Source organism: Carcharhinus amblyrhynchos, chromosome 7, assembly GCF_965287045.1.
Source record: "Carcharhinus amblyrhynchos chromosome 7, sCarAmb.v2.hapA, whole genome shotgun sequence".
NCBI lineage: Eukaryota > Metazoa > Chordata > Chondrichthyes > Carcharhiniformes > Carcharhinidae > Carcharhinus > Carcharhinus amblyrhynchos.
In genome coordinates, this window is record NC_137330.1 from 108942182 (window position 1) to 109077958 (window position 135777).

Sequence of the window (135777 nt, forward strand, 5' to 3'; positions counted from 1 at the left end):
TGAGAGGCTGGAAAGACTGGGACATTCTTCTCTGGAGTGTGGGAGATTTAGAGGTGATCTTATAGAGGTCTATAAAATAATGAGGAGCATAGATCAGCTAGGTAGTCAATATCTTTTCCCAAAGGTAGGGGAGTCTAAAACTAAAAGGCATGGGTTTAAGGTGAGAGGGGAGAGATACAAAAGTGTCCAGAGGAGTTTTCATAGAGAGTGATGAGTGTCTGGAACAAGCTGCCAGAGGTAGTAGTAGAGGCAGGCATTTTGTTTTTTAAAAAGCATTTAGACAGTTACATGGGTAAGATGGGTATAGGGGGATATGGACCAAATGCAGGCAATTGGGGCTAGCTTAGCGGTTAAAAACTAGAGTGGCATAGACAAGTTGGGCCAAAAGGCCTGTTTCCATGCTGTTTCCTGTTTCAAACCTCTATGTCTCTAATATATTTTTTCCAATGCTAGTTTTTCTTTTCAAAGGTACATTTCATTCATAAAATATCTAAAAGAACATGACAAGACATTTCAAAATGGCCATTGCAGGACATGCAATGATACTCAGGTTTTCCAGAGATCAAGTTGCACTGGGAGGTATTTCAATACAATTGTAATCATTTTCCATCTACATTCAATGTGAGTCATACAGCCTGAAGGGTCTATACAGTTTCCAGCCCCTCAGTTCACTATGGCGAAAGGTATTAGACAGCGACCTTCCCCCATTCCGCCTCTGCACTGGCTGCCCCAAGCTTTAGTGCATCTTTCAGCACTTAGAGCTTTGGAATGTGCCATCTGTAACACTCAGCCATGTACTCAGCCAAAGCTCCTCCCTGCTGTGCAGATGCAGGAATTTGCTGCAGTTCATGACCACATTGTGCAGCACACAACATACCATTACAAGGTAAAGTCACCATAGTCCCAGAGTGACCACAGCAGGGATAGCTGACTGGTGGTGATTTAATCCGAGGATCACCACACGTCAGGCAAGGGGCAAGGTTGAGAAGGCAGGGCCTTCATGAATAACCTCAGCTGGTATAGGAATTGAACCCAGGCTGTTGGTATTGCTCCGTATCACTAACCACATCTCCAGCCAACTGAGCTATGGTTCTAATGAAGGTTTGGGCCGCAATGTCACGGACTTCCCCTGCAGGGTGAGGAGAAATCACTGATCCAGAGGGGATAATCCTTGCCACCCAGGATCCTGTTGCCCTAATTCAGAAAGCTCATGAAAGCTGCAATTTCTGCCAGATAGATGACTAATGAGGACAGCCCGTGAAGCAAGCATAGCCTTGCATCTTTGCTTGTGATCACAAACGAGCTGAATGTTTCGAAAGTGGAAGCCTTTGTGGTTTACACATGCCACTGGTTTTTACCACAGAGCTCAATGGCATCGTGGGTGCAGTGCAAGGAAATGAGCAATGACCATGAAGTTCTTTTCCCTGGCCGCATGGCTGTCATTTGTGGTGAACTTGATACATTGGCATGGTGGCACAGTGTTTGGCACTGCTGCCTCACAGCACCAGCATCTCAGACTTGATTCCCAGCTTGGGGTCACTGTCTGTGCAGAGTCTGCACATTCATAGAATCATACAGACTCCTACAGAAGGGGACCATTTAGCCCATCAAGTCTGCACTGACCACAATCCCACTCGGGTTCTCCCCGTGTCTGCGTGGGTTTCCTCCGGGTGCTCCGGTTTCCTCCCACAGTCTGAAAGATGTGCTGGTTGGGTGCAATGGCCATGCTAAGTTCTCCCTCAGCGTACCCGAACAGATGCCGGAGTGTGGCGACTAGGGGATTTTCACAGTAACTTCATTGCAGTGTTAATATAAGGCTACTTGTGACACTAATAAATAAACATAAACCTTATTATGTTGGCACAAGTATTGGGCACTTTCCTGCAGCTTCTGAATGTGGCATAGGACCCCTGAAGCAGCTGTCAGTGTGACTGTCTCATGGGGAGGGGCAGCTTCATCAGGCCTCAAACCCACCTCCTACTAAATATCCGGCACTGGGAGTGGCAACTGACACAAATCTTTAAGCCCCTCCATCCCTGCTCCTCTGCCTCTGTTGCTACCATTGCGTGGGTGGGGGGGGGGGGGGGGGGGTGCAAAAATGCAGCCCAATAAAAAAAACCCAAATAAGAAAAAAAATTCAAACATTATTCACCAATTTAAACACAGTTTGAGTTTTCCTAATGAGTTTACTCTTCAGTTTTTAGTTTACATCCTGCGACTGTGAACCCTCCAGTATCTTTGCTTCAGTTGGGTGTGTATGGGAGCGGCGTGTGAATTTGCTAAGGTTTGTATTACTGGGAGTGTTTATGAGTCAATTTGGAATTGCCGACTTAAAACAAGTAAAACTGCGAATGATTGAATTGTAAAACCCAAACAGAAAAGAAAAACTGCTACATGCACCGTCTGTAAAGAAAAAAAAGACAGATTTGTGTCAAGCTAATTAATCTCAGTAGGGCAGTAGTTGAGATGCCGTAGTAGCCTGAGGTTAGGGAGGGTAAAAATGAGCAAGGGTGCTTGTTCCTCACTGCTATCCAGGGACTGCTTTGAAGTGCCTGTGCAGTTTGTAATGGAATAACCTACCAACCCTGACCATTGAGCTTCACGATGAAGAATAACCACAGGGCGGGAAACCAGAGGAAATTTTACTGTGGCAGGAATCACAATTACAAGAGGAGGGGGGTGGGGGGGAGGAAAGGGAATAAGTTGTTTGCAATAAAACAGTTAAATTACAGTATAAAGACAAAGCAAGTAACACAGCTGCCTGCTCACAAGAAACAACTAGAAGCTTATTTGAAACAAATACAATTTTCTTCCCTCTTAAGGACATTGATTTCTCATTAGAGTTTGCTTTATAGGCACCAGCTAATATTGGTGTCTTATTCAAATACAAAACCTTGGCAATGAACGTGGCTCATGGAGCCCTTGCAACGAGTGTCCTATTCAGGATGAGAGGAATACTTTTAAATGGAAGGAGTGAAATTGGGGCACCATTCTTCTGTGATCAGAACTACACAACAGTAAAGATAGAAGGGTGGCACAATGGTTAACACTGCTACCTCACAGCGCCAGGGACCCAGGTTTGATTGGGTCACTGTGCAGTGTCTGCACATTCTCCCTATGTCTGCGTGGGTTTCCTCCAGGTGCTCCAGTTTCCTCCCATGTCCAAAAGACATGCTGGTTAGGTGCATTGGCCACGTTAAATTCTCCCTCAATGTACCCAAACAGGTGCCGAGCGTGGCAACTAGGGAATTTTTCACAGTAACTTCACTGCAGTGTAAATGTAAGCTTGTGACTAGCTTTAGTCAATTTAAAAAATTGATAAATTTTTAAAAATTTCAAAAACTGAAGCAAATTATATCCGCTTATGGACTGTTGATTTCCTTTTAAAGAGAAGAGTAACAGGAATTTTATAAAAATACGGGCAAAGTAAACATGGCAAATGAATTTAAATGTATTACTTAGAAATGCAAATACTGACGTTTTGGAATGTGGAGAATGCTGCCCCTTTTAAACCTTTTGTCTGCACATGTGTTGCCCAACTCCTTGGATGCGTGGAAGATGTCTGTTCATCCTGATGGGAATGCCATTTTCTTACCTGCAGCCGTCCCTTAGGCATGAATGGTGCCTCGCCTGCTTGGTGCCTTTATAGGTTGCATTCGATAACAATCATCAGCATTAAAATAACACTGGTATCTTGTTTCTTGGTAGTTTGCATTGCTCAACAATCAGTGTTGGTCACTTTGAATATCTTACAACATTCCATTCAACATTTCATAGCTCGCTACCCCCTCGTAATGTGCATAGATAACCCCCACCCCGCCAGCCCCACTATCTCAGAGGGCAATTAATAGTCATGAAATAATGTAAAAATGACCCAAGAGTCTAGTAAAAGTCCTGGATTTCCATGCAAAAGAACTTGATCTGATGTATTTAGATGCTGAATACCATTGGCCCAGTCATTCAAAGGGCATTCAATGTAGCTTTTTTAATATATATTTTTACAAGAATAATAATTTGGTCAGAATATGGGGTCACTGTAAGGAAAACAGGGAGTGTTTTGTTTGATTAGTACAACACACTGATTGGGCCACAGTTGGGTAACTGCATGCAAATACAAACTTGTGCACAGGTACTACAAATGTGACACTGAAAAAGCAACCCTGCGATCATGAGTCCAAATGCCATCATGGTCAATGGAATGTCGTCCTTTGGGAGTGTTGTCTATGGGTTAAGTTTGAAAAAGAAGGTTTATTATATGGGTGTGAGCGGGGCATTTGGCCATTCATGCCAGTGAATTCTCCAGTCCCGTTGGCAGTGCACCCCCTCCCGGGGGTTTCACAGAAGCATGGAGTGACATCCATGGGAAATCCCATTGACAGCAGCAAGACCAGAGAATCCCACCACCAGTGAACAGTGCACCATTTCCCACTGCCAAGAAATACGTGGCTGGGACGCTGGAGAATATGATTTGCGACTAGCTCCACCAGCTGTTACCAGCACAGATGTGAGAGCCTTCACCTTGCTGTAATAGTGATGGCTCCATAGTAAGATAAACCATGCTGAAATATCAATTCCACTTGGATCTTCTCACAATAAAACTGAAACGGTGATCTTTGCCTCTTCTCCCTCCCAAACAGGTATGTCAAAAAATCTTCATTAAAACACCTTGTAAGACGATTTCCCTTTAATATTGCAATTGACAGTCAGTCTGCAACAACTGTATTTCTACCCAGCCCCAGAAAATCGTAGCTTATCTCAGAGGCATCAAAAACTTGATAAGCATGTTCTGGAGAAAGCAGGCTGTAAAGAGAGCCATCTCTCTTTTGGCTTTCTTGTAAAAAGTCAGCAATAGCCTTCCAGCGGCTACTTTCAATTTCATCATCCGCCCATCGGTTTGTTGGCAGAGTTGTGGAACGAAGAAGAGGATATGCACTGTCATGGTACACCTGGATAAATAAACTCTTCAGAAATGTTGTGTCCCTCTGAAAAGAACAGGAATCAGATTCAATAAGAAGAGCTCCTTAATATTCATTTAAACACACAAGAGTAACTTCTTCAAAAATCATTTTGCTGTCAGAGGATGTCTAAAAGAAAATGCAGGAAAGAATCCTATTCCAAACAATGGGTACCTTAATCTGATGTGTCCCTATTAGTATCAAATTAAATACACCAATGTGAATTAAAGAACTACTTTAGGGGCGGCACAGTGGTCAGCACTGCTGCCTCACAGCGCCAGGGTCCCAGGTCACCATCTGTGCGGAATTTGCACGTTCTCCCCGTGTCTGCGTTAAAATTTATTTGTTAGTCACAAGTAATGCTTACATTAACACTGCAATGAAGTTACTGTGAAATTCCCCTCGTAAGTTTCCTTCGGGTGCTCTGGTTTCCTCCCACACTACAAATATGTGCAGGTTAGGTTGGTTTGGCATGCTAAACTGTCCCTTAGTGTCAGGAGGACTAAATAGATAGGGTTATTGGTACAGGGCCTGGGTGGGATTGTGGTCAGTGCAGACTTGAATGGCCAAACGGTCTCTTTCAGCACTGTAGCGATTCTATGATTCCAATTAAAATCAAGTGCGAGGTGTTGGCAGATTTAGGCAAGTTTATATATAAACACAAGCTGAGTTTGCAGTTATATTCCCACGCTCACAACATATTCTATTTTGCAAAAATACAGAAATGACAGTATAATTCTGGAGTACAACTGATTATTTTGTATTTGTGGTTTAAATTTACATATAATGTCTTTTGCATCCACTGGACATCTCAAAGCACTTTGCAATCAATTAAGTCCCTTTTGAAATGTAGTCACTGTTGTAGCAACATTTCAGTTGGTAACACTCTCACTTCAGTCATGAGGTTTTGGGTTCCAACTCCAGAGCTTCAGTACAAACGTCAAGGTTGATGCAAATGTCAAAGTCATGCCACCAAATAACTTCTGAGGTGGATGTAGAAAGTCTCGCACTGTACTATTCTGAAGGAAGGGAGTTATCCTCAGTGTCTTGCTCAATATTTATCCTTCAATCAACATCACAAAAAGAGATTCACTGGTCATTATGACATTAGTTTGTGGGAGTTTGCCATGTGCATGTTTGTTGTTGTATTTCCTACATCATTGCAATGACTACACTTCAAAAGTAACTTGATTGGCTGTAAACACTTTTGAGATATCTGATGGTCATAAAAGATGCCTAAGAAATGCAAATCTTTATTTTTTTAAATTTCTACATCGAGTGGGAGAAGTAAAATCGCATAAACCAGTTTGCAATATGTCTTTAGTTTGTGCCTGAAGTTACACAAAAGAACATTTGTTGAATGAATTGTGTCATAGTCTTGTTGTTAAGACCCTGTATTAGTCAGCTATTTCTAATCACTTAACAGCATGCACATTTTGTGGGGCTCTGAACCTCAGGAAAAACTAAAAAACATCATATTTTGGGTGGCACGATGGCAGTGGTTAGCACTGCTACCTCAAGTGCCAGAGACCCAGGTTTGATTCCCGCTTGGGTCACTGTCTGTGCCAAGTTTGCACATTCTTCCCATATCTGTGTGGGTTTCCTCTGGGTGCTCCGGTTTCCTTCCTCAGTCTGAAAGTCGCGCTGGTTAGGTGCATTGGCCATGCTAAATTCTCCCTCAGTGTACCTGAACAGGCGCCGGAGTGTGGCGACTTGGGGATTTTCACAGGAACTTTATTGCAGTGTTAATAAAAGCTTACTTGTGACTAATAAATAAACTAACTTTATTCTTTATACGAATATGGGATATATTCAAGGACAAGCCACTTTCACATACCTATGTGCAGTATAGATGCCCCCACAACATTACTATTAATTATTTCTCAGGATATGGGTGTTGCAGACAGCAATTATTGCCCATCCCTGCTTGTCTTTGACAATGTAATGCCTGAAAAACAGGTACAGTGCAACACAATTTCTGGGCCCAAGAATGTTACACAAACTCATTTCAAACACTCCTTGTCTCTCCCTTGTACCTGTCGATACTTGTGTTACAGGTTACAGAGCAAAATTCAAGAGCTTCGGTTTCACTGGCTTCTAAATTGGGTCAATTTTATGTTGTTTTCATCAGTGAAATGTATCTTTCTTTTTAAACACATTGTCTTGCTGCAAATTATATCTGCTAAGTAAACTTACTTTGTGACTCAGCTAAAATGTTCCCTGCTGATAGCTCCATTATGTTTTCTTTGCCTAAACATAAGAAAGCTCATTTCTTCCTCCTGCACCAGCCATTTTAATGCAAGGCTGCAACGACAAGAAAACTTGGGGAAAAATTTGAGTACTCCCATTTTGAAGTGCACGGACTGCATTTCAGGATTACCCCTTGCCCAGTCCCGTTGAAGAAGGCTGCACATAAACTTTATGCTGTCTCTTCATTTTAATGGTTTCAGCATGCAACCCAGTACTATGCATGTTGCTGACTGGTTGCAAACTAAATAGGAGGCCCACTAGTGCGGATGGCTCGCAGATGGCCTGCCTGCCTTAACTGTACCTTGCCATTTAAAGGAAAGCTGCATTCTGTCTATGATGGAATTAACTGCAAGAAGCAGCACAGAAAATAGGCTATTTGCTTGCTGCACCTGCATGTTAGCTTTCAGAGGCTAATGAAAAGGACACCCCACGCTACTTTAGACATCAATACTTTCCAACCATTTAAGGAATACGATGCCATTTGTTTTCCCTGCCAAACTGAATAACTTCATATTTTTCCACATTATATTCCATCTGCCATGTTCTTGCCCACTCACAATCTATCTAAATCCCCTTGAAGATTCTTTACAACTCACATTCTCATCTAGTTTTGTGCAATCAGTAAATTTGGAAATATTACATTTGGTCCCCAGATCCAAATCATTGATATAGTTGTGTAACGTTGGGGCCCAAGCACAGATCTTTGTGGCATCCCACCAGTCACTGCCTGCCAACCTGAGTGTATCCCATTTATGTGTTCAGTGTAATACCCATTCTCAATCCATGCCAGTGTATTACTCCCAATCCCACGTGCTCCAATTCTGTTTAATTTCGCACCTTAATCAAAGCCTTCTGAAAATCACATCCAGTGGTTCCTCTCATCTATTTCACAAATTACAGCCACAATATAGGTTTGCAAAATGTGATTTCGGTTTCATAAATCCACATTTATTCTGGTCATTCCTACTATTATTTCCTATGTGCCCAGTTATTACATCCTTTGTAATAGGTTCTAGCATTTTACCTCTTGGTTTCATTGGTGAGAACACTGAATATAGGAGTTGGGTTGTCTTGTTGGAGTTGTACAAGACATTGGTAAGTGTCTGGAACTATCTGCCTGACGTAATAGTAGAGGCAGGTACAACTTTGTTTTTTTAAAAGCATTTAGACAGTTACATTAGTAAGATGGTATGAATGGATACGGGCCAAACTTGGGCAATTGGGAATAGCTTAATGGTAAAAACTGGGCGGCATATTCAAGTTGAGACAAAGGGCTTGTTTTCATGCTGCAAATCTCTATGACTATTGCTGATGTCAGGCTAAACAGTTCCCCATTTGTTCTCTCTGTTTTTTCCCAAATAGTGGGGTTATATTTGTTACCTTCCAATCTCCAGGGACCAACTGCAGGAATCTACAGAACTTTGAAAGATGACCACCAAACACATCCACTGTCTATCATGATGTTCAACACTATTGTTTTGAATTTTACAAACACAAACTGGCTGTGTATAGTCAGTAATCTCTCTGCCTACTACAAACAATCAAAGGGACCTTCTGTTTGATACAAGCTGCCAGTCATTGGAATTTACAGCCTACAGACTTGGCATTGCACCAACCCAAAAATTCATAAAACACATAACTCATTTGTGGACAGCACAGTGCTTAGCACTGCTGCCTCACAGCGCCTGGGACCTCAATTCCAGTCTCAGGTAACTGTCTGTGTGGAGTATGTACATTCTCCCTGTGTCTGCATGGGTTTCCTCCAGGTTTCTTCCAAATGCTCTGGTTTCCTCACCTGATGAAGGAGCAGTGCTCTGACAGCTTGTGCTGCCAAATAAACCTGTTGGACTTTAACCCGGTGTTCAGAGACTTCTTACTGTGCTTATCCCAGTTCAACATCGGCCTCTCCATATCATTCCTCCCACAGTCCAAAGATGTGCTGGCAAGGTGGACTGGCCATGCTAAAATTGCCTCTTGAATCAGGGGGATTAGCCGGATAAATACATGTGGTTACGAGGATAGGGCTTGGGTGGGATTGTTATTGGTACAGGCTCAATGGGACAAATGGTCTCCTTCTGCAATGTGGTGATTCTATGACTCGCATGATAGGCAGAACATATTTTTGATTCAATAGCATCATTCTGATAGGGGAAACTACTACCCGTGTAGCAACTGCATAGTAGCAGCATGAAATGGTATCTTCATGTGCTGCTTAATTTTTTAAAGATACCTTGCCTTTCCACAGTAATTCGAGGTAGACTGGGCACTTCTCAAAAATCACAGCCTTAGGCCCAGTTGTGAGTATATATGTACAGCAAGTGGAATCTCGTCAAAATTCTTCAAAGCTCTCCAGCTCCACACGTCAGTTTTCTCTCCGGATGTTGAGGCTCAGATTTAAAAAATGAGTGGGTATGGTTTACACTATCACTCTGGTGAGATGGGAACTCAGCCGACAAGACTTTTAAAAAGAACAATCTTCTCCACCTACCACCCCCCCCCACAAAGTATCAGGGGCTCTGCCCCCACGATTATCACCTGCATCCACCCTTCTCCACTCCCCCACCCCTCAAATTATTGGTGGCACCTCCTTCAGTGCATGCTCTCCACACGCCCCGCCCCATCCCTCCCCCCCACCTAAATGGAGATCCTCTAGGACCCACCCGTCAGAAACCTGGTCCTGTCCTCTCCCTCGTGGCTACAGTTACCTTTGCACCCCCGACGTGACATCATGTTGACGAGATATGAATATATCATGACAGTGAATAATTTGGCGAGGGGACTACTTAATCATAGTTAAATTTATTATAACGTATTAAAATCAGGTTCTCGCCCATTATGGTCGTTGCGGAAGAGCAGGAAAATCAGAAATCCTGATCTTGCCAGCAAGATCAGGATTTCTGGTTCTCTCCAGATTTTGCACTCCCGCCGGCAAGCCAGCACATGAAGAGTCTGGGCTCAAGATCCTGCCCTGCAAGTCATGGTCTGTTTGTGATAGCCTCACCATGCTTTGCTGTGCCCTGGTTGCACAATTAGCAAATTGTTTGCACCTTATTTATGAATTTGCTGCTAAGGCCAATATAACATGTGAAGATGGAGAAATCCCAAAACTTATACTGACTGGTGAATGTACACAATGTAGGAGAGTGCTCATTCTTAGACTTCTCAACTAGCAAGGAAGAGGAATTTATTAAACCGTTCAATTTCCAAGGTGACTTTGAGCATGGGAGGCAGCATATTAAACTGTTCAAGCAAATTTCTGCATGCAGTAGCAGATTCAAATGCAGCAAGCGTATCAGGTATGTTTTGTTAATGATGAGTGCAGAGTGAAACACTTTAACTGCATGTCTCTTTTTGCACCAACAGTCACATTCTATAATACTACAATATTAAATCTTTACTCAGTTATCTATGGATTTTGTTCCATTTTGTGAACTCACAACAAACTCCTACTGCTGCTTTATGAGCCCAGTAATGATGGTAATTTCTAAGTTTTAGGTCTATCCAATCAATGCTTTATAGGACATACATTAATTTTTGTGATTCAGGCACTGTCCTGTAATGTACAAATTATACATACACTTTGGTCTTAACATCTGTCGCTCAGTTACCATTAGCAATGAAATACTGCATTCATCTTCTTTATTATTGTTCACACACAATCCCTCGTTTAATTCCCAATCCAGCTTCCTTTGCATACTTACAAATATGTTGATTTTTTTTCATTTTCCACCGTGGCTCATGAGACTGATGGTTCTCCATTTTGTGAACTCACAATACAACAATCTTTGTTCTGAACATAGCTCTGGCCAAGTCTAGCAGTTGGCGACTTAATTGTATACCACATCATGAAGATTTCCCATGCTCCAGCATCTTTGTTAGGACTTAATCTGTCATTCCATTTTTTATATTCTACGTGTATTACATTTTACATTTTATTGTTAAAATGAACCTCAGTGTTTCCACAAAGGGTGGGGTGGGGAAGGGAAGGGCAGCATTTACAGTCACAGAGATTTACAGCATGGAAACAGCCCTTCGGCCCAACTGTCCATGCCACCCCATTTTTTAACCCCTAAGCTAGTCCCAATTGCCCATGTTTGGCCCATATCCCTCAATACCCATCTTACCCACGTAACTGTTTAACTGCTTTTTAATACGACAAGATTGTACCTGCCTCTACTACTACCTCTGGCAGCTCGTTCCAGACACTCACTATCCTGTGTGTCAAAAAATTGTCCCTCTGGACACTTTTGTATCTCTCCCCTTCATCTTAAACCTATGACCTTTAGTTTTAGGCTCCCCTACCTTTGGGAAAAGATGTTGACTATCTAGCTGATCTATGCCTCTCATTTCATAGACCTCTATGAGATCACCCTTCAGCCTCCTACACTCCAAAGAAAGAAGTCCCCATCTATGCAGCCTCTCCTGATAACTCAAACCATCAAGTCCCGGTAACATCCTAGTAAATCTTTTCTGCACTCTTTCTAGTTTAATAATATCCTCCCTATATTAGGGTGACCAGAACTGTACACCGTATTCCAAGTGTAGCCTTACCAATGTCTTATACAACTTCAACAAGATGTCCCAACTCCTATATTCAATGTTCTGACCAATGAAACCAAGCATGCCAAATGCCTTCTTCACCACTCTGTCCACCTGTGAACTCCATTTTCAAGGAGCTACGAACCTATATCCCTAGATCTCTTTGTTCTATAATTCTCCCCAACGCCCTACCATTAACTGAGTAAGTCCTGCCCTGGTTCAGTCAACCGACAAGCATCAGTTCGCATTTATCTAAATTAAACTCCAACTGCACCAAGGCATTTGGTTTAATTGACCAAGATCCCATTGCAACCTAGTAACTTTCTACACTGTCCACTATGCCACCAATTTTGGTGTCATCTGCAAACTTACTAACCATGCCTACTAAATTCTCATTCAAATCATTAATATAAATGACAAATAACAGTGGACTCAGCACCGATCCCTGAGACACGCCACTGGTCAGAGGCCTCCAGTTTGAAAAACAACTCTCTATAACCACCCTCTGTCTTCTGTAATTAAGCCAATTTTGTATCCATTTGGCTACCTCACCCTGGATTCCACGAGATTTAGCCTTATGCAACAACCTACCATGAGGTACTTTGTCAAAGATCTTGCTAAAGTTCATGTAGACAACATTAACAGCACTGCCCTCATCTACCTTCTTGGTTACCCTTTCAAAAAACTCAATCAAATTTGTGAGACATGATTTTTCACTCACAAAGCCATGCTGGCTGTCCCCAATCAGTCCTTGTGTCTCTACATGCCTTTTAGATCCTGTCTCCCAAAATACCTTCTTACAAATTACCCACTACAGATGTGAGGCTCACCAGCCTGTAGTTCCCAGGCTTTTCACTGAACCCTTCTTAAAAGAAGAACAACATTTGCCACCCTCCAATCTTCAATCTATCGTCTGGGTTAGCAAGTTCGCAGACGATACGAAGGTTGGTGGTGTTGTGGATGGTCTGGAGGGATGTCAGAAGTTGCAGCAGGACATAGGATGCAAGACTGGGCGAAGTGGCAGATGGACTTCAACGCAGATAAATGTGTAGTGGTCCATTTTGGCAGGACCAATGGGATGAAGGAATACAATATCAAGGGTAGGAGTCTCTGCTGTGTTGAAGAGCAGAGGGATCTTGGGGTCCGGGTCCACAGGACTCTTAAATCGGCCTCGCAGATGGAGGATGTGGTCAAGAAGGCGTAAGGTGTACTGGCCTTCATTAATCGAGGGATTGAGTTTAGGAGTCGGGAGGTAATGCTGCAACTTTATAGGACCCTTGTCAGACCCCACTTGGAGTACTGTGTGCAGATCTGATCGCCTCACTATAGGAAGGACGTGGAAGCTAAGGGTGCAGAGGAGATTTACAAGGATGTTGCCTGGATTGGGAGGCATGCCTTATGAAGATAGGTTGAGGGAGCTGGGACTCTTCTCCCTGGAGAGAAGAAGGTTGAGAGGTGACCTGATAGAGGTTTATAAGATGTTGAGAGGAATAGATAGGGTGGATTCTCGGAGGCTATTTCCCAGGGCTGAAATGGTCGCTACGAGAGGACACAGATTTAAGGTGCAGGGAAGCAAGTACAGAGGAGATGTTAGGGGTAAGTTTTTCTCTGAGGGTGGTGAGTGAATGGAATCAGCTGCCGTCGGTGGTGGTGGAGGCGAACTCGCTGGGGTCTTTTAAAAGACTTCTGGATGAGTATATGGGATCTAATGGGATTGGGGGTTATAGATAGGTCTATAGCTTAGTAGGTATACAAGTGAGCGGCGCAACTAGTGGGCCGAAGGGCCTGTTTGTGCTGTAGTGTTCTATGTTCTATGTTCAAGGACTTCACCTGTAACTAGCGATGATTCAAATATCTCTGCTTAGGGAACCGCATTTCCTCCCTAAACTCCCAGAGTGTCCTGGGACACACTTCATCAAGTCCCAGGGATTTATCTACCTTGATGTGCTTTAAGACTTCCAGCACCACCTCCTCTGTAATAATGTATACTCTTCAAGACATTACTATTTATTTCCCCAAGTTCCCTAACATTCATGCTTCTCTCAACAGTGAATACTAATGAGGAATATTCATTTAGGATCTCACCTATTTCTTGATACGCAAATAGATGACTTTGCAGGTGCAGCAGGTGGTCAGGAAGGCTAATGGGATGCTGGCCTTCATAGCGAGGGGGACTGAATATAAAAGTAGGGAGGTCTTGCTGCGACTGTATAGGGCATTGGTGAGGCCATAGCTGGAGTACTGTGTGCAGTTTTGGGCGCCGTACTTACGCAAGGATATTTTGGCCTTGGAGGGAGTGCAGAGGAGGTTTACTAGGCTGATACCGGAGTTGAGGGGGTTGAGCTAGGAGGAGAGGCTGAATAAACTAGGCTTGTACTCGTTAGAGTTTAGAAGAATGAGGGGAGATCTCATTGCGACGTACAAGATGATGAATGGGATGGATAGGATAGAGGTGGAGAGACTCTTCCCGCTCAGAAAGGACAGTAGCTCTAGGGAGCACAGCCTCAAGATAAAGGGGGGGCGGTTTAGAATGGAGTTGAGGAGGAACTTCTTCACTCAAAGGGTGGTGAATCTCTGGAATTCTCTGCCCGTTGAAGTGGTGGAGGCTGCCTCACTAAATATTTTTAAGACGCGGGTTGATGGGTTTTTGATAAGCGAGGGGATTAAGGGTTATGGGGAGAGGGCGGGAATGTGGAACTGAGCCACAACAGATCAGTCAAGATCTTATTGAATGGTGGGGCAGGCTCGAAGGGCTAGATGGCCTACTCCTGCTCCTATTTCTTATGTTCTTATGTTCTTAAGAGGTTCTACTCTTTCTCTCTCTAGTGACTCTTTTGGCCTTTAAAAGTAACAAAACTTAAAATGTACATTGCAAATTGGTCAACACGTTGGCGCAGTGGTTAGCACTGCTGCCTCACAGCACCAGGGACCTGGGTTTAATTCCTGGTTTGGGTCACTATCTGTACAGAGTCCGCATGTTCTCCCCATGTCTGCATGGGTTTTCCTCCAGGTGCTCGTTTCCTTCCACAGTCTGAAAGACTTGCTGGTTCAGTGCATTGGCTATGCTAAATTCTCCCTCTGTGTAACCGAACAGGCGCCCGAGTGTGGTGTTTTCATAGAATCATAGAAAAACTACAGCACAAACAGGCCCTTCAGCCCACAAGTTGCGCCGATCACATGTCTACCTACCAGGCTTACCTATAACCCTCAATCCCATTAAGTCCCAAGTACTCATCCAGAAGTCTCTTAAAAGACCATATCGAATTTGCCTCCACCACCACCAACGGCAGCCGATTCCATGCACCCCCCATCCTCTGAGTGAGAAACTTACTCCTGACATCTCCTCTGTACCTACTCCCCAGCAACTTAAACCGGTGTCCTCTTGTGGCAGCCATTTCAGCCCTGGGAAAAAGCCTCCGAGAATCCACCCGATCAATATCTCTCAACATCTTATATATCTCTATCAGGTCACCTCTCATCCTTCGTCTCTCCAAGGAGAAAAGACCAAGCTCTATCAACCTATCCTTATAAGGCATGCCACCCAATCCAGGCAACATCCTTGTAAATCTCCTCTGCACCCTTTCAATGGCTTCTGCATTCTTCCTGTAACGAGGTGACCAGAACTGATCCCAGTACTCCAAGTGCGGTCTGACCAGGGTTTTATAAAGCTGCAGCATTATCTCCCGACTCCTAAACTCTATTCCTCGATTGATGAAGGCCAGTACACCATACACCTTCTTAACCACGTCCTCTACCTGTGAAGCCAATTTGAGAGTCCTATGAACCCGGACCCCAAGATCCTTCTGATCTTCCACAGTGCTAAGAGTCACCCTTAATATTATATTCCTTCATCCCATTTGATCTGCCAAAATGTACCACTATACACTTATCCCGGTTGAAGTCCATCTGCCATTTCTCTGCCCAGAAGTGCATCCTATCTATGTCACGCTACAACTTCTGATATCCCTCCAAACTATCCACAACACCTCCAACCTTCGTGTCATCGGCAAACTTACCAACCCATCCCTCCACTTCCTCATCCAGGTCATTTATAAAATCACAAACAGCAAGGGTCCCAGGACAGATCCCTGGGGCACTCCACTGGTGACCGACCTCCATGCAGAAAAAGACCCATCTACAACCACTCTCCGCCTTCTGTGGGCAACCCAGTTCCAGATCCACAAAGGAACGTCTCCTTGGATCCCATGCCCCCTCACTTTCTCAATAAGTCTTGCGTGGGGGACCTTATCGAACGCCTTGCTGAAGCCCATATAAACCAGATCTACTGCTCTTCCTTTGTCAATGTGTTTAGTCACATTTTCAAATAATTTAACCAGGCTCATAAAGCATGATCTGCCTTTGACAACGCCGTGCTGACTACTTTTGAGCATAATAAACTTCTCTAAATGTTCATAAATCCTGTCCCTCAGTATCTTCTCCATCAGCTTACCAACCACTGAGGTTAGACTCACCGGTCGATAATTTCCTGGGCTATCTCTATTCCCTTTCTTGAATAGAGGAACCACATCCGTAATCCTCCAAAACCTCTCCCGTTTCCATCGATGACGCAAAGATTGTCGCCAGAGGCTCTGCAATCTCTTCCCTCGCCTCCCACAGCAACCTGGGGTACATCCCATCCGGTCCCAGCGACTTATCTATCTTGATGCTATTCAAAAGCCCCAAAACATCCTCTTTCTTAATGTCCACATACTCAAGCTTTTCAGTCCACCACAAGCCTGCACTACAACCACCAAGATATTTTTCCACCGTGAATACCGAAGCTATTTCTACCAGTTCGATACAATCTTTCCCACCATCGCATTTTATAGGTTCTATTCCTTCACATCTCATCCTTTTACTCTTCGCATATTTGTAGAACGCCTCAGGGTTTTCCTTAATCTTACCTACCAAGGCCTTCTCATGACCCCTTCTGGCTCTCCTAATTTCCTTCTTAAGTTCCTTCCTTCAAGCCGTATACTCCGCTAGGTCCCTAACATAACCTAGTTCCCTGAATCTTCTGTACGCTTTTCTTTCCTTTTTGATTAGATTCGTTACAACTTTTGCGCACCACAGTTCCTGTAAGATGGAGATAGATAGAAAAGCAGAGCCACATGCCTCCTGTAAATTTCCAATCTTGCCCTTGAACAACCAATTGGAAGCGCTCAAGAGCTACATAATGAAGAAGTTCCATCTGATAGTAGATTTGGTAGTTCTCCTTTGAAGCTCTCTAGGATGTTTTATCACTATAAGAATGCTGTATAAATGCAGCTTCTTGTTGTTGATGGTCACTCCTCCTTCCACCTGAACAAAAACAGCTTGGCCTATGTTTGGTACTTTTTCATTGCAATGAACCAGAGTGTGGAAAATTTTCAGAAGGGATGAATGAAGTATGTTGTATAGTAAGAAGTCTCACAACACCAGGTTAAAGTCCAACAGGTTTATCTGGTATCATGAGCTTTCAGAGTGCTGCTCCTTCATCAGGTGAGTGGAGAGTTGGGATTACAAACAGGCATATATAGGCAAAATCCATTTTGGAATCCAACCATTATCCTACAATTGTGTCTCTGCCTATATATGCGCCATATTTGTGAACCCAACTCTCCAGTCACCTGAGGAAGGGGCATGGCTCCAAAAGCTCGTGATACCAAATAAATCTTTAACCTAGTGTTGTGAAACTTCTTACTGTGCCTACTCTAGTCCAACGCCGGCATCTCCACATCAAATATGTTGCAAGCAGGGTATTTATTTCTAAGTTATGATTTTGCTCTTAATTTACAGGCAAATGAGGCTGGTAACATACACTGAAAACACATTACCTTCTCAGGCCGGCTTAAAGTTACTTCCTTTTCAGACCACGCACTCTGTCAAGTGGAAATCAAACAGTGTCAGTAATGGTGAGAACACTTTCCATACTAACAGTATTTTTATCAAAAACATATGATCCTCAGTCGCAGAAATAAAAGTGTTCAAATGAATATGCAGAGAAGTGTAAAGCAATACCTTCTGTCAGAAGAACAAGGAGAGGCAATATAAAATAAAGGGCACGATTCTAAAATGGGGTGCAGAAATTAAGTACATCATGTGACCAATAACAATATCTGTTGTTAATAATTACTTTAAAAACTTGAGGCTGATTAATATCAGTGCTGAGTTAAAACAAAAACTAATGCCATTTTAGAATGCATTGTGCATTCCCCGGTCAGCTTTAGTAGTTGAAACCTCCTTAACTGGAATTTACAAATCATCTGACATTAAAGTTCAGAATTAGCGGATGGAGATGGAGGAGATGACTTGAAGGATATGGGCCAAACACAGGCAATTGGGACTAGCTTAGTGGTAAAAACTGGGTGGCATGAATAAGTTGGGCCGAAGGGGCTGTTTCCATGCTGTTCACCTCTATGACCGCTACTGTAGAGATATAGAAATAGGATGGCATAGTGATTAGCACTGCTGCCTTACAATGCCAGGCTGAACTCAACGGACATTTGTATTGTCCGTATCCCACCTGCTACAGTTCCCATGGCGGAAAATTCCATCCATGATCTTTGATCATGAACAGCAAGCTAGAATCAACATGAACATTTTGATTTCAAAATTCTAATCAAATAATTCAAAATAATCTGTTGCTTCACGTTGTTGCATATTCTTGTAATGCAGGAGGGCGTGCCAGGTGTAGCATCAGGCATACCAAAAATGAGCTGTCAGCCAGGTGGAGCTACAACAGGAATACTTACAGACATGATAAACAGCAGAGGCAGCATACTATAGACAGTGCTAAGTAATCTCACAACCAACATATTATATCAAAGCCCTGCAACCTTCTGTCACATTCAGTCACTAATTAAATATCCAACCACAGAGGGAGACTCCATGAGCATTCCCATCTTCAATGATACTACAGTCCAGCAAATGAGTATGAATACAGGACAGAAATGAATACAAACATCTTCAGCTAGCAATGTCAAGTGGATGATCCATTTCAGCCCCATCATAAGGTTCCCAGCAAGACTGATGCCAGTCAGCAGCCAATTCAATTCATTCCTCGTGATATCAGAAAATGGCTGAGCATACTAGCGACAGCAAAGGATTTGGGCCTTAATCTGTGGTAGGCTTGGGTTTACTGGCACCTACTACAGGTGTGCTTTATCATAAGAATGTGGTGCTTCCACGAAGAGCTATAAGACTGCAGCAGCTTTTATTCTTGTAAAAAGATTTTTGCCTGCCTATTATTAAAGAAAAATTCTCCAACTGAATTTTCCTTGTTGCTAAAAAGGCCTTCCAGAATTATTCCAAATCTCTCCTGGCTGTTCTTTCATCTTTCATTTATAAGTTCATCCTAAATTGTACTCTATGTTGCACCTAGTTCCTTCAAACTTCAAAAAAACAACCTGTTGCCTTGGCAGCACCACTGCCTAAGCTCGTGATACAGTGTTTCACTCTATGCTCTCTGTGTACTGTATTTTTGTACACGTACCTCTTCAGTACTGAAAAATCTACTTTTTCCAACAGAATCATGAAATTTTACAACTCTTAGCATTTCAGAAGTTTGTTTATAATTTTACAAACACTAACTTCACAACAGTGATCAGCCTATGGAATTCACTACCACAGATTTTAGTTGAGGCTAAAGCATTGAATGTTTTCAATAGGCAGCTAGGTATAGCACTTGAGGTGACAGGAATTAAAGGATGGGGGAGGGGAAGATGAGGTGATCAGCCATGATCATAATAAATGGCAGAGCAGGCTTCCCTTCAGTCACCTTAAGCCAAAGTTTTGGAATTCCCTCCCTAAATATCTCTACTTTTCTCTCCTTTAAGAACTGCCTTAAAACTTAGTTCTTATACCAAGCTTTAGTCACAGTATCCAGCATCTCATCCTTTGACGCACTGTCAATTTTTGGTTGATTACACTTTTGTGAAATGTTTTCCAACATTAAGGGTGCTATACAAATGTAAATCAATGTTGTTTTACTGTACATCCACATTCCAGATAATCCACTAAAAAAGGCCTTTTATCCACATATATAAATAAACCAAAGTTATTTTAACATCTTTTGCCTAAAGTTTGTTTACTCGTGTCACAAGTAGGCTTGCATTAACACAGCAATGAAGTTACTGTGAAGATCCTCACCCTGGCACCTGCTCAGGTACACTGAGGGAGAATTTATCATGGCCAATGCACCTAACTAGTACATCTTTCAGGCTTTGGGAGAAAACTGGAGCACTTGGAGGAAGCCCACACAGATACGGGGAAAATGTGCAGACTACACCTTGACATGGCTTTAAATTAAGGGGGGGTAGTTATAGGACGGATGTCAGGGGTAGGTTCTTTACCCAGAGGGTGGTGAGGGATTGGAATGCCCTGCCTGCTGCAGTTGTAAATGCGCCTAGTTTGGGGGCATTTAAGAGATCCGTGGATAGGTTTATGGATGAAAAGGGATTGGTTTAGGTTAGAGGGTCATTGTTTTTTAACTGGTCGGCGCAACATCGTGGGCCGAAGGGCCTGTTCTGCGCTGTAATGTTCTATGTTCTATGTACACACATATATACACACACACACACACACACACACACACACACACACACACATAAACGGCGACCCAAACCAGAAATCATACCCAGGTCCCTGGCATTGTAAGGCAGCAGTGCTAATCACTGTGCCATCCTATTTCTATATCTCTATAATAGAAATCAGAGGTGAACAGCATGGAAACAGGCCTTTCGGCCCAACTTGTCCATGCCACCCAGTTTACCACTAAGCTAGTCCCAACTGCCCGTGTTTGGCCCAAATCCCTCTGTACCCATCTTACCCATGCAACTGTCTGAATGCTTTTTAAAAGACAAAATTGTACCCGCCTCTGCCTATGGTTAAAATATTTCATTATCTTGCCAGATACTACAGAAATGTTTGGATGAGATGGAATTTGTGTAAAATGGAGTATGAGAGCAGTTAGAACAGCACTGGAGTAACTATCTGGTTTTCAACATGCTCAGGAAATGGTAATGCTGAGCAACAACAGACTCACCCTAAGAGCATCTAAGATATCAGTTTGTTCCAGTACTTCTGGAAATGTTGCCAACACTGGGTTACCAATGAGTTCTGCAAATAAAGCAAACAAGGAAAATCAATGCTGATGCACATACATTATTATAGCACATCAAAAGTTTCTTTGTTGAAGAAAATTTGGCAAAGTACAAGAACTGGTCCAAAACCAGTAGCTTCCTTTGTCAGAGTTATACCACTGACGCAGTAGTTTGGGTGGGGAGTATTATGGATTGGGTACTTGATGGAGTTGCCGTAATAAGGTGAAAATAATCAGTATTGGTGAGATATATTTTAGTGGTTTAACATCTTGGTGCAGGATTCAATGATGGGGGAGGAGTGGCCATTATGAGGTGAGAGTGACTCGCACATGGACTGTTCCTACTGGCACTGAGGAGGTTATGAAAATCTGAGTTAAAGTGGCAGTTTCCACTGAACATTCACTATATTTAACTCTACCTATTACCATCTCACTCGATCCCTCGCCACCGTAAACTGGAATCCTGCTCCTCTGATATCAGCATTGAATAAGCAGAAATTTACTCCCAATAGAATATTAGGAAAAACAAAGCCATTAGATCCCACTACAAATTCAGTTCCCTAGGCACTAACTCCTTCCCCTCTCCCTAGCAATTCTTGAGGCTGAACTGTTTGTAAATCATATTTCATCCTAAGATAAGCTCTATTCTACATCTGTACCAATACTAAGACTGCTTATTTCCACCTCTGTAAAATCATCCAATTATGTGCTTGCTTCAGCTCATCTGCCGTAGAAACCCTCATGTTGATTTGACTTGACTATTCCAACATACTCCTGGCCAGGCTCCCACATTCTACCCTATGTAAACTTGAGGTAATCTAAATCACTTCTGTCCAAGCCCTAAGCAATACCAAATCCCTTTCACCCATCATCCCATGCTCACTGACCTGCATTGGTTCCCGGTTAAGCAATGCCTCGATTTTGAAATTCTCATCCTTTTTTCAAATCCTTGTGATGGCATTGCTCTCCCTCCCTCTTTAATCCCCTTCAGCATTATAACCCCCTTAAAGATATCTGGTGTTCTTCAATTTTGCCTTTTTAAGTATCCTTTATTATAAAATCACTCTACATTTGTGGCCGTGTCAACTTTCTAAAGCTTTGGAATTCTGCCTTTCTTTTCTCCCGTAAGGTACTCCTTAAATTATTCTTTGGCTAAACATAGATGGATGATAAGTTTTGTTGGATGGCACTCCTGGGGGGCTCCCAAAATACTTTACTAAAATCATTTTCGCCTTTTAAAGACGTATTGAATAAGTATTTGAAGCAGCGAACAACACAATGTCAGGATGGACAGGGGAACTTGTTTTGTGCAAGGGCAATCCTAAGTTATGTGCAAAGGAACTCTCATGTGCAAATAGAGAAGGGCAATAAAGCCAGCGACAACCACATCTTGTAAGTTAATTTAAAAACTTCATGGCTAGATAAGAATTTATTGCTTTGAGGCACGGAAGTTATCAATGATGAAACAGGAAAATGGTATACTTTGTGCTAATAGTTTCTATTGCTTTACAAAAATCAAACAATATTGACATGCATATCAGCGCAGTTTAAACAATTCCCAATCATGGACACACCAATTGTTTAAAAGCCTCGAATTGTCCTTTGAGATTGTGGCTGGCTCTGCAGATAATGGCAAAGCCTATAGGACGGACCAGCAAAATGACCACAACACAACTGATCAGTTAAGTTTGTTTTAACTTCCAAGAGGAAATGGGTAGGGATTAGTACTGTCCAGCCCTGAATAAGTTCTGAATGCTCAGTCATTGAGGATATTCTACTCTGAGATCAGTTTTAGACTTCAGTGGGCCCAAAGGACATGAGGATGGATGGGAGAGTAGAGTTAAGGCAGAGGATCAGCTATGACTTTATTAAAATAACAGTATCAGTGGTTATGTATGCCTACACCTAGAGCAATTTTCACCTCTATACATAGTGCAATTTTTAGTCTGAGGTCTCACCAGCTTTTTGTACATTAACTCGGTCTTTAAGAAGCGCATCTGCAAGTAATTGTCGATAAAATGCCAACAGGTGGATACAGCAACTTGGGCCAACCAGAGTTTGTGGAAGCAAGCTGTGAACAAAAGTAAGCAAGTACTCAATACAAGTCAATCACTGTTACATTATAGCTCTCAGGTGTGAACCAATGCTATTCCACAACTTCTGCAGTGTCCACACAGGAATGCAGCCACAGCTGCTAATTGGTGAATTAAGTTTCTGCATGTAGTTGCATTAATTTTCTCCATCATTTCAAAAAGCAAGACAATCTAATCCAGCTAATTTCTCCAGCAACCTCCTCTAGCCTAACAACATGCTGTGTAAAAACACTCTCAACTTCTCCCTTTGTTTGTTTGATGATGAGCTTGATAGTCCTATAGTGAATGGAAATAGTTTCTCTCTACTTGTCTGATTAAACCTATTTCCACAATGTATTTCCACAATGGTCCTTGTCCACCACAGAGGCCTGGAAACCCTGGAAAAATGCTGTTCACACTATTTATTGGAGGTTCCACAGTGCTTCAGATAAAGATATTCCAGAGAATCTAGGTATAATGGTTAGGATTGCTCCCTCACAGTGCCAGGGACCTGGGGTTCAACTCCCGGCTTGGGTCACTGTCTGTGTGCAGTCTGCATGTTCTTCTCATGTCTGCATGGATTTCCTCCGGGTGTTCTGGTTCCTCCCACACTTCAAAGATGTGCAAGTTAGGTGAATTGGCCATGCTAAATTCTCCCTCAGTACACCCAAACAGGCACCGGAGTGTGGCAATAGGGGATTTCACATTAACTTATTTCCAGTGTTAATGTAAGCCTACCTGTGACTAATAAATAGATAAAGATTCCCTAGAAATTCATCCTCCTGCAGCATTCTCCCACATATCCTAAAGGAATCAAAAATATTAGGCCCTCAAAGTTACTTGCACATAGTGTTCAATTCTGGTTGCCACACTACCAGAAGGATGTGGGGGGTTTGGAGAGGGTAGAGAGAAGATTTATCAGGATGTTGCTCGGCATGGAGGGCATTAGTTATGAGGAGAGGTTGGAGAAACTTGATTTGTTGTCACTGAAGTGATGGAGGTTGAGGGGAGACCTAATAGAAATCTGCAAGATTAAGAGAAGCATGGACAGAGTGGATAGTCAGAAGCTTTTTCCCCCAGGATAGAAGTGTTAATTACTAGGGGGCATAGGTTTGAGGTGCGAGAGGCAAGGTTTAATGGAGATGTACGAGGCAGAGAATAGTGGGTGCCTGGAACTCTCAGTAGTGACTTTTAAGGGCATCTTGACAAGTGCATGAATGGAATGGGAATAGAGGGATATGGCCCCCGGAATGGTAGGGGGTTTTAGTTAAGTCAAGCAGCATCGTTGGTGCAGACTTGTAAGGCCGAAGAGCTGTAATTTTCTTGTTCTTTATCTCAGTGACACGTGAGTATTCAACAAAAATAAATGCCTATTCAAAAACAAGTATTACTTAAATCAGTATGGTTTGGCGGTCTTGCAAGATAAATTACCACACAGATCATAAATACTTACTCCAGGATATCTCTCATCTTCTTAGTCGGTGACTTCAGTTTTATTAGTAGTTTTGGTTGTTTCCTGGTGGCCATCAGTTGCCCAAAAAGAGAAGCTAAAGCAGAAAGGCAAAAAAAGATTAGGAGGATATAGTTCAAGGATTCAAGAATATCTGCGTAAAAATTGATACATCTCACCTCTCTTAGAGACTGTTGGATCAACTTCTAATCCTTTCTCATAAGGTGTTCCACCATTTAATACCAATTCATAGGTCCTATAATGTTCATGAAAAAAATACCAAACAAGCATTAATATTTTTGATCGACTTCAGAAAAATCACAAAGGTGTGTGGATGTCATCATTGCACAAGACATTTATACAGTAGCTGAGACATTCCAAGATATATTACAAGAATAGGGAGGGCATTGCACAAGATGCACAAATGAAGGTAAGAGAGGGAACTGAAAGTGTGGGAAACAAGCACATTTCCACAAAACTCAAAAAGGAGGGTAAAGAAGAGACCATTGATGACTATATTGACTAAGCTTTTGGTCATATGTTCTAATACCTCTTAATATGCCCATAGGAAGGGATTTTGTCACTGCCCCAAAGTTACAGAGGTCTTATTTCAAGTTTGTATGATCTCATGCTATCCTCTGGATCCTCCCTCTCCGCAAGATAAGAAGTTACTGGGAAGCAAAACAAAGGCTTGACTTTGCATATGATTGATGGGAGGAGGCCCTCCTTAGGATCAATTCCACATGCTCTTATGTTTAGTTAAGCTTAATCCAAATTTAAAATTTTGCACAGATTTCACTTCACCAAGGCTGGAATTAGCATGCTCCTTTCAAACACAAACAACAAATATGACAAGTGTTCATTGGCCCCTACACATTGTGCCCACATGTTCAGGGAGTGTTCAAAGCTGGATGATTTTCGTCCTTGTCCTTTGATAGCCACATTTGGAATCCTATTTGAAGTGGCCCGTCTCACTAAAATGGAGGCAGAAGGCGGCACAGTGGTTAGCACTGTTGCCTCACAGTGCCAGGGACCCGGGTTCAATTCCCAGCTTGGACCACTATCTGTGCGGAGTTTGCACATTCTCCCCATGTGTGGGTTTTCTCCGGGTTCTCCTGTTTCGTCCACAGTCCAAAAATGTGCAGGTTACGTGGACTGGCCATGCTAAATTGTCCCTTAGTGCCGGGGGGACTAACCAGTTAAGGGTTAGTAAATGCATGGGTTTATGGGATGGGGTCTGGATGAGATCGTGGTTGGTGCAGACTCAATGGGCCGAATGGCCGCCTTCTGCACTGTATGATCCTCTGATGCTGTATGAACTCATTGCGTTTGTTTCACTTATAGTCCGCAGGCTCCCCAAGCTACCCACTGCCATATCCCAGTTAGAAGCCTTGATGTCTTTTATTTGGAGAAAATTAAATATAAGAGGATCTACTCAGAAATTTTACCATAGACGGCAGCATTTTGTTTCTTTCTTTAAACAGTTAATTATTGTTGATTGACTTTTAATTTTTTTTTATTGTTTGTGGTGGTGGTGGTGCAGGTGAACTTTGTTTGTCTGTTCCTTATCTCTTTTTGAAAAGCAATAAAAATAATTTGAAAAGGGCCATATTCTGCACCAGGACTATGCCCCAATTCAGGCGCCATTTAATTTCCAGCTCAAGAATCTTCATTAATGAAGAGTATATACAATCTGTATTTTGATAACTCTATCTTATTTAAAATACATGAGATTATGGCTTTAGCTGATCAGTTTACTTGCTGTATATTTTCTGAAGGGAGCATGAGGGTATAGAGTTACTACTTAATCTAGTAGCAGTATTGCATATAGGATCATGATTAATCTCATGCCCAAAGGGCAAAAGCAATCCCTTTCTCATTTTTAAGAACATGATTCTGGTAAGGGAAACATCGTCAGACCATTGAATAAGATAACAGTGCTAAATAACTCAAACCAGTAACAATTAAGCATACAGTTAAGATTTGCTTTTATATTTCCATTAATTGAGAAGTTCTGTTTTATAAAGCATTCGTTTACCTGTGTGGAACAGCATCACCATTAGCAGTAAACAGCTCCAGAAAAGCCCAGCCACAGCTCAATTCCCCTTGGTGTCCAGTTGACTGTGATATGAAAGAGGTTCATTAAAAACATGCAGAATGCAAGGAAAATTGTTTTTTTCCAAAACGTGGCATCTTTATTCAAGCTCAAACACAATAAATAAACACTTACTTGAATTAAAATATGTAGCTATATTGCATTTGGATTGTTCTGGACGTGGAAACTAAACTACCAACAAGCTTTTCATAATTAACTCACCGAACGAAAGTAGGTAATACCCAGTTCAAACAGTATGCCAATGCGTGGAGACTGGGAATTTGACCTAACAAAGCAGTCACCATCCAGCATGCTAGGAAGTATGCCGGTAACCTGGAACGGTACAGAAAAATTAGAACATAATCTGTAGTTGCTGTGAAGATTTTAATAGTTTGATTTGTGAATAAACAAAATGTACCTAATAAAGTATAATCTCTCTGGTGGTATTTACAATTAGTTTTACACAAGATTAATTATCTTACTCTATAAATGATAGATAAACCTAAAGTTATTTCTAAAGTTAACAATGGATTTTGAAATTTATCTTAACATCTTCATCTTTAATACAAATGAGATTCCAGATTTATTTTTGTTAATTCAGATGTGTTGAACAGAAATCTTGGAACCAGGGGGAAAACAAGTACAAACATACATTTCACTGACACCGTGCTAAATTCATTTGCGTAAAACACATTGGCAGTGGGACAGCAATATCTAATTACAAGAATGGCAGACTAAGATAGCAAGAATTTGGGAACTATATGACAAAGATAAAAGCTAAACTAAATATGGTCTTCATCCAAGAGATATAAATCGCTTTATCTAGTGATAAAAATGTGCCACTCTTTGAAGAAAATGCGATTAAATTGTTTGAAAGTTTGCAAAGTATATTAGTGTCTGTCAGTGACTATAATATCTTTTTTATTTCTTACTTTTCCCATGTATTCTTACTAGATAAGAAAAGCAAACATCCGTCCATAACTTGCGTTCCCCAGGCTGTTGTATCACATGTTCTGTGGGGAGGGGCCTGGGAAATCAGTTTGGAGAAGGGGGGCAAAAGTGATCGGTGTGGGTAGCCCAATGTATGGAGGGTAAGTGGGGGTGAGAAAGAATCATGTGTTCAGTGAGGTGGGTGGGTGGGGGTAGGGGGTGGGAGTGATTGGTGAGGGTGGTGGTACTCCAAAGATGGGAGGCACCTACATAACCCTGGAAGTCCCCACTTAAGGATTGTATGGCAATTGCCTGGGAAGTTCAAACTTCCATTGGGACATTGACATGCACTGAGAGCCATCTGAAAATAGGATTTAAATCACAGTCTTTGAATGGTTTGAACTGTCTTAATTATGCAAGAGAGATCATTAAACTACTTCTAACTCCTGGAGAACTACAGCACTGACATCCCTTGATTGCTAATGCTCCTGACTGAGACTGAGACTGAGACTGAGACTATCTCCCATCCATCACATCCCTCTCTTCTTCCGACTCACCAATCATTCCCACCCCCTACCCCCCACTCCACAGAACACATGATCCTTTCTCACTCCCAATTACCCTCCACACACTGGACTACCCACACTGATCACTTTTGCCCCCCCTTCTCCAAACTGATCACTCAGGTCCCTCCCCACAGAACGCGTGATAACACCTGACACCCCAACCACCCTCACTGACCATCCCCAACTGATCATCTGACCCCTCCCTATCATACTGGCCACCAGGCCGCCACAACCCATCCCAACCCTACCTGCATTATGGTAGCTTGTGCCATTTGGCTTCCCTTCTCCCGGACTTTCCTGTCTTTGATTAATGGACGGCCTCAGGAACTCGCTGGACTGCACTATTCTCACCCAGCCTGCATCGGAAGGTCGGGCAAGAAAGTTGCAGTTGCATTTTTTAAATCAGTAGATAGGAGCGGAGTGGCAGCTGTGATTGCCACTCCACAGTAATTATGACCCTAACATTTCAGTGTAGTATGAGGGTTACTGCATTGTCAGAACTACCAGCGAAGATGTTATGAAACTACTTGAAGAAGAGCACAGATTTATTGCAAGGGGGCGATGTGGTATAAAAGTAAGGAAGCTTGCTACAACTGTACTTACTGTGAGAAATAGAGTTTGTGTATAGTTTTTGTTTCCTCATTTACAGAGCGATGTGCTTGTATCAGAAAAATTCACTGGGCTTATTCTTGACATGAAGTCTTCTGAGCAAAGATTGAGCAGGTTGGGCCTCCTTTTTTTGGTGTTTAGAAAAGGGTGAGAGCAATCTTATTAAAAGACCGTAAGACATAGGAGCAGAATTAGGCCATTCAGCCTATCTGCTCAGCCATTCAATCACGGCTGATATGATTCTCATCCCCATTCTCCTGCTTTGATCCCCTTATTGATCAAGAACCTATCTATCTCTGTCTTAAAGACACTCAATGACCAGGCCTCCACAGCCTTCTGTGGCAACGAGTTCCACAGATTCACCACCCTCTAGCTGAAGAAATTCCTCCTCATCTCAGTTTTAAAATTGAAACTAAGGCTTTGAAGGGCTTGAGGGGGTAGAAGCTGTGACTAATTGTCCCCTTGTTGGGAATCTAGAATAAGCGGAGGTAGTTAAAATAAGGGATCTTCCATTCCATAGAGATCATTGAAGACTGGGTCATTGAATATATTCAAGGCTGAGTCAGACTTCTTTTTTCTTCATTTACAGGATGTGGGTTTTGCCAGCATTTAACTGCCCTCCTTTTCAGAAGGCATTTAGAGTCAACCACATTGCTATGGATCTGGAGTCACATGTATGCCAGGCCAGGTAAGGATGGCAGATTTCCTTCCATAAAAGACATCAGTGAACCAGATGGGTTTTTACAACAATCGACGATGGTTTAATGGTCATCATTATAGACTTTTAATTTCAGATTTTTTTTGTGAAATTCTAATTTCACCATAGTGAGATTTGAACCGGAGTCCCCAGATCTTGCCCTGGGTCTCTGGATTGCTAGATCCAGTGACAATACCACTATGCCACTGCCTCCATAGGGCAGTCAAGTTACTGGGGGGTGGGCAGGAAAATGGAGTTGAGTCTCAATCAGTTAAGTCCTGATGTTAGCAAATGGCAGAGCAGACTTGAGGGGCGAAATGGCCTACTGCTGCACTTGTTCTCGTGATCTTGACTAACATTTCTTCCTCAACCAAACTTCACCAAAACTGAACACATAATTTATCTCATTATCTTGCGGGATTTTATATACAAAATGGTCACATAAAAATACTTCAAAGTAATTCACTATACATGATCATTCTGAAATATGGGATGGTGCCATATAAAATATACACCGATTCATATTCTCCTTACACACGGTAAGAAAGAGAACAGAAGTAAGCTATTGGATTTATCAAGTTTTGCCTGCAATTTTATTAGTCATGTTTATCATTGTTTAAATTTCAATTCCCTGTCCTTTCTTCATAATCAATAAGCACACTTACTTTAGTATTTATCCTCATTGTGAACGCTTCAACTGATTATGTGTCTGTTGCCTCTGCAGCAGTGCTTTCCACATTTTTACAATTTGAAAGGGAACTTTAAGTACATGTGTACACAGCGTTGAAGATGGCAGCACTGACTGAGAAAAGAAGTTAATAAGGCATACAGAATCCATGGCTTTATAAACAGATCCATAGAGTACAAAAGTGAGAGAGTTATAATGGACCTTTATAAAACACTGGTTCTGCCACAACTGGATTGTGTCCAACTGTAGGTATTATACTTTAGGAAGAATATGAGGGCGACAGAGAGAATACGGAAAAGATTTACATGAAGCATTCTGGAGATGAGAGACTTCAGTTAGGTGGATAAAAGAGTGAAGCTGGGACTGTTCTCATGGGAGTAGGGAAGGTAAAGAAGAGAATTGATAAAGACATTGAAGACTAAGGGGAGAATTTTATGCCTACCCACCCCCCCGCCCCCTCCACCCCACCCCCAACCCCCGCCAGTGTGAAGAAATTTCTCATTAAATAATCAGCTCCTTATCCTGAGATTGTAACTGGTGCTCAAGATTCCTCACATACCTTTAGTTCCTTTTCCTTCAAACACAAATAAAAATCATTCTTAAATATTGATACAGGCTTTATTTTATCACTTAATTCCGGTAGTGCATTCCACAGCCTCACAAACCTGTGCTAAAAAAAAAGAGTGAAAAGTAAACCTACTCTCGGAGAAAAGGTCCACGATTTGGGATTTTTTACTTGCCAGGTTGCTCTGACTGTATGTATATTGCTGAGAACCTGGAACACAGTAAGAATGAAGAGCAATGAATAAGTACTAATTACAGTGCATAATAACATGGATAAATTGATTCTGCTGCATCTTATTCCTAGCTTTTCCCAACACACACACAGGAATGTTCTGGCTAGAAAAAGTCAGCTGATTTACTATAGAGCCATAGTTTGAACCATAGAACCTACAGTGCAGAAGGAGGCCATTTGGCCCATCGAACCTGCACTAACAACAGTCCCACCCAGGTCCTATCACCATAATCCTCCTAATCCCCCTGACACATTAAGGGACAATTTAACATAGCCAATTAACCTAACCTGCATGCACATCTTTGGACTGTCGGAGGAAACCAAAGCCCCCAGAGGAAATCCAGGCAGACACGAGGAGAACATGCAGACTCCACGCAGATAGTCATCTGAGGCTCGCGTTAAACCCGGGTCCCTGGTGTTGTGAGGCAGCAATGCTAACTACTATGTCACCGTGCCACCAGAAGATTATCATCAACGTTCAAGCCACAACTGAGCATCATGATCCCCAATGCCCAATAGCAGCCACCTAATGTGGAAGAATACAGATAGAAAAAAATCCATGCCAAATTACAAAGTAAAACAGAGCAAATTTCTCTCCAACTCCAAAAGACATGTTCAAGGTCCCATATACACTTTGGAACTTGTAATATCAGGATAGCTGGGGACTTGCAACTCCTTCTAAATGTCAATGATCTTCTCTAAAAAGACAAACCACCTGATATCTAATCAATTCTTTCTTTAAGTAGCATACACTCTCCATATCTTACTCAAATGCCCAGATCTTAGCAGGGTTATGGAGACTGTTATGATGAGTGGTACCCAGATTTGGAAGTCCTACTGCCATTTCTGCCAGGTCCCACTTCTGCCGGTAGGGGAAAGGGGAGAGGGCATGACTCAAATCAGGGAAACCCAAGCTCAACAGGGTCATTTGAATTCACAACTAAATATAAACTGACCCCATTTCTGATGTAATAAAGGCCTTGACTCACATTGTGGAAGTTACAAATTTATTGAGTAAATGACTGAAGGGCCAAAAAAAGTCTGCGGACGGGATGTGAACTTCTAAGAATTTTTTCACTCTGCCTGCCACAGAAATCGGAGCAGGTGAGGGGCAGACCATGGAAAAGTCCATTGACCCAGGCGGGATTTTAATGTTTTGGGACAAGTGAGGCTGTAAAATCCCACTGTGTGTCACTGACTGGGCATCACTGACTGGTCAACATTTATTGCCCATCCCTAATTGCCCAACGGCAGTTGAGAGTCAACCACATTGCTGTGGCTCTGGAGTCACAAGTAGACCTGACCAGGTAAAGCCGGCAGATTTCCTTCTCTAAAGATCATTAGTGATCAAGATGGGTTTTTCTAACAACTGACAATGGTTTCACGTTCATCAGTAGATTCTTAATTCCAGACTTTTTTTAAAAATTCAGTTCAAATTCCATCATCTGCCATGGCAGGATTTGAACCGAGGTCCTCAGAACATTAGCTGAGTTTTTGGATTAATAGTCTAGCGATAATACCACTAGGCCATCACCTTCCAAGTGCTTTGCACATGTTTATTAACTCATTCCTCTCCACAGCTTGATTAAGATTCTTTTGACTGTATGTTGAGGCAAGCAGTTTGAGGATGAAAGACATAATTTATACTTGAAATATGATATTAAACCAAAACATTTCCAGATAGGAATAAATATTACTAGCACTATCAGAAGTACTATTTTGCCAATCTGTCTTCAACATATTCAACACAAAAAAACTGTTCTAGCAGTTACTATAACTGCTTGTTGACTATTATGATATTATTACTATTCCTTGGCTGCTGGCTATAACTGATAATTATCTCAGCGGTGGAGTTCAAATTCACTGCTGGATTACAGCTCAAAAATGTTGCAGAGAACGTTCATTCCACGGATTGCTGGGATGAGAAGGGTTTGTCTTATGAGAAAAGGTTGGATAGGGTTAAGCGTGCATCCAACGGAGTTTGAAAAAAATGAAGTGATCTTATTAAAACATCCAAGATCAAGTCAGGAAGGTGGGGCCGGTGGAAACTTACAGTGGATGCTGAAATGATGTTTCCCCTTGTAGGAGACCAGAATTAGGGGACACAGTTTAAAAATAGGGGCCCTTCCATGGAGCAGTAAAGTATTGTATCTTGTCATGTTTAAGTATTTCAAGTGGTAGAAGCAACCCTAATTCTCTTTTTGTGATCTTTAAACTGTATTGTTAAATAAAGTTTGTTTTGATAAAACAAAACTTCCTAGTGGTTCAACGAAATCACACCTGGAGTGAAATTGCTTATGCTCACACTAATGCCGAGATAAAAAAAACAGTTGGCATCCATGCTAACTTCATAGTGTACCTTGGAGTTTCTGAACTAATTCCTAACAATATTATTGCTCTATGCCGAGTTCATTCCCCCACCCTGCCAAAGTGCTCACTGACTCTATATCACCTGGATAGTCATGAATATAAATTTTCAATAATTAGGGTCTATAATTTCCTGTACATCTTTCCAACCCTTCTTAAATATTGGAGTGACATTGGCAATTTCCTGATCCAATGGGATAATACATAAATCAAGAGAGCTTTGGAAAATTATGGATGAAGCATCCACAATTTTCACGCTTATCTTTTACTTTCAGAAGGAAACTATCAACTGGTGAGTTCAAGTTCCACTACAGACACGAGTATAAAATGTAGGCTGATACTCCAATGCAATACCAGGACGCACTGCACTGCCAGAGGCGTAATTTTTTGGATGAAATTTTAAACAAATGCACTCACTGGTGCGTGCAAAAGGTCCCAGCTTATTATAGGGAGGAACAAGACAGCTGTCCTACATGCTCCAACCAATATGCACCCCTAACCAACATCACTATGATACTTTGACCTTCATCACAAAGCAGTTTCTAAGACCGACTTGGATGCAAACTAGCTACGCTCTATCCTTTCAACTGCAGTTATTTTCTTTTAAAAAAGTAACTGATTGGCACTTTGCATTTGTGAAGGGCATTTTACAAAGGAATAGCTTTCTTTCTCTCATTGTCTCCATTATAGGCAGATGATCCTTGTGAAATAATTGCCCTCGTAGCAGCCTACCCAGGTTGTGTCCAGGTGACACATACAACATCCTATCACATAAAATTCACTACAAATGAAACATTTAACCAATAGGTTAAATAGGACTTACCCTTTGACCATCAAAAAGACAGAAACGAATCTGCCTGCTTAGCACCTGCACAGCAGACCCAAGCAAAGGAATCATTCTGGCACTCCACAATGTAAACTGAAGAGATATAAATGACTTCCTTGGACGGAGCTGCAGATATCAAAAAAATAAATGTTTAAACTTTTTAAAGTTTATTTATTAGTGTCACAAGTAAGTTTATTAACACAGCAATAAAGTTACTGTGAAAATCCCCTAGTCACCACACTCCAGTGCCTGTTCGGTTACACTGAAGGAGAATTTAGCATCTCCAATGCACCTAACCAGCATATCTTTCAGACTGTGGGAGGAAACCTCAGCACCAGAGGAAATCTATGCAGACATAGGGAGAACGCGCAGACTCTGCGCAGTGACCCAAGCCAGGAAACGAACCCGAGTCCCTGGCCCTGTGAGGCCGCAGTGTGAACCACTGTGCCGTCTAATGGAAATGCTAACCTCATATTGGTTAAATATATGCAAATTTTTTTATTAATTCGTGGAACATGGGCATCACTGACTGGTCAACATTTATTGCCCATCCCTAATTGCCCAACGGCAGTTGAGAGTCAACCACATTGCTGTGGCTCTGGAGTCACAAGTAGACCTGACCAGGTAAAGCCGGCAGATTTCCTTCTCTAAAGATCATTAGTGATCAAGATGGGTTTTTCTAACAACTGACAATGGTTTCACGTTCATCAGTAGATTCTTAATTCCAGACTTTTTTTAAAAATTCAGTTCAAATTCCATCATCTGCCATGGCAGGATTTGAACCGAGGTCCTCAGAACATTAGCTGAGTTTTTGGATTAATAGTCTAGCGATAATACCACTAGGCCATCACCTTCCAAGTGCTTTGCACATGTTTATTAACTCATTCCTCTCCACAGCTTGATTAAGATTCTTTTGACTGTATGTTGAGGCAAGCAGTTTGAGGATGAAAGACATAATTTATACTTGAAATATGATATTAAACCAAAACATTTCCAGATAGGAATAAATATTACTAGCACTATCAGAAGTACTATTTTGCCAATCTGTCTTCAACATATTCAACACAAAAATAAACCAGAAAAATTCACCATTCATCTTACTGCTTTTTGTGGGGTCTTGTGAACACAACATGGTGACCATAAGGTCATGAATGTAGCCGAATCCACCACGCAAAACAGCCTCCCATCCATTGACTCTGTCTACACTTCCTGCTGCCTCGGAAAAGCAGTCAGCATAATTAAGGACCCCAAACACCCTGGACATTCTCTCTTCCACCTTCTTTCTTCGGGAAAAAGATACAAAAGTCTGAGGTCACATACCAATCGACTCAAGAACAGCTTCTTCCCTACTGCTGTCAGGCTTTTGAATGGATCTACCTCTCACCAGGTTGATCTTTCTCTATACCCTAGCTATGACTGTAACACTACATTCTGCACTCTCTCATTTTCTTCTCTATGAACGGTATGCTTTGTCTGTATAGCGCATAATAAGTAATACTTTCTATCCTACACTAATACATGTGACAATAATAAATCAAATCAAATATCATCCAGAATATTATCAAATACTACTACTATAAAATACTTTTTGCAAAGCTTTTGAGTGGATATGGCATTGAACAAAATCAAGCATTATTTATGTCACATACAGTTCTCGCCCTACAGGCATTTTCCACAGTGCCCAAGAACACTACAATAAGTTTTATCTTGGAGAAGATAGGATTTTTAAGACTGGAATGATTCCACAGGGGGCACGGCTAAGGTACTAGATGCATTTGTCTTTACCACGGAAGATGCTGTTGCACAAGTTATGATGAAAGTGGAGGTAGTACAGATACTTGAAGGGCTTAAATCTGATAAGCAGGAGCATGGGATAAGTTGTAAGTTCTTAAGATTGATAAGACACCAGAATTGGATGAGATACATCCAAAGGTACTTAGGAAAATGAGAGTGGAAATTGCAGAAGCTTTGGTCATAATTTTCTAATCTTCCTTAGACTCAGGTGGTACCAGAGGCCTAGAGAATTGCAAATGTTACACCCTTGTTCAAAATAGGGTGTAAAATAGGCCCAGCAACCACAGGCCAGTCAGTTTAACCTTGGTGATGCGGAAGCTTTTAGAATTGATAATTTGGGACAAAAATGTGATTTGGGCAAATGCAAATTAATTAAGGAAAGTCAGTATGGATTATTTAGGGAAAATTAAGGTTGACTAATTTGAGTTTTTAGACAAGGTAGAAAATAGGATCGGTATTTTTCCTATGATATATATGGACATCAAAAAGATGTTTGAAATGTCATTCAATAGATTTGTGAGCAAAGTTAGAGTTCACGCGACTGATTCTGGAGATGAAGTGGTTGTTTTATGAGGAAAGATTGGACATGTGTCCATTGCAGTTTAGAATAAGAGATGATCTTACCGAAACATAAAAGAATCTAAAGGGGCTTGACAGGGGAGATTGGAAAGGACGTTTCCTCATGGATGAATCTAGAACTAGGAGCTACTGTTTAAAATAACTTAATATGGAGATGAGGAGAATCTTTTTTGAGGAGTCATTAGTCTGTTCAATTCTCCTCCCCAGAGAGCAAGGATGCAGAGTCACAAATATGTTAAAGACTGAGTTGGATAGATTCTTAACTGACTAAGGAGTCAAGGAGATGGGGGGTAAGGGTGGAAAGTAGGGCCACTAGCAGATCTTATCAAATAACAGAGCAGACTCAAGAAGCCAAATGGTCTACTGCTGCTCCTAAATCGAATGTGTATAGGACTCAAGGAATAAGAGAACAGTCTCAACATGGATACAAAATTGGTTGAATGACGGGATATAATATTTTCAAGGCTCTACAATTACCTGGCAGGTGAAAGTAATTGATTTGACTTATTCGGAAAGAATTATTTACAAGGGAGGACAACATACAAGGCAGAGAATTCCAGAGATTCACCACCCGTTGAGTGAAGAAGTTCCTCCTCAACTCCGTTCTAAACCGCCCCCCCTTTATCTTGAGGCTGTGCCCTCTAGTCCTACTGTCTTTTCTGAGCGGGAACAGCCTCTCCACCTCTATTCTATCCATCCCATTCATCATCTTATATGTTTCAATGAGATCTCCCCTCATTCTTCTAAATTCTAACGAGTACAAGCCTAGCTTATTCAGCCTCTCCTCATAGTTCAACCACCTCAACTCCGGTATCAGCCTAGTAAACCTCCGCTGCACTCCCTCCAAGGCCAAAATATCCTTGCGTAAGTGCGGCGACCAAAACTGCACACAGTACTCCAGCTGCGGCCTCACCAGTGCCCTGTACAGTTGCAGCAAGACCTCCCTACTTTTATATTCAATCCCCCTCACTATGAAGACCAGCATCCCATTCGCCTTCCTGACCACCTGCTGCACCTGCAGGCTGCGTTTTTGCGACTCGTGCACAAGGACCCCAAGGTCCCTCTGCATCGTCGCATGCTGAAGTTTTTCGCCAAGTGTCTTCAGCTAGAGCAGTTCATGCTCTGAATTTTGGAGCTAGAGCAGCAGCTAGCATTACTGCAATGTGGCCACGAGGCCAACAGCTAGGGGACTGCGCATTTCTGGATATAGTTTTCCTGCAACTTAAGGGAATGCAGGCAAAGAAAACCAGACAGGGAATTCAGGAGTTGTCAGACGGTATGTCATTCTCCAATTAGTTTTCTGTTCTGAATACCAATGAAAGTAATGGTTCCCCTGGGGATGCAGCCAAAGCCACAGCACCACAGGTTGCTGAGTTATAAAGGAGGAACAGGAGGGAGATTGAGAAAGCAACAATAATAGGGGAAATCAACAGCGAGAGGAACAAGCAAGTGTTTCTGCAGTCTCAGGCATAAATCTAGCATGTTATGTTGCCTCCATGATGCCAGGAACAAAATGTCACTGAGTAGCTGCACAGCACTCATTGCGCATACTAGTACATAAGAACATAAGAACATAAGAAATAGGAGCAGGAGTAGGCCATCTAGCCCTTCGAGCCTGCCCCGCCATTCAATAAGATCATGGCTGATCTGTTGTGGCTCAGTTCCACTTTCCCGCCCTCTCCCCATAACCCTTAATCCCCTCTCTTATCAAGAACCCATCAACCCGCTTCTTAAAAATATTTAGCGAGGCAGCCTCCACCACTTCAACGGGCAGAGAATTCCAGAGATTCACCACCCTTTGAGTGAAGAAGTTCCTCCTCAACTCCGTTCTAACTAATGTCATAGGTAGAAAGACAGTCCTGCAGTCAAACTTAGGGGGCTAAGAAGAAAACTAGCAGGCTGCACCTCAAAGGGAGTAATCTTCAACTATGAGCAGGACAGAACAGAGGCATGTGTGGCTGGAAAAAAGATGCAGGAGGGAAGGCTTTAGGTTCCATAGTCACAGAATCAATTCTGGGAGGAGTGGGGACCTGTACAAGCTGAATGGGCTGCAATTCAATAGCCAATGTCCATGTGGAGTGTTTTTGCTTTTATTTAGGCCACCATATACTGCCTATCCATAATTGTCCTTGGTAAGTTGGTGGTGAGTTACCTTCTTGAACCTCCCTTTGGTGGAGGTACACCCACCGTGCTGTAAGGGAGGAAGTTCAGGATTTTGACCCAGCGACAGTGAAGAAATAGCGATATGTTTCCTAGTCAGGATGGTCATGGTGTATAAATCAATGATAAACAAAATAAACTTTACTCACACCACCATGTGCTTTGTCCCATTGAATATCTTCAAATGATAACTTGGACTTGGTTAACTTAGGCTGCAAATAGGAACTCATGTGAAATTCAGTTCCTGCGAAGAGAAAATGCAAAATGAGACCATGAGTATTTGAACAGTTGTTGATGTAACCAAGGATTCAGTCAGCCTACAGGACACTAGGCCCAAAACACTATCAGAAACAAAAAAATAACTGATGGGACAGGTCAGCAGACCAATGCATATATCTCCTTATAGCTGGTTCAAGAGTAGTTAAAAATTGGGAGTAGGCCATCCACAGTCAGACAATAATTTATATTTCTTCACCTGTAAAAAGCTACATTTTTTGCTGACATTTTTCACCTTGTACTCGTTCAGGATATTTACAAGAACAAAATGAAAGGAAAATCAATGAATTTGAGTGCTGATTTATTGGCACGTGGACCCTGATTGGTAGAGGTGCTGCCATGGAGAATGCAACAGTTGATAGGAGATCAAGTTAACTGCCAAGCAAACTCCAGTTCTGTATCACAAACAGCTATTTACATTTTTGTCAACTGAATGAAAGGTCCCAGGGCACTTCACAGAATTCTGAAACAAAATGTGCCATTGAACAACTTAGGGAGATATTAACTCAGATGACTAAATAGACAGATTTTAAGGAATGCCATAGAAGCCAGAAAGAGAGGTGTAGACAGGGATTGCAGAGTTTGGGACCAAGGTAATTGAAAGCACCAATACAGAACTGATTTGAATTGGGAGAGTCCAAGAGGCCAGAATCCAAGCAGCCCAGAGAGGGTTTTGGGACTGGAGGAGATGACAAGAGATAAGGACAGAGTTAGGGATGTCATTGAAAAATTAAAGAAAATAGGTGAGAATTTTTAAATCAAGAATTGTTTAACCAATGATCAATGTATGTTATTAAGCATAGGGGTGGTGGACCTGGTGCACAGTAGAACACAGGCATCATAGTTTTAGCTGGCATCAAGAACACAGATGGTAGAATGTTGGAGATCAACCAGGAGTTTGCTGAAATAATCAAGTATAGCGTAACAAAGGCATGAATACGAGTATCAGAAAATGACAAAGACAGATGTAAAGTCAGGCAATATTACAGAGGTGGAAACGGACAGTCCAAGTGATGGCGCAAGTATGTGGTCAGAATCTCATCTAAAATATGACATCGAGGTTACAAACATTCTGATTTAGATTCAAAGAGTTTTAAGTTTAAGTTTATTTATTAGTGTCACACAAGTAGGCTTACATTAACACTGCTATGAAGTTACTGTGAAAATCCCTGAGTCACCACACTCCAGCGCCTGTTCAGGGACACTGTGGGAGAATTTAGCATGGCCAATGCAACTAACCAGCACGTCTTTTGGACTGTGGGAGGAAACTGGAGCACCACAGACTCCACACAGACAGGGACCCAAGCCAGGAATCGAACCCAGGTCCCTGACACTGTGACGTAGCAGTGCTAATCACTGTGCCACCATGCCACTTATTGTGCCACTCAAGAACAGCTCCTACAACCCTTTGGGGACCCCTCTGGAATTAGGTAAGCACAGTCCTACCCCGCTGAGTGACAAAGGAGAGGAGTTGGAGGAGGATGGCTTGGTCACCTTCATTGAAGGGTTTTTAAATGGTCAAGAAGGACAAGGAGGGAGAGTTTACCTGTGTCACGGTCATAGAGGGTGCAGTTTGTGAATTTAATAAAGCTGTTTTAGTAGTCTGGTAGGGACACAAACCTGATTGGAGTGATTCCAACATGGAACTCCTGAATGGCAAGATAACTCAGAGAAAAAACTCATCTGGTCATTGCTAAGATCTTTATCCACAACCCATGACTCCTAGATTCAACTGCTGCCCACCTTAACTTTCCATAAGCTCCAACTTAGCAAACACAGTCTCACACTAAGTTCTACTTGCTCATGGATCCCACTCGCCCAAATTTAAAATATTTGCTGATTCCTTCAAACTTCTGCAGACTATGGTTGCAAAATTAAAAAATGGCTGCCAATTACTACCTAGAAACACCTTCTGAAAGAGTTTTTTTTATACATTCATGGAGCCAAAAGTAATATTTCCAACTTTGTTAATGACATGAAACTTGGTGGGAGTGTGAGTGGTAAGGAGGATGTTATGAGGCTTCAAGGAGTTGAGTGAGTGGAAAAATAATGACAGATGAGGTATCACATGGATAAACGTGAAGTTATCCACTTCAGACACAGAAACAGAATGGCAGAGTATTATTTAAATGGTGACAGATTGAGAAAAGTTGATGTACAAAGGGACCTGGATGTCCTCGCATACCAGTCACTGAAAACAAGCATGCAGTACAGCAAGCAGTTAACTGCAGCTGGCAGGGCCTTGGTGAGACCACACCTGGAGTAGTGCATACAGTTTGGTGTCCTTATCTAAGAAAGGCCATAGAGGGAGTGCATTGAACGTTCACCAGATTGATTCCTGGGATGATAGGATTGTCATACGAGGAGAGATTGGGTCGACTGGATCTGTATTCACTGGAGTTTAGAAGAATGCAAGAGGATCTAACTGAAATATATAAAATTCTGACAGGGCCGGACAGACTGGATACAGGGATGTTGTTTCCTCTGACTGGAGGATCTAGAACAAGGAGTCACAGTCTCAGGATAAAGGATAGACCATTTAGGACCGAGATGAGGAGAAACTTGTTCACTCAGAGTGGTGAACCTGTGAAATTCTCTACCACAAAAGGCTTGGAGGTCAACTCACTGAATATATTTAAGAAGGAACTTGATCAATTTCTAGATGCTAAAGGTGTTGAGGGGTATGTGGAGAGCGCTGGAGTATAGCACTGAGCTAGAGGATCAGCCATGATCATGTTGAATAGTGGAGCAGGCTCGAAAGGCCGAATGGCCTACTCCTGTTCCTATTTTTTATATTTCTTACTTTTCCAAAACATACTAGAACACTATCAATGCCTCAGGAAAAGTCAGTGCTTTCAAGGTTGGAAGAACAATTGGAAACAAAAGCACTAAACGGTAACAGAATGAAGAATTCCTCAAAAATCAGAAATGTAAAAAAAATGCTGCATCAAAAAGCCTCCAGTTTCATTACAGTTACAAACCCACTGCATCATCATGACCCAGCTGAAAATGCAAATAACCAATCGGGACTCTGAAAATGCTTTTCTCTAAATAGCCATTCTGAGTTGTGTCAAATTGAGGTCGGCTCCTTGAATTTTTCACCATCCCTAAGAAGGAGACACATGGGTTCAATATCCCCTGACAATACAGACCAGATCAGGAACTCATCGTGAAGTAAAATTACAGTTGCAAATTCACACCTACTTAACAACAGAGCATTTTGTGTGCTAATATGTGGGCCACACACTTATGTACATATACACTAAAATCTTTTTGCTTTCTTCATGTGTAGCTGGCAAAGCCAGTATTTGTTAAACTATGTGGCTTTGTCGGCCATTTCAGAAGGCAGTTGAGTCAACGAACCACATTTATGAGGATCTGAAATAACATGTAGGTCAGACCAGGTAAGGAAGGCAAATGTCCTTTCCTGAAAGGATTTGAATGAATCAAATGAGTTTTTACAACAACTGATAGATAGTTAATGGTAACTGAGGCTAGATTTCAATTCTAGATTCAGACTAGCTCTTAATTCCAGGTTTTACTAACTAAATTCTAATTCGACCACTGCCATCTTGGGATGTGAACCCACGCCCCCAAAGCATTAACCTGGGCCTCTGGATTATCAGTCCAGTGACATTACCAACATGCCATTATCTCCTCAGCATAAGCTATACATATATCACTTACATTTAATACCACACAAGATTACAAGCAAGCTAATTTATCATACCATCTTCCAACAGCTGTGCAAGTGTTGATGCTCTAAATCCTTCTGGAATGTTTCCTGTTGTCTTCAGCACTTCTGTGGCACTAATCTGAATATTCAAGTAAAAGATTCCAGATTAAAAATGTTTGATACAAATTGAAGTAGATATTAGTTAAATGGGATATCAGAAGTATGTGTTCTTCCTCAAATATGGCTAATCATTGATTGTGGATATGAATATAAGGTTTGTGATAATATTTCATTTGAATGACACAAGTTCCAAAATTACAACACTCCACAGACGTGACAACAGTTAGTGTTTACGTGCATTTCTATTATGGTTAAAATGTCCGAAGGCACTTCTCAGGTGCACTCTCAACACTAATCTAATCATGGGTTCTCAAACATATATAGTGTAGTCAATTTATTTCTTCAAATTATCCAATAGTTCAATTTTTAGGCAACAAGGTCATGAAATCCATTTAAATAACATTGGTCCAAGTGATGTTAAGCAGGTGAATGTACTGAGTTGAAGTATGGGAAGCACCACTGGCTGTTTCTTATAAGGCATGAAGTGACTGGAATGGCACCTATTGCCCACAGCCAAAGAGGCTGAAGGAAGGAGAACGGCCCAATGGATACTAAGACTGGCTAAAAAATACGCAGTGAACACCTTCCTTATTCACTCCTGACAAGTGTACAAGGCGGCACAGTGGTTAGCACTGCTGCTTCACAGCACCAGGAAACCGGGTTTGATTTGCGGCTTGGGTCACTGTCTGCACAGAGTCTGCATGGTCTCCCCGTGTCTGCATGGGTTTCCTCTGGATGCTCCGGTTTCCACCCACAGGCTAAAAGACATGCTGGTTAGGTACACCGGCCATGCTAAATTCTCTTTCCGTGTACCCGAACAGGCCTGGAGTGCGGCGACTGGGGGATTTTCACAGTAACTTCATTGTGACACCAATAAATAAACTTCAAAACTAATGGGACTATTTCAAGGGCCACTCAACCAGTCCACCTGCTGTATTTAAATAGCTCCGGAATCCTTATGAATCCTTGAAAATCCAGCCCATATTTGAGTAAAGATAACATGGGTAATTTTGAATGACATCCTCCTGCAAAGTTTTATCAACTGGAATAGAGGTCACAGGATCAGCCTGACATGTTGTAGCTGCAACTCCAGCCTATACTCCGTGCTGCAAGCCAGGAGCAAACCTCACACCTTCTCAATCAGGTATTTCCAGAAAAGTGCCTCAAATAAACCATAATGAATTAACTTGTTTTCTTCCACAGTATTTTAGCCCTTTAGTTTAGGTGTTCATTGTGTTGACTGCAGAAATTAAACTATCTAGTTTCAGTGTTCCTTTAGCTCCCTCTGCTGCCTGCAGTCGCCACAGTAACAATGAAATGGCAAAGCAAAGAAAATTTGCTCTCGAAATCCACTGCCTATTGAAGTTCCCATGCATAAGAATAACTACTTGGACAAGATACTAAAGGGAAATCTGATCACATTCTAGGAAGAAAAGAAGCAAACGGGGAAAGATGAATAAAATTTCTAAAGCAAATGAGGAATCAAGAGTTAGTTTTTTACTAATCCTAATCTTTGTTCTTTTCTTTTCATATTTTTCCTCTTCAAATAGCTAAATCTCTTCTGAATAATATCTCCATTTCAATAGCCACTTGTGATAAAGCTGTTCTAAAAATCCACTATGAATAATTGATGTATTGTGTTGATAATATCCTTAATTTATGAGCTCTTCACAACTAATTTCTGTGGAGGACAGAACTTTCAAATTATATCCTTCTACTTTGCAATCTAATACCAATTTTTCCTCTGCTAACTGGTAACTTGACTGAGTTAACAATATTATTTAGTGAGAAAAGGCTAAATCCAGAGCACATCCCAAAGCTGTGCATCCCTGATTTTAATCACTCCACAGTTGGTGACTGTGTCCTTCAACTACTAGGCCCAAAGCTCTTGACTTCCTGCCCCAAAGCTCTTTGCCTTTCTGCATCTTCCTTTTTCCTTAAGATGTTCCTTAAAAACCTATCACCAAGCTTTGGTCATCTGCTCCAATATTACCTTATTTGATCTAATGATTGATTTTGTTTCATAACACTCCTCTGCCTTTGGGTGTTCAAGCCGTTATATAAATAAGTTGCTCTTGCTCTGCCACAAAAGAATGTCAGAAATTTGTGATGAGAGGTACCCAAATACCATTGCCTCACATCAACAACAGCTTCACGTATCAAATAACAAAAACATTTTGCACAGTGCTTTTAATGTTAGGTAGGATCTATCCCAAGTTGCTTCATAGGGAGCATTATAAAATAAAGTATGACACGAAGTATAAGAACATAAGAAATAGGAGCAGGAGTAGGCCAACTAGCCCTTCGAGCCTGCCCCGCCATTCAATAAGATCATGGCTGATCTGTCATGGCTCAGTTCCACATTCCCGCCCTCTCCCCATAACCCTTAATCCCCTCCTTATGTTCCTTATGACTAAGGAACATAAGGCAATATTTAGTCAGATGACAATAAGCACAATCAAAGAGGTTTGAAGGAGTGTCTTATAAAAGGAAAGCAAGGCAGAGGGGCAAAGAAATACAGGGAGGGAATTCAAGAATTTGGGGGCGAGGCAACTGAAAAGCACTGATGATTTGATCCCAGGAGTAGTATCAGATAGGTCAAACTCAGATCAGGAAAATGGAGGTACTACAGACCCTCAAATAGTGAAAGGGAGATAGAAGAACAAATATGTAGAAAAGTCTCTGCATGTAAGAACAAGAGGGCAATAATAGGAGACTTTAACTATCCCAATATCAACTGGGATACAAACAATATAAGAAGCACTGAGGGAGAAGAATTCATGCAGTGTGTCCAGGATTTATTTTTCAGCCAATAAGTGACAAACCCAATGGCCGGAATTTTACTGCCTGAAGCTCGTAAGATCTCGTTCTGCAAGCCTTGCCCACTCTGGTTCCAGGGTGGGCATGCCAGTAAAATTCCAGCTAATGAGAGGAGATGCAATTCTTGGCTATAAGGAGAGACTGGATAGATTGTCAGGTGGAATGCTGAGCAGATCCAAAAATAAAAAAGAAACTAGCAGTAAAAAAAATGCAAGTTACTCTTGCTCACAACCAGGGGGTATTCCTACCCATCCTTTCAGAAGAGAAATTAGAAATAATTAATTTTAAAACATGCTTACCTCTGCCACAACTTTTTTGACAGCAATCCTGTGTAATTGTGTTCTTTCACTGTTGAAACATTTAATGACAACTCAGTGAATGTTTATATAACGCAAAACATAAACCTGACTTGATAACTGTCAGAAGAATGACATGAGAATAATTCTTTTCCACACATTAAACAGTGATCTGGAATTCAGATTGCCCAGATTAAATAGTAACATTCAGAATGGAATTGGGCATTTAGCTGAAAAGAAAACATTTGCAGGCTTATGGGAAAAGAGCAGTGAAGTGGGAGTAATCCCACAGGCAAATAGCAAGTGGCAAGTAACATTCGTGCCACACAAATGCCAGGCGATGACTATCATCAATAAGAGACACTCTAACCACCGCCTTTGTCATTCAATGGTGTAACCATCACTGAATCGCCCACTGTCAACATCCTTGGGGCTACCATTGACCAGAAACTCAAATGGACTCACCACATAAATACAGTCGCTACAAAAGCAGGTCAGAGGCTAGGAATCCTGCGGTGAGTAACTCACCTCCTGACACCCCCGAAGTCTATCCACCATCTACAAGGCACAAGTTAGGAGTGCGATGGAATATTCCCTGCTTGCCTGGATGGGTGCAGCTCCAACAACGCTCAAGAAGCTTGACGCCATCCAGGACAAAGCAGCCCGCTTGATTGGCACCACATCTACAAACATCCACTCCCTCCACCACCCACACTCAGTAGCAGCAGTGTGTACTATGAGCAAGATGCACTGCAGCAATTCACCAAAAATCCTTAGACAGCACTTCCCAAACTCACGACCACCTCCATCTAGAAGGACAAGAGCAGCAGATACAAGGGAACACCACCACCTGCAATTTCCCTTCCCAGCTACTCGCTGTCCTGACTTGGAAACATATCTCCATTCCTTCGTGGTTGCTGGATCAAAATCCTGGAATTCCCTCACTAGCAGCATTGTGGGTCAACCCACAGCACATGGGCTGAAGTGATTCAAGAATATAGCTCACCACCACATTCTCAAGGGCAACAAGGGATGGGTAATAAATGCTGGCCAGCTAGCAACACCCATGTACCACAAATGTATTATAAAAAAGGCACAAATGGCTGATTGACATTTATCTGTGCTAGAAATCAGTACTGGACTATTAATCCAGAAACCTATGGTAATGCTTTGGGGACCCAGGTTCCTATCCCACCACAGCAGATGGTGAAGTTTGAATTCAATATAAAATCTGGAATTAAAAGTTTAATGTTGACCACGAAACCATTGTCGATTATCATAAAAACCCACCTGGTTCACTATTTTCCTTTAGGAAAGGAAATCTGCCATCCCTATTTGGTCTGGCCTACATGCGACTCCAGAACCACAGCAATGTGTTTGACTCTTACCTGCATGCTTATGGACAATTAGGGATAGGTAATCAATGCTGGCCAGCCAGAGACACCCACATCTCATGAACAAATAAAACAGAAATCGCTCCCAATGTCGTTTTCAACTGCCAATGAGCCATGGACATACCACTCAATAAACCTTGGCAGTACATCAGAAGAGACCTGAGAAGCTAGGTGCTCAGGTTATTTTTGTGGAGCCAGAATTAGTAGGACTGTACCATGGGCTGCTGCTATACAGGACTTCCCACATCTGTGATCATAATTCTTTCCTATCAAACCCTTAATGACTATTTTACTGGCCTAGTGATCCCTGAGGCCCCCCCAACATTGCACTGGCTACAGCCTGCAAGCTGCATAAAGACATCCACTAGTGATATCCAGCCCCCAAAGTGGGTGAGAACTCCTAATAACGTACCTGGGCAATTGATTGATGTATTGGTGGCATGGTAGAAGTATGATAGCACTGCTGCCTCACAGTGCCAGAGACAGAGTTCAATTCCAACCTTGGGTGACTGTCTGTGTGGAGTTTGTACATTCTCCCCACGTCTGCGTGGAATTTACATGTTCTCCCCACATCTGCACAGAATTCCTCTGGATGCTCTGGTTTCCTCCCACAGTCAAAAATGTGCAGGCTGGGTGGACAATACATGCTAATTTGTCCCTTAGTATCCAATAATGTGTAGGTTAGTTGCATTTGCCATGGTAAATGCATGGTGTATGGAGATAGGATGAGGGGGTGGGCCTGGGTAAGTTGCACTGTCAGAGAGTCGGTGCAGACTCAATGGGCCAAATGGCCTCCTTCGGCAGTGTAGCAATTCCATGAGGGTTCTATGATTACACATTCACCTTCCCAATAGTTACTATTTCTACAATTTTAGTCTGAGTTTGTGAGTGTTAGCACTGACTTTCAGGTAACATAGCAAAAGATGCAAAGAAGCTGCAAACAAGAAATCGATCGCAACATTGGAAGGGTACCTGCTCTACCCAAAAGCACAATGTTTCAATGCAATTGATTGTTAAGAAATCTGATTATGTCTTTAAGCCTTCAGAATGGCAGGTTTAAAAATAAGTTCTCTTCTCATTCAGGTAGCTTGGTTTGGAAATGATTCAGCATGATCACAAATTGCTGCATATGTCAAACACCAAAACAATATTAAGTATTATTCCATGGAAAATTCCATGGATTGGAAAACGGCTAATGTTATGCCGCTGTTTAAAAAAGGTAACAGGCAAAAGGCAGGGAATTATAGGCCGGTTAGTTTAACGTCTGTTGTTGGTAAAATGCTTGAATCCGTCATCAAAGAAGAAATAGCGAGGCACCTGGAGAAGAATTGTTTGATAGAGCAGTCGCAGCACGGATTCGTTAAGGGGAAGTCATGTTTGACGAATTTATTGGAATTCTACGAGGATGCGACCAATGCGGTAGTCAGAGGGGAACCGGTGGATGTGGTGTTTCTCGATTTTCAAAAGGCCACACAAGGTGCCACACAAAAGGTTGCTTCAGAAGGTTAGGGGGCATGGAGGTGGGGGTAAGGTGTTAGCATGGATAGAGGATTAATAGGAGGCAGAGAGTAGGTATCAATGGGTGCTATTCTGATTGGTGGTTGGTAACTAGTGGAGTGCCTCAGGGATCGGTGCTGGGGCCTCAGCTATTTACCATTTATATAGATGATCTGGAGGAGGGGGCTGAGTGTAGGGTGACGAAATTTGCTGATGACACAAAGATGAGTGGAAAAGCAAATTGTGCGGAGGGTGTGGAAAGTCTGCAGAGGGATCTAGATAGGCTGAGCGAGTGGGCAAGGACCTGGCAGATGGAGTACAATGTTAGCAAGCGTGAGGTTATCCACTTTGACAGAAATAATAGTAGGAGGGATTACTATTTAAAGGGCGAAAAGCTGCAGCATGCTACGGTGCAGAGGGACCTGGGGGTCCTTGTGCATGAGTCGCAAAAACGCAGTCTGCAGGTGATCAAGAAGACGAATGGGATGCTGGCCTTTATAGTGAGGGGGATAGAATATAAAAGCAGGGAGGTCTTGCTGCAACTGTACAGGGCATTGGTGAGGCCACAGCTGGAGTACTGTGTGCAGTTTTGGTCACCGCACTTGCGCAATGATATTTTGGCCTTGGAGGGAGTGCAGAGGAGGTTCACTAGGCTGATACCGGAGATGAGGGGGTTGGACAATGAAGAGAGACTAAATAGACTGGGTCTGTACTCGGAGTTTAGAAGGATGAGGGGGGGATATTATAGAGACGTACAAGGTAATGAAGGGGATGGATAGGGTAGAGGTAGAGAGATTCTTCCTGCTCAGAAAGGACAACAGGACTAGAGGGCACAGCCTCAAGATAAAGTGGCGGGGGGGGGGGGGGAAGCAGTTTAGAACGGAGTTGAGAAGGAACTTTTTCATTCAAAGGGTACTGAATCTCTGGAATTCTCTGCCCGTTGAAGTGGTGGAGGCTACCTTGCTAAATATATTTAAGACACGGGTAGATAGGTTTTTGGTAGGCAAGGGAATAAAGAGTTATGGGGAGAAAGTGGGAAGTGGAACTGAGCCACTTCAGATCAGCCATGATCTTATTGAATGGTGGGGCAGGCTCGAAGGGCTAGGTGGCCTACTCCTGCTCCTACTTCTTACATTCTTATGTTCTTATTCTTCTGAGTTAAGTGTCAATAGTCTGACTTCTGCTGGTCTCCCAGATTTGAATTTTGTTACTCTTCAAGAAAAATTGTACTTACTAAAATACTGGAGGCCACATGACAGCCCCCCATCTTATTAGAAAATAGACCATCTGAACCATGGAAGAATCACAGAATCCCTATAGTGCAGGAGGCCATTCAGCCCAGCGAGCCTGCACTAATAACAATCTCACCCAGACTTATCCCCATAACCCCACGTATTTAACCTACTAATCCCCCTGACACTAAGGGGCAATTTAGCATGACCAATCCACCTAACCCGCACATCTTTGGACTGTGGGAGGAAACCGGAGCACTCAAAGGAAACCCACACAGACATGGGGGGAATGTGCAAACTCCACACAGACAGTAACCATGACCGGAATTGAACTTGGGGCCTGGCTATAAGGCAACCGTAGTAACCACGGTGCCACCTCTTGCAAGAGGAAGAAACCAAAATCTATGAAAAATCAATTAAAATTTATTTTGGAATTCAATTTCTAAAGTCCAATGAAATTTCTTGTGAATAGTTAGGAATACAGTTAATGGAACTGAAGGTCATACTGTGGAAAAATGTACTTGTATGCGTGTAGAATAGACATGCTAACTAATGTGTTCTCTTCCTGCGCTTCAAATCAAATGGCATTATGGCACAACTGTGACAAGTTTCAAAAGACTCATGTATAAATTCAAAAGGAGCTGTTATCATTAATCGTTATTCATTTACATGTCAGAATCGCCAATATTGTGCCTATCCCATCAACAAGCTGCCAGTTAAGCACAAGCATTAAACTGCACTTGGTGAAAGGAAGAGGCTACCATTATTTGAAAGGAAACAAGTACATCATTTCACTTGATCCAAACTTCAAATCCTGGGATTCCAAACTGCATCTTGGCAGCACTGTGACACAGTAGCTAGCACTGCTGCCTCACAGTGCCAAGGAGCTCAGTTCAATTCCAGCCTTGGGAGATTGTGTGGATTCAGCATATTCTCCCCGTGTCTGCATGGGTTTCTTCCGGGTGCCCGTTTCCTCCCACAGTCCAAGGACGTGTTGGTTAGGTGGATAGGCCATGCTAAATTGCCCCAAATTGTCCAAAGATGTTCAGGTTGGATGAATTAGCCATGGGAAATGTAAAGGTTTCTCACCTAATTTTCTTAATTGTTGGGAAATCAACCAATCTAACTAAACCAGTTTTTAAAGAAGTGAATAATCCAGCACTGTAATAACATACTTGCGTGCTTCAGATACTTCTTTAACACTGTGTGAATCATCGTCTTCATCGTCATCGCTCTCACTTTCATAACCATTTTCATCGTCTTCATCATCTTCATCATCATCTTCTTCATCACCAGCAACACTACTCTCAAGTTTATTCGGATCTACATGTATTGATCCCTTACTCTGCTGTTTAAGCATCTAGTTATATTGAGAAAGTGAAAGTGTAATTAGAATTTTACATAATGTATTTAAAACAGATTTAAAATAGGAATAGTACAACTTGATTTTCAACACAGCAAACCAGTACAAACATCACAGATAGTCTTAAATATTTGATCAGTATTACCCGTTAGTGTAATTATTCACAACTGCTTTTCGTATCTAAATATTACATGCGACTAGGTATTTCCTAGAGAAACATGTAAGATTTTTAGGCTTACATCAGGCTAGGAATCATTATTAGTGGCCTTATTCCTGATATGTAACACACTCAGAATAAATTAATCTCACCTATTTTAACTATTTACATTGAAACTTAAAATAGGAGAGAGAGGAATTTTGATATGATACATTAAGTTTTAAAGATATTGCCTACAGGTTTTTTTTAGCCCATAGGCACCTTTGTTAGATAAAGTATCAACAGACCTCTCTAACCAACTGTGTGCATAAGGCATATGCTCTTAAATTGGGAACAGTGGCTGGAATTCTCCACTTGTTCATGCCCTACCACCTCTGTCAGTACGGACAGAGAATTTGGCATTCAACCAAATCGCCATTCACTGCAGAGGGAATCGCTGTCACAAGCAAGATCAGAGAATCCAGCCTAGTCTATTAACCTGAAAGTATGTAGGAGAATACTTGCCAAGACAGAGTGTGGGCTTTAGCGGCTGAATGCATTAATACAACTTAACTAGCATTCCCTGAGCAAACTACTAGTATTAAAGGCAGGCAAGTCCTGATGGCCTCCATCCTAGGGTCTTAAAGGAAATGGCACTGGAGATAGTGGATCCATCGGTTACAATATTCCAAAAATTCCCCAGATGCTGGAATGGTTCCAGTGGATTGGAAAAATGCTAATATAATGTCTTTTATCAAAAAGGGAGGGAGACAAATAGTAGGAAACCATAAGTCAATTAGTTTAACATCTGTTGGGAAGTTGAACTTTGGTGAAGCCACAACTAGAGTACTGTGTGCACGTCTGGTTGCCACATTATCAGAAAGGTGTGATTGTACTGTAGGGGATGCAGAGGAGATTCACCAGGATGCTGCATGGGATTGAACATTTAAGTTATGAAGAAGCTTACCCATGTAAGCTTGAATTGTTTTTGTTGGAGCAGAGAAGACTGAGGGATGGCCTGATCGAGATTGTCAAGATTATGAGACATGGACAGAATGGATAAGGAGCAGCTGTTCCCCTTAGGGTCAGTCACAAGGAGTCATAGATTCAAGGTGACGAGCAAGAGATTTAGGGGGAATGTAAGGAAAAACATTTTTATCCAGAGATGGGTGACTGTCTGGAATGTGCTGCCTGGGAGGATGGTAGAGACAGGTTGCCTCATACCCTTTAAAAAGTATTTGGATGAACGCTTGGCACATCATATCATTCAGACCTATGGGCCAAGGGCTGGCAGATGGGATTAGGTGGGAGTTCAGGTGTTTCCGATGTGTCAGTGCGGACTCAATGGGCGTCTTCTGCGCTGTATGTTTCTATGAGATGTGGGAGGCAAGTTTTTTTTTTACACAGAGGGTGGTAAGTGCCTGGCAAGTGCTGCCAAAGGAAGTGGTAGAAACAGATACAATAGCAATGTTTAACAAGAATCTGGATAGATACATGAATAGCTAGGGAATAGGCAACTACAGACCGCATAAGAGCAAAAGGTCTTTAAAAAAGTCATGTGTTGAGCAGGCTTGATGGACCAAAGAGCTTGTTCCTGTGCTGTACTGTTCTTTGTTTTATGAAGGGTAAATCATGTTTGACTAATTTTGCTTGAGTTCTTGAAAATGTAATAAGGTGGACAATGGTCACCCTGTAGATGTAGTATATCTGGACTTCCAGAAGGCATTTGATAAAGTGCCACACCTAAGATTAATACACAACATTAGTTCACATGGGATTAGGGGTAATATATTAGTTTGGATAGAGGATTGGCTAACCAACAGAAAGCAGAGAGTCAGGATAAATGTGTCTTTCTCAGGCTGTCAAGATGTGACTAGCAGGGTGCCACAGGATTCGGTTTTCAGACCCCAACTGTTTACAATCTATATTAGTGACTTGGATGCAGGAACAGTAGGACCATAGCCAAATTTGCAGGTGACACTAAAATGGATAGGACAGTAAGTTGCAATAACAAAACAATGGACCAGCTAATTTAAGAAAGGTTGTAGAGACAAGTCAGGGAACTACAGACCTGTAAGTCTCATGTCTGCAGTTGGAAAATTACTGGAAAAGATTCTGAAGGAGAGAATCTATCTCCATTTGGAGAGGTATGGTTTGATCAGGAATATAGTAAGAAGTCTCACAACACCAGGTTAAAGTCCAATATTTGGTAGTAAACTCCACTAGCTTTCAGGGTTTGCCCCTTCGTTAGGTGAGTGGGAGTTCTGATCACAAACAGAGCATATAAAGGCACACACAGTTCACAGAATACTGATTAGAATGCGAGTCTTTACAGCTAATCAGGTAGGAACAGTATGTTTGGCGATAAGACAAAGATTGGCCAGGTGGTTAACAGTGAGGTTGAGTTTCTTGGGTTACAGGAAGATATAGACAAGATGATCAAATGGGTGGACAAGTAGCAGATGGAATTTAACCCTGAAAAGTGTGAGGTGATACACTTTGGAAGTAGTAATTTTAGAAGGATGTATACTATGAAAGGTCTGAAACTGATAAGTTCCAAAGAAGAGAGGGACCGTGGCGTGTTTGTCCATAGATCTCTGAAGGCAGAAAAGCAGGTAAACAGGTTGGTGAAAAAGGCATACAGCACACTCGCTTTTATCAATTGGGGTATAGATTACAAAAGCAGAAAGGATGGAGTTGTATAGAACTTTGGTGAGGCCACAACTGGAGTACTGTTTGCACTTCTGGTTGACACATTATAGGAAGGATGTGAATGCACTGGAGGGAGTGCAGAAGAGATTCACCAGGATGCTGCCTGGGATAGATCATTTAAGTTATAAAGAGAGGTTGGATAGGCTTGGGTTGTTTTTGTTGAAGCAGAGAAGACTGAGAGGCAACCTGATTGAGGTGTTCAAGGCTATGAGGGGCATTGACAGAGTGGATAGGGAGCAGCTGTTTCCTTAGTTAAGAGTCAGTTATGAAGGGACACAAGTCAAAAGCAAGGGAGTGGGAGGTTTATGGGAGGATTTGAGGAAAAACCTTTTTACTCAGAGGGTGATGAGAGACTGGAATGCACTGCCCAGGAGAGTGGAGGAGGCTCGATGCCTCACATCCTTTAAAAAATACCTGGATGAGTATTTGACACCCCATAACATTCAAGGCTATGGGCCAAGGGCTGGCAAGTGGGATGAGATGTGCAAGTCAGGGCATTTCATGCGTCAGTGCAGGCTTAATGGACCGAAGGGCTTCTTCTGCATTGTAGTATTCTGTGATATTGATAGGGTCAGTGAATGGAGCAAAATTTGGCAGATGGCGTTCAACGTGGAAAAGTGTGAGGTTATCCATTTTGATAGGAGAAGTACAAAGGCAATTTATCTTCATGAAGAGAAACTTTGTAGTGCTTCGGTGCAGAGGGATCTATTCTTATGCGTGAATCACAGAAAACTAGTATGCAGGTACAGCAGGTAATAAGGAAGGCAAATGGAATCTTGGCATTCATTGCTAAAGGAATACAATATAAAAGTAGTTACGTGTTGCTGCAAAGCATCAGTACGAAGCATTAGTGAGACTGCATTTAGAATATTGTGTAGAGTTTTGGTCCCCTTACTTGAGGGATGTAGGTGCACTGGAGGCTGTTCAGACAAAGTTCACTAGATTGATTCCAGAAACTTTGACATTCCAGGACTCTGAGTAAATTTAAGGGTGCGGCAGACAGATTTTTAGTTAGTTAGAGTTTGAACAGCTATGGTGAACGGTCAGGTACGTAGAGTCAATACCGAGTTGAGATCAGCCATATTAAATAGCAAAGCAGGCTAGAGGGGCTGAATTGCTTACAAAAAAAAACAGTAGTTTTTGCTCCAAGTTCTTACGATTCCTACTGTTTTAGATCCTCTTGTTACAGATGGTGACCATGACAGGCAAGTTGTGGCCTGGTCAACATCATCTGTGACTCCCTCAGCACTTTCATAGAGTGCATGATAATTAAAGGGAGATGCCAGCTGCCAGAACTGCCATCCACTTCATGCATCTTTGCACCATTAGTGCCACTAATACGTTAATCGTATAGAATGTGTCATACATTCCATGCACCTAAGCACACTGTTCCTGAATTTACTCAGAATAATGCTTCATGTAGCCATAAAGTTGGCCACTCTCTCAATGGAGGAACTCGTGCTCAAATATTTGGGATATGGCAAAGTACATGAAATGTATGAACTCATCCATTCTCTGTCTGTGGCCCTACAGTGCCTCAGGGAACATCAACATGTGATCACACATTTCATGCTGCTGGTCCAGGAGTTATATATGACTCCTATGGCACAGTGGTCAGCACTGCTGCCTCACAGCTCCAGGGACCCAGGCTCGATTCCCAGCCTGGGTCACTGTCTGTGTGGAGTTTGCACTTTCTCCTCTTGTCTGTATGGGTTCCCTTCGGGTGCTGTGGTTTTCTCCCACAGTCCAAAGATGTGCAGATTAGATGGATTAGCCATGCTAAATTGACCCTTAGTGTTCCAGATGCATAGGTTAAATGTACTAGTGGGGCAAATATGTGGGGTTATGGGGATAGGGCCTGGGTGGGATTGTTGTTGGTGCAGACTCGATGGGTTGAATGGCCTCCTTCTGCACTGTGATTCTGTGCTCAACAACTGAACCCTCCCCTTTTCCCAAATGAATAACTCTGGCATCCCATAGATTTTCAGTCTGAGGTCACATGAAGCCTGGGCAATAAAATGGGGAAAAGTTTGGGATGCATTACATAAGAAAATAAATTATGCTGCTGAAAGTCAAATGTGCAAAGAATAGATCCATTTGATTATGTTACTGCAATCTGGATGCATTTAAATCAGAAACTCATCTGCCAAGGCCTCAACATCACCTTAGTTGTTAGCCTTAGATGGCCCACAATATTAAGTATCTGGGTTTAGGAGCCTAGTGGAAATCCCTACCCCCTCCAAGCCAAAAGATCACCATTACAGCTAGGGCCACCAGTGATGGTAGCTTCTGGTACTGCATACAGCAGAGGTCAAGGATCAGTGTGGGGACCCAGATCACGCATGATTAAGGGCAGGTTGAAGGGCCGCTTGCTGGGTGGATGGGGAGGGAAGTTAAATGAAAGGGTAGTGAGATTGCTCTCATCAGCCACCAATTCCCACTGCTGTGTCCCTCATTTAAAACAAGGCTTTTAAGAATGTTAATTCTTGTTTTAGATATTTAATTTACAGTTTGTGCTTGGTGCAGTATATTCATTGCTATTGTGGAGCTCTTGGGAACCTGTTCCAATCCATCCTTCAGATGACACAATAAACTAGTCTTGTCTTTTCATTTTGGAAGTTAAAGACCCATGATCATACTCGAAGTAAAGAAGTCTATGTTTGCTTAGCCAATATCTTCCTCAGCAAGAACTAATGACTGATCACTGGTCACTAATTTCACTATTATCAATGAAATATTCTTGGCACAAAACATCTACTCACTTCCCTGAATAAAAGTCAGCGCTCTCCAAAATGTAATCATAATATGAAACTCGCTTACAATATCCAACAATTGTATGGATCCCAGTTGACCTATTCTTTTCCAGAAACTAAAGGCAGGCATACTAAATTTCTGTTTTGGGAGGGTTGAGGTGAATGATAATGGTGTTAACCCCCATTGCTCTCACAAACAGTGCAGAGGTACTCACAGGAATTGTTGAGGCAGGCTGTTTAAAAGACCAGCCTTGGTGCTTTGCGATATTGCTCCAGCTGTAAGAAGACCCCTGAAACAGACCTCTAGCCATCGCTCACACTCCTGATCCACCACATACTCCCACGACAGCTCATGCTACTTCATTCTCCTCCATGCCAAATTATACAACTTGACCCATAACTACTGTACAAAATGCGTTACAACTCTCAAGAGCAAAAGACTACTTACCTGTAAATATGTTTTAGGGACCAAACCTTTTCTCCCCTGAGCATTTTCTCCAAGCCACCATCCATCAAACCTTTGATCCAGGATTCTTAAAATTTCACCTTTCTGCACCATTAGACCAAAAAGAAAGCAATTAAATTATACAATGGGAAATTAATATGGGTTGTATTACAGATTGCTCGAGTTTATTTTAATTGATTAAAGCTATTTCATTGCATCTGCAGAGGTAACGTTCCATGAGTGTCTCATCTTAAGACTGGTGTAATCTTCTTTTTACCCACTGTTGGATGTGTCAATGATTTTCAAATACAGCACAGAAACTACTACAACACTCTTTAGTCATGTTGAAAGCAGAATCATTTTTTTTGTTCTCTTATACTTCCACTTCATTCTCCTCCACCTTAGAACGTTTTTTTTCTCTTATTTCATAACAGACATACCTTTTTCACATGCTTTTGTTTTTTAATGTCTTTTTTTTGGCTCACTGAAACAATCTTTGCACGTCAACCAAGTCGTTCCATCATTTCATTAGACAGTCACTTTTGAAAATCTCCATCAACCTTCAGGCAGTGCACGACAGTTATAATAAACAGTTCTTCTTCACCTACTTGTCTAGACTCCTCATGATTTTGAATACCTCTATCAAATCTGTTCCTAACCTGAATTCTCCTAACCTTCTCTTCTCCAATCTATCATTGTTACTCGAATGTTATAGAAGACAGAGGGTGGTGGTGGATGGAAAATTTTCAGACTGGAGACCAGTTACCAGCGGTGTACCACAGGGATCAGTGCTGGGTCCTCTGCTATTTGTGATTTTTATCAATGACTTGGAGGAGGGGCCTGAAGGGTGGGTCAGTAAATTTGCTGATGACACCAAGATTGGTGGAGTAGTGGACGAGGTGGAGGGCTATTGTAGGCTGCAAGGAGACATTGATAGGATGCAGAGCTGGGCTGAAAAATGACAGATGGAGTTTAACCCTGATCAGTGCGAGGTGATTCATTTTGGTAGGACAAACTTGAATGCGGATTACAGGGTCAATGGCAGGGTTCTGAGGAATGTGGAGGAACAGAGAGATCTTGGGGTTCATATCCACAGATCTCTGAAGGTTGCCACTCAAGTGGATAGAGCCATGAAGAAGGCCTATAGTGTGTTAGTGATTACTAATGGGGGTTAGCGTTTAAGAGCCATGGGGTTATGCTGCAACTGTACAGGACCTTGGTGAGACCACATTTGGAATATTGTTGCAGTTCTGGTCACATCACTAAAAGGATGTGGAAGCATTGGAGAGAATGCAGAGGAGATTCACCTGGATTGGCGGGTAGGTCTTATGAGGAAAGGTTGAGGAAGCTAGGGCTTTTCTCTTAGAGTGGAGGAGGATGAGAGGCAACTTAATGTAGGTTTAGAAGATGATGAGGGGGACAGATAGAGTGGACGTTCAGAGACTTTCCTCGGGTGGATGTAGTTGTTACTGGGGGGCGTTACTATAAGGTTCATAGTGGGAGATATAGGAGGGATGTCCGAGGTAGATTCTTCACTCAGAGTGGTTGGGGTGTGGAACAGACTGCCTGCTGTGATAGTGGAGTTGTAACTTTAGGAACTTTCAAGGGGTTATTGGATAGGCACAAGGAGCACACCAGAACGATAGAGAGTGGGATAGCTTGATCTTGGTTTCGGACAAAGCTCGGCACAACATCGAGGACCACAGGGCCTATACTGTGCCGTACTGTTCTATGTTCTGTATGAAACCCATGCAGACACAGAGGGAGCGTGCAAACTGTACACAGACAGTGACCCAAGCTGGAATTGAACCTGGGTCTCTGGCGCTATGAGGCAGCAGTGCTAATCACTGTGCTACCACAGTAGCTCCACCCTATAAGGTTTCCCTATGTTTTACAATACAGACAAGCTAAATTCAAGCCATACAATACGGCAATATTCTTAACAACAGAATATAGTTACCTTAAATGCCAGATCACTTTCCTCCTGAGCTACATAGTCACTGATTGTAATGAACAGTTTCATAGTATTTTGTGTTTCAGATTCTTCCCCTTCTTCCTCATCGTATTCCTCATTCTCTTCATCTTCTTCATCATCTTCTTCCTCATCATCTTTTTCACTTCCCTTCTTTCCCTGCATCACACCAGTACTCTGACTCTTTGTCCTCCTAGCAAAAGCAATTTACAACAATTATTTCTATAGCAACAAAGCTGTTATTAATATTTCTACAGTAATGAAGCTTTTATATTAGTGATTAGTTCTAAGTCACACAGCCACAAATCAAGTTCCAATTCAAAACTTTGCCACAGTTTTGAGTATACCAATATATTATCACAGACAGCCTGTCTAATTCTTGTCACCAAGAAACCAGAGAGAGGGTCTGTGCCTAATTCCGGTCACTGAGAAACCACAGTATTCAAGACCCAGCGTGACCAGAGCGCTGTACAGTTTGATTAAAATTTCATCTTTTGGCTAAGTGGTGCAACTACTTCAAAACTGGGAGTCTGATCAAGAAGTGGAAGGGGATAAAATAATTAATGTGAGAATCACAGTAGAGAGAGGGGAAAAAAAGAAAACAATTTGTTCTGTACTGAATTGGAAACTGCAGATTTCTTTCTGAAATTTATTCAACTTGGATCATTTCAGGCTTGTGTTGACCTGCCCTGGTTGCAGTGCAGAGAATGCTTCTTGATATCAATTTGTCTTCATGAAATCTTGCATTTATACAGCATTTTTCGTAACTTCAGGTCATTGTAAAGTGCATTGCTGGCAATAAAGGACTTTAGAAGCTGAGTCACTGATGGAATGAAGCTAGACTATCGGAAATATAGTACATTTTTAGAATTCTCTAGAATCATAGAATGGTTACGAAATAACCATTTGGCCTGCTAAACCTGCAGCTCTCCGCCAGAGCAATTTAGTTAATCCTACTTTCATTTTCTCTTCCAGTAACCCTACAATTGTTTTCCCTTCAAGTGCTTATTCAGTTCCCTCTTCAAAACCTCCATCAACCTTCAGGTAGTGCATGACAATTATAATAAACAGTTTTTATTAACATACTCTGTATGATTTTGAATACTTCTATCGAATCTCCTCCTAACGTTGTCTTTTCCAATCTATCATTGTTACTCGTACTCTCATTACTGGAACCCTCGAAAGTCTTCACACCCTTCCTTAAGGGGATTATGCCAAAGGAGACCAAACTATGTTTTATCAAGGTTCATCATAATCTTCTTACACTTGTATTTTACGTTTCTATTTATAAAGCCTAGGATTCTATATGCCTTTTTAATCACTTTTGCAACCGACCTATCACTTTCAACTATTTTTTCACATATACCTCAGCTCTCTGTTTTTGCACCCCTTTTAGAATTGTACCCTTCAATTTGTATTGCCTCGCCCTGCTCTTCCTATCAAAATGTTTTGTGACATTATTACAATCTCAGCTCATGTTTCTACTAAACAACGTAAAAAGTCTGACAACACCAGGTTTTAGTCCAACCTATTTATTTGATAATATTCTCACAAGCTTTCGAGGGGACAGCCTCTTCGTCAGGTGAATGGAGAGTTCTGGCCTCAGACAGAGCATATAAAGCACAGGTGTTTAGCATACCCACATCATGACTATCAAATAAATAGGTTGGACTAAAACCTGGTGTTGTCAGACTTTTTACTGTGTTTACGCCAGTCCAACGCCGGCATACCCACATCATGACTATCAAATAAATAGGTTGGACTAAAACCTGGTGTTGTCAGATTTTTTACTGTGTTTACGCCAGTCCAACGCCGGCATACCCACATCATGACTATCAAATAAATAGGTTGGACTAAAACCTGGTGTTGTCAGACTTTTTACTGTGTTTACGCCAGTCCAACGCCGGCATACCCACATCATGACTATCAAATAAATAGGTTGGACTAAAACCTGGTGTTGTCAGACTTTTTACTGTGTTTACGCCAGTCCAACGCCGGCATACCCACATCATGTCTACTAAACAAGCCAGATCCCAGGATGGGACCTGGTTTGATAGATCCTAACACATAATTTTTGTGTAGAGGAACTGCGTCATAGAACATAATCATTTAACAAAAGAATGAAATATTCATGAAACAAGAAAAGATGACTCCTTCATCCTGACTATACCATTACAGATATAGAGATTTGCAAGGTTAACACAAGTTCCAGAAAGTTTTACACTCTAATGTTCTCCGTTAGCATACATTCCACATAAATCAATAAGCAAACAGCGTTCAGACACACACACACACACAAAAAACGAAGCCACCCAAACAATTTCTGCTCATGAAATAAAAGGGACAATGGTGATGTGGGTACAAAATTGGCTGAGTGACAGGAAAGATAGAGAGCAATAGTTAATGGATATTTTTCAGACTTGGGGAAGGTTTGTAATGGAATTTCCCAGGGTCGGTATTGCGACCCTTCCTTTAACTGATGATGATTAAATTTGCTGATGAAATATGAACTTGAAAGTATTGTAAATTGTGAGGAGAGTTGTGTAAGAGCTTCAAAAGAACATAAGTTCATGGAATGGGCGGAAAGGTGGCAAATGAAGTTCAATTCAGAGCAACGTGAAGTGAAGTATTTTGATCGGAAGAACATGGGGAAAACAGAGAAATAAAGTGTGCAAATTCTAAAGGGATGCAGGAGCACAGGATTTGGGTGCAAACATGCTTAAATCATTAAAAGAAAGAGTACAGATTGAGAGAGCAATTAAGAGCTAGGTCTTTTCTCCCTGGAGAGATGAAGGATGAGAAGTGACCTGATAGAGGTTTATAAGATGTTGAGAGGTATAGATTGGATGGATTCTCAGAGGCTATTTCCCAGGGCTGAAATGGTCGCTATGAGAGGACACAGGTTTAAGGTGCTGGGGAGTAGGTACAAAGGAGATGTCAGGGGTAAGTTTTTCACTCAGATGGTGGTGGATGAGTAGAATCAGTTGCCGTCGGTGGTGGTGGAGGCAAACTCGTTGGGGTCTTTTAAGAGACTTCTGGATAAGTACATGGGGTTTAATGGGATTGAGGGTTATAGGTAGGCCTAGTAGGTAGGGATGTGATCAGCACAACTTGTGAGCTGAAGGGCCTGTTTGTGCCGTGGTTTTCTATGTTCTATGTTCTAATAAAGTATATCCTATGCTATATTAATGGGCCATAAAGAATAACAGTAAGGAGGTTATACTTATCTTGCATAAGACACAAATCAGACTTTAGCTGGAACACCGTACAGTTGCGGTATCACATTTTAAGAAGGGTGTGAAGGCATTAGACAAAGAGCAGAAGTAGTTTTCAAGAACATGGGGAAACAGAGAAATAAAGGGTGCAGTTTCTAAAGAGGGTGCAGGAGTAATTGATTAAAAGAAAAGCAAAAGTGACAAGAAAATACTTTTTCATTCATCCAGTGGTTAAAGTCTGAAAATGCACTGTGTGGTTCAATGAAGCGTTCAAGAGGGAATTAGGGGATTTTTTTTAAAGAAACAACTTGCAGAGTTATGGGAGAAGGCAGGAGAATGGTACTAGGTGAAATGCTAATTCAGGGAGCAGATGCAGATGGAATGGGCCAAATGGCCTCCTTCTGTGCTGTAACAATTCTGTGATTCTATTTATCTAAAGAGGAAGCTTATTCACCTGGAGCTACAACGTGTTTCAGATTTTAATTCAACAGCCTCTTTATCTTACTTGTCAGCATCTTTCTGCTTGGCACGCTCTTTGTCTAGTCTCCGAACAAGCTCTCCAACTAGTTCCGACATGCCTGTCAGTCGCCTCTCTTCAGCTAGCTTCCGTTGATCATAATTACTTATAAGAGAAAGTTCATTTGTCTGAGAAAAGATACATATTTTTTGAGAACACATCAGAAGATCTAAAGAATTATTAATCTAACTGGAGCTTACATCATCAAAAAAAGCTAGTAACTTATATGGTTTAAAAAAAAGTTAAGTGCCGATGTTGGTTCCATGGTAATACCTTTGAGTCAGAAAATTATGGGTTCATGCCCTTCTTCAGAGACTTATGCACATAATCTAGGCTGGCACTTCAGGGCAATAGTGGGTGAATGCTTCACTGTCAAGACATCATTATTCAGGTGATGAACTGAAACTCTATCTCAGGTGGAATAGAAGCACGTAGGATTTAGGAGCAGGAGTAGGCCATTTGGCTTTTTTAGTCTGCTCCACCATTCAGTAACAACATAGTTGATTGGGTTGTGGTCTCAGTTCTACTTTCTTTTCTGCCCCCCTAATTGCCGACTCCCATGTCTATTAAAAATCCATCCAACTCAGTCTTGAATCAATTTAAAGACCCTGCCTCCACTACTTTCTGGGGAACAGATGAAAAGTAACGGCAAAACTCATTTCAACAAGGAGATCGCGTTGCATGTTAGTGCATAATTATGCCATGAGTGAGAAATGGGTACCATAGTTTTTGCAAAGACAAGTCCAATTTCTTACAAAGTTTAAACCGAAGATGAATTAGTTTGGCGATGCCGTGCTGACCAATTGTTGTCGTCTCAAAATGATTTCTCAGAATCATCTCCGGAAGTACCAACTTTTTTAGTCCCTAGTGTTGTGAATACTACTACAGAAGACTTGCCAATGCTATTATACCACGCGAGAATGATGCAGAATTAGTTCCAAGAGAAGAAGTGTCTACTGACATTCCAAATCAAGCTTTTAGGGTCAAAGCTAGCCGAATTCCAGAATGTGGCATTCAACCAAAGAGGAATAGATGTCCTCCTGAGCGATTTTCTTATTGACTGTGTATAATGATTTATGGTGCATAGACTGTGTTTAGAATATTGTTGACCCTAAGTAAGACAATGTAAGAATTTGTTGCCATGACCATGGAAGTAAAGGGGGGTGGGGGATGTTATATATTTATGTCATTGTATGATTGCTTTAAAAACCAGTCACATGATTTGATGGTGTTGCACGACTGCTGTTTTGCTCTCAGTTTGTACTCGGTACTGGCACGAGCTCCTAGAATAAACCTGTGTTGTTAGTTTGAATGTGTGCCTGCAAACCACGTCTTTTTCTTTTTGTGTAAAACCCACAACCCCTAATATAGTTAGGACATTACAACATCTTTACAAAATTCGGGTCCTAGTTTTTGAACATAGGACTCGAACCAAAAGTGACACACGTGAATGCAAATGACAATGCCATGCCCCACATATTGTGAGATCTTGCTTTGTGATGAGCATTAAAAGGCTTTTGGAGTTTACTTGGATTGATCAAGGACCACTGTTTGTAAGAAGGTTCAGTGATGGCACCGCCTTGTAACGGTGTGTTTGAAAATTACAGTTTTCTTAAATTTTAGGGTCCAAATTCTAATAATCTGCTGCAAGCCATAGAATTTTTGAGGTTTCTAGATCTTTGTGGTAACCCATCAAGACTTACAAGCAAACATAGGACACATTATACAATCAATATACAAGCTGAGGAACTGGCAGATGCAAAAGTGAAACGCTACAAGACATTCACTAAAAAACATGCGAGTACAAGCTTATTAAATTTCATACTTACTTTCTTTAACTTGCGCAGAGTCACCAAGGTTTCATCCAATGATTTCTTTAGCTGGACACATCTATAGAAACAGTCCAGTAAAAGTAAATAACCTGAGACACTTTTTGATGCACGTGTATAAACTGTGATAGTGTGATTTAAATTGTTTTCCCACCAAAAATTGCTATAAACTGAAATGGTGTTATGTGTTCGAATGGCAGCTACAATGTGTGTGTTGTAGGTGAGGAGGACAGGAGGGAAGAGTTATCAATTTAAAAAATTATTGTTGGGTGAAGAGAGTAGTTGCAAACGTTTCAAAACAATAGAATAGTTTCCATAGAATTGAGTGCTTTGCCACAAAACATTTCTATATAAGAAATAAGAAATAAGAAATAGGAGCAGGAGTAGGCCATCTAGCCCTTCGAGCCTGCCCCGCCATTCAATAAGATCATGGCTGATCTGTTGTGGCTCAGTTCCACTTTCCCGCCCTCTCCCCATAACCCTTAATCCCCTCTCTTATCAAGAACCCATCAACCCGCTTCTTAAAAATATTTAGCGAGGCAGCCTCCACCACTTCAACGGGCAGAGAATTCCAGAGATTCACCACCCTTTGAGTGAAGAAGTTCCTCCTCAACTCCGTTCTAAACCGCCTCCCCTTTATCTTGAGGCTGTGCCCCCTAGTCCTACTGTCTTTTTTGAGCGGGAAGAGTCTCTCCACCTCTATCCTATCCATCCCATTCATCATCTTATACGTCTCAATGAGATCTCCCCTCATTCTTCTAAACTCTAACGAGTACAAGCCTAGTTTATTCAGCCTCTCCTCATAGCTCAATCCCCTCAACTCTGGTATCAGCCTAGTAAACCTCCTCTGCACTCCCTCCAGGGCCAAAATATCCTTGCGCAGGTGCGGCGCCCAAAACTGCACACAGTACTCCAGCTGCGGCCTCACCAATGCCCTATACAGCTGCAGCAAGACCTCCCTACTTTTATATTCAATCCCCCTCGCTATGAAGGCCAGCATCCCATTCGCCTTCCTGACCACCTGCTGCACCTGCAAGCTGGATTTTTGCGACTCATGCACAAGGACCCCGAGGTCCCTCTGCACCGTCGCCTGCTGCAGTTTTTCGCCACGTAAGTAACCTGATCAAAATCACTTTATCATAGTAAAACATTCCTAGGCACTTCAGAGGAAAGTAATCAAACAAATGTGGACATGTGCCACATAGTAAAACATTCAGATAGATCAATGGTCAAGGAAAGACATTTTAAGGTTTCCTTAAAAAAAAAGCTGAGAAAGGATTTCTAGACCTTTATGGTTTGGCAGATGAGACCATGACTGCCAATGGTGAAATGAATTTAAAAATTGCAGATGTTCAAGGCCAAAACTGGAGACACGCAGAGATTTTGCAGGGCTGCGTGGATAAAGATTAGTGATGGGGAGCATGAGGCCGTGGGAGAATTTGAAAACAAAGATGAGAATTTTAAAATTGCAGCATTGCTAGCCCTGAAGACAAAATCAGTGTACACAGAGATAATAAGCACGTGGAACTTGATACGAGTTAGGACATGGGCATCAGAATTTGTTTGAGTTCAAGTTAATGGAGAGTGCAAGGCGGGAGACCAAAGATCATTGGAATAGACAGAGATCAGGCTTTCGACAGCAAGTCAGCTGGAGCAGGATAGGTTTCACGTAGGTGGAAATATAAGTATTGGTAACGGAGCAGATTTGAGGTCAGAAGCTCATCTCAAGATCAAATAGGATGTCAAGACTGCGAATGTCTTGTAAACAGCAACTAAGGAGAGGGATGGGCTCTGCAGCGGACGCCAAACACAACAGCTTTGGTCTTCCCAGTATTTAGCTGGAGAAAACTTATTCTCATCCAACATTGCTGTCGAGCATGCAGCTTGACAAATCGGGTGAAATGGAAGGGCCAAGTGAGATGTTACTTAAGCAGAGCTGGGAATCATTGGCTTGCATGTGGAACCTGACTTGTTTACGGATGATGTTTCTAAGTGGCAGCACGTAGCTGAGAAACAATGCCAAAGCAGTGAGGTATAAATACATTTTTGTATTAATACAGAATAATAAATGTAGACAGAATTGGTTTAAACAATATTTTCTCAAAACTGCCTTTCCCTTAATGATGTTGTTCCAGTAACAATGGAGAATTAATGAGACGCAAAAATATTATACTTTAAAATAAGCACATTATAGGTTATCAAATAAATGGTGGAACTGCTGTTAAGATTAAAACACATATGCAATTGAAGTACTATCCTTTATGTGATGAAAATCTGCATGACGAGATTGCTATGAAATGAAAAGAAACATGTGCATATGTCAAAGGTTTTGTTTTCATAGCAAAGCTTGGGGAAAGCAATATCAGAAGTACCAAAGCAGTGCTAAAAGGCACAAGAACCTCCTTTTATAGCAATTTAGTTGGTCAAACATATCATCATAAATCAGTTTACATCCAGCAAGAAGCAAATCATAAAAAAAGGAACATGTTGCAAGCGTTTCATCTTTTTAGAAAGACCTTCTGCTATAAATCCAAGGCCTGATGAAATCCACAGCTCTGGGAAAACCATATTTATTCTTCAAATCACATATCTGGGTGTTAGACATGTACTGCTCTGTTTACGGTTTTAAGACTAGAGTGTTGTAACTAATTAATTGGAGTATCAGGCATTATCATCTCTAGCTTGCAACAATAACCTCTCCCTCAGTGTCGACAAAATGAAGAAGATTGTCATCGACTTCAGGAAGCATAATGGAGAACAAGCCCCTGTTTACATCAATGGGGACGAAGTAGAAAAAGTCGAGAGCTTCAGGTTTTTAGGTGTCCAGATCACCAACAACCTGTCCTGGTCCCCTCATGCTGACACTATAGTTAAGAAAACCCACCAAAGCCTCTACTTTCTCAGAAGACTAAGGAAATTTGGCATGTCATCTATGACTCTCACCAACTTTTACAGCTGCACCATAGAAAGCATTTGGTATGGCTCCTGCTCTGTCCAAGAATGCAAGGAACTACAAAAGGTTGTGAATGTAGCCCAATCCATCACGCAAACCAGCCTCCCATCCATTGACTCTGGCTACACTTCCCGCTGCCTTGGCAAAGCAGCCAGCATAATTAAGGACCTCACGCACCCCGGACATTCTCTCTTCCGCCTTCTTCCTTCGGAAAACGATACAAAAGTCTGAGGTCATGTACCAACCGACTCAAGACCAGCTTTTTCCCTGTTGCTATCAGACTTTTGAATGGACTTATCTTGCATTATGTCGCTGTTTCTCTACATCCTAGCTATAACCGTAACACTATATTCTGCACCCTCTCATTTCCTTCTCTATGAACGGTACGTTTTGTCTGTATAGCGCACAAGAGACAATACTTTTCACGATATGTTAATACATGTGGCAATAATAAATCAAATCAAATCAAATCAGCTAAAAGGGCAAGAAAGGAATTCAACAAGATCCTTGGAAAATTCCAGAGAAATTATAGAATCATTGATGATTCAGAGCTGAAGGAGACCATTCAACCCGTTGAGTCTGCACTGACTCTCTGACCGAGTATCTAACACAGGCTCTATCCCTGTAACCTCACATATTTACCTGTCCTCCTAACCTACGCAGCTTTGCAGAAGAAAAGGCAATTTAACATGGCCAATGCACATCCTTGGACTGTGGGAGGAAACCGAAGCATCTGGAGGAAGCCCACACAGACACGGGGAGAATGTGCAAAGGCTGGAATCGAACCTGGATTCCTGGTGCTATGAAGCAGCAGTGCCAACCAGCATACCACCATGCCGCCCCAAATGGTCAAGACGGTTAAAGATTAAAGGAGGACATGATACAGAAGTACAACAACTTAGATTTATATAGTGCCTTGAATATAATAAAATGTCCCAAGATACTTTGCAACAATGAGTCACATAGGCAGATATTAGGGCAGGCGACTAAAAGCATGATTAGAGGTAGGTTGTAAAGGGTGTATTAGAGAAGGAAATAGGTTTAGACAGGGAATGTCAAAGCCTTGGCAGTTGAAGGCTCAGCCATCAATAGTGGATCGATTAAAACTGGGGATTCTCAAGAGGTAAGAATTAGAGAGTGCAGGGAATAGAAAAATGAAAGGGTAAGACCAGGGAGAGATTTGAAAACAAGGATAAGGATTTGAAATTTCTGGCATTACTTAATTTGAGCCATTGTAGGTCAACAAACACAGATGTGACAGAGAAACAAAACTGGGTTTTACATAAAGGCACAGATCACAGAGATCAGCCTTGAAGTGACTCAGAAATAGTGCAATTTAAGACAGGGGCTGTGACATCCATCCCCCACCTTAACATGTCATTTAGCACTCAAAGTTCTAGCCAATCATTAGTCCAATATTTATAATAAAAACTTCTAAATCAGCAAACAAACAACTTACCTCTCATACAACTTCTCTCTTTTATCAGGCTGTTTAACTTCCTTTAACAAGACATCAACCTTAACATACAAAACAATGAAAAAAACAATTTGTACATTTTGTCACAGCTTGTTGTATTTGGAGATCAGTGACTACAGACATGACAAATGTTTTCTATGGACCATTTTGAATCAATCATGAAATTCAGAGATATTCAGAATTGTTTAGTCTGACCAATAATCCTACATTTTCACAAACACTGTGGGTCTTGCATACAGATTAAGTATGTTCTGTGAGGCATCCTAGGTACCCTTGATTACCACAAGTGACATAATCTTAGAATTTCCAAAAGCAGCCACAGACTTTTTTTGTCTTCCCTCACAGGAGCAAGCAATGTTAACAATTGAGAAGGTGTGGCCCTGTGGCTAAACCTTCTAACAGATCAGGTGACATTAAAGGACCTGATTGTTATCTCATTGCTAGAAGTTTGTAGCTTAGTTTATTTATTAGTGTCACAAGTAGGCTTACATTAACACTGCAACTAAATTACTGTGAAAATCCCCTAGTCACCACATTCCAGCACCTGTTTGGACACACAGAGGGAGAATTTAGCATGGCCAATGCACCTAACCAGCATGTCTTTTAGATGGTGGGAGGAAACCGAAGCATCTGGAGGAAACTCACTCAGACACGGGCAAAATCTGCACATTCAGCCAAGCTGGGAATCAAACTTGTTCCTTAGCACTGTGAGGTAGCAATACTAACCACTGTGTCACCATGCCACCCCTAGAAGACTGAATAGGTGGAAAGACAAGTTGCGAGAGCAATAAAGAGTATTATAAAGAGATATTTATAGGTTAAGTAAGTGGGCAAAAAGTTGGCAAATGAAATGGTTTGCTTGAAGATTGAACCATTTGTATTTGCAGTATCTGCGGCAAAAAATTCATCCTAGATCACACACAGCTTTGGCAAAATCAACAACACAAACATTTCAATCACTACTCCATATTTTAAAAAGAGTTATTAGATTTATTGTCCACCTTTTACAATGAGTGGCTTTCAGAGGACATTAAAAGTTACATGTAGGCCAGATTTGTGAAGGGTGATGGGCAACATTCCCACAAATGCTTTTGTACTGGGCAGGCTACAAAGTACTCTGAGAACTGCTTCTTTTGTCCATTGGGCAATTTATATTTGTGCTCAACCACACTTTAAGAACCACTGCTGTACACAACATCACAGATGTGATCTCACCTGTATCCTGTACAACTGAAACAGAACTTTTCTACTTCCGTAATAAATTCCCCTCACAATAAATGATAATGTTCTGTTAGCTTTCCTAATTATTTGCTGTACCTGCAATAGTCGCCAAACTGACAAAATTGTGAATGGCCTGTTTATTTTAATTCCCTGTTTATTCCAGATTGTAGCACAGCTTGGCACACATGCACACTTAACAGGAACACCCTTGTCTGAAGTGGATTACTAATCCAGTTTGGATTCTGACAGCAGAAGAACAGGTTTACTGATCAGCCTTTGGCAGCACTGCTTGACAATTCAATTTCCCACTCTACCATAAAGCCCAGCAAATTTGTAGCTGAATTTTTAAATAGCCACTTGTCGGACACCGTATTATACACAATAAGTGTAGCATTTTACAACTACCTCTCCTTCTTAAAAACCCTGATGTGGAGATGCTGGCGTTGTACTGCGTGGGTACAGTAAGAACTCTCACAACACCCGGTTAAGGTCCAACAGATTTATTTGAAATCACAAACTTTCAGAGCACTGTTCCTTCATCAGGTGAAGGACCCAACATTTTATCAAGCCTCTGGTCACGCTACATAACTCAATGCTGATTTTCATTGCTTCTGGACACTTTTCTATTTGAAAGACACTGAATAAATGAGGATTATTGTTGCTTTTTGGAACATAGGTATTGCTATGCCAAAGTTAAAAACCTAAAGCCAATCTTGGTGCCCATCCTAGGCAGTCAGTCTATTCTGTGATAATGGGCTCAGTGACTAATCATAGCAATCACCAGTTAATAAAGCCATGGTTGCCTCTACTTTCTCAAGAGGCTGAAAAAATTCAGCATTTCTGCTACGACTCTCACCAGTTTTTACAGATGCACCATAGGAAGCATCTTATCCAGTTGTATCACAGCTTGTTATGGTTCCTGCTCCAACCAAGACCGCAAGATACTACAAAGGGTCGTGAACGAAGCCCAGTACATCATGCAAACCAGCTTCCCATCCATTGACTCCAATTACACTTCCCGCTGCCTCAGAAAAGCAGCCAGCATAATCAAGGATACCACACACCTTGGACAGACTTTCTTCCACCTAAGTTTAAGTACGAACTGATTCAAGAACAGCTTCTTCCCTGCTGCTATCAGACTTTTTGAAAGGACTGATCTCGTATTAAGTTGATATTTCTCTACACCCTAGTTATGATTGTAACATTCTGTAGCCTCTCCTTAGGGCAGCATGATGGCACAGTGGTTTGCACTGCTGCCTCACAGCGCCAGGAACCCAGTTTCGATTCCCAGCTTAGGTCACTGTCTGTGTTGGGATTACATGTCAGTCTACCCAAACAGGCACTGGATTGTGGCAACTAAAGGTTTTTCAGAATAACTTCATTGCAAGTATTAATGTAAGCCCTACTTGTTACTAATAAACTTTGTTTTTTACCTTCTTCCCAATATACTCTATGAATGCTATGTTTTGTCTGTATAGACACAAGAAACAATACTTTTCACTGCATACTAATACATGTGAGAATAATAAATCAAATCAAAACCCCCGAGATGCAGGTTCATGTTTTCCTTTGGAATATAAGTGTTGCTAGACCAAAAATAAAAACTTAAATCCAATCTATAATAGAAATCATAGAATCCCTACAGTGCAGAAAGAGGCCATTCGGCCCATCGAGTCTGCACCCTCCACAATCTTACCCAGGCCCTACTCCCATATCTGTACACATTTTACCAGCTAATCTCTCCAACCTACACATCTCAGGACACTAAGGGGCAATTTTAACATGGCCAATCAACCTAACCCGCACATCTCTGGAGGAACCGGAGGAAGCCCATGCAGACACGGGTAGAATGTGCAAGCTCCCCACAAACAGTGACCCAAGCCGGGAATCGAACCCAGGTCCCTGGCGCGGTGAAGCAGCAGTGCTATCCACTGTGCCACCGTGCCGCCCACCCCTGGCGCACGCAGTCTGTGCTGTGACAATGGGCTTGTTGACTGATCACAACAATCACTCTGTCAGTTAGTCTGCGGCAGACCCACAGCCCCCTCGAGGGAAAGCCCCAGCAGAAATCAGAGCCGTTGAAAGTCACAGCTCTCTCCGCGGCCGGCTGCAGCTACCTGGCTCTGCAAGCTGTCGGTGATCATCTGCACCGACCGCAATGGCCCCTTCCGCAAGGCCATGGCCGCTGGCTCGCCGTCCGAGGACCGGGGGCCAGCTGGGTGGGGACGAGCTCCCCCTCCCTCTGCACTCTAACGGCTCCAGCTGTCGCCATGGCAGCTACGTCCTGACGTCACGCGTCGCGCACTCGGCGCGTAGGGCCCCGGGGGGGCGGGGCTAGATTGGCTTCTGCCCCGTGGCATTGCTCTCCTCGTCAGCCAGCTGCTAGCTGTGTCATTCTGAGATTCACTGCATTGTCCCCAGCATTCCTGTTTCCATTGTAACTCCAACACAAGGCTTAAAGAACTATTCTAATGCTTTGACAAAGGGCCACCTGGACTCGAAACGTCAGCTCTTTTCTCTCCTTACAGATGCTGCCAAACCTGCTGAGATTTTCCAGCATTTTCTCTTTTGGTTTTCATATACATCTCATGCTGCAAAAATTCCCAACTCCAGCTCTGACTGGATAACTTTGGGTGTTGATGATTGCTCTGGTTGGCTATGCCAAACACAGTAAGAAGTCTCACAACACCAGGTTAAAGTCCAACAGGTTTATTTAGTAGCAGCCGCCACTAGCTTTTGAAGCGCTGCTCCTTCATCAAGTGAGTGCTTACCACTCACCTGACAAAGGAACAGTGCTCCGAAAGCTAGTGGCTTTTGCTATTAAATAAAGCTGATAAGAAGTCTCATAACACTAGGTTAAAGTCCAACAGCTTTATTTAATAGCAAAAGCCACTAGCTTTCGGAGCACTGTTCCTTTGTCAGGTGAGTGGTAAGCACTCACTTGATGAAGGAGCAGCGCTTCAAAAGCTAGTGGCGGCTGCTACTAAATAAACCTGTTGGACTTTAACCTAGTGTTATGAGACTTCTTATTGTGTTTACCCCAGTCCAACGCCAGCATCTCCACATCATGGCTATGGCAATCCATTGATTGGTTTATTATTGTCACATTAAAGTTTTTAAAGTTTAATTATTAGAGTCACAAGTAGACTTACATCCACACTGCAATGAAGTTACTGTGAAAATCCCCCAGTTGCCACACTCTGGCGCCTGTTTGGGTGCGCTGAGGGAGAATTTAGCATAGCCAATGCACCTAACCAGAATGTCTTTCAGACTGTGGGAGGAAACCAGATCACCCAGAGGAAACCCACGAAGACATAGAAAAAAGGTGCAGACTCCACACAGACAGTGACTCAAACCAGGAATCAAACCCAGGTCCCTGGCACTGTGAGACAGCAGTATTAACCACTATGCCACCCAATGTATTGGGATATAGAGAAAAGTATTTCTTCTTGCAAGCTGGGTAGGTTCTTTACCCAGAGGGTGGTGAGGGATTGGAATGCCCTGCCTGCTGCGGTTGTAAATGCGCCTAGTTTGGGGGCGTTTAAGAGATCTGTGGATAGGTTTATGGACGAAAAGGGATTGGTTTAGATTAGTGGGTCAGTGTTTTTTTTTAAAAAAACTGGTCGGCGCAACATCGTGGGCCGAAGGGCCTGTTCTGCGCTGTAATGTTCTATGTTCGACAAAATGTACTGTTCATTTAGGACTTAGGAGAAAAGAATAGGGTGCAGAATATAGTGTTGCAGTTACAGGTGATTTGATTTGTCCTGGCTGGAGACAATACACATCTCTTTAGCCTGTGCTTAAACCTCTTTCCAATCACATTGTCTGTACCTTTAAGATTTTATTATCTGTAAAGATAATCGCATTCCAACAATTATCTTGTAAATTGAGTTTGTGTCTATATATGCCCTGTTTGTGAACACAACTCCCACTTACCTGATGAAGGGGCAGTGCTCCGAAAGCTTGTGGCTTGTGCTACCAAATAAACCTGTTGGACTTTAATCTGGTGTTGTGAGACTTCTTACTGAGAATAGATCAACCAGAGGCATAGTCTGCTGCTGCATGAGAGGTGCATGCTAATCTGAATTATCGGAAATTAGATTCTTACAAGTGTAGACTACTCCCTCAGCTTCACCATACACTTGCCAGTGAAGAGGAGAGCTGGTGACATGACAGATCTTCATTATCAACAGTGAATTTCAAGACATGATTGTTGGTAAATTGGGGTCCAATTTCTCACATAATTTCATCCCAGATCCCATGAGAGAAAAAAATGTTTGGTAGCATTTCAGTGACTCCAGTGTGGTTGTATGAAGCCTGATTATCTCTAACTATAGAAGATAATAATCAATAATCACAAGAAAGGTCTTGCCATGGAAGTCAAAGGAGTTGAGCTATAACTTCTACTAAGAAATGTGAGCAAAGGCACATGGTACGAGAGTGTTGCATTGGTATTGGAGAGTGAATGTGGAAGGTGTGGCAGAAAAGGACAAATCCTGGACTGTTTGTGTGATACCAGGCCACCACATAGAGGCAGTCAAAATGTCAAAAGGTGGAGTATTATCAACCAAAGGGTGGATTCATACCTAGCACAAAGGAAGATGGTTGTGGTTGTTGGAGTCGATCAACTCAGTACCAGAACATCGATGCTGGAATTCTTCAGGGTAGAGGCTAGGCCCAGCTACATATAGTTGCTTCAGCAATGACCTTCCTTCCATCATAAAGTGGAGATGTTCACCAATGATTGCACAATGTTCCACATCATTCATGTCTACTGAAGCAGTCCATGTTCAAACGCAGCGAGGCCTGGACAACATCCAGGCTTGGGCTGACAAGTAGCAAGTAATAATCTTTCAATAGTTTATTTATGCTACTTGCAGTATGTACCCTTGTGAGGTACAAGGGAGCACTTGCCCGTCTGCTGTTTACCATGTTTCGCAACATCTGTAGTACATCTCTCATTGATTAGTATATCCATTCTGTTAACCCACCGGTCCACAGCCAGGAAAGGTATCAGGTTTGAACTCCACTCAGTGCTGGAGTTAACTGATCTCAGCTGTATTGGCCATTGACATCAGTGCCCCTGTATTAAGGTAATGAAACTAAACACAATTCACTAAACTACCATAGTAGCACAATCTACAGCAGCAGCATTATTGATCCAATTTATGATGACCCTGACCTTCTCAAATTTTCTTTTGGATAGTCTGCCATTACTGTCAAGATGATACATGTCAATTAGAGGGATAGGGGCCAAATGTGGGTAATTGGGAATGGCGGCATGGATCGATTGGGCTGAAGGGCTGTTTCCATGCTGTTTGTTCTATGACTCTATGGAATAAATGAACTTGCAGCATGTACAAATGATCAACCTTTTATTACAACAGGTACTGTATTGCTGACAGACATACGTCATTTCTTCACATTTGTTTGTATTCCATGCAGTACATTTTGTGAACAAATTTAGAATCCCGATAAATTCATTACTAAAAATTATAACAGAAAAGTGCTGCACCAATTCATTGTTAATGATGCTGAAACATGTATACTTCAGTGTACGTTGACTTAAAAGATATAAACAGGAACAACCAGTGCAATATGAACTATAAGGACACAACAGAAAAAGAAAATCAAATATTTTGGAGCTTATCGCTCCAAGTGTATGCTAAAATTTTTAGTATGGCTGGAATTAGGGCAGAAGTGATACTTGCAATACCTCTGCTAATACACACAACTAAATATCAAGTCAATTCACTCCATCATACCAGTGCCAGTTCTAGTTCCACATTGCGGGTTCCTATTTTACTGCTCTATCCCAGTTTCATTTTTATATTTTTCTTCTTCAATTGCTGATCTTAATTTCCTCTTGAATGTTGTGGTTAACTTAACTTGGAATTCCCACTTTAAGCTCCCGGTACTAATTCTAAGTTTACATCCCCCTTGTTACTAATATACCACCAGATTAAAAAATCATCTTATTTACACTCTTAGAAATTTTCTCTTCCATAGTTCCTTAACAGTCAGTACCTTCCCAAATGTAAATAAAGAGTCTTGCAAGACTGACTGAACTTGAGTGTTTTGAGCTCAGGGTAATCTAAAGTTTCTCCTCAAAGGGGCAAAACTGACAGAAAAATAGTGTAATATAGTATTCTCCATTCCAATGTTCATTCCTAAAAAGGCATTTACAGATGATACTATAGAGCTACGCACTAGCAGTGGTATTTATCCTAGGAGTTCCAGGATAGTCCTTTTCAGCTATATACCAATTCAGATTAAGTTTTCTTTTTACTCTCCTCTGTACTGATCAAATTTAATTGGTGAAGAGTACTATTTAAAAATAGAGGGAAATATATCTTGAAACTCACTCAGAGATGGGTATTTGCCATTACTGGTGTGTACCCTTAACAGCTTTTGTATGAGAAATAGCATCTTTAATAGGATGTCAAAATTACCCTTAAATTGATTCATATTTTGTACATGAAAAAATATAACGAGTGGCAGATCAGCTTCATGGCCACATTCAAAAACATTCAAATCAAAAATAGCTTTCTGTGTAAACATTTTGGTGAATCAGCATTCAAAACAAGAAGTCTTTTGCCTCCTGGCAGCCAGTTGCTGCTTCATGATAGCCCCAGAAACTGATTCTTTTGGTATTCTCGCAGCCACTACTGGCATTCCAGGCCCTTACTTCTTGGTGTTATTGGCTTGTTTGCCTGGAAAAAAAAAGGTAAAAGAAAGAAAATTACAACTTAGCAATGTATTGAAATATAAACTTTATAGCTTCAGTATTATTAATTCTCTACTTTGAAAGCTTAGCCAGATCTAGTGTTTTTTGTTTACAATGTGTATTCAGTATGCACAATACTGATGCAAGTGCAGATTGCTCCAGCAATGTTACATTCACTTAGAAGTAATTACAAAATAATATAAATTACATTACATTAGAATCATCATCACTATCACACAAACCAGCCTCCCATCCATGAACTGTCTACACTTCTCACTGCTTCAGAAAAGCAGCCAGCATAATCAAGGGCCCCACATTTTCTCTTCCACCTTCTTCTGTCACGAAAAAAGATATTAAAGTCCGAGGTCATGTACCAAAGACTCAAGAACAGCTGCTGCCTTTTGGATGGATCTACCTTGTACTGAGTTGATTTTTTCTACACCGTAGTTATGACTGTAGCACTACATTCTGTACCCTCTCCTTTCCTACTCCCCTACAGGAGGTGATGGCCTAGTGGTATTATCACTAGACTATTAATCCAGATACTCAAAAGGCGGTTTAGAATGGAGTTGAGGAGGAACTTCTTCACTCAAAGGGTGGTGAATCTCTGGAATTCTCTGCCCGTTGAAGTGGTGGAGGCTGCCTCGCTAAATATTTTTAACACGCGGGTTGATGGGTTCTTGATAGGAGAGGGGATTAAGGGTTATGGGGAGAGGGCGGGAAAGTGGAACTGAGCCACGACAGATCAGCCATGATCTTATTGAATGGCGGGGCAGGCTCGAAGGGCTAGATGGCCTACTCCTGCTCCTATTTCTCATGTTCTTATGTTCTTATGCATTCGAATCCTGCTACGGCAGATGGTGGAATTTGAATTTTTTTTTAAAAGTTGGTGTTAAGGATCTACTGATGACCATGAAACCATTGTTGATCGTCAGAAAAAACCCATCTGGTTCCTTTAGGGAAGGAAATCTGCTGTCCTTACCTGGTCTGGCCTACATGTGACTCCACAGCCAAAAAAATTGTGGTTGACTCTCAACTGCCCTCTGATCAAGGCATCCAAGGATGGGCAGTCAGCAACACCCATGTCCCACAAATGAATAAAATGTACCCTATTAACAGTATGCTTTGTGTAGCACAAGAAATAATACTTTTCACTGTAAACCAACATGATAATAAGTTAGTGATTCTATGGTGTGGCACAGTAGTTAGCACTGTTGCTTCACAGTGCCAGGAACCCAGGTTCAATTCCTGATTTGGGTCACTGCCCGTGTAGAGTTTGCATGCTCTCCCCGCATCTGCGTGGGTTTCCTCCAATTTCCTCCCCACACTCCACAGATGTGGGGATCAGGTTGATTGGCGTTGATAAATTGCCCTTTAGTTTCAGGGAGACTAGGAGGGTCAGGGATATAGTACCTGGGCAGGATGGGTGTTGGTGTAGGCCTCTCATTGCACTGTAGATTCTATGATTGATCAAAACAAAACCATTAACCTGGGGGAGACCAGAATACAGCTGCAAGAACAGTTTAGCAAGTAGCAAATCTAACTATCAGAAAGTTTATACTTTTATATGTCCAGATACTCTAATTTTGTAACTATAGGAGCCTGAGGACTGATGTAAAATCCCAAAATTAGCAGCTCAGGTGACCCAGTAAAAGGTACCAGCGCCTTACCGACCCCCCTGCGGGCTGAGATGCCTTTCAAATGCCCCTCAAGTTAAGCCAAGTCCAGCTTCTTCTGCGTCTCCACCAGCTTCGACTGCAGCCGCCTCTTCCGCCAATCCAGGAACCTCCGCCGCAGGATGTTGGCCTGCCAGCCGATAATCACCCCCGAGGTGAAGGACAGAACCACCGCCAGTTGCAGCGTCCTCTCGGACACCTCGGCCATCTTCACCCGGCTGGGTGGGGGAGGGGGAAAGGGAGAGAAGGCAGCAACCGCGCGTGCGCTCCCCGGGCCACGTTCCAAATTGCCACAAAGTAGCAATAAGAAAGGTTACTTTGTGTCTGACTGAGAACTGGCTACCTCAATGTAGCAAAACCACCCCTTCAAACATTGGCTGCTTTGCGAGGTGCAGACATAAGTGTATCCTTTTGTTCTTATAGTAGTTCATGCCTGGAGGGTCATGTGACTTTCTGACTACGTGACAACTGACGGGATGAATTCCTTATTTGTGGGACGTGGGTGGCCACCATTTATTCCCATTCCTAGTTGCCCAAGTGCAGTTGAGAGTCAACCATATTGCTGTGGCTCTGGAGTCATAGAATAGATAAAAGATAGAATCTCTGCCGTGCGGAAGGAGGCCATTCAGCCCCACTGAGTCTGCTCTGACCACCCAGGCCCTATTCCCGTCACCCTTGTATTTACCCTTCTAAACCTCCCGACACTACGGTCAATTTAGCATGGCCAACCAAACTAACCTGCACATCTTTGGACTGCTGGAGGAACACAGTAAAAAGTCTGACAACACCAGGTTTAAGTCCAACCGATTTATTTGATAGTAAACTCGCTAGCTTTTGAGGTTTCCCTCTTCTTCAGGTGAATGGAGAGTTCTGGCCTCAGACGGAGCATATAAAGCACAGACAGTTTAGAGATTACTGATTAGAATGTGAATCTTTACACCTAACCTGCTGTTCAAGTCCTAAAGTGGCCGACAATGTGAGTGGAAGGAGCACTGATCACAGGTTAAAGAGATGTGTATTGTCTCCAGACAGTACAGTAAGTGAGGTTTTGCAAACCCAGGCAAGTCACGGGGGTTACAGATAGTGCGACATGAACCCAAGATCCCCGTTGAGACCGTCCTCATGTGTGCGGAACTTGGCTATCAGTCTCTGCTCAGCGACTCTGCGCTGTCGTGTGTCGTGAAGGCCGCCTTGGAGAATGGTTACCCAAAGGTCAGAGGCTGAATGCCCATGACCACTGAAGTGTTCGCCAACAGGAAGGGAACAGTCTTGCCTGGTGATTGTTGAGCGATGTTCATCCATCCGTTGTTGTAGCGTCTGCATGGTCTCCCCAATGTATCATGCTTTGGGACATCCTTTCTTGCAACGTATCAGGTAGACAACGTTGGCCGAGTTGCAAGAGTATTTACCATGTACCTGGTGGATGGTATTCTCACGTGTGATGATGGTATCCATGTTGATGATCCGGCATGTCTTGCAGAGGTTGCTGTGGCAAGGTTGTGTGGTATTGTGGTCACTGTTCTCCTGAAGGCTGGGTAGTTTGCTGTGAACAATGGTCTGTTTGAGGTTGCATGGTTGTCTGAAGGCAAGAAGTGGGAGTGTGGGGATGGCCCTGGCGAGATGTTCGTCTTCATTAATGATATGTTGCGGAGAAGATGTCGTAGCTTCTCCACTCCGGGGAAGTACTGGACGACGAAGGGTACTCTGTCCGCCATGTCCCATGTTTGTCTTCTGAGGAGATTAGTGCGGTTTTTTGCTGTGGCGCATCAGAACTGTCGACCTATGAGTCGGACGCCATATCCTGTTCTTATGAGGGCATCTTTCAGCGTCTGGAGGTGTCTGTCACAATCCTCCTCATCTGAGCAAATCCTGTGTATACGGAGGGCTTGTCCATAGGGGATGGCTTCTTTTATATGTTTAGGGTGGAAGCTGGAGAAGTGGAGCATTGTGAGATTGTGGGCTTGCGGTAGTGAGGTGCTGAGGTGACCATCCTTGATGGAGATGCGTGTGTCCAAGAATGCAACTGATTCTGGGGAATAGTCCATTGTGAGTCTGATGGTGGGGTGGAATTTGTTGATATCATCATATAGTTGTTTCAGTGATTGTTCACCATGAGGCCAAAGGAAGAAAATGTCATCAATGTATCTAGTGTATAGCATCAGTTGAAGATTCTGTGCAGTGAAGAAGTCTTGTTCGAACCTGTGCATGAAGATGTTGGCATATTGAGGTGCAAATTTGGTCCCCATGGCTGTTCCGTGTGTCTGGATAAAAAACTGGTTGTTGAAGGTGAAGACGTTGTGGTCCAGGATAAAGCAGATGAGTTGTAAAATTGCATCTGGAAACTGGCAGTTGTCGGCATTGAGTACTGAGGCAGTTGCAGCAATGCCACAGTTGTGGGGGATGTTGGTGTATGGCGCCGAGACATCCATTGTGACGAGGAGTGTCCCTGGTTCAACTGCTCCATGTGTGCTGAGTTTCTGTAGGAAGTCCGTAGTGTCGCGACAAAAGCTGGGGGTTCTTTGTACAATGGGTTTCAGGATGTCCTCGACGTAGCCGGAGAGGTTCTCACACAGAGTCCCATTGCCCGATACGATGGGACGGCCAGGAGTGTTTGCCTTGTGTATCTTTGGGAGACAGTAGAGATCTCCAATGTGGGGAGTACGTGGAATAAGAGCACGGAGGGTGCTCTGAAGGTCCGGATCAAAAGTCTTGATCAGATTGTTGAATTGACGAGTGTGTTCTTTGGTCGGATCTGTGAGTAACTGTCTGTAGTGTTCCTCATTGTTTAGTTGTCGGTACACTTTACAGTAATCCGTTCTGTTCAGTATGACGATGGCTTTGTCTGCTGGTTTGATGACAATGTTGCGGTTGGTCTTGAGAGCGTGGATGACGTTGCGTTGTGCTTGGGTGATGTTCGGGGCTGTCTTGTGAGTGCGGCTGATGAATCTGGTGTTAACGCACCTCCTGATGGTTTGCGCATACAAGTGCAGTCAAGGGCAGCGGCCTTCCGGAGGAGTCCAATTGGACTCCTTCCTCTTAGGTTGCTGTACTGCGGATCTCTCTGTCGGCTGTTCTGGTTCATCAGCTGTCTCATTGTGTTCACTGTTGGCCTCTTGGGGTTTGTGGAAAACTCCCGCAGCCTCATTCACCTGATGAATTCCTCTGTGTCTGCTGTGAGACTGATGGGGTCCGTTTTGGTGGTGGGGCAGAAATTGAGCCCTTGGCTGAGAACTTCGATTTCATCTGGTTGAAGTGTATAGTCCGACAAGTTGATAATAGACCTCCCTGCAGTAGTGCTGTTTTCTACTGTGGTGCCGGGGGAGGCTTGGTTGTTGCTGGCGGCGATGCCGAGTTTCTCAAGTTTCCTATTCTTGGTGTGCATGTAGGTGGTGTAGTTTCTTTGTCCCATCTGCTTGGCAGAGTTTCGCAGTTGGTCTGCATCCTGAGCACAAGTTGAGAATATGTATTCCATTTTAGTTTCCAGGGTGCGGCGTTTGCTGTAAAGCTGGTGTATGAGGTGGTTGAGGAGTGTGGGAGAGGTGCGACGGCAAAGTCTGTCAGCGTAGTCTGTGTTGTAGGTTGCCCTGAGTGGGTTCGCAATCTGTAGTCCTTTTGGTATCTTGTCTGCTTTCTTGCATCTCTGTAAAAACTTGATGTCTGTGTCGATATGCGCAATCTTCTTGGAGATCCTCTCCACTTGGATCCGGCATCATGACTGTTGGAGGAAACCAGAGCACCTGGAGGAAACCCATGCAGACACAGGGAGAATGTGCAAACTCTACACAGACAGGGACCTGAGGCCAGAATTGAACTCGGGTCCCTGGCACTGTGAGGCAGCAGTGCTGACCACTGTGCTGCCGAATAACATGTAGGCCAGGCCAGGCAAGGACGGCAGATTTCCTTCTCTAAAGAACACCAGTAAAACAGATGGGTTTTTCCAACAATGGTTTCACGGTCATCAGTAGTTTACTAATTCCAGATGTTTTCCATTGAATTCAAATTCCAGTATTCTGCTGTGGAACCCAGGTCCCCAGAACATCAGCTGAGTTTCTGGATTAATAGTCTAGTGATAATATCACTTTTAGAAAGTTTGGGTCCTACCTCCTGCACTTGTCTTTTTTTTGGTATTTTTCTCCCCACCCAGTAAACTGATAACTATCCAGAATCTAAAGGCTGCCTTGTGAACAGGAGAAGGAGGGGATCCAGACAGGTGGAGAACCAGAGATCTCAGACAGCCCACCAACACTGGGGTCCCCCCAACTCCCTGTCACCTTCTGGCATTGAGAAGCCACAGTTTAGGCCCTGCATCGAGTTTCTTCCCTCTCCCCCCAAATAAGGATAGTTGAGTAAGTTAGTTTTTGTTGGTCTGACCTTGTGCTCTTATCCCTTTGTTTTGAACAGGGGTGTACTGTAATTCTCTAACTTACAAACGAATGTCTAGTTGGGCACATGAGCGGCACAGGCTTGGCGGGCCGAAGGGCCTGTTCCTGTGCTGTACTGTTCGTTGTTCTTTTGTTCTCTGTTCTCTAGTAGACTGGCTCCACCCACAGCCTAAAGAAGATTGAAAAATTATGACCAGTTCCTCTGTAGTTTTGAATCTCACTTCTCTCATATCTCATCTGATCCTGTCTCCTGAACAACTTCAAGCACAGGCAATCTGTTTGTTTCTTCCTTATTAATTTTAAGCCCTTATAGTGTCTAAATTACTTCCTCTTTCATCATGGCCTAGGTAGCATCTTCTTTGATTCAAGACACAATTGCACAGTGGTTGGCAGTGCTGCCTCACAGTGTCAGGAGCCCGGGTTTGATTCCAGCCCTGGGTGACTGGGAGTTTGCACGTTCTCCCTGTGTCTGCATGGGTTTCCTTCAGGTGCTCCGGTTTCATCCTGCGGTCCAAGGATGTGCAGATTAGGTGGATTTGCCATGCTAAATTGCACATTCATATCCCAAGATGTTTGGGTTAGGGGGATTAGTGGGGTAAATGTGTGGGATTATGGGGACAGGGCAAGGGGTGGGCCTGGGTAAGATGCTTTGTCAGAGTTGGTGCAGACTCAATGGACTGAATGGCCTCCTTCTGCATTGTAGGGATTCTAAAAGTATTTGTTTAATACCTAAGCAATGTCCTATGTTTGCATGTGTAAATACCCTACTCCTCATTATCACCCTTTTATGATTTACATGCTTAAGAAAGACTTTGTGATTCCCTTTTATGTTAGTTGCCTGTTTTTTCATATTGGTGCTTTCCTATCTTCTTATCATGTGCTTGTGTGTATGAGGGTACAAACAACACTTGGGTTTGAATGTGTGAATTAACCAGACTTCTAACTTAACATTAAAGGGAGTTTGCTGTGAACCTCTTTTAACATTGTCCTGACAAACAAAACGTATGAGGAAATACAGCACAGCCTACTTAAAATAATACATCTCTGCTTACATGTAAATAAAGGAGTTCAGTTAAGCCTCTGACTTCAATCTGTAACATTACAATTCAATGGGACTTCAATGGCTGCAAAGCGCTGAGGCTATGAAAGGCGCTGTAAGTCATTTCTTCATTATATTACACAAGGCCACTCAGCTGTGCCCATGTCCTTCCAACATTTCATGTCAAATGAAACCCACATTTCAATGTTGTTTCAGGGACTTAGCAACAGACACTGAAAACAATAATGCAAAAACTGGCCTCTTCAGCCTTCAGCAAAGATATGTCATGTGAAGACACCCCATCTGAATTGTATTTGTTTGCTGCACACCCATTTCTCTTTTGGAGCTGGAAAGATGCTGACAATGGTGTTGTTATCTTAATTAGGGTTGTAATTCTAAAATCAAACTGCAGATGGAAGTCATGGCTTAGGCATTAATTGGTAGAAGATCATTACAGGTAACGCAAATGTTGACAGCAAAACATTTCGTTTGCAGGAAATTCTGGGGCAAATCCCTGCAGAAAATGTTGACACTTATTTGTGCCATTTTCTTTCTATGCTGAAATAATCTCTTACTGAGGGAAAAATCAGCTTCTTGCTGGATTATTAACCTTCTGGAAAGACTGCAAATAATGATGATGGGTGAGGATTGGATTTATTTTTTTCAGGAAATAACCTCACCCAATCTTATTTGCTCTGACATCACAGACTTGTGACCTGTGCCAGAAAAATCAAAGACTTCCACCCTCAGCTTCCCTACACCCATGGGAGTGGCCTGGCAGGCCATTGGTGTGTGTTCATGTGGTCTTTGTGGGACCCTCTATCGGTTCCATGTTTTTAATCGTGGTAGACGCATGCACCAAGTGGTTGGAGGTGCATTGCATGGGCTCCACGACCACTCAAGTTACAATCAAGAAATCACGATAAGGTTTCAATACACACAGAATACAGGAGGTTCTGGTTTCTGATAACGGAACAGCCTTTATTAGCAGTGATTGCCAAAACTTCATGCTCTCTAATGGTATCCAACATGACCGAACAGCACCTTATCACCTGTAGGCAAATGGACTGGTAGAACGGGTGATTCAAACCTTCAAAAATGGTGTGAAGAAACTACAGGCTGTATCCAGGGAGACCAAACTGACATGATTTTTGTTTGATTACAAGATCACATTGCAAACAATAACAGGCGTTGCCCTAGTGGAGCTATTAATGGGACAACGGCTTTGTGCCAGATTCCCAAATTTGGCAGGGAGGGTGGAGCCCCACCAAAAAACAATTCTGCAGGGACAGAAAGAATTTTCACAACAGTTGACCCGGTTCATGGGAGAAACTTTGAGGATAGTCCCAGCTGGGTCTCTGGGATCATTATGAAGAAAACGGGACTTAGTATCTTCCAAGCCCAAAGTCCAGAGTAAAACCTTAAAGAAGGTCATCTCAGAGCATGGAGTGATGCCCGAGCAGGTCTCACTATCAGCCATGGGGATGGTCGCTGCCATTGTCAGCACTCAGCTTGAAGCTGACTCTGCATTCGCCCCTCCAGATACTGAAGGTACAGGCTCGGAGATGGAGGCTGAAGAAACTGGCCGCCGGGCTAAAACAGAACATAAGGAGTGACCCTGGGATGCTGCCTCTGGAAATAAAGGTCCCCTGTTCGCTTTACACCGCCTGATCCAGCCCCGCCTTCACAGACCTCAGACCGACCACTAAAAAGTTAAAGTTTATTTAGTAGTCACTGCAATTAAGTTACTGTGAAATTCCCCTAGTCAGCACAGTTCAGGTCAATGCATCTAACCAGCACATCTTTCAACTGTGGAAGGAAACCTGCACAGACTCAGGGAGAACGTGCAAACTCCACATAGACAGTGACCCAAGTCAGGAATCAGACCCAGGTCCCTGGAGTTGTGAAGCAGCAGTGATAACCGCTGTGCCACCATGCTCCCACAAGGATCTTCTCCCAGTGGGAAAGGTGGGATAGACATGGACCTAATAAGAGAGGGATGTTATGGTGACCACAAAGAGCACAGGGGATCATCAGTTGATCTCCTCATGGGCTTCCTGGAGTATGAGCTTCCTTATTGAGTCAGTGGAGGCTAGCTCAAGAGAAACAATCAACAGGGGTTTTTAAGCCCTGACTGCCATTTTGGTCCTGAGTTATAGCATGTCTAGCTCTAAGTCACAGGTAGGGCCCTTCTCTTTGGTACACAATAAAGGTTCTTTGAAGACAGGAAAATGGTGATAGGCTGAATTACTACAGGTGAATCTCTCTTTTCTTTCAATCACCCTAACAGACTGTCCAATATTCTGAATAATTCACCTTATATACATTGAGCATTGACATTAATTTTTTTTATCATTATAGGGTCACAGGATCTCTACAGTGTAGAAAGAGGCCATTCAGCCCATCAAGTCTGCAGAGAATTAGGCAGAAGGCTAAAGTGCAGGACCTCGAAGGTAGTAATTTCTGGACTGCTACTCTGGGGTGGCATGGTGACACAGTGGTTAACATGCTGCTTCACAGCACCAGAGACCTGCGTTCGATTCCCAGCTTGGGTCATTGTCTGTGTGGAGTCTGCATGTTCTCCCCGTGTCTGCACAGCTTTCCTCCAAGTGCCCCTGTTTCCTCCCACAGTCCAAAGATATGCAGGTTAGACGGATTGGCCATGCAAAATTGCTCCTTAGTGTCAGAGGGACTAGCTAGGGTAAATGCATGGGGTTATGGAGATAGGGCCTGGGTGGGATTATGGTCAGTGCAGACTCAATGGGTCGAATGACCTCTTTCTGCACTGTAGGATTCTATGATTCTACCGGTGCCGCATGCTAGTGAGAGTAGGAATAGGAAGATTAGGCAGATAAATGTGTGGCTTGAGAGCTGGTGCAGGGGGCAGGGATTTATATTTTTGGATCATTGGGATCTTTTCTGGGGAAGGGTTGACCTGTTCAAGAGGGATGGGTTACATCTGAACTGGAGGGGGACTAACATCCTGGCGGGGAGATTTGCTGGAGCCACTCAGGAGGGTTAAAACTAGTTTGGCAGGAGGTGGGGTCCAAAGCAGTAGGGAGACAGAAGAGAAGGTTGAGAACAGCACAGAAGTTAAAGAGAGCACAGAAGTTAAAAAGAGATTGTTGCATAAGGTCCAATCACATGGGATCCAGGGTGAGGTATCTAAATGGATACAAAATTGGCTTCTTGACAAATGCCAGAGGTTCTAGAGAGTTGTTTTTCAAACTGGAGGCCTGTGACCAGCATTGTGCCTCAGGGATCAGTGCTGGGTCCACTGTTATTTGTCATTTACGTTAATGATTTGATGAGAATATAGGAGGCATGGTTAGTACATTTGCAGATGACACCAAGATTGGTGGTATAGTGGACAGTGAAGAAAGTTATCTCCAATTGCAATGGGATCTTGATCAACTGGACCAGTGGGCTGACGAATGGCAGATGGAGTTTAATTTAGACAAATGCGAGGTAATGCATTTTGGTAGACTGAACCAGGGCAGGACTGATTCAGTTAATGGTAGGGCACTGGGGAGACTTACAGAACAAAGAGATCTAGGAGTATATGTTCATAGCTCCTTGAAAGTGGAGTCACAGGTGGACAGAGTGGTGAAGAAGGCATTCGATATGCGTGGTTTCATCGGTCAGACCATTGAATATAGAAGTTGGAACGTGTTGTTGAAGTTGTACAAAATATTGGTAAGACCACACTTGGAATACTGTGTGCAATTCTGATCACCCTCTTATAGAAAGGATATTAGTAAACTAGAAAGAGTGCAGAAAAGATTTACTAGGATGCTACCGGGACTTGATGGTTGAGTTATGAGGACAGGCTGGATAGACTGGGACTTTGTTCTCTGGAGTGTCTATAAAATAATGAGGGCACAGGTCAGTTAGATAGTCAATATCTTTTCCCACAGGTAGAAAAGTCTAAAACTAGAGGGCATAGGCTTAAGGTGAGAGGGGAGAGATATAAAAGTGTCCAGAGGGGCAATTTTTTTCACACAGAGAGTGGTGAGTGTCTGGAATAAGCTGCCAGAGGTCGTAGTTGAGGTGGGTACAATTTTGTCTTTTAAAAAGCATTTAAATAGTTACATGGCTATGATGGGTATAGAGGGATATGGGCCAAATGCAGGCAACTGGGACTAGTTTAGAGGTTTTAAAAAAAAGGGCAGCATGGACAAGTTGGGTCGAAGGGTCTGTTTCCATGCTGTAAACCTCTATGACTCTATGACATCTAACTCTGCACCGACAACAATCCCACCCAGGACCTATCCCCACAGCCCCATGCATTTTCCTTGGTGGTCCCCAGGATACTAAGAATCAATTTAGCATGGCCAAACCTGCACATCCTTGGAGTGTGGAAGGAAACTGGAGCACCCAAAGGAAACCCACGCAGACATGGGGAGAACATGCAAATTCCAGACAGACAGTTACCTGAGGCCGGAATTGAGCATGAGTCCCTGGTGCTGTGAGGCAGCAGTGTTAAGCATGTGCCACTGTGCCACCCATATATTAGTAAAATATCATAAAATACCAGGTACACATGTTAAAGCCATTCCAATCTTTAAAAATATATTTTAATGGGCTGAATGCTGCTGGCATAAACTACACATCCCTATTTGCCCTTAAGAAGATGGTGGTGAGCTGTGTTCTTGAACTGCTGCAGTCCTTGTGGTGTGGACATATCCACAGTGGAGATAGGGAGGGAGTTCCAGGATTTTGACTCAGCGACTTTGAAGGAAAGGCAATATATTTCCAAGTCAGGATGTTGAGTGACTTGGAGGAGAACTTCCAGGTGGTGGTGTTCCCAGATGTATGCTGCCTTGTCCTTCTAGAGGATAGCGGTCATGAGTTTGGAATGGGCTATCTAAGGAGCCTGGCTGAGTTTCTACAATGCATCTTTGTAGGTGGTACACAACTGCTGCCACTGTTCATCAGTGATGGAGGGAGTGAATATGGCCAAGGGTGAGAGTGGGCGAGGGTGAGTGTGCTGAGAGTGAGAATGGGCGAGGGTGAGTGTGGGTGGGAGTGAGAGTGGGTGAGGATGAGAGTGGGTGAGGGTGAGAGTGGGTGTGGTTAAGTGAAGCCATGAGCAGGTGAGGGAGAGTGTGTGAGTGGAGGTTCCTAATAAAAATAATGAAAAGATCATTCTTGGAAGCACTTGTTGAATAACATAATTATTTTTATTATAATAAATGTATGCATATAAGACATAGAAACATGTTTGTGTCTATTGCACAATAATAATTTTTTATGTTAGTTCTTCAATACAGTAAGATTGTTTCTCAGGGGTTCCTTCAGTATTCTTGGGAAGTCAATAGGTTCCACAGCAGGACTGGTTTGGAGAATAGAATCATACAGCACAGAAGGAGGCCATTTGGCCCATCAAGTCTGCACCGACCACATTCACACACAGACTCTATTTCCATAAACCCATACATTTACCCTAGCTAGTCCCCCTGACACTAAGGGGCAATTTAGCATGGCCAATCCACCTAACCAGCACATCTTTGGAATGTGAGAGGAAATTGGAGCACCTGGAAGAAACCCATGCAGACACGGGGCAAACATGCAAACTCCACACAGACAGTGACCCAAGCTGGGCTCTGTGAAGCTGCAGTGCTAACCTCCATGCCACCGTGCTGCCCTAAGCTGGCCCTAATTAGCTAATTAGTTCCTTCATTTACAAAACATCTCAGCCAATTGACCAGTTAGGGCACGTCATTGATTTTTAATTGGCCAGGAGGATCTCAATGTTAGCTCACAATTTATTACATTTCTAAGAAGATTCTCATGCATCCGGAACATATTATCCATTCATATCAGCTCCTACCAGTCTGGTGCAACTGTGCAGTTAAAGGCATGAATGGGAGTCAATCAAGTTTCATTGAGATTCTATATGACGGAGCTAAACTTGGACATATACGTATTAAGTCTAATGTTTGAATATACTTTTTTTTGTGAAGTATAATTCAACAAAGAACAAAGAACAGTACAGCACAGGAAACAGGCCCTTCAGCCCTACATGCCCGCGCCGCCCATTTTAACACTCAGTGAGTGCCTTATTCAAGTCTTTCTTCGACCGTCGACATTTTTGTCTACCTCTAGTGGACTCTACAATAAAGGTGCCTGCAAATTTAGGGAATTATATGTGCGCCAGATTAAGGAAGATCCGATTCAGGAACAATTTATTGACACCAATCAGCCTAAAAAGCACGTTTTTGGGATGTGGGAGGAAACCAGAGCACCCGGAGAAAACCCATGCAAGCACGGGGAGAATGTGCAAACTCCCACAGACATTGATCCAAGCCGGAGATCCGACCCGGGTCCCTGTATCTGCACAGCAGACAGTGATACTCACTGAGCTGTCGTGTTGCCCGTCAATTGGTCCAGTTTAAGTGTACACTAACGGACGTGAAGACTAGGCAATTCTCGAAGCAACATCCAAGAGCAACCCTCGCACGACCCACCACATGTATGCCCCTTGTTGGCCAACAAGGTGGACTGAATCACCTGTGGATGTAAAAAGGAGACATCAGTAAACATCAGTAGGCATACAACAGGCTATACAGATATTAATGGAAGATCCCCAATAGCTCCAACGTAGGTGACAAGGTGAGCCTTAAAATTTGTTGGACGGCTGATAGGAATCTATTAATTCCCAGGAATGTCCTGAGGCTCTTGATCTTCAACTAGAACATTCTTTTGCATCCCTCCATCTCCAGTCTACTCATGTGCCTATCCAGGTAAGTCTTAACCCTAGCATGTCTGCCTCCACCACCCTACTTGGCAGTGCATTTCCAGGCCCCCACAACTCTCTGTGTAAAAAACATCCCTCTAACATCTGAGTTATACCTCACCCCTCTCACCTTGACCCCGTGACCCCTCGTGATTTTCACATCCAACCTGGGAAAAAGCTTCCCACTGTTCACTCTATCTATACCCTTCATAATCTTATACACCTCTGTTAGGTCTCCCCTCATTCTCCATTTTTCCAGGGAGAACAACCCCAGTTTGCCCAATCTCTCCTCATAGCTAAGACCCTCCATAACAGGCAGCATCCTGGTAAACCTTCTCTGCACTCTCTCTAAGGCCTCCATGTCCTTCTGGTAGTGAGGCAACCAGAACTGGACACAGTACTCTAAATGTGGTCTAACCAACGTTCTATATAACTGCAACATTAGACGCCAGCTTTTATACTCTATACCCCTTCCTATAAAGGCAAGCATACCATATGCCTTCTTCACCACCTTCTCCACCTGTGCTGCCACCTTCAAGGACTTGTGAACTTGCACACCTAGGTCCCTCTGTGTTTCTATACTCTTAATGGTCCTACCATTTATTGTATAACTCCCCCCTACATTATTTCTTCTAAAATGCATCATCTCACATTTATCTGGATTAAATTCCATCTGCCATTTCTCCGCCCAATTTACCAGCCTATCTATATCCTGCTGTATTGTCCGACACTGGTCATCACTATCAGCAAGTCCAGCCATCTTCGTGTCAAAGGCATGACTTTCTCACAGTTGGTTTGCAAACCAGAAGTGTGCTTGAAACTTTCAAAACTTCTTGAGTGATTTCTACATTCCATTTTCACAATTTAAATTCACTATGTCCAATGGGGAGGCGCTGGCCTAGTGGTATTACCTCTAGACTATTAATCCAGAGCTAATGTTCTTGGGACCCAGCAGATGGTGGAATTTGAATTCAATACAAAAAAGTTTGAATTAAGAATCTACTGGTGACCATGAACCCCTTTGCCGATTGTCAGAAAAATTCATCTGGTTCACTAATGTCCTTTGGGGAAGGAAATCTGCCATCCTCACCCAATCTGGCCTACACATGACTCCAGAGCCATAGCTCTGGTTGACACATAGCTGGTTAACAAGGGCACAAAGGGACAGGCAATAAACGCTGGCCAACCAGTGACACCCATGTCCCACAAATGAATTAAAAAGGGGTAAATATCTCTTTTCCCTCAGTTACCTTAACATACTCTATCAAACATCCTGAATAATTCACTTTATATGCATTGAGCATGGCAGCACAGTGGTTAGCACTGCCGCCTTAGAGCACTGCGGACCCGGGATTGATTCCTGGCTTGAGTTACTGTCTGTGTGGAGTTTGCACACTCTCCCCATGTCTGCGTGGGTTTCTTCCGGGTGCTCCGGTTTCCTCCCACAGTCCAAAGATTAGGTTAGGTAGATTGGCCATGCTAAATTGCCCATTATTGTCAGTGGACTAGCTAGGGTAAATGGATGGGGATAGGGCCTGGGCGGGATTGTGGGTGGGTGGAGACTTGATGGGTTGAATGGCCTCCTTCTGTAGGATTCTATGACTGTGATGGGCATATGATTTTTTTACACAAGTAAAACATTGCAACAAATTAAAATACAAGGCACACATATTAAATTCCACTTCTTTAAAATTCATTTTTACAGGCTGTGGGTATCACTGGCTTGTTGGAGCTACAATCTCCTACCCACCCCAATGAAATGCCTTGCAAAGTATTCAGTGGCAGCTCTGTTTAGGTGCAACCTGTATAGGTCCCTTCTCTCTAGAACTGGAGAGAATTTAATGCTTACTGTCCTGCTCTATCTTTCCAGCCACACATTCATTTGCCTTATCCTCCCATCTCTATTCTCATTTGTGTTTGGTACTCCAAATTATCCAGAGATTTCTATTTGTGAGGTCGTGTTTGCTAATTTGCAATCTAGCTTCCTAAATTTTAATTCAGAACCACATTCTTCTTTTGTCTGTGTCCTGTGTATTTATGCGGTGTACGACCGCTATCTGCGCCTCTTCCATCCTCAGGGTGCTCCGTGGCATCCTTGACTCTGGCACCGGGAAGGCAACCATAACTCATACATAACCCGTGGAGCCAGAATTCCTCTGTATTCTACAAAGTGGAATCAGACTGCCCACTCAATGTGATTTGCAAGAGATTTTGTCTTTCTCTCTATGTCTTTAGGCTCCAATTTGTACTTGGGTTCTGAGCAAATGTGACAAAGGGTGACACGGCAGCACAGTAGTTGGCACTGCTGCCTCACAGCACCAGGAACCCGGGTTCAATTCCTATCACTGTCTTTGTGGAGCTTGCATGTTCTCCCTGTGTGTGCATGGGTTTGCTCCGGGTGCTCCAGTTTCCTCCCACAATCCAAAGATGTGCAAGTTAGGTACATTTGCCAAGTTAAACTTTCCCTCAGTATACCCGAACAGGCACTAGAGTGTGGCGACAAGGGGATTTTCACAGTAACTTCATTGCAGTGTTCATGTACTTGTGACATTTATAAATAAACCTTACTTTGAAATGGCAGCCACAGCCAGAGCCAATTTGAAGTTTACATGTTGAAACCAGCTGGCACAAACCACTGTCTTTGGGGTGAAATTGTTGAAACTGTAGCACTGTATGCCCCTTTTGTGTGGACAACTCAGTGATTCAGAATAAATATCAATGACTTGCATGAGGGAACCAAATACAATATTTCCATCTTTGCTGACAACAAGAAACTTGGTGGGAATGTGAGTGGTGAGGAGGGTGTTAAGAGACTCCAAGGCGATTTGGACAAGTTGAGCAAATACGTAGCAGATGTGGATAATTGTGAAGTTCTCCACTTCAGTAGCTGAAACAGAATGGCAGAGTATGGATTAAGTTGTGATAGATTCGGATATCTTGATGTACCAAGTCACCTGAGTGTTCTTGTACATGATTCCCTGAAAGCAATCATGCAGATGAAGCAAGCAATGAAGAAGATTAATGATGTGTTGGTTTTCATTGCAAGAGGACTTCAATACAAGAACAGGGATGTCTTACTGCAAGCCATACAAGGCCTTGATGAGAGCACACCTGGAGGATTGTGTACAATTTTGGTCTCCCTACCTAAGGCTATATTTGCCATAGAGGAAGTGCAGCAATGATTCATCAGACTGATTCCTGGGATGACAGGATTGTCGTATGAAGAGAATTTGGATTGAAAGGGCTGGTATTTCAGGGTTTAGCAGATTGAGAGGGGATCTCATTAAAATGTATAGAATTCAGACAGGGCTGGACAGACTGAATGAAGATTTAATGTTTCCTCTGGCTGCAGGGTCTAGAACAAGGAGTCACACTCAAAGGAGCAGGCCATTTAGAACTGTGGTAAGGAGAAACATTTTGATTCAGAATACGCCATTGAGATAGAGGATCAGCCATGATCATACTGAATGGCAGGATAGGCTCGAAAGGCCTTTTTGACTACATTTCATTTATTATTATCACATGTTTAGTATACACTGAAAAGTATTGTTTCTTGTGCGCTATACAAAGCAAACCATTCATAAAATACATAGGGGAAAGGGAAAGGAGAGGGTGCAGAATGTAATGTTACAGTCATAGCCAGGGTACAGAGAAAGATCATCTTAAGATAAGATAGGTCCATTTAAAGTCTGATGGCAGCAGGGAAGAAACTGTTCTTGAGACTGTTCCATGACCCCAGACTTTTGTATCTTTTCCCTAACAGAATAAGGTGGAAATGTGTATATCCAGTGTGTGTGGGGTCCTTGATTATGCTGACTGTTGTTCTGAGGCAGCAGGAAGTGCAGACAGAGTCAATAGATGCGAGGTTGGTTTGCATGATGAACTGGGCTATGTTCACGACCCTTTGTAGTTTCTTGCATCTTGGTTAGAGTAAGAGCCATATCAAACTGTGATATGTCTGGAAAGGATGCTTTCTATGGTGCATCTGTAAAAATCGGTGAGAGTCGTAGATGGTATGATGAATTTCCTTAGCCTCCTGACAAAATAGAAGCATTGGTGGGCTTTCTTAATTATAGCATCAGCATGGAGGGACCAGGACAGGTTGTTGGTAATCTAGACACCTAGAAACTTGAAGCTCTCGACCATTTCCACTTCATCCCCATTGATGTAGACAGGGGCGTGTCCTCCACTGTGCTTCCTGAAATCGATGACAATCTCCTTTGTTTTATTGACATAGAGAGAGAGATTATTGTTGTTGCACCAGTTCACCAGACTCTCTATCTCTTTCCTGTACTCTGTCTCATCATTGTTTTGAGATCCGAGCCACGACAGTCATGTCATCAGCAAAGTGAATGATGTACTCCTGCTCCTATCTCCTATTTTGCTCTGTTCTTGGAAAAACCCACGGCACTACTGAAATAAGGACAAGAGAGTTCTCCAAATTATCCTAGACAATATTCAGTGCTCAGCCAATCCCAGTAAAATAGATTATCTGATTATTATCTCATTGTTATTTACATGACTAAGCAATCTTATTTTTGTATTTCCTACATTGCAACATGATTTCTGTCATGTCACAATTTCTGCTCATTTACAAAAACTGCTGGACCTAAAGATGGCTGCTACAGGTCACATGATTCACAAATAGTCTACTGTTTCTGGAACTTTTCCACAGCAGTGCAGGACAAAAACTCAAAACACATCTTCGTGGAATCTCACTCCTCTCATTGTGAGGACACATTACAATCAACAAAACCAGGAGCAGCAAATGATCTGCCTCCACAGCTTTGTCCTAAACAAAGGGAGAGGTATTGAAACCTATTATACCTGCAGAGGCACTAATACTATTTCCGAATGTGAACAATGGATTTTGACCAGAGGCATAGAAACCTCTTATTAGCAACTAAGTCACGAATGGACAACATCACAAGACCCTGGTTTTTAGCCTAAGGAAAGTTTTCGTATTACAGTTCCACGTTGACAACTCAGTCTGCTGTTTAACCTGCATCCTGAAAAAACCATAGTAGCTTCCAGACTGACCAACAGAGTGCATTAGATCTCAGGTTTCTTAAAACTGTTTCTCCATTGCTTGCTGAGTAGACCAAATCTCTACATAGTAATCTCATCTCACTACATCAACTTTAAAGGAATTCTGCTACTCCTGCTTCAGTTGGCAGAACCAACCCAAATGTAACTCCTCCATGAAGGAAACCTCACGGGATTTTGACTTTCTGGACTCGGGCAATCATTTCAACTGATATCTACATCCATAATTATTTTTCTTTTAATTTATTCATTGTGATAAAAACTCCTCTTTCCTGTCTTCTTATCGTGTGCTTGTGTGTGTAAGATGTTACAACCACCCTGTGGATTTGAATGTGTGAATAAATTATACTACTGATTTAACATTAAAGAGAGTTTGCTGTAAGTTATTTTAAAAACTGACCTCCAAACAGAAGGTTTGGGGATACACGCCACAGTCTATTTCAATAACTAAAACACCTCTGCTGACAAATGGATACTGAGAAAATTAAGGAGTTCACATTTCCTCCCTCTCCCCTATAAGTAACCTTACAATTCAATGGGACTTCATTGGTTGCAAAGCCCCAAGGTTATGAAAGGTGCTTATATAAATGTAAGGTTATTTTAGTTCCAGTATTCAGCTGTTTCCTGTCCCCTTCCAGCTTTTCATATCTAAAAAAAAATGAAATGCAAATTTCAAGATATTCAGATTTCAATGTTGTTACAGAGGCTTGGCAATATGCATTGAAAATGTTAGGGACCAAATCAGAAACTCAAAAGTACATTATGAAATTTGGCCTCTAACTTTTACATTTGATTTTTGGCATTAGGGTGAGCATAAGGTGTTTCACTCCAGGTATAATTCAAGTGATCCAATAGGAAGTTTTATGAAAACAAACTTTATTTAAGAACACAGTTAGAATATAACAAAAAGAATTAGCATTTAATAGTTATCTATCTCTATGATTCCAATTTAGCAGTATTTCCCCCCCTCCACCACAGATATAAATGGCTTTGGTAAACACCCCCCACAGATATGAATGCCTTTGGTAAAACCAGTTAGCACAGAAATCAAAGACGTTTATGTGCTAGATGCTACATTTCCAGCCTTTTAACACTTCTGGACAAAGATCCAGACAGCAGTTTTCAGGGAGGGATATATCCTCAAAACAGCAAAACTTCAGAGAAGTAAACCTAGCCTCTGGCAGCTCCCAGTCTCCAGACTTCAGAGACAGAAAAGAGAGGCACCACTTCTCCCAAAAAGCAGACTGAGCTTGAGTTTTTTGTGAGCTTAGCTGTACCTAGTCATACGACCTTTCCTGTCAATCAGCCTAATCAAACCCCACACTGAAATATCCCAGGGAAAACCCAAAACAACAGAAGTCTGCATTAGTTCAGATTAAAACAAACAGTGCATCAATTAAGATCAATTATGAGAGGTCACACGACACCAGGTTATAGTGCAACAGGTTTATTTGAAATCACAAGGTTTCAGTGTGTTGCCCCTTCGTCAGCTGAATGAATAATTGCCCTCACAGAGGCGTTGTTTTTCAGAGTGATATTGGGCTGACTGCATTCTCTACCTGGAGTGCTAGGCTACTTTATATCATTCTTCCATTCAATTGTATGAGTTTTATGAGTCTCTGTATTTAGCTTATGTTTAGCAGTACATAGCCACAAGAGAAAAGCCCCGTCAACAAGGTCTATCAAATTGCAAGGTTGAAAGATTTATTAAGCACAAAAGATGGCATAGCAAATTAGACTGTACTGACACAGTTTTAACAGGTTGTACCAGTTTCGGTTGCACACAACAGAGCTTGAAAAACCCAAATTGGATTTGTCTCACACATTTCTCTTTCTGACTTAAACTCTTGTAGTCTTTCAGTACCCCGTTTAGTTTTCTTAATTTGATTTGATTTATTATTGTCATTGTGAAAAGTATTGTTTCTTGCACGCTATACAGGCAAAGCATACCATTCATAGAGAAGGAAAGGAGCGAGTGCAGACTGTAGTGTTACAGTCATAGCTAGGGTGTAGCAAAAGATTAACTTTGTGCAAGGTAGGTCCATTCAAAAGTCTGATGGCAGCAGGGAAGAAGCTGTTCTTGAGTTGGTTGTTACATGATCTCAGACTTTTGTATCTTTTTCCTGATGGAATAAAGTGGAAGAGAGAATGTCCAGGGTTCATCTTATATTTCTTGGATCTTGGGAAAGGATGTCTATCTGTTGGATTTTTTTTCTCTCCATTGCAATGAACATTTCAACCTCCTTTCTTACCCTGAACTAGTTCCCTCATTTAAAAAACATCTGAGCCAATGGACCCCTTACCAATTTACCTCATTGATTATTAATTGGCCATGAACATCTGATGTTAGCTCCAATTTATTGTGTTTCGAATAAGAAAGTCCTCATGCATTCAGAACACGTTACCAGTTTATACCAGGTCCAACCAGTCTACTACACACTATGCAGTTAAAGGCAAACATGCAAGACAAAGTTATGAGGTTCACTTAGATGCTGAATTATAGAGTTAATAGAGTTTAGAATCTATGGGTAGATAGTGGTAATATCACTGGACCAGTAATTCTGAGGCACAGGGTCATGCTCTGAAGGACATGAGTTCAAACTGGTGAAATTTGAATTCAGTTCATAAATCTGGTATCCGGCCAGTCTCAGTAACGGTGCCAGTGTGATTTTAAAAGCCTATCTGGTTCACTGGTGTCCTTTATGGAAAGAGATCTGTCATCCTTACCCGGTCTGACCAAAGTCCCACTAGCATCGTGGGTGTGGTTGACTCTTAGCTACCCTCTGAAATGGCCCTAGCAAGCTCCTCAGTTCAAGGACGGACAATAATTACTGGCCTTGCCACAGATGCCCACATCCCATGAAAAAGAAAGAAAAAAAAGACATTATTTGACTGAATGTGGGCAGCACGGTGGTACAGTGGTTAGCACTGCTGCCTCACAGTTCTGGGGTCCTGGGTTCAATTCCAACCTCGGGTCACTGGCTGTGTGGAGTTTACATGTTCTCTCCATTGTCTGTGTGGGTTTCTTCCGGGTGGTCCGGTTTCCCTCCCACAGTCCAAAAGATATGCTGGTTAGGTTGATTGACCATGCTAATTTCTCCCTCACTGTACCTGAACAGGCGCCAGAATGTGGCAACTAGGAGATTTTCACAGTAACTTCATTGCCGTGTTAATATAAGCCTACTCATGATAATAATAAATAAACATTAAACTCCAAACATAGTTTATTTTTTTCATGTCATTCTAAAATATGATTTTCTCACAGTTATTGTGCAAACAATTGTTTTGGTTACAGTTTAAATTCACAATATCCAAATATCTCTTTTCCTTCACTCCCTTTAACAGACTCTGTCAAATATTCTGAACAATTCATCTTATATATATTGAGCATTGACTACATTTGCCATCAGATTTTTAAGCATTATACTGTAAAATATCATAAACTAAAATACTAGGCTCAGATCTTTAAGGCATTCCACTTAATTCCACTTATGGTCCAATATCTTAACCATCTCCTATTGTGCATGATTCCTGAGGGGAGAAGTCCCCTTGTTATCATTGTTATCATTGCTTTGTTTCACATGCAGATTCGTTTTTCAACATTAGGGCTTCAAATATACAGAAGTCATCCAGGGAGATGGGTTCCTTTACTGTGTCCCAGTCAGAATCTTCAACAAAACCTTCCTGATTTTATTTAAGGTCCTCAAATTATGAATATCAAGTAGTTCTCTCAAGCCATTTGCTCTTTAGTCTAAGTTTTAAAATTCTCAATTTTGGCACAAGGAAAATCAGATTGCAATACATTGAACATACAATCTACATTATTAAAATCATTGAAAAAAATAATGCTCTCACTCTTCATTCACCCTTATCAATCTTGTGGATACATCACGATGTAGAGATCCCAGCGTTGGACTGGGGTGGGCACAGTAAGAAGTCTCACAACACCAGGTTAAAGAAGTCTCACAACACCAGGTTAAAGTCTAACAGGTTTATTTGGTAGCACCAGCTTTTGTCAGGTGAGTGAAGGAGCAGTGCTCCGAAAGCTCGTGCTACCAAATAAACCCGTTGGACTTTAACCTGGTGTTGTGAGACTTCTTACCGTGGATACATCTGCCCATGTGCTGTTTTCCTCCCTAGCCTAATTTTGTTCCTTAGTTCATGGGATGTAGGTGTTCCTGGCAAAAGGTCAACATTTGATGTCCTCCGTGTTGCTCGGGTACTCTCTGACATCGCTGTCCAGTGCTTTGAATCCGATTTAATGTCATCCATTATTGCTTCCGAACATTATTTTTAGAGAATTCCCAAGTGGGCGCTGCACACATTTTGGATTCTCGCGTCAACCGTTCATTGCTGGAGGAACCTCATCATTTGGAGATGCGGTGAAGTGAGGTTGCCGCTCCAGGTAATTATTTTAGAAAGTTGATTCCTGCGCAACCAAAATCTGCTTATTTCCTGAAGTGTAAAATAAGGAAAATTGTATTAAATACGCGCCGTTTGTGTTGCCCTTGGAAAGAGTCTCTGATAGTTATTAACCGTTTAAAGTACCTGTAACTGCCCGGCAATATTACTGCATCCAAACTCCCCAAGGACACGGAGATTCTACTTTAGCTCCTCCTGTATTAGCTTCACAAGTAGCTGGTTAGCCAGATAATAATGCAAAGGATAAAAAGGGCTTCAATTAAAAAGGTCATCAACCAGCACAGGATCAACAGTTGCTTTGCTTTCCTGCGGATCCGAATCCACTCCTCCATGACGTGCCAGCCCATCATGAACCCGAGAATGAAGACTAGGATATGGCTTAATAATACCATCCAGATAAAAACCTCTACCATTTCTCACTTCCGTGTTAGATGAAGGGAAGGCTCAGACTGCGCATGCTCCATATGTCCAGTGTCTGGGAGCCAAAATTATTCCCATCAGCACATCTGGAGGTTGAACCAGATGCAAATAGCTAAAGCAGTGTTACAATAGTGATGGATCTGTTTTTGCACAGGTATATGTTTCTGAGGCACCTTCTTACATTGGAACTAGGATTGACAACGCATTGCTGGAGGTGCTAACATGGCATTCTCGCCACGTTGGCCAAAATCCTCCAGTCTCCGGATTATTGGACACCAGACATCTGAGTCGGGACCCTGTGGAAGTCCTGAGGCGGTGGCCTACCTGGGAATTGCCTGGGAAGTTTCAACTTGCAATGGTCTCCCTGGGAGCCTCCGAGGATATCTTGGATCTTAGTCACAGTCGGAGTCCTTATTATTCTTTCAGGAATATGGGTGTCGCTGATTAGGCCAATATTGACTGCCCATCCCCAAATGCCCTTGAGAATGTGGTGGTGAGCTGCCCTCTTAAACCGCTGTAGTCCATGTGGTGTAGGTACAACCCACAGTGCTGTTAGGGAGGGAGCGCCACCATTTTCACACAGCGATACTGAAGGAATGGCAACATAGTTCCAGGTTAGGGTATTGGGTAGCTTGGAGGGGAACTTGCAGGATTGTGCTATTCCCATGCATCTGTTCCCTTCTCCTTCGAGGTGGTAGAGGTCACGGGATTAGAACGAGCTATCAAAGGAGCCTTGGTGAGTTGTTGCAGTGCATTTTGTACATGGAGCACACAGCTATTATTGTGTGTTGGTAGTGGAGGGAGTGGATGTTGAAAGTGGTGAATAGGGTGCCAAACATCCAGGCTGTTTTGTCCTGGATGATGTTGAGTTAATTGAAACAAAAACAGAAAATGCTGGAAAATCTCAGCAGGTCTGACAGCATCTGTGGAGAGAGAATAGAGCCAATGTTTCGAGTCTAAATGACCCTTGATCAGAACTAAGAACAAAGAAAATCAGGAGAGATTTATACTAAGAGGGTGGGCTGGGAGCTGTAATTGGACAAAGAGAATGCAAGTGATGATGAAGAAGGCTGAGAAGGTGCTCAAAGTGTCCATTAAGAGATCAGAATGTATGAATGGCAGAACAGAGGTACAGATGGTTAAGGGACCGCCTGACGAATGTGGCAGTTGCCCTGAAAGGGGGAGGGGGGGGTGAGGGCGAAATGTGGGGGAAAGATGGAGACCAAGAATGGAGAAGTGGGAAAGTGGAAGTGAGAAAGAGAGATGGAAAAAAGGATGAATACGATGAAGGGAAGAAATGAAATAAAATAAATGGAAATGGGGTGAAGATGGAGAGGAGAGTTCATGCTGGGAAGTTGTTGAACTCAATGTTCAGTCCAGAAGGCTGTAAAGTGTCCAATTGGAAGATGAGTGCTGTTCCTCCAGTTTGCATTGGGGTTTGCTATTACATTGCAAAAGGACATATGGATGGGAAAGCAGGATGGTGTGTTGAAGGGGCAAGCAACAGGAAGGATGGACCAAAGGTGTTCAGCAAAGTGATCAGCCAGTCTGCATTTCCCTCCAATGTAGAGTAGACTGCACTGGGAGCGGCGAATGCAATAGACCAGATTGAAGGAGGTGCAGGTGAAGCTGTTTAGGCCCTGAGATGGTGAGAAGCGTGGAGGTATTACACCTTCTACAATTGCATGGAAAGGTGCTGTGGGCATGGGGTGAACTGGTGGGTGTGATGTAGGAGTGGACCAGGGTGTCCAAGAGAGAATGGTCCCTGCAGAATGCTGATGGGGGGTTGAGGGGAGGATGTGATGAGTAGGGGCATCATGTTGGAGTTGGTGGAAATGGTGGAGACTGCGGAGGCTGGTGGGGTGAAAAGTGAGGACAAGGGTCCCCATCCTGGCTCCTGAATGGAATGGAGGGGGTGAGAGCAGTGGCCTGGGCAGGGTCGGAGGCAGTTGAGAGCTCTGTCAACCACAGTGGGTGGAAAACTACGACTGAGGAAGAAGGAAGGCATATCGGCAGTGCTATTTTGGAAAGTGGCATCATCAGGACAGATACGGCGGAGGCGAAGGAACTGAGAGAATGGGATGGAGTCCTTACAGGATGTGGGGTGTGAAGAGCTATAGTCAAGGTAATTGTGGGAGTCAGTGGGCTTGTAATGGATGCTGGTGGACAATTTATCATCAGAAACGGAGACAGAGAGGTCAAGGAAGGGAAGAGAAGGGTCAGAGATGGACCATATGAAGATGATAGTGGGATGGAAATTGGAGGCAAAATTGATACATTTTCCACATCCAGTCGAGAATATGAAGCAGCACTGAAATAGTCATCGATATAATGATAAAGGAGTTGTGGAAAGGGGTCGGAGTAGAACTGGAACAGGGAATGCTTTACATAACCCGTAAGGTGATAGGCATCACTGGGATCTGTGTGGGTGCCCATAGCCACACCTTTTATTAAGAGGAAGTGAGCCGAGTTAAAGGAGAAATTGTTGAGTGAGAGAACCAGTTCAGCCAGATGGAGGAGAATGGTGCTGGATGGGGATTGTTCAGACCTGTGTTCGAGGAAGAGGCAAAGAGTTTTGAGGCTGTTCTGATGGGAAATGGTGATGTACACCAGGTGTGCAGTATTCAGTGCCTTCAGCTATTTTTTGATATCCTATCAAGTGAATCGAGTTGGTTGAAGACTGACATCTTCAGCCGGAAGAGGCCGAGATGGATCACCCATTGGCAATTCTGGCTTATGATTGTCAAGAATGCTTCAGCCTTGCCTTTTTCTTGATACTTAACACAAGAAATGTTGGGCAGATTAAAGCTAATCTCCCAACATTTCCCCTAATAACCCACCACCTCCACCCATTTGCTCCTTGATGCCCGCAGTTTACGTCCCATCCTGACTACCCCCACACCCCCAAGCACCTCCTCTACTGACTACCCTCCCAACCAACTACTCCCTGGCTACCTGACTATCCCCCAGTGCCAGCTCTTCTGGAACTCCTTGGGCCTGATTTTACCATTTTGATTCTAAGTGCTAAATCTGGGCACAGTTCAGGTCCATCTTGGAAATCTACTTTCAGGTGTCCCCATACGCATTTAACCTGAAAAAAAAATCACAAATCTGAATCGTACTGTGGGCGGGGCATAGCATGCCCAAAACGATCAGAGTTCTCAACTGCACATGCACCGTGAGGAAAAAAAAATTGAAAATCGCGCCACTGTCACTGTCACTGTCCCAGGCCGCACAAAGCGGATAAAGCGGCCCAGGAGTGATGGTCCCCACAGACATCACCCCCACCTCTACAACATAACTGTCTCTCTTATTCACCCTTCCCCTGCTAACCAGACTGATCACGACCCCCTGCCCTCTTTCCCTCCCCATCAATCACCCGCAGAGTGGCAGTGGACCCTCCTGCACCCCCACTCCCCCCAACCAGAGATCCATCTGGCCTTCCTCCCAGTATATTTCACATACTCACAGCTGAGTGCTTTGACAGTTTCACTCATTAAATGCACGTGAACTATTGTAGCAGTGGAATCCCTTATTCCTGCTACCTGTACTTGCAAAATCCATTGAGTTCACATCTAGGTTTCTTTTAGGTCAACCCAAGTAAACAAACTCAAACTAAATTAGGACAAAGTAAAAGGGGGCAGCTCCCCAAAAGGAGAGGGAATGGCCCGAACAAAAACAAAAGTACAAAGGAAACTTCAGACATGTCAAATCAAAATGTGATTGTTGGGGTCTATAACGCACCCCAGCCCCTGCAGTGCCCAGCGGGCACAGAAGGCATCGACTGTGCCCACAGACACCACATGTTCCCTCTCCAGGGACATCTGGCCGCAAACATAGCCGCAGTAAAGGGGCCTTTATTGAAGTTGTGTAATGAAATATAGGTATGTGTACAAATAACCATTGCTTGATTCAACAACCTTTGCAATTGCATTTAGCAACAGCCAACTTGCAGTAAAGTCTAACAGCTGCATTTCCAAGTTTAGTAAATAATTTGGAAATGGCAACAAGATAATTTCCACTTCGTCTCAACTCACTGGTGTAGGGGGGAAAAAAATGGCAAATGAAATATAATCTAAGCATTTATAACAGGAATGATCAGAATTAGAAATGTGATGGGATAGCATTAACTCCACCCCCCCCCAAGAATGATACAACCAAAAAGAATGTTTTCGATGGTGCATCTGTTAGAGTTGGTGAGAGTCGAAGCTGACATGCCAAATTTCCTTAGACTTCTCAGAAATTCTTCCCACTAGTTGATGGTCAGTAGCCCACATGGAGCAATGTAGTTGCACCTTTTTAGTCCAGCTTCCCAACCATTGAGTCTGTCTACACTTCCCGCTGCTTTGATAAAGCAGCCAGCATAATTAAGGACCCTACGCACTCCGGACATTCTCTCTTCCAACTTCTTCCGTCAGGAGAAAGATACAAAAGCCTGAGGTCATGTACCAACCGACTCAAGAACAGCTTCTTCTCTAGTGTCATCGGACTTTTGAATGAACCTACCTTGCAATAAGTTGATCTTTCTCTACACCCTAGTTATGACTGTAACACTATATTCTGCATTCTCTCCTTTCCTTCTCTATGAATGGAATGTTTTGTCTGTATGGCATGCAAGAAAAAATTCTCTTCACTGTATATTAATAAACGTGACAATAATAAATCAAATCAAGTCAATTCAAAAATCAAATCAAATAGATTCTATTCTTGACCCCTCTGGGACATCCACTTTCTCCAGCACTGCAACACTCTCCTTGGTCTACAAAGCCACCCTTCCCCTTTTCCTCCTTTCTTATCTTTCCTGAATACCTTGTATCTAGGAATATTTAGCACCCAGTTCTATGCTGCTTTCAGTCAGGTCACTGTTAACAACCACAGCATTGTATTCCCACATGGCAATCTGCACCTCAAGAATCTTATTTGCCACACTCTGTGCTTTAGAGTTTATTACCTTCTCCTGTATTGTGATCCCATCTATTAACTTCCATATTTCAATGCTTTCCATCTTTCCCAGTATTCTGCACACTTTGGTATTCCTCTCTTACATTATCTCCTGGTTCCCACCTTCCCTGCTAAGTTCACTTATACCCACCCAATAGCATGAGTGTCTTGCAAAATATTCAGTGGCAGCTCTGTTTCGGTGCAATCTGTACAGGCTCCATCTCCCCCACAACTGGGTCCAAGAATGTTCCAAGAATTTAAAGCTTCCTGTCCAGCTCTATCTTTCCAGCCACACACCCATTTGCTTTTTCCTCCCATTTCTATTCTCACTCGGTACTTCGAGCTATCCAGAGATTTCTAATTTTGAGGTTGTGCTTGCTAATTTGCCATCTAGCTCCCTAAATTCTGACTGCAGGTCTTTCTGCCTGGGTCATTTGTACTTACGTGGACCACGACTGCTGGCTGGTCCTCTTCTGTCCTCAGGGTGCACAGTGGCATCTTTGACCCTGGCACCAGGGAGGCAGCCATAACTCATACATAACCCACTGAGCTAGAATTATGACCAACCCACAGATATGGATGTGTGACTAAATGATACTAACACTGAAGAGAGTTTGCTGTGGATTACTTTAAAAATTCACCTCAGAAACAGAAGGTTTGGGGATACATGCGGTAGTCTATTTCAATAATTAAAACATCTCTGCTTACTGACAGACAGTGAAAGAATTAAGGAGTTCACATTTTCCTTTCTTCCATAACATTACAATTCAATGGGGTTTCATTGGGTGCAAAGCACTGAGGTTATGAAAAAAGTTTATTTATTAGTCACAAGTAAGGCTTACATTAACACTGTAATGAAATTATTGCGTAATTCCCCTAGCCGCCACAGTCAGTGCACCTAATCAGCACATCTTTCAGACTGTGGGAGGAAACCACAGCACCTGGGGGAAACCCATGCAGACATGGGGAGAATGTGCAAACTCCACACAGACAGTGACCCAGGCTGGGAATCGAACCCGGGTCCCTGGCGCTGTGAAGCAGCAGTGCTAACCACTGTGCTGGTATATAAATGCAAGTTTTTTTTTAAATTACAGTAGACAAGTCCATTCAGCTGATTCCCATCTCCTTCCAGCATTTCCAGTCAAATTAAATGAAAGCCAGGTTTCAAGTTTGATAAGGTGCCGCACAAAAGGTTGCTTCAGAAGGTTAGGGGGCATGGAGTTGGGGGTAAGGTGTTAGCGTGGATAGAGCATTGGTTGTCTAATAGGAGGCAGAGAGTTGGTATCAATGGGTGCTGTTCTGATTGGCGGTTGATGACTAGTGGAGTGCCCCAGGGATCGGTGCTGGGGCCTCAGCTATTTACCATTTATATAGATGATCCGCAGGAGGGGGCTGAGTGTAGGGTAACGAAATTTGCTGATGACACAAAGATGAGTGGAAAAGCAAATTGTGCGGAGGGTGTGGAAAGTCTGCAGTGGGATCTGGATAGGCTGAGCGAGTGGGCGAGGACCTGGCAGATGGAGTACAATGTTAGCAAGTGTGAGGTTATCCACTTTGGCAGAAATAATAGTAGGAGGGATTACTGTTTAAAGGGGGAAAAGCTGCAGCATGCTACGGTGCAGAGGGACCTGGGGGTCCTTGTGTATGAGTCGCAAAAACCCAGTCTGCAGGTGCAGCAGGTGATCAAGAAGGCGAATGGGATGCTGGCCTTTATAGCAAGGGGGATAGAATATAAAAGCAGGGAGTTCTTGCTGCAACTGTACAGGGCACTGGTGAGGCCGCAGCTGGAGTACTGTGTGCAGTTTTGGTCACCTCACGTGCAAGGATATTTTGGCCTTGGAGGGAGTGCAGGGGAGGTTCACTAGGCTGATACCGGAGATGAGGGGGTTAGACTATGAAGAGAGACTAAATAGATTGGGTCTGTACTCGTTGGAGTTTAGAAGGATGAGGGGGGTTCTTATAGAGACGTATAAGATAATGAAAGGGATGAATAGGGTAGAGGTAGAGAGATTCTTCCCACTCAGAAAGGACAGCAGGACTAGAGGGCACAGCCTCAAGATAAAGGGGGAGCAGTTTAGAATGGAGTTGAGGAGGAACTTCTTCACTCAAAGGGTGGTGAATCTCTGGAATTCTCTGCCCGTTGAAGTGGTGGAGGCTACCTCGCTTAATATATTTAAGTCACGGGTAGATAGGTTTTTGACAGACAAGGGAATTAAGAGTTATGGGGAGAAAGCAGGAAAGTGGAAATGATCCACTTCAGATCAGCCATGATCTTATTGAACGGCGGGACAGGCTCGAAGCGCTAGATGGCCTCCTCCTGCTCCTATTTCTTATGTTCTTATGTCGTTATAAGTTTTTCAGGTTTCAGTGTTGCTTCAGAGGCTTGGCTGTGCACATTGAAAACAACAACCCACAAATCGGTCTCATCCACCATCAGTGAAATGTGCCATCTGAAATGGATTTGTTTGCTCGATTTTTTAACTTTCATTCAAGGGACATGGGCATGGCTGGACAGCATTTATTGTCCATTTCTTGTTGCCTTTGTTCAGAGGACACTTGAGAGTCAACCACATTGCTGTGGATCTGAAGCTACATGTAGGCCAGAGCAAGTAAGGATGCCAGATCTCCTTCCCTGAAGGACATTAGTGAACCAGATGGGTTTTTCCAACAATTGACAATAGTTTCATGGTTATCAGTAGATTCTTAATTCCAATCTTTTTTATTGAATTGAAATTCCACCATCTGCCATAGCAGGATTTGAACCTAGATCCCTAGAACATTAGCTAGGTTTCTGGATTAACAGTCTAGTGGCACAGTGGTATAATGGTTAGCACTGTTGCCTCATAGCTCCAGGGATCTAGGTTCAATTCTGGCCTTGGGTCACTGTCTGTATGGAGTTCGCACATTCTTCCTGTTTCTTCCCACACTCCAAACATGTGTGGGTTAGGTTAATTGGCCGTGATAAATTGTCCCTTAGTATCAGGGGAATTAGTAGGGTAAATATGTAACATTATGCAGATAGAGTGGTTTTGGAATTGTTGTCTTTTTAGACCAAATGACTTCTTCCTGCACTGTAGGGATTCTATGATAATATCACAAGGCCGTTGCCTCTTTTGTAGATGGAAGGATACTGACAACAAATATTACTACCTTTGTTAAGGTTGTAATTCTAAAATCAGACAGCAGGAAGAGGTCATACCTTAGGTACTGATTAATGGAAGATCACTACATGGTCGCAAAAATGTTGGCAGCAAAGCACTTATTTTACAGGAATTCTGCTGGGGCAAGCCCTACAGAAAATGTTGACACTTGTTTGTGTCAGTTTCATTTTGAACTGAAATTTTCAACAAACTTGGGAAATAAATAATTTGATCTTGAGGGAAAAATCAGCATATTACTGATGATTAACCATTTGGAAAGGCCACACATATCAGTGTTGGGGGAGGATGGGTTTCACTTTTTCGGTAAGTTCCATCAAACACTCCCAGTTGAATAGTTGGTTGCAGTCACGATGTGTGCTGACACATAAAGATTGGTCCCCAGGTGAGCTATCAGAAGAATGACTGGCACCCATTAAACCGTATCTAAGCATGAATAAATGTGGACTCAGTTCTGATGAAGAGCTGCCAGGATCACACATGTTAACTCTCATTCTCCCCACAGATTCAGTCTGACCTGTTGGCCATTTCCTATTTTTATTTGCCTGCTTTTTTCCTGATAAATTGTCAGGAATTTTGGGCGTGGTAAATAAGTCAATAGCAAGTCCATCAAATTGCAAAGAGGAAAGATTTATTAAACTCAAAAGATGGCTTAGCAACCTAGGCAGCATTAACACAATTTAACAGGTCATACTTGCCAGTTTTAGCTGCGGACAAGAGAGCATACAAAAAAAAAACCTAACCTGGATTTGTCTCTCAAATTCCTCTTTCTGACTTAAGTTCTTGTCTTTCTCTGCCTTGTTCAGGTTTCTTGTACTTCTGGGATCTTGGGAATGGAAATCTATCTGTTGGAATTATTTTTCTCTCCACTACAAATAACATGGCTTTGACCTTTTTTATAGACTAAACCAGTAAATTTTTAGGTAGCTTTTAGTGGTTTGTTTCTAATCAAAACAGCCAATTCAATTAAGCCCAATCATAGCTGACAAGATATTGAGCAGAATTTTACAGGCACATCTGCCCGAGGTTCATACAATCCTTCCTGAGGACAACGGAGAATGCCGTTCTCCAAGACTAAGGGGCAGACTTGCCATAAAAGTCCGTCCATTACATCCCATCTTGGGCTCGATCAAACCAAATCTAAGCTGACAGGATGAGGCATTGCACCATTTTCCAGGCTCGATCTAACGCTTCACCTTAGCCAAAAGACCAAGATGGCTTTGAAGAATTACATCAGGTAAAGTTTCAATTTATCCTCAGTGGCTACTTTACCCTAGTCCGGGCAAACCACGACCCCTGGCATTAGCACACCCCACCTTACAATGGGGTGGGCTAGCCTCGACCCCTGACTGATCATGGTTTCACCCCTGCCACCCCCACTAGGGTGATTACCCACTCTCAGGCCCACTTAAACTGTTAATTATTTCCTTCATTTATAAAACATCTGAGCCAATTGATCAGTTAGGGCACATAATTGATTTTTAATTGGTCAGGAGGAGCTCAATGTTAGCTCCCAATTTATTACATTCCTAAGAAGGTTCTCATGCATCTGGTACACATTATCAGTTTATACCAGCTCTAACCAGTCTAGTAAAACAATATGCAATTACGCAAGGCAAAGTTACTAAGGTTCACTTTGATTCTGAATTAAGGAGTTTAAACATATATACATATGTTAAAGCTACAGAATTGGAATAATTTTTTTATATAAGGTGTAATTTTAAGGCACAATTTTGTCACAGTTGGTTTGCGTGCCAGAAACTTCCTGAAGCTTGTTAAAGCTTCCTGAGTGATTTCTACATTCTGTTTTCTTTGCAGTTCCTGAGTGATTTCTACATTCTGTTTTCTTTACAGTTCCTGAGTGATTTCTACATTCTGTTTTCTTTACAATTCCTGAGTGATTTCTACATTCTGCTTACTTTATAGTTCCTGAGTGATTTCTACATTCTGCTTTCTTTACAGTTCCTGAGTGATTTCTACATTCTGTTTTCTTTACAATTCCTGAGAGATTTCTACATTCTGCTTGCTGTAGACAACAGAGCATACAAAAACCTAGACTGGATTTGTCTCTCAAATTTCTTTTTCTGACTTAAGCTCTTGTCCTTCAGCCTTTCTGAGCCCTATTCAGGTTTCTTGTACTGCTTGGATCTTGGGAAAGGAAATCTATCAATTGGAATTATTTTCCCTCCACTGCAAATGACATGGTTTTGACCTCCTTTCTTATATCCAGACAAACACTGGGGGAACGTGCAGACTCTGCACAGACAATGGCTGGAATTGAACCCAAGTCCCTGGGTGGCACGGCGACACAGTGGTTAGCACCACTGCCTCACAGTGCCAGGGGCCATGGTTTGATTCTTGGATTGGGTCACTGTCTGTGCGGAGTCTACGTGTTCTCCCTGTGTCTGCATATGTTTCCTTTGGGTGCACTGGTTTCCTCCCACAGTCCAAAAGATGTGCTGGTTAGTTGCATTGGCCATGCTAAATTTTCCCTCAGTGTATCCGACCCAACACTGGCGTGTGGTGACGAGGGGATTTACACAATAACTTCATTGCAGTGTTAATGTAAGTCTATTTGTGACAATAAAATTAAACTTAAAAACTTTAAAAATTAGTGAACCAGTTGCATTTTTATGTCCTCTTGTTTTTATATCATTGTGTTGTATGGCATGTTTATTTATTTGTGTCACAAGTAGGTTTACATTAACACTGCAATGAAGTTACTGTGAAAATCCCCTAGTCACCACACTCCGGCACCTTTTCAGGTACACTGAGGGACAATTTAGCATGGCTAATGCACCTAAACTGTGCGTCTTTTGGACTGTGGGAGGAAAGTGGAGCACCCAGAGGAAACCCACACAGACACGGGGAGAATGTGCAGACTCCACACAGACAGTGTCCCAAGCTGGAAATCAGACCTGGGTCCCTGATGCCATGAGGCAGCAGTGCTAACCACTGTAGCACTGCATCACATGTATGTTACTTTTTCAACATCTGGGTTTCAAAACTACAGAGGTAACCCAGAAAAATGGGTTCCTTTACTATGTCCAAGTCAGAATCTTCATCAAACACTGGTGACTAACCTGATCTTGTTTAAGGTCCTCAAATTATCATTAACATCAAATAGTTTTCTCAAGCCATTTGCTCCTCAGTCTAAGGTTCAATGTTTAAAATGCTACATTTTGATGCAAAGAAAATCTAAATACAATGTACAGAAAGCTACAGTCCTATTGATTTAACATTATTGAAATAAATAATGTTCTCACTCTTCGTTCATCCTTATCCAGCTTAAAGTTTATTTATTAGTGTCACAAGTAGGCTTACATTAACACTGCAATGAAGTTACTGTGAAAATCCTGGCATTGTCACACTCCAACACCTGTTTGGGTACACTGGGGGAGAATTTAGCATGGGCAAAACACCTTTCAAACTGTGGGAGGAAACCAGAGTATGCAAAGGAAACCCATGCAGATATGGGGAGAAGGTGCAGACTCCACACAGGCAGTGATCCGAGGCCAGGAATTGAACCCAGGTTGCTGGCACTGTGAAGTGATAGTGCCACTGTGCTGCCGTTCCACTATATCTTGTGTATCTTGTGGATACATCTGTCCATGTGTTGTTTTCCTCCATAACCCATCTTTTTTGTTCATTTTTTTCACGGGATATGGGTGTTCCTGGCAATAGGTCAGCACTTGATGTCCACCCAAGTTACTCACTGATGCACTCTCTCACATCACTGCCCAGTGTTTTGCATTTGGTTTCACTTCACCCATTACTATCTCCAAAAATTATTTTAAGAGATTCCCAAGTGGGCGCTGCACAGATTCTGGCGTAAACAGTTCAACAGGTGGGGAGGGGGGGAGCGGGAATTGTGCAAAATGAAATAGAGGAATCTTAATTCTTTGTAGGTGTGGTGAAGCGAGGTTGCTGCTCCAGATTATTATCTTAGAAAGCTGATTCTTTTGATGTCTGTGCAGCCAAGATTTGCTTATTTCCCGAAGAGCGTTAGTAAAACTAAGAAAAATATAACTCAGGGACTTATTAAGTCCACACGGTTTGCGGTTGTCCCTCGAGAGAGAGTGTTATAAATGAGTTAGTAGTACCTGTAACTGGCCGCCAATGTTACTTCAGTAACTTCTCCGAGTACACTTTGATTTCCTCTGTGCCCAGTCCACAAGTGGTTACTGGTAGGAGTTGAAGGGAATACTTTGGACTGGGAAAGTTCCGGCTGTTATTAAAGAGACAAAAGGCAGCGAAGACGGCAAACAACATAATCCAGGATCCAACGCCAGAGTCTCTGGGACAACCATTGAAACCTGAATGTTTTGAAATCTGGATTTCAATTAATTCGACCGTGAAATGCTGGAAGGAGGCGGGCAATAGTTGAATGGCTTTGTCTACTGTAAAATAAACTGATATATTGGCTTGGTGGACAAACCTGGAGTTGGGATGAGCCTGGAACCCCGGGTCACAGAAGCTGGTAAACGATGTAAAGGACAAGAAAGGTGACGGCTAAAATCCGTTTCCACCAAAGCAGGATGCAACGCCAGAGTTTCTTTAGCTTCCAGCGGAAGCGGTACCACTGTTCCTCTGCCAGCCAGCCCAGGACGAAGCCCAGAATGAAGACCAGGACGTATTGTGACTCCGGTGTCACCGTGACCTCCTCTCCCATCTTCCAGCTCCCTGCAGCTGGAAAACACCCAGTAACAGCTGGAAGATTCCGGCTGCGCATGCTCCACTATGTATCCAATGCCTTAAGGATGTGAGCTAAAACAAAAGTTACTGTCAGCGCAACTTGGATGTGTACATCCTGATGTGGATGTGCCGGCGTTGGACTGGGGTAAACACAGTAAAAAGTGCGACAACACCAGGTTTTAGTCCAACCGATTTATTTGATAGTAAACCCACAAGCTTTCGAGGGGACTCCCTCTTCGTCAGGTGAATGGAGAATAAATCCAAATAAATCGGTTGGACTAAAACCTGGTGTTGTCAGACTTTTTACTGTGTACATCCCTTCCAGAGAGACCGTGATAGCTAAAGTATAAAGTTTATTTATTAGTCACAAATAAAGGCTTACAATAACACTGCAATGAAATTACTGTGAAATTCCCCTAGGTGCCACAGTGCGGCACCTGTTCGGGTCAATGCACCTAACCGGCACGTCTTCCAGACCGTGGGAGGAAACCGGAGCACCCAGAGGAAACCCCCGCCGACATGGGGAGAATGTGCAAACTCCACACAGACAGTGACCCAAGCCACGAATCAAACCCAGGTCCCTGGCACTGTGTGGTAGCAGTGCTATTAACTATGCAACCACACCATCCACAGTTAGACATTGTTTCTACTAACATTAGCTGTTCGGAATCCTTCTCCAGACCAGGCAATTCCCACTTTAGCTCCTGGATTGAATCTACAAGTGGCTGGTAGATAAGCCTCGAGTGGAAAAGCCTGGAATATGGGATTATATTAGCTGGAAAAAGACGTAAAGAACAGTAAAAGGTGAAGGCTGCAATCATTTTCCACCATCACAGAGTCCATTGCCAGAGCCTCTTTGCCTTCCAGTGGAACCAGTGCCACTGTTTCTCTGCCAGCCAGCTCACAATGAAGCCCAGAATGAACAAGTGAGCATGGTTTAACTCCAGTTTCCCCCACAACTCATCCCCAACTTTCCAGCTCCGTGCAGTTACAGAATACCCACTCACATCTGGAAGGCTCAGGTTTGCATTATGCACTTAGTATCCAGTGCCTGAAGGATGGGAGGAATAATATTTCTATCAACACAGCTGGAGGTGGATCCTGCCACAAATAGCAAAAACAGTATTAAAATAGTGATGGATTTGTGATTGCACAGGCATATATTTCTGATGCGCCTTCCTACATTGAAACTAGGATTGTCAACTCATTTAACAAGGCAGGATGGCACAGTGATTAGCACTGCTGCCTCCACAGCCCCAGGGACCTCAGTTCAGTTCCTGGCTTGGGTCACTGTCTGTGTGGAATTTGCACATTCCACCTGTGACTGTGTGGGTTCTCTAAGGTGCTCTGGTTTCCTTCAAAGATGTGCAGGCATATGCATAGCATTGGCTATGCTAATTTGCCCCTTAGTGTCCTGGGATCCATAGATTAGAGGGATTAGTGAGGTAAATATGTGGGGATAGGGGGTCTAGGTGGGATTGTTGTCAGTACAGACTCAATGGGCTGAATGGCCTCCTTCTGCACTCTAGGATTCCAGCATCTGCAGTATTTCGCTTTTATCTTATTGTCAACTCATTGCTGGAAATGATCATGTGGTATTCTTATCACATTGGCCCAAATCCTCCAGGCTCCTGATCATCGGACACCAGAAAAATGACCAAAGATCCACGTCAGGATCCTATTATAGAATCATCGAACCTACAGTGCAGAAGGAGGCCATTTGGCCCATCAGGTCAGCACTGAGAACAATCCCACCCAGGTCCCATCCCCCACAACCTCACACATTTACCCTTCTAATCCCCCTGACACGAAGGGGCAATTTATCATGACCAATCAAGCTAACCCGCACATCTTTGGATTGTGGGAAGAAACAGCAGCACCTGGAGGAAACGCACGCAGATGCATGGAGAATGTGCAAACTCCACACACACAGTGACCTGAGGCCAGAATTGAACCCTGGTCCTTGGCACGGTGAGGCAGCGGCGCTAACCACTGTGCCACCATGCCGTTCCACCCTGCGAAAGCCCTGAAGCAGTGACCGACCTGGGAATTGCCTGGGAAGTTCCAACTTGCAATGGGCTCTCTGAGAGCCACCAAGAATATCTCATATTCAAATCAGAGCCGAAGACTCTGATGGTTCTTTATTATTTTTTCAGGAATGTGGGTATTGCTGGCAAGGCCACTATGTACTTCCCATCCCCAAGTGCCACTAAGAATGTAATGGTGAGCTGCCTTCTTAAGCCGCTGCAGTGCATGTGCTGTTAGGGAGCTGGTTCCACCATTCTGTTCCAGCAACAGTGAAAGAATGGCAATATAGTTCCAAGTCAGGATAGTTGTAACTTATCCTGGAGATAAGGGGAACCTGGAGGTGCTGGTGTTTCCTCACAACGATTGCCTTTTTCATTCTGGATGCTGAAGGCGCTGGAGGGCATCTCGTAACTGGTACATGTTGCACATTGCCAGGTTGATGCCACTAGCTGCATTGGAACAACTTCACAGGGTAGTACTAGTTCCGGAGCACAAGTCTTCAGTACTATTGCTGGAATGTTGTCAGGGCCCATAATCTTTGTAATATCCAGTGCCTTCAGCCATCTTCTGATATCACGCAGTGTGATAAAGTTAAAGTTAAAGTTTATTTATTAGTCACAAGTAGGCTTACATTCAAATTAGTTGTGTTTGATCCCTTTCACCCCAAGAACAATATTTAACCCCTTCTTGACAAAATACAGGCCGGAATTCTCAGGGCGTTCACACCCTGATTCTCTGATCCCGTCAGCAATGCACTCCCGTCCGTGGGTTTCCCACAGGGTGGGGTGACATCAATGGGAATTCCCACTCCCAGAGAATCCCACTGCCAGCAAACAATGTGCCGCCTCCCACGCAGCTGGGAGAACTCACCCACAATTTTTTGGTCTCTATTGCTTTCTATGGTAGCAAATTCCACAGGCTTACCACTCTCTGGGTGAAGAAAATTTCTCTTCATCTTAGTCCTAAAGGTTTACCTCAGACCCTTAAACTATGATCTCTGGTTCCACCATCGGAAACATCCTTCCTGCATCTATCCTGTTCAAATTTTGTAAAGTTCTATGAGCTCCCCCCTCATTACTCTAAACTCCAGTGAATATAATTCCATCTGATTCAATCTCTACTCATACATCTGCACCATAATCCTACAAATCAGACTGGTAAACGTCTGAACTTCCTCTAGAGCAAGAGTATCCCTCCTTAGATAAGGAGAATGAAGTGCACGCACTATTCCAGGTCTGGTCTCACCATGGCGCTATATAATTGCAGCAAGACATCCCTACTCCTGTATTGGAATCTTCTCGCTATGAAAGCGAACATACAATTTGGCTTGTTTACCATCTGCTGCACCTGTGACCTTCAGTGACTGGTGTACGAGGACACCCAGGCCTCATTGCATATTCCCCTCTCTCAATTTAGAGCCATTCAGATAATAACCTGCCTTCCTAATTTGCTACCAAAGTGGAGAGCCTCACATTTATCCACATTACACTGCATCTGCATCTCACTCAGCTTGTCCGAATCACACTGAAGCACCTCTGCATCCTCCTCACAGCTCACCCTCCCACCCAGCATTGCGTCATCTGCAAATTTGGAGATGTTACATTTAATTCCCTCATCTAAATCATTAATAAATATTGTGAGTAGCTGTGGTCCTAGTATTGATTCATAAGAACATAAGAACATAAGAAATAGGAGCAGGAGTAGGCCATCTGGCCCTTCGAGCCTGCCCCGCCATTCAATAAGATCATGGCTGATCTGTCGTGGCTCAGTTCCACTTTCCCGCCCTCTCCCCATAACCCTTAATCCCCTCTCTTATCAAAAACCCATCAACCCGCTTCTTAAAAATATTTAGCGAGGCAGCCTCCACCACTTCAACGGGCAGAGAATTCCAGAGATTCACCACCCTTTGAGTGAAGAAGTTCCTCCTCAACTCCGTTCTGAACTGCCCCCCCTTTATCTTGAGGCTGTGCCCCCTAGTCCTACTGTCTTTTTTGAGCGGGAAGAGTCTTTCCACCTCTATCCTATCCATCCCATTCATCATCTTATACGTCTCAATGAGATCTCCCCTCATTCTTCTAAACTCTAACGAGTACAAGCCTAGTTTATTCAGCCTCTCCTCATAGCTCAACCCCCTCAACTCCGGTATCAGCCTAGTAAACCTCCTCTGCACTCCCTCCAAGGCCAAAATATCCTTGCGCAGGTGCGGCGCCCAAAACTGCACACAGTACTCCAGCTGCGGCCTCACCAATGCCCTATACAGCTGCAGCAAGACCTCCCTACTTTTATATTCAATCCCCCTCGCTATGAAGGCCAGCATCCCATTCGCCTTCCTGACCACCTGCTGCACCTGCAGGCTGGGTTTTTGCGACTCATGCACAAGGACCCCGAGGTCCCTCTGCACCGTCGCCTGCTGCAGTTTTTCGCCACGTAAGTAATAGTCCTTCCTACCATTCTTCCTACCAAAGTGGACCACCTCACACTTGCCAACATTAAATTCCATTTGCCATTTCCTGGCCCATTCACCCAGCCTATCTAGATCCTTCTGCAGACTCTCCACACCCTCCGCACAATTTGCCTTTCCCCCAAGCTTGGTGTCATCAGCAAATTTCGACACCCTACACTCGGTTCCCTCCTCCAGATCATCTATATAAATGGTAAATAGCTGAGGCCCCAGCACCGACCCCTGGGGCACCCCACTAGTCACCAACCGCCAATCCGAATAGCACCCATTGACCCCCACTCTCTGCCTCCTATTTGACAACCAATCCTCTATCCACGCTAACACCCTACCCCCAACTCCATGTCCTCTGACCTTCTGCAGTAACCTCTTGTGAGGTACCTTATCAAACGCCTTCTGAAAATCCAGAAAGACCACATCCACCGGCTCTCCTCTATCCACCGCCCTAGACACATCCTCATAGAACTCCAGTAAATTTGTCAGACACGACTTCCCTTTAATGAAACCGTGTTGCGTCTGCCCTATCAAGCAATTCCCTTCAAGATGCCTCGCAATTTCCTCCTTAATGACGGATTCTAACATTTTACCTACCACAGACGTTAAACTAACCGGCCTGTAATTCCCCGCCTTTTGCCTGGCACCCTTCTTAAACAACGGCGTAACATTAGCCGTTTTCCAATCCTCCGGCACTTCCCCGGAATCCAGCGTGGACATTATCCTAGTTACTGTCTGCCATTTGGAAAAAGATCCATTTATTCCTTCCCTTGTTTCCTATCTGCAGACAGTTTTCTATCCATCTCAATACACTACCCCCAATCCCATGCGCTTTACTTTTACACACTTTGTCTTTTGTCTGATACTTAACTGGATAGTTGCACAGTAAATATTGGGCAGATGAAAGCTTGGCTAATATCTGGGCAACCACACTACACATTACCTAATCACAGAGACTGCCCTCGCATCCCTGACCTGACCATGCTTCTTGACCCTATTGCATCCAGCCTGACAACCCACTTACCCACTTACATACCTCACCCAGCATGCACACCTTCCCACCCACCCTACCTACCTCTCACTGCCCTCAGCCACTTACCCACCTCACCCACCCGACCATCTCACCCATCCTACCTACCTTCCCACTTACCCACCGACAACGTATCCAGCCACCCATTGCATCTATGTAACCATTTACCTATGTACCCATTTACCCACTCACCTATTCACTCTTCACCTAAACACCCATTTCCTAACATTCAGGGTGGATCTTTAAACTTATCATAGAGCAATTAGTGCTGAAAAAGCAGATGTGTCATTTCTTGCCCTGACTACAATCCACTCCGGTGGAGTTCCCCAAGGAATGCTGCCCTGCCCATTTCTCTGACAGCTGGGATTAGAAGTTCCCTGAAGAAATGTGTCATTTTATAGGACCAGGGGGAGATTCAAGCACAGCAGTAATCCAGCCATTTAGTTTGCATGTTTTGTTGCGCTTACCTTAGAAAGGGTGGGGACCCTGGGGAGAGTCTTGTTGTTCTATACTAACAGCTGTTTTGCAAGAAATTCTGAAAACCAGGAGGTCCCATGAGGAGGCAAGTAAACGAAACACAGAGTAGAGAAAAAGGACAAACTCCAAGGTGGGTGAAGTATACTTAGGCTGTAGTTGAGTCATTGTGGTTTACAGCATGGAAACAGGCCTCTCAGCCCAACTTGTCCATGCTGCTCTTTTTTCTAACCACTAAGCTAGTCCCATTTGCCCGCATTTGGCCCATTTCCCTCTATATCCATCTTACTAATACCACTCAGTCCCCAACCTCATTACAGTTTTGGCCCAAATATGAAAAGCATGGACAGAGTTGAGTACCAGAGACAAGGTGAGAATGACTGCCCTTGATACCAAGAGACCACTTGATCAAGTGTGAGCCCTCATTAAATGAACTCGATGGAATCAGAGGGAATTCTCTCTGCTGCCTTGATGTCAAGATCAGGAACTCTCACATCAACATTTGAGTTCCAATATTTTTGTCCGTGTACAAAGGATGATTGTTGTGGTTGTTGGAAGTCAATTATCCCACTCCAGAACATCTGTGCAGGAGATACTCAGGGCTCTGCCTCAGCTGAGCCATCTTCACTTGTTTCATCAATGGAGGAAGGAAGAGAGTGTACTGGAGTCAAATTTAAGGATGAAACAAAAGTTGGAGGGAAGGCAGGTTGTAACGAGGATATAAGTAGCTTACAAAGAGATATTGACAGGATAAATGAGTGGGCAGAAAATTGGCAAATGGAAGTCAATGTGGGAAAATATTCATTTTGGAAGAAAAAAATGGGAAGGTGGATTATTGGTCAAATGGAGAGAGACTGCAGAAAGCTGTGGAACAAAGGAACTTGGGAATCCTTATTTATGAAACCCAGAAAGCTGGCACACAGGTAAAAAAGGTAAAGGGAAGGCAATTAAAAAACTGGCTTTTATTTCAAAGAGGCTGGAGTTAAAAGTAAAGAGATGTTACTGCACTTGCACAAGATACTAGTGAAGACGCATTTAGAAAACTGTGTACAATTTTGGTCCCCTTATTAAGGAAAGATACATTATCACTTGGGACAGCACCAAGAGGATTGACCGCAAGTATGGAGGGACTGCCATATGAGGAAAGGTTAAACAGGTTGGGTCAGTACTTCATGGAGTTCAGAAGAATGAGAGGTGATATAATTGAAGCATATTCTTCAGGGGTTAGACATGGTAAATGCTGGGAGGATGTTTCCATTCATGGGAGAATGTAGGACCAGAGGTCACAGAATAAGGGGGTGCTTATTTATGACATATTTGAGGAAGAATTTCTTCTCTCAAAGAGGGGTGAATCTTTGGAATTCTTTATCCAGGAAGCTGTGGAAGCCAAGTCCTTGAAGGGAGATGACGGGCTAGTTGTATGGTCACTAGACTATTAATCCAGAAACTCAGCTCATGTTCTGGGGACCTGGGTTCAAATTCCGCCATGGCAGATGTTGGAATTTGAATTCATTAAAAAGTCTAATGTTGACTACAAAACCATTGTTGGAAAAAACTATCTGTCTCAGTAATGTCCTTTCGGGAAGGAAATCTGTTATCCTTACCCGGCCTGGCCTACATGTGACTCCAAGTCACAACAATGTGGTTGACTCTCAACTGTTCTTGGGCAACTGGGGATGGGCAATAAATACTGACCAGCCAGCGATGCCCATGTCCCACAAATGAATAAAAAAAATTTTCAAAAAATTTGGGGGAAGGGAAAGAAATTGGTGGGGGGGGTGGAATCTGAGAGAAAGGAGGATGGAGAATGGGTGGAGGGGGCAGCAGGAATGGAGGGAATGGAATGGGGTTAGAGGGTAAGAGGTAGGAAGGAGACAGTGGGTGAGAGGAGAGTAGGAATGGGGGTGTAGGGGAGATGGGAAGGAATGAGGTGGTGCCATGAGAGGCAGGAGGTAGGAGGGGGGAGGAGAGAGAATAGAGAGATGAGTGAGACAGGGGAAGAGAGGGGAGAGGAGGGATCATGGAGGAAAGGGAGAGAAGAAAGAGTAGGGAGGAATGGAATTAAAATGTGAGCAAGAAGGGAAGATTTGAAGACCTACCTTGGCTTTCGCCTTGGTCTGACCCCCACCACTCTCTCAGCCTCTCCCAGCTTTCTCCTGATAGGTGAATCTTATCTCATTTTCAACCCTTCATGATATTTCATTCTCATGGCTTTCCTTGTTAATCTATCTTATTGACACAATTCTGTTCAGCAACTCTCTAAACGTTCATTTTTAAAATCTCCAAATATGTTGGCCCAGAATGCAAATCAACTAAGCTTCAAGAATCCGAATAGATGGGCCTTGAAGTCTGTGGTCAAATAATTTTTGACTTTCCAACACAAAACTTTGCAAAAGGTTCCATTAACTTCTGACACTAGAACAACTATTCAAGGTGTTGCTGGCAAGACCAGCATTCATTGCATATCCCTAATTTCCCTTGAATTGATTGGCTTGCTCAACCATTTCATAGGGCAGTTTGGAGTCAACCACATTGCTGGGGACCTGGAGTCACATGTCGGTCAGACCAGGTAAGGATGGCAGATTTCCTTCCCTAAAGGACATTAGTGAACCAATGTTTTTGTTTTGACAATCAATGATAGTTTCATGGTCACCGTTGCTGAGCTTAGATTTCACCAAATTGAATTTGAATTCCACCAGGTATCCTAGTGGTATTTGAATAAATGTTCCCAGAGCATTAGTCCGGGGCTCGGGATTACTTGTCCTGTGATTATCAATATTTCCAATTTTAATATTTAATAACACTTGGGTGCCAGCTAGCTTCCTTGCGTTACCTCCTCAGCTACTATTGCATGATGAAAGTCAGAGAGTCCACTTTCAGTGGAAGTCTTTCTTTTTTTCCCTTTTTTAACAATGAGGTAACTTCCCTCAATTAAGCTTCTTTCTTTGATTTTTGATTGCCATTCTCTCACGTTGTTAAGGTGATTTGGACTCTTCAGAGGCCAGCATCTAACCATAGAGAAGATGTCATTAGTATGAGAAATAACCATGTCTGTAATCAGTCCTTGCAGTCTAGTGATGCAAAGCACAAGCTTAGAGATAACATCTGCCAGTGTTAGAGACCAAATCGTTCCAGATAGTTTTGGAAGCACTGTGAAAAGGAACGTTTATTTTGCCCCACAGATTTTGGGGCCCCGGTAATTTCTCAGTTGCATCATTACCAGTGACTGACTCAGAACAATCTTATTATGCCACCAGACATGTTTTCAGGTTGTGGAACGTTGGAGTGAGCTTTGAACATCCACAGTGAATGAGCACTATAATTGAGACATAGGACAGTGATGGACATGTTATTAGTCAGAAACATTGTAAATTTTCCATCAACTATTATTGTCAAAATTCATTTTTTTTCCTTTGATATTGCTGAGTGTGTATTATGAGCAATGACATTGGGATATAAATGATACCGTCTCCATGAATGTTAGGTTTGCTTGCTGTACTTTAACTGAAAATGCCAATTTTTTGAGCTATTTAGTTGTGTACACGACCAGCAAAACATTTTGAATTAAATGTACCTTTTTCACTTGAGAACCAAAGATTAATTTATTCATGAGAAATTCACATTAAATTAAACATCACAACTATATAAATATTCTAAAACCATTATAGCTACCTTTAGTAAATAGGCACGATTATTCAAAATGCAATGTGTACTAGAGTTCAGCCTTTAATTTTGCAGAGCACTATATGTCCAACTTTGAATTTATCTTCTTGAAAAGCTGGAGGGTGACTTCCTTTGTGATAAAATTGTTAACACTTCCTTTACTATCAGTTATAGATGGATTCTCAAATAGTGGGCTATGATTCCCAGTGGGGCCAGCAAGGTGAGATTTTCGGGACACGCGCTCCAAGGTAGCAAGAGCTGCCATTCACAGACACAAAAATGGCTACCATCCTCAAACACACCAATGGCTGCCATCCCCACACACAGCAATGGCTGCCATTACTAAACACAGCAATTGCTACCATTATTAAACATGGCAACAACTGCCTTTATCAAACACAGCACTGGCTGCCATCCTCAAACACAGCACTGGCTGCAATTATTAAACACAGCAATAGCTACCATCCTCAAATATGGCAATGGCTGCCATTATCAGACACAGCAATGGCTGTCACCCCAAACACAGCAAAGGCTGCCATTATCAAACACAGCAATGGCTACCATTATTAAACATGGCAACAACTGCCTTTATCAAACACAGCAATGGCTACCATCCTCAGACACAACAATGGCTGCCATCGTCAATCACAGCAATGGCTACCATCCTTGGACTGATTTTTTACAGTGCGAGCTCCGTTTAAATCCTCACTTTTCTTTATTTGTGGGTGTGGCCTAATGGACTGCTCATTAACCCAGTGCTGTTGCTGCAAAAAGACTGTGAATAGGCAGGTGTTGTTTTTATTTTGAGAAATCCTGCCTTGTTATTAAATCCCTCCATGAGGGAGATAGGAGTGGGAAGTTGTTGAAGGTGTGGGAGGGGAATGGGAGATGAAGGATGGAAAATAAAAAGGTTCAGTTTTGCCTCTCGCCTGCAAAGCATTGAGGTTATGAAGGGTGCTATACAAATCTAAGCTTTTTATCAGTAATCTTTTGATCAGTAAGTTTTTATACCCGAGGCCATTCAGCTGTTGTCCATCTCCTTCCAGTATTTCATGTCAAATAAAGTGAAAGCCAGGTTTCAAGTTATTTTTGTTTAATTCATTCTTGGGACATGGGTGTAACTGGCTGGCCAACATTTACTGCCCATCCCTGGTTGCCCTTGTTCAGAGTCAACCATATTGTTATGGCTCTGGAGTCACATGAGGGCCAAACCAAGTAAGGGCGGCAGATTTCCTTCCCTAAAGGACATTAGTGAACCAGATGGGTTTTTATGACAGTAGACAATGTTTTCATGGTCATCAGTAGATTCTTAATTCCGATATTCTTTATGGAATTCAAATTCCACCATCTGCTATAGTGGGATTCGAACCTGAGTTTCTGGATTAATAGTCTAGCAAAAATACCACTAGGCCATCAACTCCCCTAATTTATGTTCAATATCCCTGCAGAGCTTGGCAATACACATTGAAAACAATAACCTATAAATATACCTCTTCAGCCATCAGTGAAGGTGTGCTATATAAAGACACTCCACCTGAAATGGATTTTACTGCACACCTATTACCTTTCATAAATGGAAGGATGTTGATAACGATGTTGTTATCTTTATTAGGGTTGTGATTCTAAAATCAGAAGGTAGAAAGAAGTCATGGCTTAGGTATTGATTGATGAACGATCACTACATGGTGGCACAAATGTTGGCAGCAAAATGTTTATTTTTCAGGAAATTCTGGGGCAGCACGGTGGCACAGTGGTTAGCACTGCTGCCTCAAAGCACCAGGGACCCGGGTTCAATTCCAGCCTTGGGTCACTATCTGTCTGGAATTTGCACGTTCTCCCAGTGTCTGAGTGGATTTCCTCTGGCTGCTCCGGTTTCCTACCACAGTCCAAAGATGTGCGAGTTAGGTTGATTGGCCGTGCTAAATTGCTCCTTAGTGTCAGTGAGATTAGCAGGGTAAATAGGTGGAGGTACGGCAATAGAGCCTGGGTAGGATTATTGTTGGTGCAGTCTCAATGGGCCGAATGGTCCCTTTCTACACTGTAGGGATTCTGTGATTCTGAGTCCCTGCAGAAAATTTTGACACTTATTTGTGCTTTTTCACATTTATACTAAAATTTTCAACAAGCTTGCGAAACAAATAATCCATTCAAAGAACAAAGAAAATTACAGCACAGGAACAGGCCCTTCGGCCCTCCAAGCCTGCATTGACCATGCTGCCCGATTTAACCAAAACCCCCTACCACTCCGGGGACCATCCTGTTTGTCAAGACACCCTTTAAAAGTCATTATCGTATCTGCTCCCACAATGACTCCCAGCAATGAGTTCCAGGCACCCCCACCCTCTGTGCAAAAAAAAACTTGTCTTGTACATCTCCTTTAAACCTTGCCCCTCGCACCTTAAACCTGTGCCCCCTAGTAATTGACTCTTCCACCCTGGGAAAAAGCTTCTGACTATCCACTCTGTCCATGTGTCTCATAATCTTGTAGACTTCTATCAGGTCACCCCTCAACCTCCGTTGTTCCAGTGAGAACAAACCAAGTTTCTCCAACTTCTCCTCATAGCTAATGCCCTCCATACCAGGCAACATTCTGGTAAATCTTTTCTGTACCCTCTCCAAAGCCTCCACATCCTTCTGGTAGTGTGGCAACCAGAATTAAACACTATATTCCAAGTGTGGCCTAACTAAGGTTCTATAAAGCTGCAACATGGCTCGCCAATTTTTAAACTCAATATCCAGATGATGAAGGTAAGCATGTCATATGCCTTCTTGACTACCTTGTCCACCTGCATTGCCACTTTCAGTGACCTGTGTACTTGTACACTCAGATCCCTCTGCCTATCAATACTCTTAATGGTTCTGCCATTCACTGTATATTTCCTGTCTGTATTAAACCTTCCAAAATGCATCACCTAACATTTGTCCGGATTAAACTCCATCTGCCATCTCTCCACCCATCTCCTGAGAGAAAATCTGCCTATTGCTGATTATTAACCTTCTAAAAAGACTGCATTTTTCAGTGTTCAATGACGGCAGGATAGTTGGTTCAGTGAGTACTCCCAGTTAAATATCTTAAGAACATAACATAAGAAATAGGAGCAGGAGTAGGCCATCTAGCCCTTTGAGCCTGCCCCACCATTCAATAAGATCATGGCTGATCTGTCGTGGCTCAGTTCCACATTCCCGCCCTCTCCCCATAACCCTTAATCCCCTTGTCTATCAGAAATCTATCTGCCCGTGACTTAAATATATTCAACGAGGTAGCCTCCATCACTTCAATGGGCAGAGAATTCCAGAGATTCACTATCTTCTGAGAGAAGAGGTTCCTCCTCAACTCTGTTCTAAACTGCCCCGTCCCCCCACTCTTATTTTGAGGCTGTGCCCTCTAGTTCTGGTTTCCTTGCTTCTTGCTGCTAGAAGCTTCCTGAAGCTTCATCAGTGATTTCTACAGTCTGTTCTTTTATAGTTTAAATTTCGATTGTCCAAAAGGGGGTGAATATTTCTTTTCCTTCAGCCTCCTTATCAGATTCTGTCAGAAATTCTGAATAATTCACCTTATATACATTGAGCATTGACTGCACTTGACATCAGGTTTTTTTAATCATTCTGCATAAGTAAAATATCATACATTAAAATGCTGGGCACACACTATCATTCCACATGATTCAAGTTATGATCTGATATCATATATCATCTTCAACTACGCGTCATTCCTAAGGCAAGATATCCTCTTGTTTTAAATGGAATTTTTTTTGCTGGAGTTTTTTTTTTGAGGAGGTAACAAGGTCAATGAGGGTAATGCTGTTAATGTGGTGCACTCGGGCCTTTGGATGGCATTCGATGTAGTGCCACACAACAGCCTTGTGAGAACAATTATAGCTCATGGAATAAAAGGGACAGTCGCGATAAGAATACAAAATTGGCTGAATATTAGGAAGCAGGCAGCAGTGGTTAATGGAAGGGGTGGCACAGTGATTAGCACTGCTGCTTCACAGCTCCAGGGACCCGGGTTCAATTCTGGCCTTTGTTGACTGTTCAGACTTTGCACATTCTCCCCATGTATGCTTGGGTTTCCTCTAGATGCTCCGGTTTCCTCCTACAATCCAAAGATGTGCAGATTAGGAGGGTTGGCCATGCTAATTTGCTCCTTAGTGTCCCAAGATGTGTGGGCTCGGGGGATTAGCCGTAATAAATGTGTGGGATTACAGGAATAGAGCTGGGGAAAGGATCTGGGTAAGGTGCTCAGTCAGAGAGTCAAGCAAACTAGGTGCACCAAATGGCCTCTTTTGCACTGTAGTGATTCTATGATTTTTTTCAGGCTGGAGGAAGGTTTGTAGTGATAGTGTCCAGTGATTCGTATTGAGATACTTGCTTTTCCTGATATATATTAATGATCTCGATATTAATTTGCAGGAGACAATTTTAAAGCCTGGTAGCATTGTACGCTGCAAGTAGGACTGTATAAAATTTCAAAAAGGCAATAGGCAAGTTGGTGGAGTGGGTAGATAGATGGCAGATGAAATTCAGTGCCGAGAAATGTGAGGTGATGTATTTTGGTAGGGAGAAATTGGAGGTAAAATTTAAAATAAGAGATAAAATTCTAAAAGGGATGCAAGGGCTGAGGAACCTCGGTGTCTATGTGCATTGATCACCGAAGGTGACAGGATGGGTGGAGAGAACAGTTAATAATCATCTAGTATCCTGGGCTTTATTAAAAGGGGTGTAGAGCACAAGAACAAAGAGGTTATGCTGAACTTATACAAGACACTTGATAGACCTCAGGTGGAGTATTGTGTGCAGTTCTGAGTTGTCTAAGTTCTGAAGGACATAAATGCAGAGGAGAAAATGCTGAAGAAGTTTACAAGAATGGTTCCAGTGATGAGAAGCTTCAGTCAGGAGGATAGGTTGGAGAGGCTGGGACTGTCCTTCTTGGAGAGAAGAAGACTAAGAGATGTTCAAAATCATAAGGGGGCTGGACAGAGTAGAGAGGGAGAAACTGTTCCCCCTCATAAAAGGATCAAGAATGAGAGGGCTCAGATCTAAAGTGATTTGCAAAAGAAGCAAATTGATACCAGAAAAAACTTCTTCACGCGAGGAGTGGTTGGAGTCTGGAATGCACTGCCTAGAAGTGTGGTGGAGACAGGTTCAATCGAGGCATTCAAGAGGGCATTAGATGATTAGTTGAATAGGAACAATATGCAGGGGTATGAGAAAGAGGCAGTGGAATGGCAGTAAACCATAATGCTCATTTTGACAGCCAGAAGCAGACGCGATGGGCCAAATGGCCTCCTTCGGCGCTATAACAATTCTAGGAATTACATCACCGTTGCGTTGTTTCACATGCAGGTTAGTTTTTCAACATTAGGTTTTCAAATCTATAGAAAACAGCCAGAAAAATGGGTTCCTTTGCTAGATGCCAGTCAGGATCATCAACAAAAGCTGGTGACCTTCCTGGTTTTATTTAAGGTCCTCAAATTATTATTAACAGATAGTTCTCTCAAAGCATTTGCTCCTTCGTTTAAGTTTCATTGTTTAAAATTCTACATTTTGATACAAAGAAAATCTACATACAGTATACAGAAAGCTACAGTCTAACTGATTTAACATCACGGCAATAAATAATGCTCTCACTCTTTCACCCTTATCCATCTTGTGGATACATCTGTCCATATGTTGTTTTCCTCCCTAACCCATTTTCTTTGTTCCTTATTTCATAGGATGTGGACGTTCCTGGCAAGAGGTCAGCAATGTGATGTCCACCCAAGTTACTCACGGACGCACTCTCTCACATCATTGCCCCGTGCTTTGAATTTGATCTCATTTCACCCATTACCACCTCCAAACATTAGAATCCCCATGTGGACGCTGCACAGGTTCTGGCGTAAACAGTTAACAGGTGGAGGAGTTGTGCAAAATGAAATAGAGGAATCTTAATTCTTTGTCGGTGTGGTGAAGCTAGGTTACTGCTCCAGATCATTGTCCTGATTCTTAATATCGGCGCAGCCAAGATCTGCTTATTTCCCGAAGTGCGTTAGTCAAAAGTAAGGAAAAAATCAGTGTCGTGCTTCCTTGATAGTTAGAAATTGTTTGAAGTACCTTTTAACTGTCCAGCAAAATTCCCAAAAGAACCCGGAAATTCTACTTGGTTTCTCCTGTGTCGGATCCACACACACGCACACACAGTGGTGGGTGATAGAGTTGAGTGGACAGTCTGCAATATGGAACTATCTTGGCCAGATGTTGCAAAAAAGGAAAAAAGCTAAACTTGAAAAGGCAATCCAGCAACGCGGGGACAGGTGCCACACTCCCTTTGTCTTCCAGCGGCACCAAAGCGCCAGTTTCTTCACCAGCCAGCCGGCAATGAAGCCCAGAATTAACAGGAGGACATGGTTTGATTGCAGCACCCAGATCAAAGCCTCTCCCATTTTCCAGCTCCCTGCAAGTGCAGAATACCCACTAACATCTGGGCGAAGGGAAGGCTCTCAGGCTGCGCGTGCTCCTCTAATTATCCAATCCCTGGGAGCAAAAATGTTGTAAGAAGTCTCACAACGCCAGGTTAAAGTCCGGCAGGTTTATTTGGTAGCGCAAGCCATTAGCTTTCAGGGCTCTGCCCCTTCCTTAGGTGAGTGGGGAGTTCCCCATCAGCACAGCTGGAGGTGGAACCAGCTGCAAATAGCTAAACCAGTGTTACAATAGTGATGGCACAGCTATGTGTTTCTGATGCACCTGCTGACTTTGGAACTAGGATTGTCAACTCCTTCAACCACACAAAAACAGAAAAATGCTGCGAAAACTCAGCAGATCTGACAGCATCCGTGGAGAGAGAACAGAGCCAATGTTTCAAGTCTGGGTGACTCTTTGTCAGAATTAAGAGCAAAGAAAATCAGCAGAGATTTACACTATGAGGGTGGGGAGGTGGGGAGGGGAGGTTGGAATGGGACAAAGGGAATGTAAATGAGGATACAGGAGGCTGACAAAGGTGCTAATAGTGTCCATTAAGTGACCAGAATTGTCACTGGCAGAACAGAGTTACAGATTGTTAAAGGGCTACCCGAGGAGTGTGGCAGTTGCCCTTTTAACAACTTCAGAGTGTGAATTCTCCCTTCCACTTTCACCCTATTTCCATTTATTCTATTTTATTTCATTTCATCTCATTCATCCATTCTATCATTCTTCTTCCTCACCTCCATTTTTCCATTTCTCCATTCCAGATCTTCTTCTTGCCATCCCCGCCCCCTCCTCCTGTCATAATCCCCAGGCAGTCCTTTAACAATCTGTACTTCTGTTCAGCCATCCACACATTCTGATCATTTAATGGACACCTTTAGCACCTTTGCAGCCTTCTTCATCATCATTTACATTCCCTTTGTCCCATTCCACCACTCCCCCTCCCCATCCTCATCTGCTGATCCCCAATTTCTGCTCATCTCTTTGCTCTCAGCTCTGCTGAGGGGTCATCCAGATTCAAAACGTTGGCTCTATTCTCTCCCCACAGATGCTATCAGATGTGCTGAGATCTTCCAGCATTTTTTGTTTTTGCACAGAATATAAGAGCAGGGCAGTTATGTCGGAGCTACATAAAATGCTCATTGGACCAAAGCTATTGTGTGCAGTTCTGGGCACCACATTATAGGAAGGATATGACTGCATTGGAAAGGATGCAGAGGTGATGAATCAGGACATTGCCTGGGCTGGAGTGTTCCAGCTATGAAGGGAGGCTGGTTTGGCTGGTGTTGTTTTCCTTTGAGCAGTGGCAGTACAGTGGCACAGTGGTCAGCACTAATGCCTCACCATGCCAGAGACCAACATTCAATTCCTGACTTGGGTCACTGTATGAGTGGAGTTTGTCCATTCTCTCTGTATCTATGTGGGTTTCCTCCCACATTCTGAAAGACATGCTGGTTAGAGGCATTGACCTGAACAGATGCTTGAGTGTGGTGACCAGGGGAATTTCACAGTAATTTCATTGCAGTGTTAATATAAGCCTTACTTGTGACTAATAAATAAACTTTACAGAGAAGGCTGAGGTGGGAACTGACTGAGATGTACAAAATTATGAGGGGCCGTATAGATAGGAAGAAACTTTTCCCCTAAGTAGGTCAGTAACCAGGGGCATAGATTTAAGGTGAGGAGAAGGAGATCTAGAGGGGATTTGAGGAAAAACATTTTCACTCAGAAGGTGGTGGGAATATAGAATTCGCTGCCTGAAAGGGTGGTAGAGGCGGGAACCCTGGCAACATTTAAGAAGTATTTAGATGAGCACTGGCAAAATCATAGCAAAAAAGGGCACAGACCAAGTACTGGAACATGGGATTAGAATAGGTAAGTGCTTAATGGCTGGTGCAGACATGATGGACCAAAGAGACTCTTTATGTGCTGTAAAACTCTGAGCTATTGTTTGTGAGGTATGATTCCTTGAATATGACTGTCAGCTTGTTGCCTGACTAGTCTGTGGGACAGTCCTTTTTGGAAGCTTCCAGGCTACTGTCAAGGAGGACTTTGCAGGATCAACAGGTCTGGTTTACTGTTGTAATTTCAGGTGTATAGGGCAATGTCAGGTGGTCCATGTGGTTTCATTTCCTTTGAGACTTCGTAACTATTTGTTACAACTGAACGGCTTGGAAGGATATTTAAGAGGACATTGCTGTGTATCTGGAGCCACGTATAGGCTGGAGCAGGCGAGATGGCTGATTTCCTTCACTAACAGGGGCATTAGTGAACCAGGTGGGTTTTTACGATAATCAATTCATGGCCACAGCCATAATTACTGAAACTAGTTTTTAATTCCAGACTATATTAATTGAATTTAAATTCTACCAGCTGCCAGGGTGAAATTTGAAACATGTTATTGTGTACAGTTTTGATGTCCGTGTCTGAGGAAGGATGTCCTTCCAATAGAGGGAGTACATCCAAGGTTTACCAGGCTGATTCCTGGGATGGCAGGTCTGCCATATGAGGAGAGACCAAGTCAGTTAGGATTATGTTCACTGGAGTTTAGAAGAGTGAGAGGGAATCACGTAGAAACTTATAAAATTCTAACAGGTTAGACAGGGTAGATTCAGAAAGAATGTTCTCAATGCTGGGGAAGTCCAGAACTAGGGGTTACAGTTGAAGATAAGGGGTAAATCTTTTAGAACTGAGGTGAGGAGAAATTTCTTCATTCAGAGGACGGTGAATGTGTGAAATTCACTATCACAGAAAGTAGTTGAGGCCTAAACGTTGCCTACTTTCAAAAGAAATTAGACATAGCTCTTGGGGCTAAAGGGATCAAGGGATATGGGAGGAAGTGGGGAATTAGGATATTGAATTTGATGATCAGCTATGATCAAAGTGAATGGTGGAGCAGGCTTGAGGGGCTGAATGGCCTATTCCTGCTTCTAGTTTCAATGTTTCTATGTTCCCAAAGCATTAGCCCGGGCCTCTGTATTTCTAGACTGGTGACATTATCACCACAGTAAGAAATCTCACAACACCAGGTTAAAGTCCAACAGGTTTATTTGGTAGCAAAAACCACTAGCTTTCGAAGCTCTGCTTCATCAGGTAAGTAGAATTCTATTCACAAACAGGGCATATAAAGACACAAACTCAATTTACAAAATAATGATTGGAATGCAAGTCTTTACAGGTAATCAAGTCTTAAAGATACAAACAATGTGAGTGGAGAGACGGTTAAGCACAGGTTAAAGAGATGTATATTGTCTCCAGACAGGACAGCTAGTGAGATTTTGCAAGTCCAGCTAGTGTGACACATGTCACACTATCTGTAACCCCCACAACTTGCCTGGACTTGCAAAATCTCACTAACTGTCCTGTCTGGAGATAATACAGATCTCTTTAATCTGTGCTTAACACTCTCTCCGCTCACATTGTCTGTACCTTTAAGACTTGATTACCTATAAAGACTTGCATTCCAATCATTATTTTGTAAATTGAGTTTGTGTCTTTATATGCCCTGTTTGTGAATAGAACTCCCATTTACCTGACGAAGGAGCAGCGCTCCAAAAGGTAGTGGCTTTTGCTACCAAATAAACCTGTAGGACTTTAACCTGGTGTTGTGAGACTTCTTACTGTGTTTACCCTAGTCCAATGCTGGCATCTCCACATCACGACATTATCACCACACCAGCACCTTCAGTTACAAATAAAATTAGGAGAATTTTGGACTGTTCTCCTTGCAAAAGAGAAGGTTGAGAGGTGATTTTGATTGAGTTATTCAAAATCATGAGGTGTCTGATAAACTAGATAGGGACAAAGTATTCCCCTCGCGACAAATATCAAGAAACAAAAGGCAAAGATTTGAGTGATAAGCCAAAGAAGCAATGATGACGTGAAGAATTTTTACACCTAGTAGCTGGCTGGGATCGGAAACGCATTGTCCTCGAGTGTGGCGGAGACAGCTCTGGATTTACTGAAGTTTTTCAAATAGGAATTGGGATATTATTTGAAAAGGGAAAATCTGTAGGGCTCTGGGGAAAGGACAGGAATAGCAGTGGGTGAATTGCTTTACAGCAGGCCAGTCCAGACAAAGCTGGCCAAGTGGTCTCTTTCTGGACATTTATATGATTGGTCTCAACATATTTGGGAGGAATCCAGTTATAGGGGATGTTAACTGAAGAATTTGGCTGTTCAGTTAGCTGCGATTTTTATGAAACAGTTGAGGTATAGGAATGACACACCACGATGCATGGCTGCCAGTGAGAATTGAAGTATGCAATTTTGGCAAACTGGGCCAATGGGAGTAGTATCTAAATTGTGCAAATGGAGAGATTATAGAGGGTTAGCCATAAGCTAATGGTTTATTAAATTTCTGGGTGCTGTGTTTGGAAATAGCAGGCTACAGGGCATAAGCAGTGCAAGAGTTGAAGCATAGAAACTTATATATGATAGAGATTTGTCAATTCTTATCACTCCCTGAATTGCCTAATGTATCAATTCTGGTAAAATGGCAACAACTTGCTCTTGAAGATATTGCTTTTAAAGTAAACTGTAGCACACATCAGAAACAGGACACATCAGTTAACAGATTTTTTTAATCACTCTTAAGATTGTATGGTGCAGGCTTCCTTTGCAAAAAAACTTCTGAAGCTGTTTTTCTGGCTCTGATAGTAAGTGTATTGGTCTTGATTGCTGACTGTTTAAATCCTCAAACCTCCTTTTGAAGGATAGCACATTTGTTTGTTTTCAATATTGCATATGTTGAATTTGGTGACATGATGACCATGAGTTTGGTGTGAATTGAAATCCTATTAGATAACAGTGCTGCTAATCTGTTTGTTGTTACATACAATTCATAGTATGGTTTTCAATAAACCCAGGGATTTGTTCTTTTATCCATTGATAGGATGCAAGTGTAGCTTGCATGACCAGTGTTTACTGCCCATTCCTAATTGCTCTGTGGTCTGTAAGGTGTAGGTAAACCCATTGTGTTGTTCCAGGATTTTGGAATCAGTCTTCCATCCATTGACTCTGTCTACACTTCCCGTTGCCTCAGGAAAGCATCCAGCGCAATCAAGGACCCCATGTACCTCAGACATGTTCTCTTCCACCTTCTTCCGTTGGGAAAAAGATCCAAAAGTCTGAGATCACGTACCAACCGACTCAAGAACAGGTTCTTCCCTGCTGCCATCAGACTTTTGAATGAACCTACCTTATATTAAGTTGATCTTTCTCTACACCCTAGCAATGACTGCATTCTGCACTCTCCTTTCTTTCTCCCCTAACTACTCTATGAATATGCTTTTTCTGTATAGCCTGCAAGAAACAATACTTTTTATTGTATCCCAATTCATGTGACAATTATAAATCAAATCAAGTATGTAAACTCTATTCCTAATGCATTTAGTGTATAATTTTGTACATTTGGACAGGAGTAAATGCGCAAGTGCACACCAATAAATTGATAACCCCTAATTAAATCTAAAAATGTATGTTGCTGGGGCGGCAGGGTGGTTAGCGCTGCTCCAGGGACCTGGGTTCGATTCCCGGCTTGGGTCACTGTCTGCGCCGAGTCTGCACGTTCTCCCTTGTGTCTGCATGAGTTTCCCCTGGTTTCTTCCCAGAATCTGAAAGACGTGCTGGTTAGATGCATTGGCCATGCTAGATTCTTCCTCCGTGTTACCTGAACAGGCGCCAGAGTGTGGCGATTAGGGGGGATTTTCACAGTAACTTCACTGCGGTGTTAATATAAGCCTACTTGTGACACAAATAAATGAACACATTTTAAAGGGGGGGGGTGGGAGAGGGACATGCAATGATCCTGTTTCTCAGCACAAAGGTTTGTGTCTGCAACATGCAAGTACATACAACATGTGTGCAAAGTAGACACTCAACAATGAATGCAGCAAGATGTCTTTTCAACGTTGACTCTGATTGGGAAAACACCAAGAGGAGCAAACACTTATCCCAAACTCCTCACTCTGAGGAGAAAGGAGGACGTTGTGAATAGACCCTGTCTGCACTCTTTCCGCTATTCCCTCCCCGGTTATCACATGACGGCTGGATTGATGTGTAGAAACAAAAGGGTTGT

The 135777-nt window shown here is 42.8% G+C and overlaps 2 protein-coding genes and 1 long non-coding RNA gene across 6 annotated transcripts; all 3 read right to left on the reverse strand.

Moving 5' to 3' along the window:
- Positions 1 to 3970: 3970 nt before the first annotated feature.
- nphp1 (nephronophthisis 1) lies at positions 3971 to 72617 on the reverse strand. Of its 2 annotated transcripts, XM_080192930.1 has the most exons (20): positions 72477 to 72617; positions 69121 to 69179; positions 64709 to 64769; positions 62868 to 63007; positions 59136 to 59340; positions 57179 to 57280; positions 50942 to 51126; positions 45647 to 45695; positions 42462 to 42546; positions 38605 to 38699; positions 33920 to 34048; positions 30634 to 30708; positions 26666 to 26776; positions 26387 to 26469; positions 24528 to 24604; positions 24352 to 24445; positions 22785 to 22897; positions 20770 to 20843; positions 17561 to 17605; positions 3971 to 4982 (listed from the first exon to the last, which is right to left on the reverse strand). In XM_080192930.1, exons 1-20 carry the CDS (start codon positions 72537 to 72539, stop codon positions 4704 to 4706), a joined length of 2124 nt encoding a protein of 707 aa, XP_080049056.1. In that variant the 5' UTR covers positions 72540 to 72617; the 3' UTR covers positions 3971 to 4703. The 2 variants fall into 2 exon arrangements, with proteins under 2 accessions (XP_080049056.1, XP_080049057.1); XM_080192931.1 differs by lacking the exons at positions 69121 to 69179; positions 72477 to 72617 and having other exon boundaries at positions 62868 to 62984; positions 64709 to 64762.
- A 3100-nt stretch (positions 72618 to 75717) lies between these two features.
- Positions 75718 to 79187, reverse strand: lnc.lemp (lncRNA encoded micropeptide). 2 transcript variants are annotated; one of them, XM_080193390.1, is made up of 2 exons: positions 78761 to 79187; positions 75718 to 77072 (listed from the first exon to the last, which is right to left on the reverse strand). In XM_080193390.1, exon 1 carries the CDS (start codon positions 78968 to 78970, stop codon positions 78800 to 78802), a length of 171 nt encoding a protein of 56 aa, XP_080049516.1. In that variant the 5' UTR covers positions 78971 to 79187; the 3' UTR covers positions 75718 to 77072; positions 78761 to 78799. The 2 variants fall into 2 exon arrangements, with proteins under 2 accessions (XP_080049516.1, XP_080049515.1); XM_080193389.1 differs by having other exon boundaries at positions 78757 to 79187.
- Positions 79188 to 99929: 20742 nt separating this feature from the next.
- Positions 99930 to 113699, reverse strand: LOC145345195 (uncharacterized). 2 transcript variants are annotated; one of them, XR_013887038.1, is made up of 4 exons: positions 113013 to 113699; positions 109653 to 109754; positions 100517 to 100606; positions 99930 to 100423 (listed from the first exon to the last, which is right to left on the reverse strand). It is a non-coding gene; the product is annotated as an uncharacterized LOC145345195 (long non-coding RNA). The 2 variants fall into 2 exon arrangements; XR_013887037.1 differs by lacking the exon at positions 109653 to 109754.
- Between the last annotated feature and the right edge of the window lie 22078 nt (positions 113700 to 135777).

Excerpts from the sequence above, each read along its gene's own strand:
- nphp1 (XM_080192930.1), bottom strand. The coding sequence starts at position 72,539 with ATGGCCTTGCGGAAGGGGCCATTGCGGTCGGTGCAGATGATCACCGAC. Across the intron at positions 26,777-30,633 it reads CGTGGACCTTTTCTCCGAGA|GTTACCGGCATACTTCCTAG; the intron begins GTAGGTTTACTT and ends GTACCGTTCCAG. Across the intron at positions 26,470-26,665 it reads GTATTACCTACTTTCGTTCG|TCAACTGGACACCAAGGGGA; the intron begins GTGAGTTAATTA and ends TTCATATCACAG.
- lnc.lemp (XM_080193390.1), bottom strand. The coding sequence starts at position 78,970 with ATGGCCGAGGTGTCCGAGAGGACGCTGCAACTGGCGGTGGTTCTGTCC.